This window comes from Thamnophis elegans, chromosome 8 (assembly GCF_009769535.1).
Source record: "Thamnophis elegans isolate rThaEle1 chromosome 8, rThaEle1.pri, whole genome shotgun sequence".
Lineage (NCBI taxonomy): Eukaryota > Metazoa > Chordata > Lepidosauria > Squamata > Colubridae > Thamnophis > Thamnophis elegans.
Window position 1 is genome coordinate 18572294 of NC_045548.1, and position 130967 is coordinate 18703260.

The 130967-nt window shown below is 37.4% G+C and overlaps 1 protein-coding gene across 1 annotated transcript; it reads left to right on the top strand.

Moving 5' to 3' along the window:
• The first annotated feature begins 12975 nt into the window (after positions 1 to 12975).
• On the top strand, positions 12976 to 109344 carry NETO1 (neuropilin and tolloid like 1). The gene is made up of 11 exons (XM_032223482.1): positions 12976 to 14293; positions 21159 to 21212; positions 25823 to 25960; positions 38195 to 38443; positions 69487 to 69528; positions 69620 to 69747; positions 85776 to 86004; positions 97265 to 97378; positions 104515 to 105073; positions 106930 to 107003; positions 109182 to 109344. The coding sequence occupies exons 1-10, from the start codon at positions 14266 to 14268 to the stop codon at positions 106988 to 106990; spliced, it is 1602 nt and encodes a 533-aa protein (XP_032079373.1). The 5' UTR covers positions 12976 to 14265; the 3' UTR covers positions 106991 to 107003; positions 109182 to 109344.
• The last annotated feature ends 21623 nt before the right edge of the window (positions 109345 to 130967 follow it).

Consider the following 130967-nt stretch of genomic DNA (forward strand, 5'->3'; position numbering starts at 1 on the left):
ACACTGATTATGAAGTGGGTAAAAAGAGCTAAATAAGGTGCCCCCAACTGAGTGAATGGAATTAAGGACCGAAGCAGTGGAATTGTTTGAAATAAAACTAAAGAAAAACTATAAGGAGTATTATAATGTTTCTCTTGGGGGGGAATGAATGTCACATGTTGAAGAACACAATTTAAATAATAATATTGAAGAAACACTGGTAAACTGGAAATCATCTAGGAAGGTGTAAATGCTGTAACTGGAGAAATCCTAAAATAAGCATATGGTTTGTCTACAGCTGTATATAGACATATGGCTGTATGATAGTTTACATCAGTGGTTCCCAAACTTGGCAACTTTAAGACTTGTGGACTTCAACTCCCAGAATTCTCTAGCCAGCTCTGCTGGAGAATTCTGGGAGTTGAAGTCCACAAGTCTTAAAGTTGCCAAGTTTGGGAACCACTGGTTTACATGATTGTTCCTCTATGCAAAAAGAAAATCCATTTTTGTGAGGAATGTAGAGCAAATATAGAATAAATAAAAACAGAGTTCTCACTCAAGGCACAAATAATTAGGTTCAATTCATAGTTTGGACATACCATATTTTTCAGAGCCGAGGTGGCGCAGTGGTTAAATGCAGCACTGCAGGCTACTTCAGCTGACTGCAGTTCAGCAGTTCGGCTGTTCAAATCCCACTAGGCTCAAGGTTGACTCAGCCTTCCATCCTTCCGAGGTGGGTAAAATGAGGACCCGGATTGTTGTTGGGGGCAATATGCTGACTCTGTAAACTGCTTAGAGAGGGCTGAAAGCCCTATGAAGCGGTATATAAGTCTAACTGCTATTGCTGCTATTGCTATTCAGAATATAAGACGCACCTTTTTTCCTCAAAAAAACAGGCTGAAAATCTGGGTGCGTCTCATACATCGAATACAGCATTTTTGCCTCCTGAAGCCCCACCTCTTCACCAAAATGGCCATGCACTTCCTTATGGAGGCTTTCAGAGAGCTCCTGGGAGCTGGAAAGGGCAGAAATGAGCAAAAAAATGGCCATTTTTGCTCAATTTCCTCCCCCCCCCAAGCTCCCAGCAGGACTCTATAAACCTTCATAAAGCTATGCATGCCAATTTTTTTGACAAAAACGGGCCCATTTTTGCGGAAAAAAGGGGCTGTTCTTGGAGGCGTCACTGGATTGGAAGACGCCTGCGTCCATGTGGACAATGTCGGGCCCATTCCAACTGTACTGTTTGGAACGGGATCCAGAACCCACCACTGGTATTGTCCCTCTTGATATTGAAAAAGGAAAGGTTTTCCTTTCCAGTTGTGTCTGATTCTAGGGAGGGCGCTCTCTCTGTTTCTTAGCTGAGGGAAGCCAGTGTTGTCCAAAGATCCTTCCATGGTTCTGTGGCCAGCATGACTATACGCCGAAGAGCCCGGAATCCTATTACCTTCCCATCAAAGTGGTACCTATTTATTTACTTGCATTTGCATGCTTTCAAATTGCCAAGTTGCAGGACCTGGGGCAAGTATTGGGAGGCCCATCCCATTGTACAGCACTTGCGTCTCAATCCCAAGCTGTCAGGTTTCCAGCTGAAAAGCTCAGCATCTTAACTGCTGAGCCATCGCAGTCCCTCTAGTTATGAAAGTGGGCATTAATCCTAAAAGACCATAGAGATCCAAAGATAAGAAACACCTCTTTTTTTAAACAAAAAATGGCATGTTTTGGCACTTGAGGAAAGGAACAACAACATTAACATGGCATAAACATAAGCACAAAATCTATTAGAGTGTAAAGATGAGTTTGTTTCCTGCAACAGATTAATGGATGTTTAGAAATTCTATATACTCCTTTTTCTGTCCTTGTGACAGTTCCCTTTACTTCTCCTAAGACTTTAAACAGCAACTTAGACCGATTGCCTTCATTATGTATACACAATCAGCTTCCATTATGTATATGCAATCCCCACTTGAAGCACTTTGAGAGATATGTAGGACAGTAACATAGAGCAGGGATTTGTATCAGCACTCCAATTTTCTTTTCTAACCTTACTTGAGAATCTTGTCACTCTTGCCTTTTGTGTCTTTGTAACTAGTGAGAAACAACAACTCAATAAAATACCTGTTTGCTCTAATCATCCCTACGATAGTTTAATTGCTTCCTTCTTTTTTTATCAGGTCTGCAGCTCAGCAGAAGAGAGGGCATTCTGATTTATTACAGATTGGAACCAAGGTGAGAGCAAGCAACAGTTCCTTCTGACTAAGCTAGGATTTATTTTATGGGCCCTTCTCCTCCCACCCCGCCCCCAAGCTATATTATCTGATTTGTTACCACTTAGGGTAACCTGTCCTTTTAATGCTTAACTTCTTTCTATAATCTTCTCATTAGCTTTTAGATTTCTTTTGAACAATATTTGAATGACTGCTTTCCCAAATACTAATCCTAGTTGGAGTCTTCTGAAAATGTTAAGGCTATCAGAATCTAGACTGCGGACATCTTGCAGAAGAGTTCCAAAGATGTATGGAAACCACTTTGCTGCTGCCTAGTGGTTATCCAGAAAGTTGCAGCCAAACAAGCTAGGCCTGCAACTATTTTCTTTCCAGGTAAGTTCACATGCTGTAGTGTTTGCATGTTATGTACATGTTAAGACTAAAGCCACAGACCTCGATACGCAACTTGGCTGTTTGAAGGATACCTACATCTCTAATTTTTTATGGCCATCTGATGAAATTCGTCACCATTGAATACATTCTGGGCAGGGGTGGGTTCTGGCAGGCACTACTGCTGGTTCGCTCGGTGTGCGCGTCATGCACACACCCTTGATGCATGCTCTGTGTGCATGCACAGTGCAATTAAATTGTTCTGAGCATGTGCAGAACTGAAAACAAGATGGCGGTGCCTATGGCGCCACCTGGAGGACCAGTTTGGGGCCATGGCAGGCATTGGTCGCTGCCAGTTCCAGCGACCAGGCTGCCAAACCACTACTGGTGTGGCTGAAACTGGTCCAAATCAGTAGGAACCCACCACTGTTGTGGGTTCCTCTAACTGTGCCATATATTATTACCTAGGAATTGTATTTTCTTTATCTCCTCTGAAATAGCATCATCCCCCCTACTCCAAAACAATCCATACAGCTCCTACCCTGATGATGTTCAGGAAAGTCATTGAAAACTTGGCTCTCCTCCCAGGTCTTGGGCACAGTGATGGTTGAGCCTCTCAAGGGCATTTGTTCTACATAGAGCCTTCTGAATACTTCTGCTCTTATTTCTTCTTTAATTGTACTTATTTATTGTTGTATTTTATTGTATGCTTGCCAGATCCTTCTAGAGTTGGTCAGTCTCTAAACAATATCAAATCAATAATAAAGCCAACACTGCATTAAATGGATTATATAACTGAAATGAGTTTGAGTCTCCTCTGTGGGATTGTAGTTAGACACAGTCTTTACTTCTTCTGCCATCTTTAATAATGATAATGTGGAATAACTATGTGAATTAATAGCGTTAATATTGGTGTTAACATTTTTTATGAACATTATAAACATTGTTTATCAATATATGAAATTAAGTCTCTCTCAGAAATAATGCATGCTGACAATGTTTTGACCAAATGTATAAAGACAATTGGTCAGCCAAAGGTTTGTTGAATGAAATAAGTAAAAGCAAAAGAATGCAGGAAGAAAAAGGTAGGCTGATCTATACAATATTTCACGGTGATCTTTTTAGTTGTTTCTCAGCCATGACTACCCTATTTTTCGGAGTATAAGATGCACCGGAGTATAAGACACATCAAGATTTGAAGAGGTAAATTTTTTTAAAAAAGTTTTCGCACTCTGCAGGCCTCTCAAACCCTCTGCATGCCTTGTTTTTTGTGAAAAACAGGGCATGCAGAGAGGTTGAGAGGCCTGCAAGTGCTCCTGGGGTCTGGAGTGGGGGAAAAAACGAGCAAAAAAGCCCCGTTTTTCATGAAAAGAGGCCCATTTTTTTGCAAAAACACAGGGCATGCATGGGTTTTGGGAGGTCTTGTAGAGTGCTCCTAGGGGCTACAGGCAACAAAAAAGGTCCATTTTTGCTAGTTTTTGCCCTCCCCAACCCCAGGAGCACTTTGCAGGCCTCCCAAAATGTCTGCATGTCCATTTTTGCGAAGAGGGTGGGGTTTTCGGGAGGCCAAAAATGGTTCCAACTTCATATCATGTAGGGATTAAAGATCATGACCAACACTTTGAATTGAATTCTGCATTTGAAATACTGCATTCAGTTTTGGTCTCCACGATGTAAAAAAGATGTGGAGACTCTAGAAAGAGTGGCCAACATTCCTCTTTTGAAAAGAGTCTTTCTCATCCTGAGCAGCTGTTGTATCACTCTTGCTGATCGGGTCCCCCCTTCGCTTCACCTTCCAGCAGCTTGCTGCTTCCCTTGGGTAAGCAACTAAGCATGAGGGGGGGGGCATGGGCTGGCATATGCTGTGTGGCTGAAAGGGGCATGGCCAGCGGGAAGCTAGTGTATGCCAGCCCACGGCTTCAGGCCTTCCCTTGCGAAAACCGCAGGTGGCATATGCCACGTGGCCGAAAGGGGATGGGCAGCAGCGGCGGCAGGAGGCTAGTGTATGCCAGCTCATGGCCGAAAGGGGGTGGGAGGAGGTGGTGGTGGTGGGAGGCTAGTGTAGCCCCTGAAGGCCTTCGCTCGTGAAAGCCGCGGGCTGGTGTACACCGCATGGCCGAAAGGGGGTGGGTGGCAATGATGGTGCGAGGCTAGCATACACCAGCTCGTGGCTGAAAGGGGGTGGGCGGTGGTGGCAGGAGGCTAGCATACTTCCTGAAGGCCTTCCTTCACGAAAGCCGCGAGCTGGGCATATGCCGAAGGGGGTGGGCAGCGGTGACAGCGGGAGGCTAGGGTATGCCAGCTCACTTTGCGAAGGAAGGCCTGTGGCCGAAAGGGGTTTCCTGCCACCACCACCCGCCACCCCGAGTCCCCAGCCTCGCCTGGCTGGCCAGGCGGCAGGCCTAGCTGACCTGGTTGTCCCTGAGTCCAGCTTACCTGCTGCCTCGTCGCCTGCCGCTCCCTGCTGCATCCATCGTATCGGAGAGCTGCTGATTCTGCTTGCTGGTAAGTGATCCTTTTTGTCTTTTATGCTTTTAATGTGTTTTTTTTAAGAATATTTATTTATTGTGTATAGAATTTTTTAAAATCGTTTTATTAAAAGTATGAGTATAGATTTTTTTAAATGGTTTAATTTATTGTTGATAGAATCTTTTTTAAAAATTGTCCTAGACTATTTAAAAAAGATTCTATCAACAATAAATTAAATAAACCATTTTAAAAAATTCTATACTCAATACTTTTAAATAAAGTGATTTAAAAATATTCTATCCACAATACATTTAAAAGTATTGTGGATAGAATATTTAAATTGTTTTATTTAAAAGTATTGAGTATAGAATTTTTAAAAATGGTTTATTTTAATTCATTGTGTGTAGAATACTTTTAACTGGTTTTATTTAAATTATTGTGTATAGAATATTTTAAAATGGTTTTTAAGGATTTTTTTTAATTATTTATAGAATATCTTTAAAAATATTTTAGGGAATTTTTATTATTTATTGTTTACAGAATATGTTTATTACAAGAAATGTTATTCCCTTTTTGCAAATGCTTTATTTGTGATGCAATATGTTGCTTTTAAGTGTGCAGGTTGGTGCATGGTTTATGTGTCTCAAAGTGGCTGCTTTTCTATGGGCAGGCCAGGTTGGTGCAAGGCAGCTTTGCCAGATTTTGTGTGTTTCTGTGTGATACCTGGTTGTTTAGGTAATTGTAGGTGGTTGCTGGTTCTGTGAGCTTCCTGGCACTGTCCTTTATAATTTCCCATAATGCCTTGATGGTTTTTATTCCAGTGGCTTTGTCTTTCCTGTCCTTAGGGTTAGGGAAAAAAACTGGTTTCGTCTGCATTAATTACTGATCAAGTACTAATAATATTTCCTTATACATTTTCGTGACCTTTCCTTACATAATTGGTGTTTTCTTTCATACTTTTAGATTTCTAATTTCTGTTTCTGTTAGTTAGCAATTGATAAACAAATCTCAAAGAAAAAGTATTCAAAGTCTTCTTGATTTTAATTGTCAATTTATTCATTCCTGCCACATTCTAATATTTATTCATTTTCATATCTTTGTTTTTTCCGCTGTGTGCAAACACAATTCCAGCAGCTGTTATCATGTGTAAGATTAAATATGTATTGTATTCCCTTTGAAATACCCAAAAAAATATTACTGGTTTTAAATCCATATCTTGCTTTACCATTGCTTCTAACCATGACACCACTACTCTTGATCTGGTCTGGTCTGTCCTAAGTACTGAACCTAATTCATATATTCCTGTTTTTTGAACTGAGGAATAAATTTCAGAAAAAGAAATCTGTATTGCTCTGTGAATCTACCTATGACGTTCATTCTTGATCTAACTTCTTAGATGAAAAACTATATCTTTCCTGTTTGTGGGGGACATCTTTCCTGAAAAGACTGTATATTGTTGGGTGAAAACAGAGGTCCCTTCTTTTTTTTTTTTTTTTTTAATAAAGTTTTTTAATTTTAATTGAAAACAAGTACAGCATCTTTCTTTACATCTGTAGAAAATGTATCAATCGATTACAGATCCTCCACGGTCAACAAACATAACTCATATTAACTTAAGCATTATTATATATCCATTTTCATTTGACTGTAATTATTATTTAAAAGTATAATACAAGTAATAATCTTGAACAATACCTGCCCACACCAGTGGGAAAAGAAAAAATCAAAAGAAAAGGCAAAAAAAAAAAAAAAAGGACAAAAAAAAAACACGACAGGCAGGAAAAAGAACAAAACACAGGTATCTATTAAAAAAAAAGAAGTATATCAGCTGTTTACAACATGCTTTGTGCTTCTCTTCCATTGATTCATATTAATTCAAATATCTTAACTCAAATGTTTACCATATTAACATCATTATACCTCCAGTTTTAATTACCTATAGTTATTTAAAACATCCTTCATCCTTAGCTATACCAAAGAATTAATCCATAACACATGCTGACATTTCATTTACTACTTATAAAGTCCTCTATTTACATCAAATCCTCATATCCTATTTTAGCTGAACATCCATAATATTTAGTTATATCATATATCATAACATTTTCCCAGTGTTGATTAACATTTGATTGTATGTATTTTATTTAGTTTTTATAATAGTGGTAGTTATTGTAATTAATACTTTTATGTATAATCCAAAAATGTTTTCTCATATCCAATTGTTATTTATCATATCGACTCCACATTATATACATTACTATCCATATCAATTATTATTCAGCTATATCTGTTACAAAGAGAGCAATTAGATTAGCTAGATTTCAATTGTGTTCTTCAATCTATCAGCCAATTCCACATTATATACATTACCATCAATATCAATTATTATTCAGCTATATCTATTACAAATTAAAATAATCAGATTTAGCTAATTTAAATTATATTCTTGCATCTGTCAGCCTGTGTCCCTCCAACAGCAAAATTTTTCTTAATCCAGTTGCCATTCGTTGAATAAATTTACCAAATGTTTTTATAAGCAAGTCCAAACAAAAATATCTTCGCACCTTTTGGCTCTGAATGTCAGTGATGAGATAATAATGTTGTCCCGGGCTTGTTAAAATTTTTCAAATTGACTTTAATTCTCCAGGGTGGAGTTTCCATTTCTCCTGCACTCTGTCTCTTTAAATGAATCTTCTTTATGGCTCCCCCCCTCCTTTCTTCCTCTGAGATAGACCAGACGCCATTTCTCACATTTTCCATTTGTATTTCAGGAACATTCAAACATTCAACGATCTCAGTTTTTTCCTTCATATTTTAAAATCAGATGATCCAATTTTCTTTCCAATCTCTGAAAGAGTCAAAAAGCTCTTGACATGCGGAAAAAAGAATCTGAAATGAGACTTCAGACGCCATGATGTGTCGCAGTTAGAAATTCCAAATATAAACACGCTGAAAACTGTGCAATCTTATCTGATCGTAAACACAGCCAGGTAGTAAAATGTCAGATCGTGACAGGCTAATTAATAGAAAGTTGACTTTACGATCCACTTAAAAAGAGTCAGTGAGGGGGGTTGCCGAAGCATTCCATGAAGCGTTTAAGAAATAAAGTAGCCACCAGCCATAAATCCATTAAAAAAGACCAATTCGCCGCTAGATTCTTCTATTTATGGTTTCAATTAGTTTAAGCTTTTAGCGCGGACAGTCTCTCTTGAATAATAAATCAGCTTACCAGATGACATCACTTCTGCCATTCTTAGGGGCAACTGCAGTTTCAGTTAGCACGCAGCTAATCCAGAAAGGAATTGGCACGAGGAGTTAATACCCCCCCCCCCAGAGACTTGCGGGTGTCTCTGAGGTCCTGGGTCTCTCCTCACCTTCACTGTTGTCTCCGGGACAGCTAGAGTTCAAAGAACCCATCCAAAAATCCTTCGGAATAGAGGAATTTCAGGAATAGCCTGAAACTCCATCTTCTCACTGCTAAGCCCCGCCTTCTTCCACAGAGGTCCCTTCTATTACCTGTAGTGTAGTCCTCAGCTTACAACCACAATCGAGTCCAATATTGTTTATTTCTTCTGCAGTTTGTACCGTTTTCCTAAATACGACATGTCCTGATAATAAGGCCATGCCACATTTTTCTGGTGGGCAAAAATATAAACCCTCCCCCGCAAATAAGCTCCCTGGACAACACCCCACCCCCAGCCAGGCAGAGCGCCGCTCACCAACCTAGCAGTATCCCGAAGGTGCCAAGCCGCGGGAGGAGGCAAAGGTGATCGTGTTGCTTGGTGCCTTCAGGATACTGCTAGGTTGGTCAGCAGCGCTGTGCCCAGCTGAAGAGGGGGCTTGCCGAGTGGCTGCTCTCTTGCGAGTGGGCTCCCAAAGAGCTGGGCACAGCCTCATGGGCGAATGGCTGTGTTGCGCTGTCACAGCAGCGCAAAACAGCAGCCATGAAGCAACCAGGCTCATGAGCAGCACCCAGCAAACCCCCTTTCTAGCAAGGCACAGCGCCATTCACTGACTTAGGGGTATCGCCAAGCCACGTGAGCGCTTGTTTGCCACTGTCCGGCTCCCACGGCTTGGCGCCTTCAAAATGCCAGTGAATGGGCCTCTGCATGGCTGGAGAGGGGAGTTGGGCGAGTGGCTGTCCTCCTCTCACTCATGTGCCTCCCAGTCTCACAATGCCCTGGCCCAGCTATCTCTCTGCAGAGGAATAGCACTTCTGCTGCTGCCGCCACCGCATGGCTTTTTCTGCAGCTTCCAAACCGAGCGATGTGACCGCTCTGGACGTACGCTCTATGGTTGGGGGCCAGCTGCCCAGCAACCCCAAAACAATAAATCCTCCCCTCATAATAAGGCCCAAGCCATATTTTGTGGGTAAAAAGAAAATAAGACCTGGTCTTATTTGGGGGAAAACACGGTATTATTTAACAGGATGAAGAGGCAACAGAGTATGACCACTAGGACAGTCATCTTTCCTATGTAAGTAGCTGTTTTATTGTTTTGTGTGCTGGTTTCATCCTTAATATAGTACTGCAAGCAATTAAAGTCTTCCTTTCTGTATCTCTTTGTGCGAGCTATTCATTGGAGCAAGGTGGTCAGTGGGTGACTTCAACACACAAAGGACAATAATCTTCCTTTTCTATTATTTTGTGTGCTGGTTTCATCCCAAAGCAGTGCATGCAATGAAAGAGTTCATTTCTGTGGCTCTTCTTTCTGCAGGCTATTCATTGGAGTCAGTGATATTGAAGACTGGCAAGGACAGTCATCTTCCTTCTATAAGTAGCTCTTTTATGTTTTGTGTACTTATTTTAATCTTATTTAAGTAGTAAATTCACAAAATAATAAATTTCCTTTTTTGTATCTTTTTGTAGATCATCTATTGGGGCAAAGAATTCAGTGACATCATCTTGGCCACTCCCACCCAGTCACATGGCCGGCAAGCCACTCCCACAAAACAGGCCACACCTACAGAAGAGGTTCCAAAATGTTTAGAAACCCACCACTGGTTTGCTCCCACCCTGCAAATCAATAATTCCCCCTCACTAGGAAGAGCAGCAGATGTGGCCTTTAACCTCAAGGTGTTTAAAGAAATAAAGGCTGGATGCTTTTTAGAAATATTTGGGTTCCTGATACATTCACTACAAATATAATGCAGAGAAGCCCTGAAGCTTAGTTTTTGTCTAAATCCAGCTTTGACTTCACTGATACAGATAAATTATACTCTTGGCATAGCCTATAATAGATTTCCAACTGCTTTCTTTCAGAATGATTTTCATCTTCCTGGCCTAATCTACAGCTCTGGTACCTCCTGGTAATTGCTCATCCAAGTACCAACCAGGTAATCCTATTAAGTCTATGCTCAGTGAGTGTGATCTCCTGGATATTTCAGCAAGCCAGAGGTATAGTGAATATTTGTAAATGTAAATATAGCAAAGTTGTGAACTCAATAGCTTGGGAATCAAGGCAAGGAGAGGAAAAGTGACTCACTGAAGGTTATCTTATCAAGAAATAGGGATATGAACTTATATTTTTCCAGATCTTTTTCTGCTTCTGAACTGTTCCCCAATTTAGCTGCTTTTATTTTCAGCCCTTCACACCCAGATGGAAGAGAGAATCAACACAACCCGTTTAGTTCTTTTTCTTCTATTACACTTAGCAATAGCAATAGCAGTTAGACTTATATACCGCTTCATAGGGCTTTCAGCCCTCTCTAAGCGGTTTACAGAGTCAGCATATTGCCTCCAACAACAATCCGGGCCGGGTCCTCATTTTACCCACCTCGGAAGGATGGAAGGCTGAGTCAACCCTGAGCTGGTGGGATTTGAACAGCCGAACTGCAGAACTGCAGTCAGCTGAAGTAGCCTGCAGTGCTGCATTTAACCACTGCGCCACCTCGGCCATTCAACTTAAAATAAAGTTGTACAGTAGTTCTTTGCAAAGAAACCATCACACCAAAAACGGTCCTATCTACAAGGGCAGTGATTACCTGCACTCTCCTGCAGGACATTATCAGACAAATCAGTCTGAAAATCTTTTGCTCCAGTTTTAACCCTATTAATGAAGGCAGTAAGGGGGAGGAGAGAAATATCGAGTTACATTTGTAGAAGTCGGTGGAGCTGCATGTGGTGACAACTGGGGCCGAATTTGGGAGAAAATTCCCTCCAAGGGACAACCCGCAGACACAAAATGAAAGTGGCTTGAAAAGGTGGGTCTTGAGCAGAGGTCTTCAAACTTGGCAACTTTAAGACTTGTGGACTTCAAGTTCCAGAATCTGGGACTTGAAGTCCACACGTCTTAAAGTTGCCAAGTTTAGGGACCCCTGATCTTGAGAAAAGAGCCGTTTGGTTGCAGAGAATTCCGGCCAAAACGTAAGTTAAAGAAAAAGGAATCCTCTCCAAGCCGACAAGATAAGCTCTGGTCTCTTCTTGTACCTGCTTGGGCATCGTCGCGGAGTGCGTGGATCCTTACAATCGCTATGACTAAGCGCCTGGCTCCAGTTAACGCATTGGGTAATTCCACCGGAGGCGTGAATTATTAGTCCCATCTCCCAATAAGAACCTTGTCGGTTGAGGCTTCTCGCCTTTGTGTTTAGAAATAGCCACAAGCCGTGTGTCTCATCAGAAGCGAAAAGCAGATTAGGCGGCTCACTTTCCTTAGAAGAAAAGGATTTGGGAGCCCAGCGGGAGGTAAAAACGCCAATCCATTCGAGGCGGCTAGGTTGTCGGCAGGGGCTACAAGCCTAACTTTGGCAGTGGCCGGAAAATTGCAAACAAGCGGATCTGGGACCGGGAATTCCAAGTCAATGCGCTGCCTGTCCTAAGATCCACGAGTTTCACGTCGTCATATTACCTACGTCTGGGGTTGGACGTTTTTGCAGCGGCTCGCAAAGCCCGGGCAAGAAGTGAGACCTATACACAATGCATCGTTTTGCGTTCCCCTTATCGCACTTTCAAGAAGTCTGTTTTTCCTCCTCTCGGATCGCAGCTATCGGGCTCCTGGTTCGGAGAAGTGGCTTTTGCCGTTTGTGATTTCCTGTTTCTCAAAGATCCCCCCCCTCCCCAACCTTTAGAAAACGCTCCCGCAAAGGCACAGACTGCATGGGATCCGTCGTGACATTATTTTTGGACCGCGCCGTTTGGATGAGGCTTCGCGTATTACTGCCAAGGCGGCTGACTTTTGGCTTACTTGGGAATCTCCGCCGTAACCGGTGGGGCTAAATCAAACGACAGTCGCCCCCTCCTCCTCTTCTTCTTGTCCAGCTCGACTCCGGGTGATATATTTTCTTCGCAACAAATACAGAAGTCGTTTAGGATTTCACCTTCCAGGACACTTTTGCTTTTCCATTTTTCTAGCTGCTTCGGGGTTTTCTGACTCTCTGCCATCTAACTACTTAACGTCGCAGAGCTTCCCAGTGAAAAGCCAACAGATCTGCCCACTGGCTTCGTGGGGGATGCTGCAAAAGGTTTGGTAAATTTCCCACTGGATTTTTTTTTTAACATATAGATTCGGTTTTTACCGGTGGGGCGATGCGCAAGTGGACTTTCTTTTCCTGTTTCAGCTTGTACATATCACTCTTTTCCTTCCGGCATCACCTTCGCAAGCAGCAGGTGGGGAGGATCATCAACATCACTCTCAGGAGCTACGGTTAGATTTTTCTCTCCCACCCCCTCCCCTCCTTCCCGGCCCTGCCTTATTCAGCGGCTATTTCTCCTCACCCCGCCCCTCCTCTGCCTCTCCCCCCTCCCACGCGGCTCTTCTTTTTGCGTGGATGCCACTGACGGCGCGCGAGAGAAGAAGCGGCGGCTGCAGGCTGGGAAATCCCTGTGCGTGGTAAAGCAGCCGCTATTGCGGACTTCGTCCTTTTGGCGCGGCTGCAAAGGGGGGAGGGACAGCGCAAAACCACCGAGTGGGGGGAAAAAAAGAGGAGAGTTGAATCCGTTTCAGGGAATCTGCCCCTTTCCCGTTGCTGTACTCAGGTTTGCCATCCCGGCTCCGCCTCCCCTTCTCGGCGATCTCTCTTCGCAGCCCAGTCTCGGAAGGTGCCTTGAGGGTGGAAGGAAAAAAGGCATCTACTCGAGGAGAAGAGGAAGAACCTGGAGGAGGTCTATTCCCCTGCTACCTCCGGACGGAGGGAAAGAGATTAATTCAGGGCCGCCGGCCTGACACTAAACTTTTATTGCAGTGTCTCCAGCCCGCCCCACTCTCGTTCTTGGACCCAGAAAGACTGCAGCGCGCAGAGCGAAGGTCCTTCGCAGGTTGGCCACGCAGGAGGACCGGGGGTGGAAAAGACGCCATCTCTTGCCTGGGGCAGACACTTGGCAGGCGGCGGCGACACCTCCAAGACTGCGCGGCCCTCCGGGGTCTCGCTCCCCATCGCTGCTCGAGAGATTCTCCCGGGTTAATTCGCTTCTGGGCTGAATTGTAATTTGTTTCTTTTTTTCCCCCCTCTCGCGCTCTCTCCTTTCCTACTACCTCGGCCGGAGGAGACTCACTTTTACTTCGGCTTGATGTGCTGCCACGAGGCGGCCGACATGAGCTGACTTTAAAGGGCTTCGCCTTTAATAAGGATTGCGCGGCGGGACCCCAAAGATGATTAAATCCCCCATTGGGTGAGCCCATTTTTGCCCTCTGCTCCCTTCCCTTGTTCTCTTCCCCCCTTCCCGGAGAAGCCCCTTTCTTCCCACTTCGGGGGCCTCCCCCCACCTCCCCCCACCCGGGAACTGATGACAGGCCCACCCGTCTTCTTCGTTTCTGGACGCCTTAATAACTCTAAAAGGCCGGACGACCTCGGCCTCCAAATTCTCTCTCAAAGACTGGTTGCTGTGTGGGAAACTGGCGATTGAAGCGGGAGGAGAGAAGCCCGCCTCCCTCCCGCGCCGGAGCCTGGGAGCGCCCTGTTGGCGGCCGTTTCTCGTCGCCCGGAGTCCAGCTTTTGCGTCTCCTTCCTCTCTCGCCTTTCTTGGCCGGTTATGCAGACTCCCGGTGGCTGCTGCGGCGGCGACCGCTACTAGCCCCCGAAGCTGGCTGCTCTGGAACCGAGCGGTGGAAATGGTCGCTCCTTGCCAAACGGCGGGGCGAGAGCGAGTGCAGAGGGGGACGTCGAGCTTCTGGGTTGAGTGTGTGCCGCGCGCGTGGGCTCCCGGGCTGCTCGGCTCTCCACCGTGGAAGCCCTCCCGTCTCTAGATGGAATTAGTGGAGAGCGCAGCCCCTTGTGTAAGGAACAGACATGATCCATGGACGCAGCTTGTTTCACAGTGAGTACCGCTTCCCCGCCGCCCGCCTTGGACTCCGACTTGGAACGCGCTCTGCCGGCACCCGCGCCGGCCAACCCCTCTCCCCTCCTTTCCCTCCTCCTCCCCCCTCCCTCCGGCAAAAGGTTGTTGCAAACTAGGAGAAAGGAGATCAGTTGCGGGAAAGGTGAATGGCGTAGGTGTAAATCTCCCCCCTGCCGCCGCCTCAGACGCTTCCCCCGCCTCCCGTTGCCCCCCCCCATCGGAATCGCCAATCCAGGGGTCGGGCACCCTGAAACCTTGAACTACAGCCGCGGGGAAAACTCCTGGCTCTTAGATCCGGGTTGCGATCTAGAAGAATCCAGTTGGAGGCAAACCTGCCCCACAAACCCATATGCGGAAGGAGGAGGGCGGATGGGGCCGAGAGACCTTGCCCGCTATAAAACTTCCCTTTTGAAAAGAAAAAAAAAAAAACCCTTTATAACAGTTAAGCTAACCGAGATTTTTAAACCGCGCAAGAAGTCGGTGCATTCTGGAATTTGGCCAATTCTGGCCAGGTTTTGTGGGGGGGAGGCTATAGTCTATTACTTGCTCTCGTTGGGAATCTGGTTCTCTGAAATTCTCTGGAACTTCTGTGTAACCAGGTTCAAAATCAGAATGGCCCTGTCCCTTCCCCTCATCTTCAGTCCCAGGTTAGATTGAGTCCCAGGTAGGCGTGAGGATGAGATTTTCACCGAATGACCGTCCCTGGAGCCAGCTGTCTAAATTAATCCAAACTCATTAATTACTGACATCATTCAGGATTAAAACAAAGGCTGCCAGGTTTGAGTAGTTCTCTTCCTCCTCCTCCTCCAGGAAACCCTGTTATTACATTAAAATCACTGGCTAGTGGTTACTCTAAAATTACAATTTTCCTTAGGTTTCTTTCAGTATTTAAAATTCTCAAGTCGTGTAGTATAATCCTTTACTAATCTACATGGTTTCACAAATACTAGTGGAACTGGGATAATTTTTTTCATTTAATGGTACTTATATGCCCAATTCCATAACAATTTACTAAACAAATCCAGAAATATCTTTATTTATAACCCAGGTTAAATAATGAATGTAAATATGTTCAAACTTAATAGATATCTCAGCAAACATAGTACAAAACTGCCTCTAATACATCCTTATTGAAGGGTCAGTGATGGGTCCCTAGATTTTTTTTTTAAGTTTATTTTTTCTGTTCTCACTAGATATAGTACAGACAAGCATTAGTATCTTGAAGGAGGATGTGAATCAAAAAGCTTAATGGGATACTATTCTTAATTTTGGCTTTAAAAGAAAACTGCTTTCTTTCAAAGCATAGTGAATGGAATTTTTTGAGTCAGGATGGTAGTAGGTAAGATGTTCATTTTCTCCTTTTCTGTATTTGATGGAGGCCATAGAAAATAATTAGATGAAAGGAAAGGGGATTTAGCATTAATTCATTTCTAGTCAAGTGAATAATTTAATTGAAAAAGTTATTTGTAGTTAAAACCATCTGGTTAATATTCAAGTGCTCAGTAGCTAATAAGATTCATAATTTCTCCAATAATGTGCAAATAGATTCATACATTAAACAATATTAATCTCATTTGATTACTATTAAATAATTCTGCCATTAAATTGTATGGGGTGTGTCCATATCTTTTAATTTACATCATATCAATAGTCATCTAAAGTGTATTGGTTATTACTATGTCCATTTTTTTCAGAAATCGATGAAGCTGGGGGATTTCTTCCTGGCTTTGAATTATTGTAGCTATTTCAGTAATTCTAATTCAGGAATTTGGGGTTAAATTCCGTTAACACTTTGGAATAAACATGGTAGAACATTCTGCAAAGTAAATCTGAAAAGAATATTATAGTATGATTACGAATATATAGTACGTTATTCAATAGCAAACTACTCACCAGCTTCTCTTATGAACATCTAAATAAATCTTATGTCATCTATATACACTGAATTATCTTTCACCATACAAATATATACTTTCATCTAAATATCCATTAAAGGAGGCAACTATATTTTCTGGATGTTTTGGACTACAAATCCATGATGCTTATTGCTGATCAAGTTTCAAAACATTAAGAATGTAACAGGTTGACTTAATGCCTTACAGCGTCAATTTGATTCATATCAATGAATGGAGTTAGGCATAAACAAATGATCACAGGTTTTCTACTTTAATATAGAATTTTGTTTGTGACTTTACTTTCTTGCCTTAACTTCCTTCCTATTCTTGCCACAAATCATTCACTAAAGACAGAAGCAGAAGGGAAAGCTAAATGGCTTTTGATTGGTAATACAAAAAGTTCTCTGTTTGAAGTCTCCGAGTTCATAGAATAAGTGTCAAAATCTGTCTTTGAAAGAACAATATATAAATCATGGTTTTCTCTTTCTTGTTTTGGAATTGTGGAAATATTATATGATCAGTCTGCCTATTTAAAAATAAAATTTAAATACTTAGTATATACCATGATGGCAGCTATTGTTTAGGAACAAGAAAATAAAATGACATCAGTAGATTTCAAGTATATTCTCACCCCTATGGCCTCTGTCTAAATACACAATTTTTCTCCTTCCTCTGTTTCTTAAATGTACTGATATAATTTCAAAACCCTGAAATGTCTTTAAAGTGTTTTGGAAATCCAAGATGAATAATGCATTTAGCTAATAGCAGCGTTTCTCTTAACAGTATTTCTTACTAAATACATTTTTGACAGGACAGAAATCTTTTTGTTCAATCAATTTATTATACAGTGGTGTTTGTCTCAGAATATATTGCTGACTTCCAAAACAAAACTTTTCTTTCAAAGAAAAGTGGGTTATGTTGTTATTATGAAATATAAAATGAACAATATTTAACTCAGAATATCATGTTCTTCTCTGTACAGTTTATTATCTTTTTATAACCCTTACAATACCAAGGTAGGTTTATGAAACAGAATTAAAAGCACAAGAACTGGGCATGACAAAACGTGATTCCAACATTTTAAGAAGAGGATAATAAATAAAATAACGAGATAGCAGGTAATATCTAAAATTACTGAGGATTATATGTGGACAGAACTGATCAAGCATAAACTAAGTCTGTTTTAAAATAGAAAACCACTTCACTTGTTATTGTACTATTAGAAGGCAAGGAAATTTGAAGTTTTAGAGTATAAGATAGCAAGACAAAAGCTGTTAGAATCCTAGAAGTATCCACAGTGGTTTGAGGAAAAATGTGAAGGGTAGATGGTTGAGGAACAATAACTTGTCAGGCTTCAGGACTTCTTCAGAACCAAAATAATATAACTTTGAAACAGAATTCGGAAGGGACATTGGAGGTGTTCAAGTCCAACCTCTTGTCCAAGGAAGAGATTATACCAAATGACTGTCCATCTCTTCTTAAACACATTCAGTGATGGAACACCTACAACTTCTGAAGGCAAGCCATTCCACTGATTAATTGTTCTCCCTGACAGGAAATTTCTCCCTAGGTTGGTTGTCTCCTTGACAAGTTTTATTTAGTACTTCTTGTCATGTCCTAAGGTGCTTTGGAGAATAGGTTGACCCCTCTCCTCAGTAATTTATCTTTTAATATTACAAATGGAGGAATTTGTTAGTTTTATAGTACTATCAAGCTTCAATTCAGCCGTATTCATAACAACTACTAGTGGAAAGCCCGATGACAAATATTTGTAAATGGTAATGAAATTAGTGAAATGCCTATTATGGCCATACAAAATCAGGTATATAAGATCTGGTTGACTCAACCTTCTATCCTTCCGAGTTCGGTAAAATGACCTAGATTGTTGGGGGCAATATGCTGACTCTGGAAACCACTTAGAGATGGCTGTAAAGCACTATGAAGTGGTATATAAGTCTAAGTGCTACTGCTATTTGAATATTGTTTATCCTTTTTCTTAGCAGTTGCTGTCACTTTTAAATAATGCTTGATGATCTGTTGCAAGGTACCCTGAGAGGAAGATCTAGGAAAAAGTGGTAATGGAATTCTAAGATTGTAACTAAAGAAAATTCATAAATGATACATTTAAGTTCCCAGTAGTTATGAGGCAGCTAATTCTATGAAGCCACTAGTGGATACGTAGGGGAAGACATTCTGAAGGTTATTTTTCTCTAGGATTTCTTTAAATTAATGCTTTTAAGTAGCTTACATGCATCAAAAATAAAATAAAAATACTATGATCATAAGATGTACAGAATATCAGAAATAAGTTTTGAACTTTAGCAGCATATACCGTATTTTGTATTAGATGTACATATTTCTTGATTGGCATACCTGTATAAATGGGGAAAGGGGAAAATTATGCTCAATGAAGGCACAACAGAGTTGGTGTAACAATGTCAGTGGACTCTAGATGTTAGAACTGAATAAGTGCATTATTATTATTCATCTAATTTTCTAAACACCCAGCTTGATTCTGCTGTAAATATATGAAATAAAGTTTCTTGGTTATTAAATTCATTTATTGGATGACCTTGAAGAAATACTAAAGATCAAAATGTAAGCCATAGAAAGAGTTAATCCATTCATGGGATTATTACAAATTTTGATTGTAGGAAACTATATAATGAAGGATTTGTATGAATGACCAGTTTTTAAAGCTCTCAAATGAAGCTGGCATTGATTCACAATAATTGCAGCTCTGTTTTAAAATGCAAATGCGTGCAATAGTGCTTTCAATAAGGATAAAATTTAACATTTCACATAAAATACATATTGGTAAATGGGCAACTTTACAGCTCTTGCATTTCCAATTGTAATAGCTTTGTAGGTTAGTAACTCCCATTCATTGCAACAATACATCTTTGAAGATCATAGACAATCCTTCTATATACAAAAATGCAAAGTGTCATTTGTACATTGTATATCCTAATGCAAATGATATTCAGTAAGCAGCTATTTGGTGAAAATGACTCTTTGACTATAATATCAAAAGACATACCAGTCTACAGAAATGGTGCTTATGCAACCATTACTTTGTTCCTCTTGTCAAGTATTGTCTTTGATAAGGTTTGCTAGCTTCCTACCTCAAATAGGTTTCTTCTAAGTGTATGTTCATTACTGTATAGGACTACCAGATCTGAGCTTCAAAGCTCTGGATACTACTAGGTGAGAGTAAAGAAATAGAGAAAACAAGAAATATTAACTTCCATTTATAGTTAACCAGTTTTTTGCAGTCTGGATTATTCAGTCTAGTTCAGAAGGCTGGGTGCAAAACAATTTACCATTATACATTAGTCTAACTGCAGAGCAAAAGAAAATGAAGGTACAATAGCCAGTGTAAAATAATGAGGAGGGCCAGATATGTGAAATTATTGTTACTAGCACTGTTTGTTTATTTCAGTGGAAAATTAAACAATTTCTGAATTGGTAGTTAATGTACAAAATAGTTAACTTGCCAAAATAGTTTCAACAGAATTTAAAGAGGTATCCTTTGGGAACAGAAAATGCTGTACAAACAATCAAAGGGAAACTTCACTTGTAAACAATAATAGATATGAGACAACGTACATGCCCAACAGACCAAGTCACATTAGATCTTCAAGATACTGTTTAGATTGTGCCAAGGAGTGGATTTTGAAGGACTTAAAGTGTCCTCCCAGATATTCAGAATCTTTTGTCCTTATTAAGAGAATAAACAGTGATCAAATTAGCTAAAAATATTTGTTGTTTTTTTAAAAAAAAACAATATAAAAGATAGGTAACACTGGAAAATAAGATTAACTGAAATTAAGATTTTAAATCAATTGATAACATGTTAGTTTGGAAACCTCAGTATTAGATTTCAACTCCCAGTCATAGTTATTTGCAGTAGAGGAAATAGTGAATTGTATCAACTGGAAAGTAGCATTCTGTACTATCTGTATCTTCTAGATCTGGGATGATGAACCTATGGCACAGGGAGCTATTTGTTAGGGCAAACGAGGCATGCATGTGCTGGCCAGTTGACTTTAGCCTTTTTTTAGGCCATTTTTCGTCCTCCCCAGGCTCCAGAGGCTTTATAAGAGCAAAAACAGCCTCTGGAACCTGGGGAGGGCTCAACTCTACAGATGGTGGATATGGTCTCACAGAGAGCCCTGTCTACTGCTTTTAGATACATAGCCTCATAATGGCAATAATGCAAGATATTGGAATGAAAACTTGTAAGAATGGAGTTTGTCTCATTATACAATTATGCTTGTGTGTTGTCATTTTGACACTGTCTTGGTTTGCTGCAGGTGACTATGTTCTCAATAGTCTTGTCAACTTTGTCAGCAGTATGAGAATTGTATATCAGGAACATCTGAGGGAGGACAGATTGCCTGGCTAAATCCATCAATATATTATTCAATATTCCTATGGCTAGTTAAATGTCATCTATCGCTAAGTATAACCATAGCTATAACCAGTATAACTATCTGATTTGCAGATAACTGACATAGTTAATACCAAAAACTCAAAAAATATCCAGTTTTTTTTCTTTCAAATCTGTAGTGTAGATTTATGCAGAAGTAAATTCCACTGATTTTCCTGCGACTTATCCCATGAAAATAGAATAGGATTGCAGCTCTGGCTATATACAGTATTTAAATGGTGTCATCTCAATGTATCTCTTACTAAATTCTGAGCACTCATGAATCAAAATGATTCATGCTTAAAAGATAAATCCATTTATTCCTGTTGCTGTGTAGTTTTTACTATGAATATGTAGTCACTCTGTTTACGATTACTATGTTCTTATAAAAAATAAGTGCAACCAAACAACATATACTGTTTGTTCTTTCTTTAGCATTTCCTACTTTGGATTAAGGTTAAGGATAGGGCTGTCCTAACTGATTTCTCATTACAACTAACATGTTTTTATTTTCCAGTTGTAGCAAGTTTTACCATCCTACACTGGGCTGGGGCAACAAAAAAAGGAGCAGGTATGTTTTTAGAAGAAAATATTCCTATGAGCTGGTTTTGTTTAAAAATGTTTAAAACTTAAAATGATTTACGTTTTTCCACATACAATTTAGTAAGGTGGGGGGGATTGTAGTGCTTGGTGTTATGAACAGGTTTAAAATAGTCAAGGCAGGCTATGACACTCAATATTGAAAACACATGTCTTATTTCCAAATGTAGATCAGCACTGAAACATGTTAACCAAAAATTAATGAATATTTTTTTTTAATTCCGTGCAACTGTAGGTCTAGCATGTTTTTGTTTAAATCAGAAGGCCAAAAACAGATAAAATAATATCCTAAAAACTGAATCCTAAAATAAGAGTAACATTTCAATCACATCCTGGCCAACAATTTTATTGCAGTTGGTAAACTTAGAAACGGATGGTTACATTTATGGAAGCAATGAATTTCAAGCTCAGAAGACATAGAAAGTGATCTAGTACAAATAGAAGAGAATATTTGTAGCTTATGGTTGAACTATGGAGTCTTTGGTACTGTCTGAGCTTGGATATTTGCTTGGAGACATTTCTGTAAAAAGATGGATTGGTGACATTACAAACATTTATGCTTCTTGGCTTGGAAAATATGAATGAACAGGTGCTGCTGCTACTTTCAAATGCAAAACAAGCATTTCATCTCCAACGGTTCCTTTCTGGCTAAGAATACAAATGGAATTCCTAACTCACAGATAACTTTAAAAAATGCTGTTAGTAGTTGACTGGAATATTAAGTAACAAGAATTTTCTGATCTGATCCACAAATTTCACTGAGCCAATTCTACCAAAGTTTATGGAGGAAACGACTGACTGGTTTAGAACATGTGTTGAGCTATAAAGCCTACTTTGCAAAGTCTGGGCTTACAAATCACCACAAAAACTAAACCTACCATATTCTGGATTAATGTGATATGTGAACTCAGCCAACTTTAAATATTAATTACTATACAACCAGTATTGCCTATCAGCTCATCTAAAAGATGGATTCCTAAAGGTATAGAATTGCTGAAAAATGATTCTGACAGAATTAAAAAACGGCAAACATAACACAGATATGAAGCTTTCTTAACAAGTAATAGAGGAAAAAAATAATTTACATGTTTGATGCTGTTTTAGTACAGTTGGAATCCTAAATATCCAATGTAATTCTAATCTGATATAATTATAAGTCTATGAAATACAGCTAGTCAAATTTCTACGAAAACCCAAGAAAAAAAGAAACTTCTTAATAAGTAAATAGCTATAGATTGTCCTCAGAATGCAACAGCAATTAGAACTAGGACTGCTGTTGCTAATTGATCCATTAGTAAAGTGTGAATCACATGACTTCATGACAAAAGTCCCAGCATTCGGTTGCCATCATTAAGCAAGGACTTCATGTGAATGAAATTTCTGATTTCCTGCCAGTGTCTGTATTGACTTTGCTGTGGGAAGCTGGCAGGTAATGTCAGAAACTGAGAGAGAACCATGAGCTAGGTGTTGAAGGCTCAGATCAGAATTACATGACCTGGGGATATTGTGACAGCCAGAACTTCAAGGATAAGTCCTCCTTGTGTTCGGTGCTGTCATAAGTTTGAATGGTCACTGAATGAGTGGTCATAACTCAAGAACCACGTTTATAAAGCTTAAAAGTAAATAAACTCATTCTCCTTCCTGGCTATAGATACGGATTACAGCAAGAAACTAGGAGGTATAAATTGTTTTCAATACTTGTTGCCTGGGCATATTTTGAGTAATTTTTTCCGCCTACTGTATATACTCGAGTATAAGCCTAGTTTTTCAGCCCACTTTTTGGGCTGAAAAAAGCCGCCTCGGCTTATACTCGAGTCAGTGAAAAATTTGCCCGAAATGGAGGAGAAAAAGGGGCGGGGCCATGCCGCTGGGTGACACTCGTGAATGGCCCAGTGCCCCTGTGAGTTTCCCCTCCCTCTGTGTCAGTTTGCCTCGCAGCGCGCACCGCACCATCCCCCCTCCTCACGTTCTAATGTAATGCAGGGCTGTCTTACGATTCCCCTTCCTCCCCCTCCTGCCGCTCTGCAACGATGTCCCACCTCCTCCTTGTTATGGCAAGCAGCCACATAGCGATGTCCCACCTCCTCTGGTACAGTGATCCAATGATAGGAATCACTGTGCCGTGTGTCATAGGAGGCGGGACATCGCTCCCGCGGCTGCACGGGACATCATCATCACAGCAGGACATCAGCATCATGAGGTGAGTGAAGTATTTCATTGAATACACCGCTAGTTTACTGTTTTTCTTTGAAATAAATATTCAAAAACATTATTGGTATCTATTTTTATTTTTGAAATTTACCGGTAGCTGCTGCATTTCCCACCCTAGGCTTATACTCGAGTCAATAACTTTTCCAGTTTTTTGTGGTAAAATTAGGTGCCTCGGCTTATATTCGGGTCGGCCTATACTCGAGTATATACGGTATATATAATTTATCTCATACTATTGCCACACATAACAGAGTTAGCTTATTATTCAGAATATTGTTAGGTACTTTATAAAATATTTTACTGAATTAAAGATATATTATGTCCCCAGCTTTCCCATCATTTCCTGTAATTAACATGGTAGGCTTTATTTTTGACAGTCCCATGTTTCCTGTAGGATTTCTAGGAATTGAATTTTTTTATGTGCCATAGAGTTTTCCAACCTACTGACATGAGATTTACTGATCTACCAATATCCCGGATCTTCTCAGTTTCACTCTTTTTGAAGACAGAGATAGTTTCCTCCCGCCCCCCTTTTTTTGGCTTCTGACATTTCATGTTTTGCAGCTTTTCCTAAATTCAAAATACAGTCTGAGAATCTATGAGCAAATTCCTTCAGCGCCTAGGATGTAATTCATTTGGAACAAAAGAAATGAACTTTACTCAAAAGTTCTTAGATACTCCCTAAGATTTTTTCTGTCATTTTGAAATTTTTGGCCTGCCTCTGCAATCACCTCATCATGCTTACTTAATAGAAACATATCCTTTTCTGAGGAAAAAATAAAAGACATTACCTCTGAACAATTTGTCAATTTCTTACACAATCAGTTTTCTGCTCCTTTTTTAATTGCATGTATGTAAAAACAACTTTTTCTGGCCATCATGTTTAATCTTTGCAATTCTGGGTTTCTTGTATCTGCTTCTTTCATAATTAGTCTTTCCTATCCCTTCTATATGTGTTCTTTCTCATTTTTTGATTACTTATGAGCTTTTTATGCTGCTGCATGGACTTCCTTTATTTCCCCCTTTCCTATCTAATTGGAATTTTTTATGATTGCATATTTAATATTTCCTTTTTTAGAAACTTCTATTAATATCAAAATTTTATTCTATTAATTTTTCATGCAAGAACAGGCTATTATCATTGTTCTGAGTTTATTCAACTCACCTTTCCTTGCAGCCCAAGGAATATTTTTTCTCACTTGTCTTTATATTTCTTAAGTCAAATACTCTACCATCAAAATCTTGCCTCTCCCAATAAATCCTTTCATATTACTGATTTCTTATTACTATTTTCCCCCCTAGTGGTTAAATTACATTGCATCAAATCAAAGAAAACCAATTGCTTTCCACTTTTTATAAAATCTAGTAACCAAAACTCAATAGGAATTTCCTGGAAATCCAGCAATTGCATCTTACAAGATAACATTGTGATTAAATCTTCTCATTACCATTACAACATTCTCTAATTTGATTTTGGAAAATGTCATCCATAGCTTTTCCTGATTGGATGGTTGAAAATCAGATCAGATCCTTTCAGTTGTGTTTCCATGCTATATTTTTTTGGGGGGGGGGATTTTATATAGGTAGAGATTTTTTTAAAATATATAATGTAATTCCTTCTTCAACATACAGTGAATTTGAGTTTCAGGAGTATGATGAAATTTTGATACTTTGTATATGTGACAGTATCAGTAATCAGTAATTATTTTTTTCTAGAAATGCCATAAATTTGCATCTGTTATACATGCACACTACTATGCTATTTTCAGGCAGAAGAATAAGGCTATAACTATATAACATCCTATCCTACTGTGTTCTGTTCTTGCAGATTCTGACATTGTTATTATTATTTTAAAATTCTGTTTGATATCTTATATTGCCTTATAGCTGATAGAAGAAAATATTTGTTAAACTGAGGGGTCTTTGAACATTTGGTAATGAACATTTCATTGCCAAACTAGATAACATCATCAGTGGTATAGGCATTGTGCTAGTACTGATGATGTTACCTAGTTTCATAATGAAACATCTGCAAGAAAACAACCAAGCTCAGAGAGCACAAACTACTCCATATTCCTTTGAAGTGCCCTTTCTGGTAGTCAGTATACTTTTGACTGCCCTATCAGGCTCTACTAATAAACTGTTTAATGTCCCAAAGCATTTCTAAAAGTTTACACTTGGAATTTCTTCCCTCTTGTGTAACTGTGGGGAAAGAAGATATCATCTTTGAGGTTGAATTAATAAACACAGACCCTGATCCTATGGTATACGTAGCAAGTTGTAGCAGACTACAGGTGAAAACAAGTGATTGCACATTGTGCATTTAAGCCAAAACATGATCTCATCTTCTTCCCCCCCCTTTTTTTCCAGAAAAGCAAAGCAGTTCAGAAGGACAAAAGACAGTTCAGTGTGGAGTGTGGACAAAATACGCAGAAGGAGGTATTTTCACTTCCCCGAATTATCCCAACAAATATCCTCCTGACAGAGAATGTGTCTATATTATAGAAGGTAATCGAAGACATTCCTCTCTCTCTCTCTCTTTCATTGTTCTACTTTCGGCAATGATTATTAAACTTAACCGTTTCAAAAACAAGAGCTTAATTTATCTAGTAAGATTATATAAATGTTCATATTTGGAGAGGGACATCGTATGAAAACTTTGTATTAATAGAAAATGCATACGTTTCTGAAAGACCACAGAAGCTTGCAAGCTGATAATTAAATAGAAAGCATTCTCTTCCATTTTTAGACTCAGTAATTTGACAATAAGATTAATGCTGTTACACATCACTCTAATTTTTTGTGGTTGTTTTTGAGTTATAAGAAATGGAATGTTTCATAATATGGTTAGACTTTTGGCAATATTTCAGAATTGTTCATACCAAATCCAGGTCAGTCATAAAGTGTACCAACAGGAAGTTGTAGCCAAATCATTCTTTGTAAGAAATATGTTTGTATTATGTCCACATTAAATAGTTCCAGGGTTGCTAAAACATTTAAAGTATTTTTAAAAATGGACTGCTTTAAATTCCTTATATTGATTTTTTTTTTTTACAAAAAAGAGGCCTCTAATAGATTGGAAGCTATATATAATTAGCAGACAATCATGTTTTTATGGTACTTATTTTTTTACGTTTGTGGACATTATGATGGAGGCTTGTTAATTTAAATGCATATATATAAAATTATCTACTTAAATGATCATTCATTCATTCCTCTTGCATATAAAGGGAGAAATAATATTATTTGAAACAAATATTATTTTGACTCCTCTTGTTCAATTACATTTTACGAAAAAATAGAAATTTGAAAATTATTACAGGTAGTTCCTGAGCCCAAAATTTCAGCCCAAAATTTCTATTGCTAACAACACAATTGTTAAGTGAGTTTTGCCCCATTTTATGTCCTTTGAGTCACTGCAGTTGTTAAGTGACTCATGCAGTTGTTAAGCAAATCTGGCTTTCACCATTGACTTTGCTTGTCAGAAGCCAACTGGGAAGGTTATTAAATGGTGATGACCCCGGAGCAGTACAACTGTCATAAATACATGTCAGTTACCAAGCACCCAAATTTTGAACGTGATTGTAGGGATACTGCAATAGTCGATTTACAGAGTCAGCATATTGACTCCTTAATTTACTGACCTCAGAAGGATGGAAGACTGAGTCAACCTTGAGCCGCTCAGGATCAAACTCCTGGCAGTGGGCAGTGTGTTAGCCTGCAATACTGCATTCTAACCACTGCGCCACCACGGCTCTTAACTTGTAACTGAATGGTCACTAAATAATGGTTGCAAGTCGAGGACTACACCTGTAGGGTATAGTCAGTTACATTATCCATATAGTAACTTTGAAGATGTACTAATTTTTATTTTTTATTAGCAAAGGTTCTAAATTTCTTTAGGTAGTAGATATCTTGACTATTTGAAAAAGACACGAACTTGTTCCAAAGTACATTGGACAAATCTTATTCGCTATGATTGTAATTTATAAATTACATTTTTGATAAAGGGTTAGGATCCACCTTTTTATAATACTGATTCTGTCCTTTATTTCTGTAGTTAGGCTTGAACAACTTCAGCCAAAGAACTTCAGCCCTTTATAAAAAATATATTAGTTCTCTGCTTTGAGGCTGTGAGTTCTAGTTCCACCTTAGCCAGAAAATTGGCAGAGTGACTTTGGGCTAGTTACTCACTCTCAGTCCAACCTGCCTGAGTTGTTGTGGGGAAAATAGGATGAGGGAGGAATAATAAGTATGTTTGCCAGCTTGAGTTACGTATGAAGTAATAAATGTAGAATTTAAAAAGTAATAAATAAATAATAATTTTAAAAGTCCTAGCTGAAATATTGGTCGTGATTTAGTGTTTTGATCTCAGTCATATCTAGATAAAGACAACAGTATATTACAATAACATCATACATTCTAAAAAAAGTTTTCATTTTTTTATATGATGTGAAAATGTGTAATATGAAGAAATAACTTGGTCTGGGATGCTTTTTTTATATTTTGGGAATAAAGAAAATAGGGCTCCTGAAAGAGTGAAAAATTTATCTTTACTTCAATTTAACTCCTAATTCAATTTCCCATATTTTAACCTTTCATTGTTATCTACTTCAAAGTTTAGTAACCGTCTGTATAATTTTGCTGTAATACCCACATGTAAATACTAAATAAGAATTTAATATTTGCTTAAAATGCATTAAAAATAAAAGAGCTTGGGTTCTAACTTCAGACTGTTGCAAAAAAAGAGGAGAATTTAATTCTGTCCATTGTACCTAATCTAAATTGTGTCAAAATGGATTTTTATTGCTGTTTAGATTTTGAGATTCATTTAGCAATGAAGTATTTTAAATCCCAAATTCCTTCTATTAGGTTGCTCACTGCTGACTAATGGGAGATATCAAGAATTATTCCAATCCATTTGTGTGATACTGGCTCCCAGTTATTCAGGAAAGTTGTTTAGATCAATCAATCAATCTTAAAATGAAATAGATTTTTTTTTTGCTTAGCTTCATCTGTCAGCTTCATGAAATTACAGGCTGGTAAAAATTAAAGCCTTAATTGTATGGGCCTCTTTCATTGCATTTATTCCTCTGCTTCTTGTTAGAACCCCAAGTCTTTTTAAGCAGATGTAAAACCTCAAGGCAGCACTTCTATAAGATAATTAGATGAAAAAGATGACAAGACATGCAGGCATTAAGCAATCTTTTCCATGTTATTAGGACTCTTTGAAGAAAGGTGTAATTAGAACCTAAATTAAAAAGATCGCTAAGAGTTCAAGTAGTAAAAGCTCATTGCAGAACAGCTGTACCACACAACCACTGTAGTTTGCAACATTTTCTTGTCTATTTGCTTTTACTATTACTAGAGAGATAAAGAAAGAAGAAACGATCACATATATTTTTTCTGAGATGACACTTGCAATATGGGCCGGTGGAATGAATGAATAAATATGAATAGATAAATGTGTGTGTGTGTGTGTATGTACTGGCCCATGTTACAGATGTGTGCAAATATTTGCAGTGATTTTCCTCCAGGGTGGTAAAATTGCTCTTTGAGAACTAGAGATGATGTTTAGGAAAAGTAAGGAAGTAAAACCTTAGCAAGATTTCTTAGGATAGTCTACTGTACCTGAATTGCAAAATCAGCATAATCACTAAACTGCATTGAACTCCCAACTTTGCTGCAATCAACTAACTACTGAAGATTTGCATTCATCATCACATAATTATTTTGAGCCTAGTATTATTTTGCATAAAAATAAGAAACGTCCTCATTAAAATAGATATCCTTTTGTGATTTTTTTTAAAACTCTCCAAATTTGAGTGATAAAGAGAAAGCTTTCTAGAACAAATCTAATATTATCTGTTTCTTGCTTTTCATTTTGTGTGTGAACCTATTCCTTGACTGGGAGCGTAAAAGGTTCTTAGTGTTTCAGAGTAATTCAATCTGTTTTGTTTATACAGAAGTTCAGTTCTTAACTGAACAGATTCTACATGTGAAAGTTGAAATACTTGGATAGTTAACATCTCTAGAATGCAGCTCTGTGCATGCCTATTCAATGAACACTAGCGTGTGCAGTATATCTGCTTTGGTTTATCTGTCAGCAATACCATCCTGGTAATTAAAATGCATTTTTAACTTGAAGTATTAAATTCAAAGTGGCTAAGACGCTGAGCTTGTCAATCAGAAGGAGGGCAGTTCAGCGGTTGGAATCCCTAGTGCCGTGTAACTGAGTGAGCTCCTGTTACTTGTCCCAGATTCTGCCAATCTAGCAGTTCGAAAGCATGTAAAAATGGAAGTAGAGACACTTCCGGTCTGGCGTCACGCTGGAACGAGCTGCTGACAGACTCTCTGTTCGGTTCGCCCGGTCTTTCCACGAGCGTGGCCGTAATAGGCAAGGTCCCTTCGAGGTGCGAGGACCTTTGGAGAGGGGAAGCTTCTGTGCAGTGGAGGGTGAAAGGCGATCTCCCCCCACGAAGCAAGAGGCTCCCTCAGAGTTCGTGCAAAAGAGGTCGGCTGATTAATGGCCGACCAGAAGGCGTGACTGCCAGCCACTAATAAGGAAGGGAGACAGCCGCAGGGAATATAGTGGATCGAATGACGGTAATCACAAGATCTGACTTAAAAGCCTAAATCTAAAAGATAAAGAACTTTACTGCAATAAATACAGATACGTGTGTGGGCGCATTTACCTGCAGCGGCTATTAAATACAAACAGTAAACTTTTGTGAAAGCTGATTGACGTAGTGGACAGAAGAGAAGGCAGTCAGCTGGATTTGCCTGCCTGGGAAAAAGGAAAGAAGTTTAATCACAAGGGTTTGAAGTACGCGGTGTCATATTACAGCCAGAGACAGCAGAAGGAAAACACTACACTGACAACAGGAAGAGATTGATGGGTGAGTTCTAAATACTTTCTGGCCTCTCCTGCACCCTGTCGTATCACGCTGAAACGTTTCTCTACCTGACTCTCCCAGATACTATAGAATTAACTGAGCCTATATTTCACAGTCCTGCTCCAGCTTAATTACCCTGTATGTACCCCGGGCTCTGTATAACTACTCAAACAGCATTCAGAAGGTACTAGACTTACACCTTAAAGGGGAAGAGCTGAATTAAAGCAAATGGCAACCAAAACAGTAACTTTAATTAAAGGGAGTAAAAAGCAAACTCCCCTATCTACCCCGGTGAGGGAAAAGTCCCCTGAGGGCAGGCAAACGGGAGATAAGGCAGCCCCAACCCTGCAAGACCAGGAAGTAACAATGGACTCCCTACAAGAGACAATATTGAAGATGGGTGAAAGTCTCACCAAAGGCCTGGAGGGAGTAAAGAATGAAATACATGAAGTAAGAAACAATATGGGAAGAATTGAGGAACGCATAGGAGTAATACAAACAGCGCTGCTGAAAAATGAGCAGGAAATCCAAAATGTTAAGGGGAGAACGGAAATAGCGGAAAAAAGGATAGACAAAGTAGAGGACAATCTGGAATCTATAAACTCAAGCCTGGAGGAGGCCATCCTCCAGCTAGAATTAGAGCGATCAGCATATTATTTAAGACTACAAAACGTGGAGGAAGCAAAAGATGAAAACCTCCGGGAGCTGATTGGAGAAATCCTGGGATTAGTCCTCGGCAGGCCGAAAAAAGAGGTTATTAATGATTTGGACGAAGCCTATAGAGTCAATACAGGCTTCGCGAGACGCCACCGGCTCCCGAGGGAGATCCATGTGAGGGTGTTGAGAAGACAGCTGAGAGAGGACATTCTAAGTACAATAAGAGGGGACTCTCTAACATACAAAGGTAAAGAAATTCTCATCTTAAAACAGACTCCACGGAGAGTCAGAGAGAAGAGAAGGAAATACAACTTCCTCTCCACACGTTTAAACAGAGACAGAATCCAGTTCAGATGGCTCCTTCCAGAAGGAATGCTGATAACATGGAGGGAAAAGAAATACCGAATAGACACCTTGGCGAAAGCTCAAGAATTCCAGGACCTTTTACTAGCAGACGATGAGAGATTTAATAAAGAAGGACTTTTAAGACAGGAGGACACTATAATTGAAACTCAACCAGAGGGGCGGGGGCCAGGAGAGGCCAGAGAACGAGAGAGATATGGCAGAGAAGATTCGAGAGCAAGGTCACCCATCGAGACTCGATCCAAAGGCGCCCTCAAAGCGAATAACGTGTAAGGGAATTGAAGAATGGGAAACGAATGTACTATCAGCAAATGTAAATGGTCTTAACATAACTTCCAAAAGAAAACGTGTACTGTTGGATCTAGTGAAACAAAAGTTAGATGTAATCTGTCTTCAGGAAACCCACATTAAAGAAAAATACAATAACCTGTTGGTCTGTCCAAAACTAGGTAAAACATTCTGCTCGTCAGCACAAACCAGAAAAAGAGGAATTGTAATGTATATAAAAGAATGGTTGAACCCCAAATTAATATATGCAGACAAAGACGGTAGGGTATTAATGGTGGAGATAATTAATGGTGGGAAAAATTTTTTACTAGTTGGAATCTATGCCCCAAATCAAAAACGAGAGATTTTATATTAATCTATATAAGAGGATAAATGAAATAGAGTGGCAAAATATATGTATTCTAGGGGATTTCAACGCTATAGCAGACGGTAAGATGGACTATAAGAGTACTCACAAGAAAAGCACAAGAAGGAAACTACCGTCTGCCTATGTAAATATGGTGAAGGATCTAGATCTTTATGATGTCTGGCGAGCAATGAATGACAAGATGCAACAGTACACGTTTTACTCCCATCCACATAATTCATGGTCCCGTATCGACATGGTTTGGTCAAACTCGGAGCTACTCATGGATACTGTAAATATTGAAATAATAACCAACAAGTGGGCCGATCATCACCCAGTCTTATGGCAATGGAAAGGGAAGGCAAGGATAAAAGCTAGGTGGACATTAAACCAGAACATACTACAAGAGAAACAATTTGTACAACAAATAGAAAAGGAATTGGGCTACTTCTTTAAAGAAAACGGTAAAGAGCAGACCTCAATACAAAATGTTTGGGACACGATGAAGGCAGTTGTGAGGGGAATATCCATAGCCTATATAATAAGAAGAAACAAAATACACAGGGAAAAACTTAATACACTGAACAAAGAATTAAGAGAGACGGAACTGCTGACCCAGAAAGAGCCAGAAAATAGTAGACACAGGGAAAAAGGAGAGTTAATTAAACACCAAATAAATTTGATCTCTCAAGAGGAAATTGCACAAAACATTAAGAGAATGAAACAGAATTATTTTGAACATGCAAATAAAACTGGGAGATGGTTGGCCCACAAAATAAGAAAGGAGAAGGTCAAAAGAATTATTAAACAACTGTATGACGAGGAGGGGAATTTGAAACAAGAAATAGGAGAAAAGAAAAAGATAGTACAGAACTATTATAGGAAACTATATAAACAAGACGAAATTAATGAACAAGACATTAGAAAATACCTTATAAAACAGAAGCTTCCAGTCTTGTCGGAGGAGATGAGAGAGATGCTCGATAAAGAAATCACACAAGAAGAACTGAAAAAGGCCATTCAAAAACAAAAAAACAATAAAACACCTGGGCCGGATGGGCTTCCGTCGGAAATATATAAAAAACTTCAAAATACCATAGAAGACAAATTATTAGAACTATGTAATGAGGCATTACAAAATGGTAGGGTCCCAAAATCATGGGGGGAAGCTTACATCACCCTAATACCAAAGGAAGAGGCGGACAGTAGCAAGGTCCAAAATTATAGACCCATATCCCTGTTAAATGCAGATTACAAAATCTTTGTATCAATATTGGCGGAAAGACTAAAAATAATATTAAATCAGAGTATACATTCGGATCAAAACGGCTTTCTCTCAAAAAGACATATTAGAAACAATACAAGAATAATAATTGATACCTTGGAATTCTATCAAACAAGATCCGAGAAACAACTCGCATTAATCTTTGTCGACGCTCAGAAAGCCTTTGATAACCTAAATTGGAACTTTCTAACCACTCAACTAAAAATGATGAAATTTGGCGATAAATTTATTAGGATTATAGAATCTATATATTCACGGCAATCTGCAAATATTATAGTCAATGGGGAACTAACGGAGAGGATACAAATTGGAAAGGGTGTTAGACAAGGGTGCCCGCTTTCCCCACTACTATTTATTACGTCACTAGAGGTCCTTTTAAATCGGATAAGATCAAATCAGGAAATTAGGGGCTTGACCATAAAAAGAGAACAATATAAAGTACAGGCCTTCGCGGATGACATGGTCTTTATCGTAGAAGACCCCTTACTTTCAGGACCGAATTTGATGAAGGACATTGAGAACTTTGGGTGTGTGGCCGGTTTAAAAATAAACAAGGAAAAAAACAAAAATGATTATAAAAAACTTCCCCAAAAACCAGATTGGAGAACTAGAGGAAACAATGGAATTAAAGGTAACTAAAAAAATTAAGTATTTAGGGATCTGGCTGTCTGCGAAATGCTCTTCCATAAAAGAAGACAACTATGATAAGTTTTACAGAATACCCAAAAGGACTTAAAAACCTGGTCAAAACTACAACTATCACTGATGGGAAGAGTCGCAGTAATTAAAATGAATGTTCTGCCAAAAATCCTCTACCTATTTCAAACGGCACTGGTCAAGCTAGGGGAAAAATTTTATAATGATTTGGACAAAATGATTCGAAACTTTATATGGAATGGTAAAAAGCCCAGAATAAAATATATGCACCTGCAGGATAAAAGAACTCAAGGGGGAATGGGATTACCGGAATGGAAAACATATCACCAAGCAGCAACAACTATGTGGATAAAAGAATGGGTAATGTTAGCTAATAAAAGAATCTTAACAATAGAGGGCCACGACCTGCAATACGGGTGGCATAACTACCTATGGTGCGAGGGAAATAAAATTCACAATTATTTTAGTAGTCACCATTTAAGGGGGGTATTGATTAAGGACTGGCTCGAAATTAGAAGGAGATACTACACGCAACTATCTAAATGGATATCTCCGACGGAAGCCCTGATATACCCGAATTTGATAAACTTGGATAAAATTGTTACCTACCAACAGTTGCTAGACGACCAAAACAAACTAAACCCCAGGGAAAATTTGGCTGATAAGGGAATAAACATTGATTGGTGGCCATATCTCCAAATTCAAAACAAACACAAATTCGATCTAGCACAACCTGGCTTCCAGAACAAGAACCAGGAATTAGATAAAATTTTAATTGGACCAGATGAGAAATTAATTTCAAAAATATACAACTGCTTACTGATTCGAAAAACGGAAGCAGAAAGGGTAAAAGAAGTCATGGTAACCTGGGCCCAAAACATTGGCCACACAATAGACCTAGACGACTGGGAAAGAGTCTGGGAATGGAACCTAAAATTGACAAAGTCGACGGCCTATAAAGAAAATATATATAAAATGTTCTACCGCTGGCATCTTCCACCGACAAGACTGGCGAAAATGTCTTCAAAAGTTTCGGCCATATGCTGGAAATGTAAAACGGTGCTGGGCACGTACTACCATATGTGGTGGACGTGTCCGGTAGCCAAAGCATATTGGAAGCAAATACTAGGATGGCTGAATGGAATCCTCTCAATTAAACTATGCCTTAAGCCGGAAACTTTCTTATTAGGAATAATAGATCAAAAAATTTGCAAATCTGACCAATACCTCCTAGTCCATATTCTGACAGCGTCAAGGATTGTTTACGCACAGTGCTGGAAGAGTGAAAATGCCCCCACCAACACTATGGTGATGAATAAAATTTTAGAACTAGCAGAAATGAACAGACTGACGATGCGAATTAATGACAAAGAAGACACAGACTTTTATACAGTCTGGGAGAAGCTATACAAATGGCTTGATGAGTCAGTGAAGACCTAGACATAAAAAGAGATAGCTGACTAACCTAATACGATTAAACCAATAACTCAAATGAACAATATACAACAACTGAGAGATAAACGAAAGGAGAAATGTATCAGGGGCGAGAACCCACCGTCGAGCAATTTTGTTACGCTACAATGTTGGGAAAACTTTAAAAAGCTGATAGGAAATCCGCTATAATTACCTGCATGAAATTAGCGATCAAACTTCATTTTAGATGAGGCGAGAGGACTTATAATCCTTGCCTCTTCAAGCAAGGAAAGGGAAAGAAAACCAGGTTGTCCTCAGCAGAGGGAAATATGCAAATGTAATAAAGGTTAGAAGGGAGGGAGGGAGGGCAGTAGGGAAGTCAGGATGGAGAGGAGAAAGGAGAGGAATAGGAAAGGCAGAAGAAGGGGGGAAGGATAAAGAGGAGGAAGAGAAAGAAGAGAAGGGAAAGAAGGTGGGAAGAAAGAAGGAGAGGAGAAAGAGGAAAAACTGGGGAAGGAGGGAGGGAAGAGAAGAGGGTAGTAAAGAGGGAAAGAGGGAGGGAAAGAAAGAGAGAAGGAGAGTTGAAAGGAAGGAGGGAAGGAGGGAGGAAAGGAGGGAGATTAAAAGGAAGGAGGAGGGAAAGAGGCAGGGAAGGAGGAAAGGTATGTGAGAAGGAGGGGGGGACCGAGGGAGAGAAAGGACGGGGAAGGAAAGGAGGAAAGGAGAAAAGAAAGGAGGGAAGGCAGGGGAGAAGGAAGTAAGGGGGGGAGGGAAGAAAAGAGGGAGGGAAAGATACCTAACCTTTGATGTTTATAATGATTTGATAGTATGGGAATATCTCGAAATGTAGTTGTATTGTTTGTTACAAGTTATGGATGTTGTATCTTCTTTTTACCAATAAAATCTTTAAAAAATAAAATAAAAAAAAAATAAAAAAAAAATGGAAGTAGAGAAATAGGGAACACCTTTGGTGTTCAGTCAACCTTCGGTGTTTAGTCATGCTGGCCACATGACTACAGAGACGTCTTCAGACAGTGCTGGCTCTTCGGCTTTGAAATGGAGATGAGCATCTCTAGAGTCAGGAATGGCCAGCACATATATGTGCGAGGGGAACCTTTACCTTTACCTATTAAATGCAAACCTTGTTTCCATTGGCTGAAGTTCTTCTTGAACAATACTTAAGATCTTCCAGAATACTTAAGCTGACGTGAAACTAATATGAAGCTTCCCCACCCTGCTGTGATTCCCAATGACATCTACTGTATCTTGCAGTTGTAGAGGGTTTCCTAATTCTCAAGAACAAATGGGTCACAAAAGGAAGCAGGAGAATGAGGAGAACAAATGGCATTTCCATATATGGACATCTTCCATTGTTTGAAAATTCTTCCATTGTTAGTGAAGCACATTTGCGTGATTCATTAGTGACTCAAAATGTCAGTGTATTTGCTCTGTTTTTCATTACCAAATAGATTGCAAAAGCCAAAGAATGTAATCTGGTTTTGGCTTCTGCATTTGACAAATGACAGATGTAACCTGTATGTGGGAATAGGATGCAGCCAGTTCAAAAAATAGATGTTGCTTTTCACATTAAGCTTTAGATAAAGGGAAGAATTCTCTACAAGTCCCCAGCAGAAATAAAGTTTAAGTCTAATCTACAATGCTACCAAGTTAACATCTCTTTAATCACTTTTAATGTTTCCATTTGGTTAAACATGAAAGCATGCAAATTTGTGAAAGCAAGCTCATTAGGCAGCTATATTTGGGCTACATTTTTTTTAAAAAAAGCTAAAGAGCCAGTATTTGAGTTTTCTTTCAACATTACTACTGCTTTACCATTGCATAATAGGATTTCAATTCCTATGCTGTTTAATGGATCAGAAAATATGCTGAAAATTCTGTTGGTTGGGAAATTTCAGAAGTGTTTGACAAAATAGTGCTGCACTATGGCGCTAATATATATTTATATGAGAGGAGCAGACTTTATGAACCTTTTAGAACTATTTGAAATTTAGTGAGAACATGGCACCATAATGGATAGTTTTGGGTCTTGTTTCTTTAACTGAAATATCTTATGCATGAATGAGATTTAGATGACACTCAAGATCACAGAAGGTCACAGTACAACAAGACTAAAGGTAGATCTAAAAGGTTCACAAACTGTTTTATCACTGTAGGACTCTATTGCTACAACAAAAACATAAACATAGATGTTTCTGAATGTAGTTGCAACTTAGGCCAGCCATTACAAATAACACTAGCAATATCACTTGTATCGTTTCACAGAGCTTTACAGCCCTTTCTAAGCAGTTTACAGAATCAGCATATGGCCCCCCAACAATCTAGGCCCTCATTTTACTGACCTTGAGCCAGTCAAAATCAAACTCTTGGCAGTGGACAGAATTAGCCTGCAATACTGAATTTTAACTCCTGCGCCATCAGTTTTTCAAATAAACAAATATACATTTTCTTTGCTTTGTAAATCTCTTTAAAGAAAAAATAATAATTACAGCAAAAGAAGCAGCAAAGGAAGAGTTAGACGCTTATGCATATTTTTTTTAGCAACTAGGCCATACTGTTCCCAATTTTACTTATCCTACAATGCAGAATCAAAGAATTTTTTTAAAAAAGAAAGCTTAGTAGGAAAACCACTGATATTATTATTGAAATGCGTTCTGTTCATGCTTAGTAATAATAGCTCTGAGTAGAGTAAGTTACTTTGCCTGAACAAAACATCGAGACCCATAAAATACTGCGGTACATAGTTTAAAAACATTTGGTTTGGAAGCAAATACATTTCAGTGTATAAAATTATGGAAATACTTTGTTTTATTTTTCAGCTGCCCCAAGACAATGTATTGAGTTGCACTTTGATGAGAAATATTCCATAGAGCCTTCTTGGGAGTGTAAATTTGATCATATTGAAGTGCGAGATGGACCTTTTGGATTTTCTCCAATAATTGGTCGTTTCTGTGGACAGCAAAATCCACCTAAAATAAAATCCAGTGGCAGATTCTTGTGGATTAAATTTTTTGCTGATGGCGAACTTGAATCTGTAGGATTTTCTGCACAGTACAATTTTACACGTGGTAAGTAAAAATTTTAATAATTTTTGAGGAAAATATTTTAGTATTTATAATGATAGACTTTAGAAATATTATAAACTTATGTAACAATATAGTAAAATTAAAATGCTAAAATTTTAATGTATTGATAATGGAAATACAAAGAAAATGCTCTTTTCCCCCTCAGAAAATAGATGCTTCTTTTAATCTGCACTTTGCATTTATACTGAGTGATTTTATTTAGTTAACTGGCTGTTTATAAATAATTATTTACTTTATTTAGTTAACTGATATATTTATAAATCATCCCACTCATGGTGATATATATATTGTGAGACAAAAAATAAATAAAGCAATAAAGCAAAATAAAAGTACAAAAATAGGAGCCAAAGCTTTTATTACAAGAAAAGTCTTTTTTAAAACCTGCAATTATGATGCCTAATGAAGCATAATAAAGGAAATGTTGTTGTGACCCCAATCCAGGAAGTGATTTTATAACGGCAGCGTTTCTAACAATGTTGAAATCCTGGATGCACAGATGTTAGAAATAAAGCTGGGTCCAAAATTTCTCAGGCTGGTAATGATCATTATGTCAACAAATCTGGTTTTTTTTATCACCTTGAAGACAACAGCCAAAGAACCTTTAACTTGGAAAGACAGGAGGAAAAAGCCTCACACTTAATCCCTGTAGCACAGGCATATATAGGCAGTGATTCTCTCCTGCAACATGGAGGTAATTTATTTTATTTTTTTGTAGTTGGCTTCATTCTTCTCTGCACTAAACTATCTACACTGGCTAAGTGGTGCCAATTCTAGAATAAGGGAAGATTTTGGATTTGGAATTGTGTTAGGCTGAATCATGACAGTAGAAATTTCCAATGGTAGTTGCAAATTCTGGGCAAGTAGTATAAATTGAGATAATTATCTAGACTGTTGCAGTAACCTGAGAGGACCTGGCTAGTGGAATGTTTTTAATAAAAAAAAGCAGAACAGAAGCCTACAGTAGCATTCTGATTTAATGAAACATTGAGATGGAGGGATATCCATTAATTCCAGTTGTCCATTAAATACAAATGTAAGTAATTTACATAATTGGTATAAAAACCATCATTTGCAGTAAAATGTCCATTTAACAAGCAGACTGTCAATTTAAACATCTTTTAGTGGGATTGGGAGCCCATGAAAAACATGAATCCTACACCTGTTAAGCCATGGACCATTGAAGCAAGTTTAACTGTACTATGATTTTATCTGGGTAGTAATCATTGATAGAGTGCAATATATTTATATATTTATGCTGGGAGAATTATGATCATGCGGAAGGAAAATAATTGAAATGTTCACTATGTACAGTATTAATCCTCGTCATAACACATTAATTTTGTATATGTCGATCTTGTCAGCATCACAGTCAGCTACGAAGTTATAAGTACAATTAATTATATGAATGTATTTTCAGTAAGTAATATTCCCCACATTAGAAGTGGAAATATGTTTTAACATCATCTCAAGAAATGTTGTACATTCTAATAAGAAAAAAAAAAGGATTTCAGCTCCTGCTGTACTTCTCTCCTTTGAAAATTGTCTTTTATTACAAACAAAAAACTACTGTCGTGATTTTTTTTCTGTCTTTTAAAAACTGCAAATGGTTTTGCCAGAGGAATCCAAGATCCAAAGCATAGGATGCTTTCAATTAAGCAGTTCTGTGAAATCATCTTAATTGTTGCCTTTCAATTCTGTCATCAAATTGTCTGATTTTACTTCTGAAAGCAAAAGAGTATCTGCAGTCAGGTTTGTGATGAAATTTCGCAGTAACTTGCAGGAGCTATCAGAGATTTCTAAAAGATTTATTACATGGAGTGAGTAGTGCTACATTCTGGATGTATGTCAGTATCCTCCATATATATCTCCTAGTTGGAGAACTGCGAGCATCAATATGCTGGCTTTCAAGATTGTATCTAGAATAAAGATTGTAGCTTGTGTAGAATAGATTTATTTATAAGGGGTAAAGCTGGATTTTCATTCCAGTTGTAGCCAAAATGACTGATATTCCCTAATGTATACAACCTGGGTATCATTAAGATTGATAATCTAGTGTATACCTTTTCTGTCTTATTAGAAGGCATATGTTTGAAAGTTTCAATTTTATCAATGCCACAGAAGAGGGTAGATAGCAGTAAATTACTGATTTTTTTTTAAAAAAAGTATGTTTCCTGTGAAACTAAGAAAAAGAAGAGGTGCAACAGAGCTGAATAAAGATGGAGTTACAAGCAGAGAAGTGAAGGTAGAGGTTTAACCATGAATAAAAGTGGTAAAAGATATGTCAGAAAATATGAATGGCTATAATTATTGTGGATGAGAGTGAAGGTAGAATCCGTAGGTTGGTGATACTTTCATGTTAAATTACAGTGAATTGTTATAATGAAAAATTGGGGGAGGGGGGCCGGAACCAAGGATGAATTATGGGGAGAGGAAGAGAAATGTACAACATTCTGAATGAAATTGAACCAAGGGAAAAAGTGCTTTTTTGTTAGCTGAACTGAATGAGAAAAGAATGCATCATTTTTTAAAAAATGACTAGGCTAAATTTTGACACCCAATAATGAATGTCTGATGATTTGGTGTATATTGGCTTTAAGAAAAAGTGTCTTTGGAGTACATGGTTAAACCTTAAGCCTGATGATAACTTACACATGAAAAAGGATTGCTTTGAGAAGCATGGTATATTTTAGTTTATGATAAAAGACTAAAAGACTTAATAACGGATACCAGGACAAGAGGTTCTAACAGAATAATTTTTGCACAAATTTGACATCTAAGAGAAGAAAAGATGTTAAAGAATCTAGAATAAAATAAGACTGCAAGAAAAGAAAGTGTAAATCTGCAAGGAACAAAGGAAAATAGATTAAAATCACAATAAATGGAAGTAGACGTAAGGAAAAAGCATGTAGAAGTTACTTGGAAAAGAATAAAAAAAGTTACAGACTGTCACAGCCGTCAGCTGGAAGATGAAGTGGACAAGACTATGAATGAGGAAAAAAAGAACACAGAAAAACGGGTGCAAAAATGACAAGGAAATATATTTCACAATGTGTATAGAAAGAAAAATGTACTTCCAAAGAATGCAGTCAAAGTAAACCAGAACCAAAATTTAAAGCAGCAATGAAAATGCAGAGCAATATTGATAGAAGGAAAATTGTTTTGGATTTTGATGAAAGAACTACTGTATTTCCCTGAAAATACAACATGCCCTGAAACTAAAGCCTTGCCACATTTTTCGGATGGGCAAAAATATAAGCCCCCGCCCCCAAAATAAGCCCCCTGGACAACCCCCCCCCCCCAGCGAGGCAGAGCACTGCTCACCGATTTAGCGGTATCCCGAAGGCGCCAAGCTGCGGGAGCCAGGGGGCTGAAGAAAGGCACTCGTTGCTTGGCACCTTCGGGAAACCGTTAGGTTGAGGGGTGGCGTTCTGCCTGGCTGGAGGAGGGAGTTGCCGGGCAGCTGCTCCCTTGCGAGCGGGCTCCTGAAGAGCCGGGCACAGCTCAGGGGCGAAACAGCCATGAGGTGACCATGCCCACGAGCCCGGCTCTTCGGGAGCCTGTTCGCAAGGGAGCAGCTGCCCAGCAACCCCAAAACAATAAGCCCTCCCCCTCTAATAAGCCAAAGGCCATATTTTGTGGGTCAAAAAAATATAAGACCCTGTTGTATTTTGGGGGAAACACGATAAATAAGGAGCCTCCAGTAGAATGAATGAAATCAAGAATAAAACTAGTGAAGTAATTTAGGATGAAACTGAAATTAACTCTGAAAGAACTATTTTATTAGGGAACCATAATGGTACGTAGCTTCCTGGAACTATAACTAAAAGAATGTTTAATAAAAATAAATAAATGAAGAAAGTTCTAAATGCTGTGAGAACATTGAAAATGGTAAGGCTCCCAGATGCATGTTAAGAAGCGTTAAAATTTGTTTGCTTCTGGAGTAGTTGTGTTACTTAATAGTTTAATATATGGAATGCTTAGTTACTGGTTCAACACTGAACAAGGAATAAATGTATTTATAGCTAAGTGTAAGGAATATTAGTGAATATTATAGCTAAGTGTATAAGGAATATCAATATCAGACACTATCAGAATATCAGAAATGCATATGTTCAGATAGTTTAGTCATATGCAGAGAAAGAATGATGGCAGAACTTCCAAACAACCATATGATGGAGAAATGAAAGGATTGTGAGAAATAAAAGACGGAAAAACCATAGCTAGTTGGACTTGATGGCATCCTCAAAAATGTGAGAGTTGAGAGGTTTAAAGAAGAAAAAGTATGTATGTACTGGTAAATAGAACGGTAGAAGCAAGAATGGTTGCTAGGATAGAAATGTATGGAGAAATAAAATGAATAGTAATGGTGCAACTAAATTTGTTTATATTTCATTTAATATATTTGGCTTATTGTTTATTACTTCTTTCTACAGTGTTACTTACCATGAAATGGTGTGGTTAGATGAATATGTATGAATAGTATGTACTTATATATGAATACTTTTGACAATGTATGCTATTGTTATAAATTTTGATTCATTGCTTTTCCATGGAAGAACTATGTGTTATCAGGCTTATTTTAGCTATAATTCCCATAATAACTAGGTGTTTTTTCATCTACCACTATGAAGTATAGATTATGTATCATTCTATATTTCATTATTTCATTATCATGTTATATTTCATTATCATGTTATTACCTCTCTTTCCATCCCTCCCTTTCTGGACTAAGTCCTTCAGTTACCTGGGCAAGATTTTCAGAATCGTTTGCTATTACCTTTTTTCTAAGACTGAGAGGGACTAACTAACCCAAGATCCACCCAACTGGCTTTGTATCTAAAGTGGGACTAGGTTTCCTTTTAGTGCCTTCCCCTCCTTCCCTTTGTGTATCCCTCATTCTCTCTCTCTCTTGGTCTCTCTCTGATGTGAAATAAGGATATGTAATGTCAACCAGATTTCTGAATGCCAGATATTCCTGTACATTGGCAGTATTGTGTGGCCAGATTAGCTTTAGTTTAAATAATTTATGTGTCTGGCATTAATGCTCAAAATATAAAATGATCTGGAAATGGCTCCCAATAAGATCAACTTGTAAATAAATTCAGAATTACGAAACTTAGTTTCAGTGCATTATGAAGTAGTCCTGACTAATCTCATTGGATATAATATAGGGAGTCATAATCGCTGTGATATTTCACAGGTGGGTTGGACTTTAATTCCCATCATTTTAAGAGAATTAGCAAATAAATGAGTTCACTTAGGTGAGTGCATGTAGGTGGGAAACTTTAATTTATTCCATATTCTGTATATGGTACACCTACAGTAGCAAATAATTACAGTGTTAGTTACTGCAGATGTAGATTGAAATAAGATACGTTATTTTTCCCAATTATCTCCAATAATTTGATTTTTTTTCTTTTTTCTTTCCCATGCATGGGAAACATTGGAATCCCTAAAAGCTTGTTGTTTTCTCCATATTTTTTTTAAAAAAGTTGCTCCCGTGAGCACTCATACCCTGGAGTTACTATTCCAAGGGGTGATATCTGACAGTAGGGCTGAGAGAAACTTTGAAAGCGTGCTTCCTTTCAGTGAACTGAATCTTGAATCCTTTTGAATCTTTCATGCAACAACACAATCCTTTCACTTCTAAGAGGAATGATAAAGTTTCCTCTCCTCACTCTGCGTTGGACCTCTTCTCAGCTTCTCTTCAGAATTCACAATATGGAAGAAAGCCAAAGGAAGCATGTGGTACCCTGGACACATGCCAAACACTGGGCATCCATGATATGTATCATTGGCTGTTTTGAGTGGCTTAATTCAGGTGGTTTCTTTGCTTTGATAAAACAAGCAATTGTGACTCCATGGCTTGTGTTGCTTTGTTGAACTAAATAAATCTCAATTTACATAGGTCTATTTCAGGGGTGTCAAACTCAAGGCCTGGGACCTGTATCCGTCCCACGGGTGCTTAGATCTGGCCTGTGGGGCTGCCCTGGAAACAGCAAAAACCCGGCCCACTGTGCCTCTGCCAGCAAAAACGGAGCGCCCGCCCTCTGTTTTTGCTGGCAGAAGGTTTCAGGACGCAATGACAGCCGAAAATGGAGCTCACAGGGGCCACGGTCAGCCCTCCCAAGCTCCATTTTCACTGGCAGAGGGTTTCAGGAAACCGGGGCAGCCGAAAACAGCTTGGGAGCCTCTTTTCGCTGACAGAGCACTTGGGCCACCACAGGTGCCCTCAACATGAGTGATGTCGAGCTGGCCATGCCCACCCTGGTAACACTCACCCTGGCCCCCCAAGGTCAAACACAATCCTGATGTGGCCCTCAGTAAAATTGAGTTTGACACCCCTGATCTACTTGATGCAGTAGTTCGTATGATGGTTTTTCAGTTTCTGCAAAGCAAAATAATAATAGGAGTTTGGTCTAATTGGTGTAGTTACAATGGGTAACCATTCCTTTTGACAGCCCAAAGCAGCTTAATGTGAACCAGACTGTCCATAGTTAAATTGCACAGTTTGATTTGTGGTGTGTTTTCACTGATTATCATACGAGCATGTTGTAAGCATATGGATTTCCTAAAGAAACCATGTCTTTCATTGTGCGTGAAAGAATGGAAGCAAGTGTTATGCCTCTCTTCCACAATAGGAATTTGACTACTGAACCCGTACATTTTTGAATTGTTTCCTGTTCCTTTGTAAAAATATTTACAGAAGCAGATTATTATAATAATAGCAGGCATGGCATGATACATACCTTTCACTTTTATAATTTTCTTTAAAAAAAGGTATTATGTCATCCATTTGAAATATTGGAGGAATAATATAGCTTATTCAGTTTTCCACATTTGGGGGGGGGGAATTGGCCCATTGGTGAGATGTTTAAAAAATTATTAGCAAGTTTCTACTTTTAATGGCATGGAATGCTATTTTCTCCTAACTATACAAAGAAATGGTTTGAGGGCATATGTTGCTCAGAGCTGAATCAATTTTGTAGTACTGCAGACAGAGGGCCAGACAGAATAAACTCTGCTTTAAGCTGATCACTTTGATTCATCTGTAATAATCAGATTTCTTTTTATCTTGGTTTTCTCCTCTTGGAATCTGTAAGTCTGTGGCCTCAGATGGCACACTATTAAATTCAGTTCTATTCACTGGTGGAAACCATCTGTGTTTGCATTTGGCTTCATTGATATGAATGACAACAATGTACGGTTTGCCTTTGAAAACAAAAACAGTGTGTGGCACACAAGGAGCAGGAAGGTGGGAGGAATAATTTCTAGGAAATTGCATGAACATAAACTCATATTCTGCCTTTGTGTGTGTGCATACATTCTGTATGTAAACAGATGAGTCAAGATATAAGTCATTTGCAGAGTGTTTTTAAAAGAAAATATATAACTATATTCCCATCTTCTCCATTTTATACCTTTTTTAAAAATTCAACTTAGAACTGTTTTAGCTAATTTTTGAAAGGCAGATGAGGCAGGATTATTTATTCTACTTTCTTGGCCACGAGTTCAGATAGTCAAAGACCACTATTTTGCTGTTATATCTGATATTGTGCCTTGTAAGAAATCAGACGAATAGCAGTGTTGTTCTCTTCTTTGTGTCTGCAGTAAGTATGCTATGGTATTTGTTTTGCATTTTGGAATCCCCTGTAGAAGTTAGGAGGAACAGCAATTCATTCAACATTTTTATTCAATTTTTTTTTATATAGTTAATCACTTTGGGTCCTGGTCATGTTCCTCTGAATAAAAATAATTCTCTAGCATTGAACCTTCTGTTTGTATTAATTAATGAATTGATTGGTTTTTATTTAAATATGTTCTATAGCCATCCATTTGCTGTAGAGTGGGCAGTAAATAAATAATTAAAACCAGAAAATAGTAGACTAACTTTGTTAATTAAAACAGTTTAACTGTTTTAATTAACAAGTTTATCAGTATAACATGTCCAAAAAACTATTGCATTGTACAGTCAGTAAACAACCACAAACCAATCTAATAGCCTGATCCAAATGTTTGAAGGAACAACCAGGTTCCTTTAGCAGATTTCTAGGACTGACATTACAACAGAGAAGACACTACTCTTGGGTTCCCCGAAGTTGGCATTGATTAATAGACTTGGAATATGCCCATCCTGTCGGTTTTGGTTGGGTAAGCGGAAACAATTGGAGACCGGCAGTCCTGTAAATTACCTGGCCCTGTGCCAGCACCATGAATTGCGTCTGGTGCACTGGAAGCCGATGCAGCTTGCAGAACAGTGGTATTATATGGATGTGTTATGAAACACTTAAAAACTACCCATACTGGACAACTTGAAGCTTCTGAACATTTCTTAGAGCATCCCATATAGATCAGTTTATAGCAAGCAGCCCCAGAGCTTGTGCAGGTCTGAGGCTTCTTGCCTCTCTGCAAGACAGGGAAGCAGGAGGCCAAAAGGAGATTGATTGATGGAGATGCAGGTGTGTTTGTGGGAAATTGAAGTGCAGTCTTAAGTCTGAGTGGGCTGCCAAACATCCAAATTTTGATCACATGACCACAGGGGCACCGCAACTGCCATAACTTTAGGCACAGGTCATAAGTGTTTTTTTTCCCCAACAGCATGGTAATTTTGAATGGTCACTGAATGACTAGTCATAAGTCAAGGACTAGCTGTATAGACTTTTTCCAAGAGACAGAACAAAATGCACATGTGTTTTTGGTTTGGATGGTTAGAAAAAAATTGGATAGTAGAAAAAAATGACCTTTTTTAGTATACGTTTCTGAATAATACTGCAGTCGCAGTTGTTGGAATTCTCAGAAGAATGTTGATAGTGAATCTGGGAAACAGCTGAAATTCAGGAAATTTAAAAAAATGTAATTTGGGTTGTATTGCAGAAAACAACTCACATATGTGGTTTAGGAATAATCCTGTGCTAATTTTTATGTGGGAATGGAATGTGAAACTGTTAATATTTTAAATGCAATTATTATTACAATTATTCCATCTGCATCTGGAGCTAGATTACAGATATCATTGTTTATGTCTAGCTGCTTTGTGCATTTACTTTTTAGGCTTGTTATTGCATATTGGGTATTTAAATAACTGCTTTACTTTGTTTTGATTTGTATTTCCAAAGCTGATATTTGTTTAGGATTATTGGATTAACTGCTTGCGGGATACAAACTCATTCATTTTTATTCACATCTGTCTTGGGATTTTCTTATTGATATATTTCTGTCATGTGCAGAATCCCTTAGGTATTTGATAAGTGGATGTGGTTTTGCTTTTATAGGTCTTAGAATACATCAGACACATCAGAGAGCAGATTTTTTTAAAAAATATCATTCTTTCACCTATAATTCCATTGAGAAAAATCAAAAAGATGCATTATGTCATTATTTTTGTTCTTTTAAACTGTTTTGTAATTGCTGATACAATTTTGGTTGTTGGCAGATTAGAAATGTAACAAAAAAAGAGAGGATAAGAACAGGTTATTTATTCTTGATTACATAATCTTAATTAATCAATAATAACATATTGGTATAATTAGAGGAAATGTTTCTGTAGATCTATGATAGCTTCTGTAACACTCATTTTGCATCTTTGCAAATGTCCCAAGGGTATATTTCTGTTCTATTTCATATTTGAAAGGGTGCTGATGATGCAGAAGTGATATCCATGATCTTTTGTTCTAGGCTGCTTCCCAAGCAAGTTTGCAGGGGGAAAATCCTTACTGCTTATGACAACAGTACTGCATGAGGAAATCTGCAGCAGTAAATTTGTCATTAAATGTAAAGATGCAAGAGACTTGAGAACATTTTCTACTTTCCTGTTGAAAAAAGACACACTGCCATTTTAGGCATAACATATACTTTTCAAGGCAAAAGATGAATAATAACAAACGATAGCAAACACTAATAGTCTGCTGGTCACCACTTTGCCAACATTCATATAATTCTAAGATTATTTTCAATCCTTCCCCACTCCCTGAATGTCCACATAGGATACACAACATTAGAACATGCACATTTATTTTTACTGTAATAGGTAGCATATTAATTATAAAAATGGGGTTAGTAATAGTAGCACATATAAAATTATCAATAGCAATAGCTCTTAGACTTATATACCGCTTTACAGTGCTTTATAGCCGTCTCTAAGCAGTTTACAGAGTTAGCCTCTCCTCCCTCCCCCCCCCCCAACAACTTGGGTCATTTTACCGACCTTGAGCTGGTCAGAACCGAACTCCTGGCAGTGGACAGAGTTTGCTTATAAAAACATTTATATCTCAATAACTTCTAGAGAAATAAGTTAATACACTCAGAAAGATAGATGCAATAATATGTGGAACGTTTGCTATGGAGAATACCATTGACAGCGAAGAAAAGAAACCAATGGATCATTCAGCAGATTGATACACAAATCACTACACGCACACATGATCAGCCTCAAATTAGGCCACTTTGGACACATTATGTGAAGATAAGGTTACAATGCTGGGAAAGATGGAAAGAAAGATGAGAAAAGGACAACTTCAATAAAGGAGAATATTTGTAGCTCAGAGTTGAAATGAGGGCTCCTTGATGCTCTCTGAACTTGGTTATTTTCTTGCAGATGTTTCATTACCCAAATGATGTTACATAGTTTGGTTAACGAAACATCTGCAAGAAAACAACCAAGCTCAGAGAGCACCAAGAACCCCTCATGATGGAGTCAATTACATCGATGATAGGTGTGCCATTAGAAGATATGACGGACTGGGTCAGGTCTGGATTGACATACGTTTGGTATAGTGGTATAGGATAGTAGAGCTATTAGTGTAGTGGTTAAGGCATCAGGCTAGAAATTGGGAGACTAGTTTTAATTCCATCTTGGGCAAAAAATCAGTTGGGCGTCCTTGGGTCAATCACTCTCTCTTAGTCCTAAAAGAAGCAGTAGCAAATCACTTCTGAAATATTGTCAAGAAAACTTCAGGGACTTGCCGAGGCAGTTGTCAGGAGTCAACACTATCTGGTAGGCATAGAGAGTAATAATGGTAGTGACACATTTTCCATCTGTCAATTCCAAAAGGCCCCACTGTTTGGATCTGCTGATTCTATATTACTGACGATGCTATATTACTGCCAATATATTACAACAATCTAGGTTCTTGTGAAGAAGCCAGTGCATATGAAAGCCAACACAGCTAAAGAAGTGATAGCTGCATTTTTATATGTTTGTGTAGATAATAATATCAATGATTAGGCCTCTGGCATATTAGTAATATCAGAATATGGTTTGTTTTGTTTCTGCAGTTTGGAGAATGAAATTCTGTAAGAAAAAAAAAGTTGAAATTTCAGGATGATTTTTTTTTTAAAGCTTGTAATTTTCGCAGGCCATGCAATAATAGTTCAGTAGAATCAATAACTCTGCATAAGCCTTCCTCTCTTATCATTTCGCTCCAGCCACATCCTTTTTTAAAGGCCTTTGTGTTCTCAGTGCAAACATCTGCAACTGAGAAACCTCTAATATAACCCTTGTATTGGTAATGTAAAAGGTACAACAAATGCAACATGGAATTTGATTCCAGAAAACATTTAAATATGAGCTTGATTTTCTATAGATAAATTCATTTTAAATCACTGTAGCTGGAGTTTCCAACCTAAGCATAATTATTGGGAATTAAGCCTCATTCATCCTAATGAGATTGGCTCTTGAATTGGGTCAAGCTCCAAGAAATATGCTTGTTGAAAGTACAAATGTGATATCTTCTGAAATGTTCATCTGTTAATTTCTATGATAGCTTTATTGAACTATTTTAATCAATGCATATAACTGAAGTTTCTCAAACACAAATACAGTGACATTTAAAGGATGTCATTAGCACCTGAATTCTGTATTAATTCATGTACTGTTGTTTCAGAACACTTCTCGTCTCCCTGTGACACCCTCCCTCTTTGTGTGTATGTGCATGCTACTCTTCAGTGCAAATTATGCCTCAAAAAATACTACAAAAGATATTTGTCTTTCTTTTTCCATCTAATCATCCAAACTGAGGGCTGAAATTCAGCATGTTCTGCATGTTCTGGAGAACCAGTAGCGGAAATTTTGAGCCGTTTGGAGAACCGGCAAATACCACCTCTGGCTAGCCCCAGAGTGGAGTGGGAATGGGGATTTTGCAGTATCTTTCCCCTGCCATACTCACCAAGCCACGCCCACAGAACTGGTAGCAAAAAAAATATATGAATTTCACCACTGTCCAAACTGGCAACATTTGTTTGTTTATAAACTAAAATGCAGAAGCTTTATTGAGTAATAAGAGATTTCTCCTGTGAGAAATACATCCTCAGCCATTTTATTACTGGATTATGCCATATCTATGTAATTTGGAGGTGATCATTATTAAGGGCTGACATTATAAGAAAAAGACATCATTTATCTCTATGGCACCTCCATTGTTAATGATTCACATCTTGATTTCAAGCCTAGATTAGAATGATAGAATTACTGAATGCATGAGTTGGAAGGAAAGTTGCAGGGATTATACCAACTCCCTGCTCAGTGCAGGAATCCAATGAAGCATCCCTGACAGATGGCTCTGTTTGAAAAGAACCAAATGATAGATTCAAGGAAGAGAGTTTCTTTGCTTAATACTAGGGAATTTGTGCTAATATTGAACCCAAATATCATTTCTTATATTTCATCTCTTTGGACATCATCCTGCCCTCAGTCACAAAGAGAATATCTGTATTTTAGATATCTGTAAACTGTTGTGATATCTTCCTTCCGTCTTTCCTTTTGCAAGCTGCAGATACCCTACCCTTTTAACCATTTGTCATAGAGTTTGGTTACTGGGTTCCTTTTTTTCTGTGTTGAATCCAGCTTCTCCTTTTTAAAATGTAGCATTTAGAAAAATAAATTTACTCAATGTGGGTAACACAGAACACAATATAAATAATATCTTTACTGATCTAGGTGCAACTCTTTGGTAAAGTAATTCAAGATTTTATTGACATTTTTAGTTGTTGCTCTTTTACCTGCTGTTTGCCCACAAAGATCTATAGATTCTGCTCATGTGATCAATTGCCAAACTATGGACTTCAAATTATGCATTTTGTTTTCCTTACTAATTGAAGACTCTTGCGCACTGAATATGAACACCTTGGAGTTGCCCCAACGATTAATTCTGTCCAGATCATGTTGAAATTATTTTGAAAAGCTTGTCATATGGCTGTCTCTTCATACAAAGTTATTGAATACCACAAGATTTGATTCTTTTCTCTGGGTCAGCCCAGAACTAAATTTTAACCATCATACGGATCCAATTGTTCAACCAGTTGTGAATCGACTGAATCAAATTAACTTCTAATGCACATTTATTCATGGTCTCTCCAAAAATACCATAAGAAACTTTCTCACATCCTTTATTGTATTCCTTAACCTACCCAAGTATTCATTCAGTCATAAAAATAAATGAGGTTAGTCTGAAAAGACTTGCTCTTGATAAAACATTGCTGGTACCTGGAAATTGTGCTGATATTGTTTAAGTGGTCACAGACATGATGTTTGACATGTCCAGGATAACTTCATCCTTGTTTTTTATAGCACATTTTGAAAAATGAAATTGGCAGAGAGATCAAAAACCTGTTAGACTTCCTACTTCTATTGGGGAAAAGAAAAACTTGGCAAGTATCGAAGTCTCCTATTAGTATAGCTTGCTCTTTGGAGAATTTGGTGAGTTAATATAGGAAAATACGCCTAGGAGGATTTCCAGCAGTTGGTTTAGTAACATATAATGAGCTGAACAATGGTATTGATTTTTTTTTTTATCCACATGCTTTTAAAAAGGTTACTATATATATAGATTTCTTCATAGATGTAGGGTCTTTTGATATTTAGTGCTACATTAGCTCCACTTTTTAAAAAATTCTATCCATTTGGTTTTGGTGTTCTAGTCCCGACTCATTCAATCAGGCTTCTATGATACAAATAGTCCTCAACTTACAACCATTACAAAAAAAATGTTTTTGAATAAACACAAACAGACAAAACACAACAAACACTACAAAAATATCTTCCATTACAAATTGTAAAAAGTGTGTCAATTGGTTACAAAGAGCTTTTGTGCATCCCTTCCACAGTCATCACCTACAATTCATATCAAGTTATATATTTTAAATCAAATATTTATATATATATATTACTATCATCATACCTCAATCTTCATATGACTATAATTGTTTTACGTCCCTTTATGTAACATATTCCAAAATGTAAAGCAAAACCACATAATGGCATTCCGTTATCTATTTTCAGTATCACCTAGCAACATTACATCTTTATAACATTTTCTAAATAAAAATTAATTATGTTTAATAACAAAGTTTCCAATTTCCCTTTTATCATGTCAATACAAATATTACATTATTATCATTATCAATCATTTATTTAACAATATCCGTCATTTCATTTTTTGTCTTAGTTTAACTAAATTTAACTTTTTTTTAATATTATAAGCTTTCATACATAACAGTTTCTAAACTTCTTTTCATGATCACCATTTAGAATTTATACCAAATTTCCTCATCAAATCAATACATATTTGTACATTGTTATCATTATCAATTATTTATTTAACTATATCCATTATCACTTCAATTTTAACATAATGATATAATTTTAACTAAATTTCACTAATATTTTGTTATTAGTTTTCATATCTCAATCTCTGTCTTTCCAGTAATAGTGCAGTCTTATGTCCTTTGCCATTTGTGGAATTAATCTGGTTATTTCCTTGATCAAATTTGTGTGGACTTCTCTTCACAACTTGTTGCTTTTTACATATCTTGTAAAATCTCGAGACCTCCGTCAGCTTCTTTAATTACCTTATCTTTAGTTATCAGTAGTGCTTTTGTCAAAATTTCTCTCCTTGAATCCAACAATTCTTCTCTTTTCTTCATCTTCTATTCCTTGAAATCCAGGGTAGAGCTCCTTTCCATCTATCTTCCCTTTCCATGTTCCACTCTTTCCATCTCCAACCACACTCAGTTCACCGTCAGTATCCACAGTTATGTTGCCTCTTTGTTCATTTCTCCCCTGGGTTTTTAGGACTCTAACCTCCACTTTTTTCATTTGCTGGATATCTTCAACTCTTCCATCGAATTTCACTGCATAACAATCTATATTTTCCAATCTCTTTTCAATTATCTGTGTTGTTTCTAATAATTTTTGAATTTCAAACATAATCTGTTGTAATGTTATGGTTTCTTTTTGGAGCTGTGCCATTCTTCCAACTAGTAAACACTGCTACTCTAGTTTTAAAGCAAGGTTTTGTTTTCACTTCTCTCCAGCTGCCAAAGAAGCATCCAAAGAGCACCTGCATAAACAACCCATGCTCTTCTCCTTATCTCTTCTGTAAACAAGCTGAAGCCTTTGAAGTGCAAAGTTAAAGATCAAAGAGAAAAAAGAGAAAGCAATATTTCCAACCTCCAAGTGGCAGTGCAACTTCTTTTCCCTCTGATATTACTACCCTCTTTATATTCCTTTTATATCTTCTTTTATTCCAGGCTTAAAAGAAACAAAATTCTTAAATAGAGCAAAATAAAGAGAAAAAACCCATCCAAACCAATATTATAAAAATAAAGAAAAAGATTTAATCCATAGGTTAAAAAAAAAGAAATAGAAGAAGAAAACCAATACTTTCACTTTAAAAAGTAGGAAATATTTGCAAAACTTCCATCCATAAAAAAAGGACAACACACTATCCAATATAGCTTAATTTTGCCGCTTATTTTCTTTTCTTTGCAAGTTTAATTTAGCTTTGATTTTTTTTTGGGGGGGGCAGTCTCTTTCTTCCTCAGATGGACACACTTTCTCTTTTCGCTTTCCTCCCGTTGCGGAGCTGTCCCAACTTCAGCAGCTTTGGGCTCATACCTTTGCGACGTCAGCTCCTGTCTCCCAATTTAATGACTTTTCAATGTTATGACAATACTGGAAAAGAGACTTATAACTAGTTCTCACCTTTACAACCATGGCAGCATCCTCACAATCACATGATCAAAATTGGGATGATTAGCATGTATTTATGACAGTTCAGCATCCCAGTGTCATGTGATCACCATCACACTGGGATCATTCTCGGGGAATTTCAGACAAGCAAAATCAATGGGACAAACCAGATTCATTTAATGACCATTTAATGGTGATTTGCTTTAACAATTGCGGCAAAAGATTGTAAAATAGGATGCAACTCCCTTACTGAGTCCATCACTTAGAGTTCTTGTTTCAGTTGTCATAAGTGGAGGACTACCTGTATTCATCAGATCATATGTGATGCCTAGTGTTAGGATTTCTAGTTTCCCCTGTTTGTTGTTCCAACAGTGTGCATTAGTACTCAGACATTGGCATCCAGACATATTACTATTTGCTGATCTCCCTATCAATGTGTTGGGAATTTCCCATGGTCCTTTCTTGCCTTCTACAGACTTAGTTCCTAATATCCACTTTTTTCTACCCGAGACTGTGCTTTCATCACCTCCTTTCTTGTGATTTAATTTAGTGGAGAATTCTTTAAAATCTTATACATGAACTTTTCTGTGCTATCCACTAATCTAATAAAGCAAACACTAGTTTTAGCAATGAATCCAAACCTGAACTGGAAGCAGGTTTTGGTGCCAGAACTTTATACAATTGGAGTGATTTAAAAGGATCCTTCACCGTACATAACTTTCTAGCTATGTTGACCCTCAGGGTAAGTACAAGCTGCAAGTAGATAAGTTAACCTTTTGCCCTAATTGCTTCCTAAAGGCTTGTATCTACTTAGTTTGTATAAAAGATATCACATCTCCCTTAAGTTGAACATGACATGGTATGAAAACATTATGTGTTTCTTCATTTTCTGGCAACAATATTGAAGGAATTGCTGTTGCTTTCATCTGTGTTTTATTTTATTTTTCTAACTTTCCAATCTGGCCTGTATCACTGGAATCTCTTGATGTCCACCTTATCAGAAGAATAAGTTAGATTAAATTGTATATATTTCTAATGCTTGGTAATTACATGGTGTGCAACTAGCATTGGACATTCATAGGTTGTATCTGATGGGATGGGAACAATCCCATCTGCCACTGTGTACTGAAAAAGAACTGCTAGTTTTTTCACACAACTGCTACTAGAAAATGCAGTCTTGTTTTTCCTGATTCTTATACTACATGGATGTCGGTAAGAAATTTTGATATTATTGTTTCTGTTCTGCTTCCAAGACCAGCAGTCTCCTGAATACAGTAGCAAGTTTGCTGTGTCAGGGAAATAAATCAAAGCATCATTATATATCTATGATAAGATAAAAAGATTATTAAATGTGATAATTATACAGAACAAGTATTTTATTACTGTGATATATTGGTATGCCACAGCCAAAGCAAAATCTCTAGAACCCTTGATTCAGCATGTAATATTTAAACAGATCTCTCCTTGGTGACAAAAGAAGATAATTGTACATTAAAAGGTCTGAACTGTGTGAAGTTTGTTCTAAAGAAGAAAGATTGACCTCCTCAACTTTCTTCTTCTATATGGATCTTCTGTTCACATTATTAATTCAGTGGTTTTAGCAAAGGAAACTGTTACTGAAGAATTTATCCTTCTTTGGAGGAATTGTCTAACCGAAAGTTAGACAACATAAATCAGGAATTAGGCTTTATAAGTAACTTATCTTCTCTTATAAATAACTTCTCTTCAGCATATATAATTATCATTTCCATTTCTGTAACTCCTAGTATTATTGTGAATACATGTATGCTTAGTTTCTTAGCCTAGCTTTAGAGGTGTTTGAATCATCGGGCTATTATAAAGAAATAAGGTAGGCCTCTTTCTTTCATTTTTTGAATTTTTCCATGAATCATTATGACACAAAACATGAGTCAAACAAGTTGTGTGCTATCACGAGTGGGTTCAGTTCCATTGGGCATTGTATCACTGCAGTAGCGTTTCCAGTAATGAATTTGGCTTCAGTAAAATTTTATTTTTAGAATGGGGTGGGATGAGGGGGAGCATATAAAAAAGAATGAATGAAAAAGACCTTCCATGTGGTGTATGTGCTTTCATTTTATCTGTGAGCCCATTCATGTGTTAAATGCTCATCTATTCTTGCCTGTCAGAAATATTTTTATGCTGGTTGGCAGTCTATAATGCACAGGGCTATCCATATGGCTTCATTCAAAAGTATTAGAGGTACGTACAATCATATCTTTTAATATTGCTGTCAGTGGAACTATTCTTGAGCTTAGAAAGCAGAGGAAACAGATTTTTGCTATGATTGACATGCTTATTAATAGCAATCCAGCAAATATTTGCTCTTGTTTGCAGTTCTACTCATTTTGTACTTATCCAGAGTCTGAAGACTGAGCTTATTTATATCATAATTGAAATTGTTTGCATGCTAACAAGATGGTTATATTGCTCATTATTTCTTTCATCCCTTTTGACTCAAGGGTGAAGTTGACAAGCTGAAAACAAATAATATACAGTGCATTATGTATCATTATGTTTTCTGACTTTTGAATGATAATACATAATAGAGCTTGCTATTATGGCCAAATGTGAGGAATACGGAAATGGCTCCTGATCTTAATAAAATTTGGATCTGATCTGGTTTATTTGATTAGTAAAAGATCTGAATTCAAAATTTAGAGCCCAGAAATGAAATTTGTCCAACTAGAATGACATTACATCATAAGTGTTGGCCGATAATATTTTTCCAGGGCGCTGCTCAGGAAGGTCCAAGTAAGGGTTAAATACAGCCAAACTGCCCAGAACTGAATTGAAACTTTAAGCCATGCCTCTGGTGCTGATTATCTTCAGTTTTTTTCAATTCAGCTAGCCCAGTGGACGCGCTTAGAGTTTCTCTTGAATTCTAACAATATTGCTTGGACTCTCCATTGAGCTTAATTTGTAGAAGGATTGGATTTAAGGTGTGAGCAGGCTTGGTGAGATTTATCAGCTTATTTTAGTAATTTAATCCTTTTCTCTCCTTCTTTGTCCCCCCCACCCCTCGGCGTCCTGCTTGATACCCAGGTGCCGCTAGGTCGGAGTGCCAATGCCAGCACTGCCACAACCCCTCGCTTTGGGGGGGAATTTCCCCGCTGAGGTTTCCGTTGTCTGTGCCTTCTGGAGGCCGGCGTACGGTGCAGCTCCTCAGGGCTCGTAATTGACTTGGCGGCAAGTTTAAAAGGCATTAAAAATGGCCGTCATTTTGGAGCCACTTGCGGTTTCGATTTTGCTTTAAACTGCATGCCGCCGCTGCCTGCAGCCTGACTCACGGCAGGAGCCGCCTGGAGCCATTTATTGTCAGGCCTGGCTGGCGATTTTGGTCCTGAATTATCTGATAGAGCGGCTAGGATTGGGGCCTACCGGTCACAGACCTGCTAATCCTGCAAGCGCTGGAAGCTGTTAATGCTCGTGCCTAGAACCAGGTGGCTGGAAATTGGTGCTGCGACTTTCTGTGTCTCTTCCTCGAGCGTGTTTGGTCTGCGATAGGCTATTGCAAGGTGGTGAGTGGAGGTAGCCCCTTTTTGCATCAGCTAGGCCCAAAGTTATCATATGGCTGATCAGGTACCAGAAGACCCCAACCAACTGGGGGGGTTCCTCCAAGGCCTTCTCCAGGCAGGCCGATATGACTGCTAGGGAAGCCATAAGGGGCTGTAAACCATACTCCAGGCCCGGGCCTAAGCAGGGATCAGGCCCAGACAAGGACACATTGCGTCGGCAGAGGGCCTTTAAAAAACAGTTCTCCAAGGCCCAGCACCAGGCCCAAGCCTCTCATTCAGTGACTCCTGAGGAGCCCTCCATGGAGGTTCCACCAGCTCAAGAACATCCCATCTCGGATAGTGAGGAAGAGGGCAAGGAATTTTCCCCCATGACCTCTATGGCCATGGCAGTTTCCCCTGGACCTTCAATGGCGGATCAGGCCAACCTCTTTGCTTGCCCTTCGGATTTAGAGGAAGGCCCTGCTCTGGGGTCCTTGGCCCCCCAACATCCATCTCCTAGGCCCGCCCCAGGGTTTGTCCCTTTGAGGATCAAGGGTCCAACCTTTCGGTTGAGATGAAGGAAATTATTAATAAGGCCATATCCCAGGGCATTGAGGCGGGAATGCTACAGAAGGGCAAACGGATCCACAAGACTAAGCATCTTGAGCCCCAGGCAGTTCCCAGGGCCGCATCTCCCCCACCTATTTCGCATTCCCCCCATTCCTCTTTGGGGTCTGAGGATTCGGACTGGGAGGAGGGGAAGGACCTAGGCAGGAGGCTGAATTTGCTGGGGAGGAAGGCGGTGCCACCATCATAAATGATTTTTTTTTTGCTTTAGGAGGCTCCATTCTCAGATCCATTGACTCTAAAAATTATAAATGTTGTCTTAATTATGATAGAATGTAATCAGGCTATAACTATCAATTGTTTTCACATAAAGAATCTTCACTTATGATGACAATTGGACCTTGAATCTTGATCGTTAAGCAAAGCAGTGATTAAGCAAGATGATTCTCTCAATGACTGGTATCTTGCTTCTCACAGTTGTGATCATTAAGGAGCTATGCATGCCTCCTGTGGTGGAGTAGGGGAGAGGACATGGGCCTTCAACCATACCCCGGAGGCACAAGCCCTTTTCTCACCCAGTTGAGAGATTGATCACGAATATGATGGTATTTGCCAGCATTTTCATCAGATTTACAGTTCATTCCTCCATTATATACTATTAGTTTATCCAGAAACAATCCAAGCAATAGTTTAACCTAACCATGGCTATATATATATATATATATATATATATATATATATATATATATATATATATATATATATATATATATATATATATATATATATATATATATATATATATATATATATATATATATATATAAAATTATGAAAAGGAAAAAGACAGGAACAAAATACGCAAAGGAATAAAGTTTGTTTGGCTGGATGCCAGGGTCATTACTACACTGCCCTGTGTGGCATCTTTATCACAAATATTTATTATGTATGATTGCTTAGATTTCAGAGGTTTCAGCAAAAATATTATCCTAGATAGGATGCTATATGTAACTTTAATAAATAAAAAGGAAGACATGAAAATATCTGCCTTGGAGTAAATAATGTATAGTATACAGTAGTACCTCACTACTCATGGTTAATTGGTTTTGGGAGGCATGATGAGTACCAAACAATTTTTTCTCATATGGAATAACGTAGTGAGTTATAAAGTAGATAAAACCAACAAGTTCTAGCTTGTGCATTGAGTACCAAAGAACGATGAGGCAAAATGTTTCCATCAAAATTCTCTGAGTACCTCAGATTCAAATTCAATGAGTTTGTACGGATAATCTGGCCTTCAAAATTTTCATATCTCTTTAATTTTCACAATTGGCTTGTCCACAAGTGGCCCTTTTTCATAATATTGTGATTAAAAACTGCTTACCCATGGATGTGCTTATCAACAAGCAGATATATAGGTTATGCTGGTACTTTTATAAAGCTGAAGGAAAAAATTTACTGTATATACAGTAGGACAAGCCCTTCTGTAGATAAGATGAACCCAATTTTTGGGTTGCAGTTTGGCCTACATTTTTCAGCGTACCTGTCAGTATATATGGTAGGTGTGATGATGATCTTGTCTGGCATAGAGGAAATCACTCTAATCAGCAGTTTTTATGTGGTAAAATTTGAAGATGTCTGAGTAGCTATATCATATTTGGCAAAATATAAAGTTCCCTGATGCGATTTATTGTTACCTACCTTTGCCTACTATTAGCTGCCCTGAAAGTTGATTTAGGTATGTGTAAATAAATGTATTGTAAATACATTTATTTACACATACAATATAGATGATTAAATAAAACAGCATTCAATAATGTTAATTAACAAAATCAGTTCAATTCAAAATTGTTGGTACTATACAAAATACAAAACACTGGTACAACAATATTCAGTTTCTGATTCAGGGTAGAATTTTCTGGTAGGACACTGCCTTTGTAGCTGAAAGAAGGAATGATTTATGAATGGATGAAAGCTGCCATTACGCTGAGCAGTTTAGTTTGGAGTGATTGTCTGAATTATTTGTAAGTGTTTGATCTGCTTGCAAAGCATGTAAAGAAAGATGTGTGTTTTGTGACTTCAAGGACAGAGTAGTTTCTTGCAGGTTGATCTTGCCATGTCTTCCTTTGCTTTAACTTTCTCAGTGTTATCTGTGACAGGCACACAGACTATTGATGAGATAAGCACCTGTCTGCAGAATTTCTCAGACTTCAGGAAAAATAAGAGTATTATTCCTTACTCAAGAAGATTTGTAATCGCTAGACTAGAATATTCTGTCATTCAGAATGTTCTGCTGTGATAATAATTTATCATTTTAAGGCTCACCTATATTCATGTTGATTTTTCAACCCTTGAATATTTTATCATTTCTTGAAGGGAAGTGAATCAAAACCGAATATCCAAGGTGAGATATATTTTGTGTTGCATGCTACTAGTCAAATCTGTATTTTGTATTTTTATTCATGAGTCTTGTTTTTGGAATCCATTGAGTGATCAAAAATAAACAGAGAATATTTATCTGGAGTAGCAAAACATTGACAGTGATTGACTCCTCTTATTCTATTAGATATTTTTGTGATCAGAAAGCTGTGAAACAATAAGCAAGGCAAGGAGCTTAGGTCATGTGAGGACTGCAAAATCTAGAGGACTGACAATCAAGAGATGGTTGTCACTGGTAAACTTAGTAATATCTTATATCAGAATTGAACAGGAGGAAGAGAGCAATAACCAAGTACAATGCTAAATATATAGCTTCACTGCAAAGGGAGATTTTTTTAAGGGAACAGATGGAGACAGAAATGGGCTTAACAGTAGCAATTATTTCTAATTATTTGTAGTTATGACTGAATGCAAATTAATTCTTAGGAGATTGGTTTTGTTTATAACAAAGGTTTTTTTATTAAATCACTGAAAAACTCAATAAGTAGATAAATTAATCTACTTGTATTATTATAAAATATAAGTTAGTAGCTCTTACAAGGTTGGTTTGGTTATTTCATTAATAGTTTAAGATGTTTCATACTTCTTCAAGCACTTTCATCTTTCAGTGAATCTACAATAAATCTTTGCTTTTGAAAGAAGTCAGGGATGTTTTTGTGAACTCAAAGCCTTCTTCCTTTGTTGTACTTGGTTTCTTCCCTTTGATTTTTTTTTGCCCTGCGATTTTAGACATTTGAAAATAATTTTGCTTTCCTTGTCACTTAATCTTCCCTGACCTATGCTACCAGCATTAGCTCTATACTTTCATTTACAGAATGGAGTAGGAAGGGGTCAACGAATGTACATTTCAGTTGATACAATTTAAATGTAGCACAATTGATTAATTCCATGTTAATATTATCTATACTATCAACCCTCATCATGTTTAGGATGCTAAAAACTGGCATCGTAAGGACACTCTTGGTGGAAAGTGACTATAAATCTATTTTATGCTGCTATTGATTATTGGTATCCAAACACCTCATGATGTCTAGTTACATTATGGTGGAGGATGATGAACCAGGGTTTCACTGCTTGTTACTGCTATCATTATATGGATTCCAACCTAATCAATACAAATGTACTGTTCTACTTTATTTAAAATAAGAAGTAGGAATGATTAAGCCCCACGATCAATATGTGGGTTGAGATCTGGGTTAAGATTCCAGCTTTCCACCAGAAAAAAGACTAAAAGCAGGAAGGGCAGCAATATGCAATGTAACATAGACTTTCATTGCTGTTAAAGTTAGATCTACAAGTATGACTGGCATGTAAAAGAAGACTTAGATTTTTTTTTTTGGTACATATTTCCTTTATGTAGTTTCATCTAGCCAACCTTATCTGAACTAGGAAGTCAAACAGTCAGTGTTGCTTAATTATATAGAAAGGAGACCTCCAGAGAATGCCAAGGCTTAGCGTAAAGAGGCAAGTCTAAAAATAGTCATTAAGGGACACAGTGAAAAACCATTTCTACTACCCAGAATTGTATGACTGGGATAGTTTGCAGATATCATATGCAAATACATATGCTGATGATGTTGCTGATAACAATATTGATGTCCATGTTGAATTGATCTCCCTTGGATAGCATATTTCCTTCTTCCTTCCTTGCAGCTGGCCTGATCTTCCAACTTAACTGCCTATCACTGCTGGCATGCTATCAGTTTCCAGCCTCAGCTACCTGCTAAACGATTTTCAAGACTCTTCTTTTGGTCTATTCTTATATCTGCTCAAATATTTACCTGGAATCCTGCAGCACTGCAGTTGGGCTTTAGGTCTCCTGGGTCTTGTGTCATTTAATTATTTTGCCTCAGGTTTGTTCTATACTTTCCCTTCAATTCTTTTCCTAAGCTCACTCCAGTCCTTTCTGTAAGGCCCACAAGGGGAGAAAGAAGCTGAATCAAGCAGAAGCAGTTGGAATATGTCAGGTTCAGTCAGACAAATAAAGGTAAAGCTAGGCAGGTGGAGACAACTAAAAATATTACAAATTATGTCATTGTAGAATAATTGATACCAATTGTAACAAGGAAGATACTACTGAGCAGGGAAGAGGAGCATAAATGATTCACAGCACTTCCTGCTGTATAAGCTATAGAAAGATATATTTACAAAGGACTGAACTAATCCAGAGCTTTGACAATCTTTGGTTCCAAAAGGCCACAGGGCCACAAGCATCCACTGCTCTGGATGCTTTTGTCAAAAGAGCCCTTTTAGATATGATGGTGATATTATGTCAAATGTAGAAAGGGGAAATCCTGCATTGCTTTTATTAGACCACATTCCAAACAAAGGGGTACTTATTGTATAGGGCTTTTTATGTCACCCTCTGCGTTACAGTTTGGGATGGTCCAAGAAGAGCAGAATGTTCTCCTCCTAACCCTTTTCCTAGAGTAATGTTTTTTTTATATTAAGACATTTTTATAGAATAAAAACAAATTGAAGAAAAATGGGAACCCGCCAGAAACAAAAAAGAGAAAAAAATATCCCCTAAAGTTAATAAATATACGAATCACTTTTGACCTTCTTTTCAATAGATAATTACAGTTTTCCTCCCTTTTAAATGTTATATCAGTCCTTCCACCCTCTTGTTTAATCCACTTGTTTGCCCCATCTTTCAGAAATGGTGGTTATTAAACTGGAAGTAATCATCTCAAAGACTGTATTTGGGGCATATCCTGAGAGCAATGGGACAATTCATTGTTTGTGAATTGAAGATCCAATTTGGGACTGCCTCTTTTGAAATGCTTGTGTAAAACAACAAGGTCTGATTTCTTGAAGTCAGAGGGATAATGACATTATTTTAGATTGGGAAAAGAAGTATTTGGATCAAATAGTTTTAAGAACTATTCATTTGGAGAGGAGAGGAGTGGACTTTATGATTAAAACTTTCTCCAAAACTGGCACAGAGAAACAGCCCATTACTGTAGATGGGGAATGCAGGGTATTAAAACTCTTTGGTCACCATCACTTCCTGATACCAGTGGCCATGCCAAGTTCCAGGAGACTAATTGTCTTCTCTGAAACCAAGTCTGTATATCTGCTCCCACTTATCGCACTGTCATGGCCCCCTTCGGAGTTTGGGTCTGAGGAGGAGGAGATGGGTCTGAGGCCGGTACAGAGGATGGTGCAGTCCCTACAGTTTAGGAGGAACGACCTGAGAATTAGGACAAGGCAGTCCCAGGTCCATCAGGCCTCAGAAAAGTAGGCAGGGAGGAAGAGAAGGCTCAGGCTGATCAAGGAAGGGGTAGGAGACGAAAAGGGCAGGCACTGGAGCAGAGGAGTGACAGAGCTCTGGAGATGAGCAAATACCTCCCTGGCCTGATCCCCAAGTGCGAAGAATGGAGAGAAGACAGAGTCAGCACAGGGCAACCAGATTACTCAGTAGGACACCCCGCCCCTCCTCACGAGGTTCACTGGAGAGTAACACTTAAGGAGATGCGGTGAGGAGGGGCTTTTGCCAAGAACAAGTGTTTGGTTTCAGATTACACTCCCTCGGCGGTGACTCAAACTGCTTGGTTTCAAAGATTGCTTTTGCCCTTTTTTGAGGACTATTCTCGGCTTGCCCTAGCCCTGAAGATTCTCCTTTTAGACCTGCCTGGCCCATCCTGTTGTGAGAAGTCCTCTTGGCCTTTTGGTTTGAATTGTGTCCTTATTTGTGAACTGCGTTGGTCTGTTGTTTCACTGTGCCCTTTGGGAAAACTGTTCCTTGTTTTGGACCTTTTCCTTGCTCTGAGCCTTACCCTTGCTTTCTGTCTGGATTTTTGCTTTGTAGACTGATCGGGTAATTTATGGGCTGTTGTTTGGAGGACTGAGGGTAGAGTCTGAATGGTCAGTATGGAGGATCAATTGTTTAACCCTTTTGAGGAGAAATAAAAGACTTTCTGGAGGCCTGCCTAGTCTTGCCCACCTGGGTCATAACATAGACTGAAAAATATTTATCAGCCTACAGCACTCACAGAAAAGTGAAAATAATAATGAAGCACACTCTGAGACCCAGGAAAGAGATAATTGAAACAGAAAATGCCGTGCTTCTTATTAACTTGGAATTGTAGTAATAGCATTATTAAAACATAGAATTGATTACCCATGACTTACTTGGGTTGATAAAATTCATAGATTTTGATATAGGTGTTTATATCTTGTTTATCAAGTTCTAACTGAAAATTGCTATTTGCCAGTAAGAAACATAACTAGACTCATAACTAGAATGTGACAGACACAAATGCCCAATTTGTAAACATATCTGGAATATATTTCATGGCCTTTCATTTTCATTCACAACTCCTTAACTCATATGTTCATCTTACAATGCCATCATCTACATTTGAAATAAGAAGGGAGGAGGCAATAGGCAGATGGACACAATTATAGTATCATAAATGTGTTGTTTCCATTCCTTTCTGTTTGGGTTACAAAGTAATATTGAGAGACTTCTGCTTGAGGGGAAGTAGACTGTCCCACAAGATTCTGATTTGTTTCCCTCAATATTGATATCGACATGAAGGTATTGGAAAGGATGATTTCCGGTCTAGGACTAGTTCCATTAATATGCTAATGATACTTAGCTATAATTATTCTTTCTGAGAACTCAGCTAGATGGTGCTTGACCTACTCTGAATATAAAGGACTGTAAAATAAAATAAGGTGAAGCTGTGTTTAGAGCAAAGACTACACTTTTATTGATTCTAGAAGCTGAATGTCAGGATATGTGAGATGCACCTTTTCTGGATGGGACTGCATCCCTGAGGAACATCTCTGCAGTCTGTGGATTCTCCAGCTCAACACCCATATAATTTCAGTGAAAGAGATAGTCATTTATTAGACTCAGTTGATACAGCAGTGTGTCCCATCTGGGAGGAAACGGACCAGTGATTCAAGACTTGCAGTGTGTTCTTTGTCAGCCAACCCTTGAAGGTGATCTGTATGTAACTCAAAAAGCAATACTGTTAGTGGTAAGGGGATCTCATTTGAATTCCACATTACTTACCCATGGGTTGAAATAGCTTCACTTTTTAAGCTTTTGAATATCAATGGAACAACTTCTATGGGTCATGACACAAATATAATTAACAAATTACAGAACATATTGGATCAACTCTTTCCTTTTCCTAGCAAAATGTGCAAAGCCACAACTGGTTATGGAAAAGTCTCACATAAAGTTTTTTTTTCTCCGTCTTTCTGAAACTTGATCTTTTTTTCTGAGTTGGATCTCATGCTGTATGATCCAGTCCACATCACTTCTTGACTGTGCTAGATTCAGTCCTCCCCAGCTAAACCTCTGGGCAATTTTAATAGAAGGTAATATATGTAGTTCAGATTTGAACCATGGAGCCATTGATGCTCTTTGAGTTTGGTTGTTATTGTTCAGGGTGTCTTCCAGGTCTATACACACCAGGCAAATAGCCATTGCTAGCAAATTCCTTTTGATGTGTATTTCCCATTATATGCCTGCTCATCCTCTTGTAATCCCTTTCTCTCCAATATCTCTGCTGGGAAAGATGTAAGAAACCAGGTCAGGGACAGAATAGTACTTACTAACTGACTGTGATGACTGTAATGATGAACATGTAACTTAGAGAAAGAGAGACGCTGGTTGCAAAGTTATGTTTTCAGAACAATTTTAACTTTGAATTATTTATGCATGAGGCATTTGGTAAGCAAGGTGTACTGGTACTCATTATTGTATCTTTTGAAGTGGAAAATAATTATCTTGAGATTGAAATGTTTTCCTTGAAATTGGTCAATTATCCCCGGTTTTTCTTTTAGTGTAACATATAACTATATTTATTATAGCATATAACTATTACAATATGATTGTATCTGACCTATAAGAAGTTTTGATCTACATCAAAGATAAGCAAAGTACAAAAATATGTAAAGAATTAATTTAACTTTGTTGTACCCAAATTAAACATGACAGTGACATACCTTGGTTACAGTTGATCATGTCTAAATCTCATTGATATTACAAATTCAACATTTGGTTGTTCTGGAAGAATAGTTAGTAATGATAATTTCAACAAGGTGTTGTTGCAAATATTGAGTAGAATGATACAGTCAGAACATAACCACTCATGTTATTTGCTCTGTAGTGGTTGCCATTATTTTCCTTTATGTACACTTTGTTACTTTGTCTGGATAGTACCATATAGGTCAGGTCCAAGCCACATAATAATGTTTTGGGAGTATAAAGTGACATTACTTCATGTGTGAATAGCTGAGTTCATTGTTGGAAGAGAAAAATGCAAATGAAATTAGTGGGCCATTTTTAAAATGTAATAATTAAAAAAATATTCAGCAAAAAAGTTTTCAGCAATACAATTAAGAAAAACCTTTATTTAAATGTTATGTAAAATCACTGAATAAAAATGTATACATTTAAAAAGCTAAAAAATACAAACTAAAAAGAAGAAAAGAAATACTAAAATAATTTTATAAGAAAAATAATACATTACAATTTTCAATTTCACTACTCTTCTATGACACTAAAACAGAAGATCATATACAACATTAAACATGGTATTAAACCCAGTTTTAGCATATGTACAAAATAGGATAAAATTGTGTGTTATTTGTAAATATCTCCGTGTATATTTTCCATTTCCTTCTATTTTTTAATTGTACCATATCCTGATGGTACATTTTCTTGACAATTTCAAAGATTCAAGGATAAAATGACCATTGAGTATTAGATACCCAAAGTAGTCATAATAACACAGTTGGTTAAAATCTTAATTTACTTCCTCTGAACTTAATACATTTTATGTCATTTGTTGTTTTGAGAGACTGTGCTTCCAGCAATTGATTCCTGGCAATTGATTGACTGGTCCCTGTAGTGTTCTTGATAAAGTTTTTCAGACATGATTTGCCATTACTCCCTTCCTTAAATCATCCAGCTGGCTTTGCGTGTAAGGTTTCTAATCTGATGCCTTAACTACCAACCCAAACTAATTCTTGCCTTAATAATTAAATATATGGAATATATTTGACACAGGGAAAGTAGCATTTGCAGCATGCTCAAGGTTTGTAAATCTAGAGGGGTGTTGATGTGTTATTCATTTATGTCTGATTATTTAGTTTTCTTGAAGATAGAAAGGCAGAAGGATCTTCCATTTGATGTAGTAAACCCTTAGTTGTTTAGCGAACTGTGAACAAATACTATATAATTCTACTTATTTTGACAACTCTATTTGTTACATGTTCAAGCTGATAGATTTGAATAGTTTCTTGATGGTTCTTGGAACTGAAAGGCATCAAGGCAGACAATTCTTCAAAATCTTTTGGAATAGGAAAGAGAGAAGAGTCTTAGGTATTACATCTATTTTTTCAAAGGAATATTCAAGGGAATAAAATGAATGAAGGAGCTAGAGCTGTGATGGTGAACCTATGGCACATGTGACACGCAGAGCCCTCTCTGTAGGCATGTGAGCCATTGCCCAGGTCAGCTCTACCATGGTGTACCCACACACACACACTGTTTTTGTTTTCAGGAGGCTTCAGGGTGGCCTGCTAGGCCCAAAACTGGCCCCAGGGGACTGCGGCGCACTCTCCGTATGGTCCGCTTTTCATCCTGGGAAGCTTCAGGGAGGCCTGCTAGGCCCAAAACAGGGCATGGGGGATTGCACGCGTGCACATGGGGTCCCGTGCTTGCGTGGGTCATGGGGGAGTCATGCGCACATGCACGGGGGGCAGGGCACATTGCATTGTGGGTGAGGCCATGCACATGAGCTTGATGTCACGCACATGTGCAATTTCAGCACAAGACAAAAAGGTTAGCCATCACTGAGCTACAGTGATATTGGGAGAACATTTAAAGAGAATCTGACTTAATATACTTTACACCAGTCCTGGTTAAATTGTGATTCCCTTGGGAGTTGAATGAAGCCTCCAGAGCACTGGCATGTAAATTGCAATGTTTTAACATGACAGAAGGAGAAAATAATTATATATTCAAGGAGGGCAATCATTTAAATTACAATTTAAAGTATTTTTCATTTAATAAAATATATACTGCAGTTAAATCTCACTTAACTTTTATATTAGCCCTGTCTTTTTTTAATAGGGCAGATAATATGCATTTATAGTGAAAAAGGAAATGAAGCTCGTTTCTTTGTTACTTTCTTGTGCCAGCAGGTAGCTATTATATAGTTGGGTAGACCTTAGCTGCAGCCGCTGGGTTGGCTGTTCAGATGAGTTATAATTAGTTGAATTTAGTCTGTATTATGGGCATCGTTTTAATTGAATTTTTCTTGTGTGCTTAAATGTATTTGCTTTTGTTAGTCATTACCCTTTGTTGGAAAAGCAGAGTAGAAATTCAGTAAATTAGCAAATTGACCACCTGAGGGTAACTTTGCTTTTTAAAAGAACAAATCTCATTTTAAAAATTCAACTTAATAGTTCTCTTCAGATCCCCATAATTAAGATTAAGCTACATTATAATATTTCAAAGAGTGTTGGGTAAACAGGCTAATTTGTTTCTTCCTTGGTTTCACTTTCAGATCCCGAATTCAAGGATCTCGGGGTTTTGAAACCATTGCCAGGTCGGTATGTTCAGTTTTCCATAGCACTTCAAAACCTTTGTATTTGATCTGATTTTCTTTTTGATTGATCTTATGTTTTGTTGTTATTCAGTTTGTGAGTTTCAAATGGGAGGATCTGAAGGAATTGTGGAATCGGTGCAGATTGGAAAAGAAGGAAAAGCTTCTGATTCTGAGGCTGTTGATTGTAAATGGTACATCCGAGCACCACCACGATCCAAGGTCAGTTCTGTTCCATTCTTTGATTTGGGGGTCATCATTTAAGCAAGTGACTACATTAATACAGGAATGTGTTGCTTTCTGCAAATAACTTTTGTTTAATAAGCAGTATCTATATAACCTGTAAACTTACATTTGCTATGCGGAAAAAGTAGTTATCAGTCTAAATATTTTGAGTAGTATGGTAGATTTAGAGCAATTTGGTCAGTGGTGGGTTTAAATTTTTTTAGAACCTCTTCTGTGGGTGTGGCCTGCTTTGTGGGAGTGGCTTGCCGGCCATGTGACTGGGTGGGAGTGGCTTGCCAGCCATGTGACTGAGTGGGAGTGGCTTGGCAGTCGTGACTGGGTGGGCATGGCCAACTTGTAAAATGTGGTGAAACTCACTTAACAACGCTCTTGCTTAGCAACCAAAATCTTGGCTCAGAAACTGGCATTTGAAGCACGCAAGTCTTAAAGCTATCAAGTTACAAGCCCCTTGCACCCCTAATCCTTTAGAAAAAAACCCAGGGGTGTTCAAACTTGACAGTTTTAAAACTTTAAGGTTTAGATAGGACTCTTGGAGGCAGGCGGGGTGATTGGTGAGCCAGCCAAACAGTGAGCGGCGGGCGGGGCGCAGACAGGTGGGGGGAGGGAGCTGGAACCAGTTCTAAATGGCACGGTAGATTTGTGGACCCTCTTCTATAGAAGAGTTTAGAACTGGCAGGAACCCACCTCTGAATTTGGTGCCCAGGCAATTTTTAGGTGTGAGCCCTTTCCTATGTATTAGCTTATATTATAGCAAACATATCATTGTTGAATATTTTCAAGGACTCCAAAACTTTCAATTAGTAATTCAGTAATATAGCATCACTTTTCCAGAATTAAAAGAGCAATGTTTTGGAAGAAAGGGCAGATCTACACTTTCTAATTGCCCTTCCAACTTCTAATTATCCTGTATGCTAAAATGCAACTTTCACTGTCCTCTGCAGACACTCCAATTTGTCAACTTTCATTTTAGTGGTGTCCAGAATTGGATATGGTATTCAGATGGGTACCTGATCAGGATGGAGTAGATGGGACAATTACTTCCCATGGTCTTCAATCTGTGTTCCTATTAACACATTGCATGCATCATGCTGTTGGTTCACATTCAACCTGTGATCTACTTACACACCCAGAATCTTTTCACATGTACAGCCAGGTTTTGCCATATTTATTTCATATTTTTACCCAGATGTAGAGCTTCATATTTCTCCCTATTAAATATATTTTGCCCATTGCATCCCATTGTTCAAGTCTATCTGTGGAGCTTTTTGAATCTATTTTTTTAAAAGTGTAGGTCCATCCTCCTAATTTTGTGTCATCTTCAGATGTGATGATGTGGTGATAAAAATGTTGAACAGCACAGAACTCTGTTTAGGACCTTTAACACTCCACTCAGTACTATTAGCTAATTTGATACGGAGCCATTTAAGAGTATTCCCTTTAACCATATTTCAGACAATTATAAATGTCTACAGTTGTATCATTTTCTACTTACATTATCATTTTATTAATGAGGACATCATAAGAAACTTTATTGCTGAGGTCAAAATATTAAGTTAGTCATTCTGTCAAAAAAGGAGATGACAGTAGCATTTCATGACTTGTTTATGGCAGATCCACAATGACTCCTTTTAACTGTTGCATGTTTATGCAAAGACGCCCAGATATTCTGTTAACTTATCTGCTAAGGGATCTTGCTTGGTGTAGATATAAAGCTGAGAGGCCTGTAATTTTGCAGGTTCTTCTCTTTTCTGAAATAGAGATTGTTTGTTCTTCTTCAACCTTCTAAAACTTAACAGTTCCCTGGGAGTTTTCTAGGATTACAATTAATGGTTCTGCTATCATCTCTAAAACTTCCTTCCATATCTAGGATGTAATTCATTTGGCTCCCAAAAAAGTCAAGTAATTTAAATTAGCTGAGTGATCTTGTTTGGCCTGAGATACATTTCCCACCTTCTACCAGTAGTACCATGGCTAGCTAGAGCTTCATTTTTCTTCAGAGAGGAGACAGACCTAAAAAACACAATAAAACATTCTGCCTTCTCACGGTCATCCATAACCTGTTCCTTGCTATGTTTCTTCAACAGACCTACATTGTGTTTTTTTGTTTCTTTTCTTTTTTCCAGAGGTATCTGAAATAATGTTTTTTATTCCTTGGGCATTTCTTGCAAACCTCAGTTCATTCTCTGCTTCAGCCATTCTCACCTAGTCCTTACTGATCCTTCTTTCTCTCATTATTTTGTTGTAATTCTGTCTGTCAAGTGCAGGAAATAAGGAATCCAGACAGTTCAAATGAATAAAAGTGTATTGCATGCTAAAGTGCTTTACAAGGATCCAAAGCAAATTAAGGGTATATAAGAGTCAACAGAATTTAAGATGGTTGGACTTAGATCTCTTATGAGCACAAAAGGACTCAAGACTGATGACACATTTGGTCTTTCCCTCGGCCTCAGCTTAGTCATCTTCTACACTATCCTTCCTATTCATAATAACCTTTCAGCAGTTTAGGAAGTGACTACACTGATGTCATCAGATGTCACCTTCTGTAGCTATCCAAAAATTCTATTTATGTTAATTTTCCATTTCTTTCTGAACCCAGTTTTTGCCTGACAATGATAGTGGATTTTGGAGACTAATATATAAAGATGAAGTTGGCCATGCCCATACTTGTACTTCTCTGTCTCTTTCTCTTTCTGTAGAATAAACCCCAATTAAGAACCCAATCCATGCATATATACTCATACACACAATATACTTCCAGTACCTTTACAGAGCTGAAGTAGGCTTCTGAAATCCAGACAGATGTATTATGGACTAGAAGCAGCCATGCCAGCAGATGGATACCTATGTTCATGCATACCCATATGCATAATTATAATGCACTATACAATTGAATTGAATTTGAATTGAATTTAATGAATTTATAGGCCGCCCAATCCTGAAGAACTCCGGGTGGCTTACAACAAATAAATTTTAAAAAGTAGAAAGTTAAAAAACGAGGAAACACAGATTAAAAAACCACTTCACGCACCCAGTCTAATCGGGGCTGTCCCTCAGTCAGGCCTGCCAGAATAGCCCGGTTTTAATAGCATTTCGGAAGGCCATGAGAGTGGGTAGGGTCCAGATCTCTGGGGGTAGTTCGTTCCACAGGGTCGGAGCGGCTACAGAGAAGGCCCTCCCCCGGGTAGTTGCCAGCCGACATTGTCTGGCTGACGGCACCCAGAGAAGGCCCACCCTGTGCGATCTTATCGGTCGTTGGGAGGTATGTGGCAGAATGTCATGCTATAAACTACATTATAAATTACTTCATGGCAATTCAGACAAGAAACACTACCCAGGAGCATCTTTATTGTGAAGTGACATTAAATAGAATCTGAAAGTATTCTTCCCCTTCTTTCTTTTTAGTCTTTGAAAAACTAGGAATGGTCTCTTTTAAAATGCTTCCCATGCTTGTGTACTGAACTGCCTGATCCGATGGTTGACTTGGCTGCGGGTCTTCCTTCTGTCTTCCAAGGTCATTCCCACATAACATCAAGCATGCACACATAAAGCCTATCCCTTTTCAATTACAGGTTTTTTCCCTTATAGCTGGGTAGGATGATAGAAGAATCAATGCTGATGCAATGGGACTGCTAGAAAAGGAAACGTCCCCTCCCCCATTGTTTCTCCACTTGCCTAATGCTTTCTGTGCTAATTTTCTGAAAGACCTCATCCCTACACCCCCCAATGATCATAGGTCCTTTCAATGTGAGAGGAAAATGAAGCTGCACTCTGAGGCTTCCAATACGGGATCAGAGGCTTTAATCAGCAATAAAACAGGTAAGGGCAATTGGAGAATAAACTGCAAAATGGGTGTATGTCAGGATGTCAAATTCAATTTCATTGAGGGCCTCATCAGGTTTGTTTGACGTCGAGGGGCCAGGGTGCATGTTACCAGGGTGGACATGGCCAGCTCAACATCACTCATGTTGGGGACACCTGTGGTGGCCCGAGCACTCTGCCAGCGAAAACGGGTTCTGAACTCCATTTTCTGCTGTGATGGCCTCCTGCAACCCTCTGCCAGCGAAAATGGAGCTCTGGGAGGCTACTCAGAGCACCCACAAGCTCCATTTTTGGCTGTGATGGTCTTCTGCAACCATCTGCCAGCAAAAATGGAGCTCACAAGAGCCACAGGCAGCCCTCTCGAGCTCCGTTTTTGCTGGCAGAGGCACTGCGGGCCGGTCCTTCGCTATTTCCAGGGTAGCCCTGCAGGCCAGATCTAAGCACCTCATGGGCCAGATTCGGCCCCCAGGCCTTGAGTTTGATACCTGGTATATTGGAGGAAAATGTTTTTTAAATTCTGTTGACATTTATTTATTTATGTATATGGCTGCCTGTCGGACATACACATTTGTCTAGCAACTAATAATAAATAATTTAATAATTAAAACAGAAATAAACACTGTAACCAAATTTTTAACAGAAAGCAAAAAAGAAACACTTTGTTTAAACTTTACAACTTCAATTACAGTATATTGCACAAGATCAATCAATTATTAACAAGTTCTCCTTTTTAACTTAAAAAATAAAAATAATACATTAGAGTCCCAAAGAAAAATGTGTTTGTCTTTAAGTTAGTAAAAATACCAACAAGTGCTTGAATCCAGACGAAAGTAAATTGCATTTAAAATAGTTCGAAATGTATATATGAACTACAGTATGTTATATACATTTTCTTGCATAAGTTGTACAAAAAGAGTAAGCACATTTTACATTAAGTACTTTAGATAAGATGGTTTAGATTCCCTATAGTTAGTGCCGTTGATTCAGGAAGCAAGTAATGTACTCATGGTTTTCTGATTTTCTTTACTGGATGTATGATGGAGAGATTTTGAGAAGCGGTTCTTATGTTTCCAAGGGTAGACATTGGGAGTGATGAGGAAGACAAATGATGACTTATGTGTGATGTAATGACATAAATATTGCACTTATGCACTCTCATTAGACATTTTGAGTGAGACATTCAAATAGTTACCTTATTAAATTGACATTGTTGATGACGTTGTCTTTTGTTGTAGAGAGTAGGGATTAGGGGGCACAGTGGGTCCAGTCATACTATTGTTGGCAGGATCAGGATAATTTGTTTTTCCCAAATTTGAATAGGTTGTTTTGGAGCAGGTTTTTTTGTTGTTTTAAAAATATTTACATAGTTGCTGTTGATTATTGGCCATAACAAAAAGATGCAGTTACCATGTTTCTGGAACCATGAAACTATACTTTGATAATGTGACATACAAATTCATATTCTCTACATACCAACAATAGGATATCACATTAGTCATATATAATGTATGTACATGTGAAGATGGGATTCTGTGAATAATTATTCTAATATATTTCTTCTATAGTATGTTGCCTTTATTTTTATTGATATTTTTACATAAACGTAAACTCTAGTTTTAATTATTATGAACATACTGATTTTTTAAAACAATATGTATAATTTAATAAAAGAGATTTAAGGGTAGTCAGCTGATTTGGAGGAAATTTTCTTTTATTTGTCAATCTAAAAATGATGATACAGAACTAAAATATATAATAGGAACTTATTTTAAAAGTATGGATAAAGAGAGTTCCAGACATTCCCTATTTCTTTGAAACTTTTTTTTAAATCAAACATAGAGCTCCATTTGTTTTCATGCATCCAGTACTATTAAAAAATAGGGTATGATTTGCCCAGTAGACACTGCTTTGAGTGTGCAAAGATTGTGGTTGGAATAGGCAAGCCTGACACGCCATATACCTTATTGCAATAGTGTTTGTTCAAACATAATTTTTCATCAGATTGGATTATCTAATCTAAAAGAGTTGGAGTTATATACACATTTTTCTTCTTTCTAGTAGTAGGTGAACAAGCAAAATAATTATGAAGAAGTGAAATTCTAATTATGTAAAAGACGGAGGTGAATATGCAACTATATTAGTACAATAAGAAATATTGGGGTGGACTACATATAATCTTTTAAGACCCTGAGTTAGCAAATTCAACCTCGGACAGTAAAGAGGATGAATACCAGGAACGTCCCCTTCCCCTTTCTCCGAGATTAAGGTTTTGACTATGAGAAGAAAACCACCCAGAGATTTTCTTTCACGTTTCTACTTTTAATGCTGCTGCTCCAAAGTTGAAATGGAAAAGGAAGGTGAAAGGAAAATAATGTTCTTCTCCCATTCATTGGAAACATATAAATTTAATAAATAAGTAAACTGACTTAACATAACTGATGCATTTTCTAACAGTATGTCATGTCAAGAGCACCCAAGGGGTTGTACAAAATCTATTGCTCATGCCATAATATGTAAGAAAGGTGGGCAGGTCATCCAGACCAGGAACAAATTCTTTATGAGTATATAAGCCTCTCCTCTTCACTTAGAAACAAATAAACCATTTCTCCTTCTTAACTGTGGGGTTTTGTTTTTGTCAGATTTCAAAGTCTTTTAATATATTTTAGGGGAGATTTATTACTTTTCCAATAGATACGCTTTTGCTAGCTTCAATGCGATTTTTTTCTCTTTTTTTTGCCTACAAATGAAAAGTGCAAAACTGTGGTGAACTTTGCTTGAATACAGACAGGCTCTTATGATGGCTTTCTGACTTGCCCAATCAATCTTGTCAAAGCAAATGTGCAGTGACTGATGAAACAGGATTTATCAAAAATGATTCACTATGAAGAGCTTATGAGAGAGCTTTTACTGAAGTTATATGCTTTTCAGAATTTGGACTAATTAATTTTCTCTTAATATATGTCATCAGGGGTTATTGTGTTCAAATTAAAATTTAAAAAAAAAAAACCCTTCCAGTTCAATCTGCATTGCTTTTTTAATTATTTTAAAAACACCAACTTTAAAAGTGGCAAGACAGTAATTTAAAACTGTAATACAATCAGGGCTATTAATTACATATGTTAGGGCTGCGGTGAGGTTATTTTATTCTTGTTGATAACAGCCCTGCCATTTTGTAGTGACATTCCAAAGCTGAAACACCTCTGAAATGCTGTTCTTTATTTCGGTCAAAATTATAATAAGATCAAATGGTTCAAAAAGTGGATTTTTCTAACATTTTAAAACAAAAATGTAGAACAGGGTGATTTTGTTTTCCTCAATCACATAACAATGTTTCATAAGAAAGTACTTACAATGCAGGACATACGAGGTTTTCTAATATAAGAAGATACCATCTTGCTCCATTTGAAGTAATATTAAATAAACAAAAATGCTTGGTGGATTCATTTTTTTTATTTGACTAAAGGCCAGATATTTTTTTGTGGGTTACCATTATAAAATATTTTTAAAAATGGATAAAAGAAACCATGTATGTCCAGACTTAACACACTCCATATACTACACAGAACATCCAATAGGAGGCGTAGGTATCAGTGGCCACTTTACAACCTGTGAACTTGAACTCCTAGAATTCCTTAGTCAACTCTAGGAGTTGAAGTCCACAGGTCATAAAGTGGCCATAGTTGCTCACCCCTACCCAACAGGGACTTAGCAGATACTCAACTCCAGGGCCTGGGAACAGAACCAGTTTTTTTCTGGAGTGAGGGGCTGGATTGGCCTCGAGACTGGGATGAAGCTGAAGCCACACCTCTGCTCCACCCTTCTGACTCCAGTTTCATCTCAGCCCAGCCAGTAATGAGACAAAAAAAAATTGGACTCCTGATTATTACCATTATTGCACCCTCCTCACCTTTCTGGCCCCTTCTAGCGAAGGACCCTACCTCCTCCCCAGTAAGGCTCCTGGTTGTGGCTGCTTTATCTAGCCACCAGGAGAGTGCTGTTGGGCTTCTGGGGACTCAGATGGCTCTGTTGCCATTCCAGTGACCAAATTTGAGCTGTAATTGCCACGTGGAACTGGCTGCAGGCTCTTTATGTGCCAGGGAGGCTAATGGGCTCGGGATTTCCAGCCCTACAGCCTCTCACCGGCTCCAACAGAGCAGTGGTTACATCGGTGGCTGGGAATTGAGCCGCAGCATCGAGGAGCGCTGGGAAGCACACAAAGAGTTTTTTGGCACCCTAAACAAGTTACGGTGGTGGCAAGAAGGCACAGAAGAGATTTGGAGCAGGGAAAGCTTTTGCAGCAGCCCCCTGGAGCGTACGGAGCTCGGCGTTCGCATTGGGACTGACTGCGAGGTTCAGGAAGGCTTCTCCCTTTGTTATTGCTGCAGCTGAAGGAGGTGAGGAGGGTTGTAAGTAGAAGCGAGCACATGGGCAAGCTGGTGGGGGGTGCTGGAGATTCCCTTCCCCTCCATTTTGCCCTGGGAGGGCCCCTCCCCCAGACAGCGCCCTGCAGCCTCTTCTAGGAGGCTTAACGGCCTCTGCCTTCCAGAGGAGCGAGCTGAGTAGGCATAACGCCTCACAAGTCATTCGAGGGCGGAGAAGCTGTGGGCCTGGCAAGGCAGCATCAGTTCCTCTCCTTCCCATTCCAGGTCCTTTGGGGGGTGATCTTTAGTCAGTTTTTCCTCCCAAGTTTTCCAGTTTACCTTGGGGAGTTTGTTGGTTTTTTCCCCCCTTTCTTCCCCTTTTTCCCTGGAAGAACAGGGACTGAGCTTATAGGATCCCAGCTTGCAAGGGTTCCTTACGGAGATCAGGCCTCACCTAATGCTCCAGGCAGCGTGGTTCAGGCTTCAGGGATCCCAGTGGGGATCATTGGATGTGCACAATTCCCCTATAGGGCTGTTGACTCCTTTTGTTAGTGTTTTTTCCTGATGGTGTTGCTGCAGGCTTGCAGTAGCAGAGGAGCCAGGGCCTTGCAAGCCCCCCTCCCACCCCTGTGAGTCGCCCCCCTTTTTTCTCCCTCCCTGGCTGGTGAGGGCTTGGTTCAGGAGAAGTGCTCAGAGAGATCCTGATCTTTCCATGCACAGCTAGAGGTGGGGGGGTAGCGGGATAAGGAAAGGGCTCTGGCAGGGGCTCCTACATATATGATGATGATGATAGTTTAAAAAAGAGAGAGAAAAAGATAGAAAGAAACTAGCCTGTGGCCGCTCTTTTTGGAGCCCAACACTGCCAAGGAGGAGATTCCTGCTCCTCACCTGTGTTTGGGGGTTGTGTAGAAGCAGTGGATGAAGCCAGAGGCTTTTCCACATCTGGACAGTAAGGATAAGCGATTCTGTAACTTCGAGCCAGATTTCTCTCAAGTCCTGTAGATGCCCACTGTGAATCCTCCTGTGATCGTTTCGGTGTCTCCTACCTCTCTGGTGGCCGAGGTTGTTGGCTGATGCAGGAGGATGGAAATGACGCTGAGGAAGACGATCCGATCAGCAGCTTGGGACTCAGGGCAGTGGAGTCTGCCCCTTTCTTCAATTGTGCGGCTCCCTCTGGAGGGAAAGGACCCAGGAACGTATTCCTCCTGAGGATGTTTGCCTTCTCCAGGGCCTGAACAGGTTAGTTCCGGTTTCGCAGTTTTTGGCTGACGTCACTTAACAGCTGTGAAGTTTGCTTCCAGGGCCCTTGTATCGTCCGTTGCCTCTTGTTGCCCTCTCTGTCTCTGGGGCTGACAGGCAGACAATGAATCGCAGGACAGCCAGCATCACAGACTATGCAGGGGGTTCTCTCTTTGGAGCGTCCCTGGACCCGATCCTCATGGGGGACAAGGGCATAGGAAATGCCCTGCCCACCTCGGCTATGACAGCTGAACAGAGGTCTACCCCTTGCTACTGCAGGGAGCTGGGGGCATGACAGAGCAGGTATTCTTTCACCTGGTTGAGGCGATCCGGGAGGAATTGCAACTGGGATAGGCCCCATTTCCAATCGCAGTGTATGTGTCCTTTTCGAAGGAAAGGTGTTTTCCAGGGCGCTGCTCAGGAGAGTCCAAGCAAGGGTTAAATACAGCCAAACTGCCCAGAACTGAATTGAAACTTTAAGCCACGCCTCTGGTGCTGATCATCTTCAGTTTTTTTCAATTCAGCTAGCCCAGTGGACGCACTTAGAGTTTCTCTTCTATTCTAACCATATTGCTTGGACTGGAGGATTGGATTTAAGGTGTGAGCAGGCTTGATGAGCTTTATCAACTTCTCCCAGTAATTTGGTCTCTTTCTCACCCCTTGTTCCCCTGGTGTCCTGCTCGCTATCCATCGCTGTACACGGTGGATGCAAGCCTGGAAGATCTGCTTAAGCTGACCCCTACCAATCCACCTGTGGCAGCCCTTACCTCAACCTCCGTGCTCCCACCTGATCTCCTGGAGGGCCTCAAGGGTGAGGATAAGAAATCTGAAAATGCCTGCCATAAGACACATCAGGCAGCTGCATGGGCGATTAAAATATCCGCCTCAGCTTCCTTTCTTTCCAGGGCCGCCCTTCTCTGGTTGAGGCAATTGTTGGCAAAAATTCCGGTTAGGGATACCAAGTTACAGCAGGATATAAATAAGATCATGGCGGCCATGGAATATACCGCCAACGCCACCCTGAGTGCAGCTAAGTTCGCTTCTCGTGCCCTGGCATCTAATGTTACCACCAGGCGTCTCTTGTGGCTGAGGCACTGGAACGTGGAAATGTGTTCCAAGTGGAAGTTAGTCTCAGCTCCCTTCAAGGGGGACAAGCTTTTCAGGGAGGTCCTGGACCCACTCCACCATCCTGGCTCCTGATGGTCTGTCTTCCCTTGGCCGTCATCCCACCATCCACAGTTTTCTCAGGGGGGCTGCTAACCTGAGTCCCCCGGCGGTTCACAGATACCTGACTTGGGACCTTACTGTGGTCTTGCATGCCCTTGTCGAGTCTCCGTTTGAGCCCCTCTGGGTGGAGCTTGGGCCCTGCGGCACTTCCAGAGTTCTGTCAAGAGTCGTCACATCCTGATCTTGACCATCAACATTGTGGCAGCAGCCCACATAAGTCAGCAGGGTGGCACGCATTCCTAGGTGATGCTCACCCAGATGAGGTTGCTGGCATCCTGGGTGGAGAGGCATCTGCATTCCATTTGGGCAGAGCACATCACCGGCATCGACAATCATCAGGCCGCCTGGTTGAGTTGAGAGACAGTGACCAACGAGGAGTGGAATTTCCTCCCAGGAGCTGTTCCAGAGTATATGCCGAGGTTCCGGAGACTAGTGGTGGACCTGTCACCACTCCGTCCAACACACAGCTTCCCCGATACTGCTCAGTTCCCAGCTTGGGGAATGGAGGGGGTCAATGCCTTTCACATGAGATGGCCAGATGGGCTTCTGTATGCTTTTCCTCCCCTTCCCCTCACTCCCAGGGTCATTCAGAGGGTAATCAGGGAACAGGTGGTGGTCATCCTGGGGCTCTGCTCTGGCCGCAGAGGGCTTGGTTTTCGGACCTCATGGGCCTGTCGGTTCCGCCCCCATGGAGGAGATAGAGTTGCATCAGGGGTACCTGGTACCCACAGAGCTACTCTGGCTGCAGCTAGCTATGTGGAGATCAAGCGGGAGTGCCTGAGGGAGCTCATCTGTCTCACTGGGTGGTCAGATCTATTGGGGTTTCTCATAGGCAGTCCACAATGGGGATTAGTGTCTCCACCTAGTCCTCATCCGGTACCTGGTGTCGATCTGCCGAGGTAGTGCCCACTAGGGCTTCATTCCCACGGGTCCTAGACTTTGTCCAGGAAGGGTTAACTATGGGTTTTTCCCCATGATATGATGATGAGGCAGCTTACTGCGCTTGACACAGTTCTTCCAGGTGCAGAAGCTCTGCTTCTTTATCCCGGTTGCCAGTGGTTAAGGGGTTCCTTGGGGGGGCTTGACTTATGTCCCCCTGTGGTCCATGGTTCCCACATGGAACCTCTGCACAGTGTTGCAGGTCCCTATGTCAGAGCCCATTGAACCATTGAGAATGGCCAGTCTGAAGCTTCTCAACTTCACGGTGGTGTTTTAGTAGCAGTCACTTCAGTGAGGCACATGTTCAACTTGGAGGCCCTGCCTCCCAGGGTAGTTTGGGGTATTTCACAGCAACAGGGTTGTGCTTTGTTGGAACTGGGGGTTTGACTGAAGAAAATTCCATTTTTCACCGTTCCCAGGGGACGATCCTTCTGGATTCGATCCGGTCCTGGTCGGGGAATGGGAGCATGGGTGTCACCGTCCAGGCGTGAGACGGGCCCTACATATATTCTTGAAGCAGACAACGAGCCTCCGGAGGTCGGAGATTTTTGGTTTTGTCTTTTCAGCTTTTGTTGCTAGGTGAACAGGTCACTCCTTCCATCTTTCATCGTTGGTTCCATTTGACTATCGCCCTTGCCTTTAGGTCGCAGAGCAAGTATGACTCCCATTTCACAGAGATGTTGTTGTGGGGAAGAAAGGAGGACAAAGGGTGTGTTGGATATATTTGCATCCTTGAGTTATTTGTAAAATAATAAAGGCAGGATACAAATAAACAAAATAAAATGGAAACAAATGGGTCTCCATTGTTTGGTTTCATTTCAAATGATGGCAAAACATGCATCCTTAGTCTCTTTCTTTTCCCTGACTAACAAGTGTGAGGAAAAGCATACTCTCTACATTTCTTGTCCAATGGGAAATGTTCTTTACCAGTTCTGTAAGTTTCTGGAACTTGATCATAATGACCAAAGAACTTTGATCAAAGAACATATACAAAGAACTTCAACTTAAATCTTGCTATTTTCCTATTTAAAAAAATAACTAAGATGAAACACAAAATATTTCTTTTTAAAAACTGTCTTATTGTCAGATAAACAATAACAGTAAAATATCTTTTTTCCTTTTCTGCTGTATAGGACACAACAATGATTCCTTTGAAGTAGTAGCTAATAATTATTTGACTGGAAAGTTAAAGAGCCCCACTACAAGCTGTTAGTATTTGAGTAAAACCAGGTTAAAACTCCCCAAAGCCCCATTTTCTATTTGTAAGCGATAAATGGTCTCTATCTAAGGAATTGGAAAATAAAATCAAGACTGAAAAAAAATATCTTAAGAACCCACTGAAGAACTCCAATGAAAAAGTATTGATATTTAAAACATCCCATTTCAGGCCTCTACAGACTTCTATAGGCTTCAGCAAAATAAGAGGAGCCAAAAGGAAGGATTGTGTTTTTTAAAGATAATCATCCAAACTGAACTCTTTTAGCAAGCTGTTTTATATCACATGCATTACTAGATCAACCGTTATTTAACCCCGATTCAATTTGTAGATGAAAATCACTGTTTTTAGGTCTCTTTCCAGAAACTAATATTTTTTTATTTGGATAATTAATTTCCATCTTATTATAAATGCTAAAATAGCCAAATTTAGAGTTTATCAACCCAGAAGTGAGGTAGTTTCTTAAGTTGACAGTATGATATTTCATGATGAGGTAGTTTTTTTAAAAAAAATCATATGATCTTATTCTAATTTATTTTAAAAATTTATGTCACTTTCTCAGAGCAGTTTTTCACCATGTATGACTTTAAAACATAAAGGAGATATACTTGATCAAAAGTGAAGTTAATTAGTGATGATAATCAATTAGCTTAGATATTTTCTGTTTCCTTTTTTAGTTCTGTAAGTTTTTGAACCTTGCTAAAATGTTGTTACGGCTGTTGTAATTATGACAGGTAACTGTGAGTATAATGAGTTCGTTGCAGATGTATAATAGATCACTTCTGACATTCTGAAATGTCAGAAGTGATTTAGATTACTTTGTAAAGTACTATATGTATTAGGAGAATGAAATTACTAGAAATGCCACAATGCTTGATTTAGTTGTAGTTGATTAAATCATATGTGAGATTCACAATAAAAGTCTGCATTTACTGAAATGTAATCTACAGTAAGCATAATGGGATGATCAAAGCTACACCTCTTTTTATAAGTCTGTGTGTCTGTTTTCTGTCTGCTGTCTGTTTGTCAAGTTTGAATATTGAGTATCATGTTCTCTATCTCTTTTCTGCTTTTTTGTGAGAAGGACTCACCTATTAGCAATCACTGAATTCAGCCAGCAGATGATTGTTTTGACCAGCTGAAGAAAATTTCAGTCTTGCTTTATTAACATCAAGGCTATACATACAGCATTCACAATGGATAGCAATAATTCTTAGTTTAAGAAGACTGGAATAAAATACATTTTGTTTCCATCACTTTTGAATTTCTTAATTGATTAGAAAATAAACTTTACAGCATTTCCATTCACCTAAAACATCTGATTATCCAGCAAATTATATTGTTTTATTTTGATGATGTTGCTATTTGTTTTTGCTTGAGAAGAACATTCACCTCAAATATCTGTGGGTCATTTTTCATCTTTTTTGAAGCCAAAAATAAAACTTGAGTATGTGGCCCCATAACCTCAACTTAGTATTGCAGAAAAGTTCCTTTTCAATTAGAAATGCACAGTATTTTCTTGAAGATTTAAGGTTATTCGAAGCTAAGGACCCTGGTTGTTAGACCCAGTTTATAAAGTACTATAAAATTGTTCTTTTGGAAATGGTCCAACACAAATTTTAAGATCTATTTTCCAAATACATTGCAAATCAAATGCAATTAGATACTTTGAACCTGGATGCATAAAGGTTGCGGCAAAAATTGATATGCTTAATTTGTTATTTTTTTTAAAAAAAGAAACATTTATTTCTGCAGCAGTAGAACTTTCTAGAAAGAACTAGATACTTGTGTATGAAATTTTGATATTTACAATGTTATATAAGATTTAAAAAAATATTTGTTCTGTTGGGCTGTACCTCCCTTGCTTCTGCCCTATCAGTTTGTATATTTCGTTGTCTTCCTATCATCCTAAACATTTTTGAGTATAATCAAGAAGATGAGCAAAATGAGATAACTTTGTCCTTTTTTGTATTTTATCCAGCATGTTAGACACTATTTGTCATTATTGTAATTATAAAATTAAATGGGAAGGCAGTAAAAGACTTTTTTCCCCCAATGGTAGAATGTCTCATTTCCCAAACTTCAATGTCCTATGTCCTATTACAATGATGGTGAACCTTTTCGGCACCAAATGCCAAATACTCTTGCTTGTTGGGGAAGAGGAGCTGCCCAGAGTGCATGCACATGCCGAAAAATGAACTTCCATTTTCCAGTGCATGCATGCACGCCAGCAAACTAGTCTTCCAGTTACTGGGGCGTATGTACGTGTGATGATCAGCTGGCTGGCTGATCTAGCTCTTCCAGTTTTCGACACTGCCGCATGCACGGAAGCTAGCTGATCACATGCATGCCAGGAACCCAGAAGAGGAATGGGCGATGCCACACATGCCAGGAGACATGGCTCAGAGTGCCACTTTGGGCATGCGTGCCATAGCTTCATCATCACGGGCCTGTGCCTATTAGTTGTCATTTGGACATGAATTTTACTAAATTATTTTGGATTCATTATTTTAATTGCTGATCCTGTCTTAGGTTTGATTAGGCATTGATCGATTCTGCTATCCATTGCTCTGGACCATTAAAGTTTGAAGTGCAGAGAGAGATAACACCTGTTGAGGAATTTTGATATTTCATAATTAAATTATAGAAAAGCTAACAAATTCTAGATGGTTTTATTTTATTATTTAAAAATAAGGAGGTTTTGTTTTCACTAAGAATGCCAAAACCTTTTTTGCTCTTAAATATTCCTGGATTTTAAAACAACTGATCTACTAGTTTTGAGACAGTCAGAAAAGAGAGGACAAACAGAAGAAAAAAGGACAAAATATTTCTTATGTTTTTCCCTTTTCTGTAAATAATGTAATGTGGTAAAACTATGTGAAGAAGCATACTCATTTACTATTCTGTTCTGAGTAATATAAAGACCTTTGATTATTGTTATATGCATACATAGACTTGATCATAATGAGTTTGTGATAAGCATATCTGAGAAAATTCTTCCAAGGACAAATGAATTGTTAGAAAAAGGATTCTCAGTTCCGTTCATGATCCTGTTTTCTTGTTTATGCTACCATTCAGGAACATAAATGTGATCATTGTTCACTGTTTTGCTGTAGAGCATTGGATTCTTTGAAAACAAAAACTGATGTGGAAATGCAAGTGTTGGTCTATGCTGTCATGTTCACTGTTCTCTTTTTTTATAGATATATTTACGATTCTTGGACTATGAAATGCAGAATTCTAATGAATGCAAAAGGAACTTTGTGGCTGTCTATGATGGAAGTAGCTCAGTGGAAGATTTAAAAGCAAAGTTTTGCAGTACTGTTGCTAATGATGTGATGCTGCGTACAGGTCTTGGAGTAATCCGTATGTGGGCAGATGAAGGCAGTCGAAATAGCCGATTCCAGATGCTCTTCACATCTTTCCAAGAACGTAAGATACTTAATAAGAATTCCATTGCCATCTAACATTTAATGGTGTTTTCCTTCATACCAAATATGTTGATACTTTATGTGATAACCAAGTAAGATATTTTCTATCAAGTCTCTACAAATGCACTATCTCTATACAAAGGGAACCCTAGGTGGTACATAGTGACTTGGATTTCCTTGCTTGTCAGGAATATGTATGAGAATTAAAATATCAATGCTTACAAACCATGAGAGATCTTTTTAAAATATACAGACATTAGAAGGAGTGGGTTATTTAATATATTTAAAAAGAGAAACAAAATTAAAAACGGTTGTGATGATTTAGAGAACTATGCCAAAAATAGCAAAATGAAGTAGAACAAAGACATGTGCAAAGCTTTCAGTTATGTAACAGCCTTGATAATAGTTTTTGCACAAAAGATTTTAAGATAGTTGCTGATTATTAAAAGATGATGTAGCAGTGTGACGTGGCTGCATAAAACTACTGATGTAGTTTCAGACTGTTGCTAAGTTATGGGAATAATAGTTTAATTTTATTCTACTGGTGTCAAAATACCTTACTTTGAATATCTTGTTCTGGACATAATTTAATAAGGATTCAGAAAAACTGGAACAGATTTAAAGAGCGATGTCAGGCTAGAAATTCTAAATCATACAAGAAAGTTGTAAAACATCCCTGTGATAACCTAAGTTCTGAAGGACCTCCAGAAAAGCCAGAATATGGAGTTAGGAATATTCCCATGAAAAGAAAATGAAGGAATTTGGAAATGACTAGTCTTCAAAACAAGAAGACAAGAAGAGTACTAGGTGATAGTACTCTCCAAATAACAAAGAAGGAACTTCATTGAAAATCAAATTTATTTTCTAGTCTTCAGGGCACAGATTAATGGATGTAAGCTCTAGAAAGACAGATTCCATTTTATTTTTTTTTAAAAGCCCTTAAAGCCCTTATTATGACATTGGAACTAGTGTTGTTATTCAAAGAGGATGTGGGCTCTCCTTCAGTTGATAAGTTAAGCAGAAGCAGAATGAGTTTGTCATGGGTAATTTAAATTGTATTTCTTTACTAAGCAGTAGGTAAGACTCAGTGATCTTTACTGGGTAAAAGGGTAAAACTCTGAAATCCTCCTCATGCAATCTTGAGAAAACTGTTTTTTTTTGCATATTGAATTGCATATATCAACCCACACACTTGATGTTTGCAAGCTAATTAAATGCACTTAAGTCTATGCAATCAAACTTATTGAAATGTCAGTACCAAATAACTAAAAATAACCAATATTCACATGGTAAGATTTATTAATGTAATTGTGTATACATCGAATAAACCTGATTTATAGAAGACAAATAGTCAGGAAGAATTCCCTTCCGAGGTATTGATTGTCAAAGACTGGAAGAAAACAATTGATTAACAGAAAATGATTTATCAAGTGAAATTAAATGTATATGGTTTAAAGTTCCCCATCCCTTTTCTTCAAATGCAAATCTGTACTCATCTTTTTAAAATCTACTTATATAACTGAGTGTATATTACAGAATGGAAAGGGGTAAATGTTTTTCTGGAAGAGATTGATAAAAAGAAAATGAAGAATCAGCAGTTAGGAATGTGCCAGGAAAGCTGCTTATTTCTGAAAACAACAACAACAATTATTTGACATACTGTCTTCTGATACAGAATATGCCATTTAGAGTAGCACTCTGAAAATGTATGGAGAAAAGTTTTCTGCGTAATTTGGGTTAGGTTAACAAAATTCTGATGCATTCTGAGAAGAGATTGTTAGTTTACATGATAAATCTTAAATGATAAATTACAGTTCCCAAGTTCATAAATCAAGCTGACCTTAATCTCTGCATAACTCTGATGCTGTTCCTAAATATTTTTTCTATGATCAAAACATTGTTTAATATTCAGTTTTATTTATTCAAATCAAAGACATTGTGTCTTGTTACCTTAGAAACAACTGAAAGCATTGAGGATTCAGTATTTTCTAGAAGTATATTTTTTAAAAAATGACACCATTATTTCTGTCTTTTAGAACCATATTGTCTGAGTGATTGGGTTTATTTTTCAGCTACATTATAGGCTGTATAACAACTAATGCAAGGAAGCTTTCTGTTTACCTAAAGATCTGCCAGATGTATTTTTGTGATTTCTGTTCAGGGAATCTTAAGATGTTTCTGAGGTACTTTGCTGGATGTTTACCAAGCCAAATTTTGGAGTTTAAGATATTTAAGATATTCATTTATTCTGCAACCTTGAAGCATAGTTTAAATTCTAAGGCAAGTTTTGAACTGTGCTATGAATTGCTTATCCATTCCACACTAGTTGGATTAAATATAGTAGATAAAAATAGTAATGGCATATAATGCAGTGACACATTAAATTACTTATGAAAAATATGGTAAGAATTACAATGGGTTAAAGATATGGTGGGAGTTTTTATTTCCCAAACTATAGACTGTTCTGAAAAATATTGTATCACCGAAGAATATTATATCAACATTTTGAGAAATGTATATGTAGTTGATCTAAACAAACAGAACATTAAATGAAAATTCAACAGCATAGACAGATGGCATTTCACTGTGTTGTACATCATATTCATAAATCACTACATTTAGCAAGTTCATTTTGCTAGAAAAGAAGGAACTATATATTATGACAGGATGGCAGGGAAAGCTGTTTCTATTGTTATTTTAAAATAGATGGCAACCTGCCTTTATCCTACTAATTTTAACACTCTGGTAATGTTAATGAAAGTAATTTGAGGAGCTGATTACTGAGAGTTAAGAGTTGGGAATGCCAAAACCTGGATATGAAAGCATTGGGAGATGTCATAGGAAGAAAAAAGATCAAAACATGACTGTGGCGAGCACTTAAAATTTCAGATTTCAGGGAACAGACACATTTTGGAAATAATATTTTTTCTGGGGCATTGTTGTTGTTTGGTCACTAAGTCATGTCCAACTTTTCATGACCCTATGGACACCAGGCCCTGCTCTCCTCTACTACAGAAGGCTTTATGTCCATCTTTAAGTTTTTTGAGCCCAACAGAAACAAAATGGAGGTAATGTGAAGTGTCCATGTGTAAAAAACCTACAATGTATAGGAGTGAAGCAGTGACATTTATTCAGCTACGGGCTGCACTTTTAACATATTACTTTTAATTGGAGCTTAATAATGAAAACAAAGAGACAAGAATTATAATTTTGTGCCCAGATTTTTTTGTATCAGAAGATAATGTTGAATTGTGAACCTTAATGTGAAGAAACAGTATTTTGGCATGTAACAAGAATCTAATGTTAAAAGATAAAAATAATTTACAAGTGAAGTAGGATGGAGGTTCTGTTAGTTAAAGGCTTCTACTTCTATTGTTGGCCAGCTAAACCATGCACTAAAGACAAATTCCTTCTGTGTACAATCATACTTGGCTAATAAAGAATTCTATTCTATTCTATTCTATTCAACAGACAGCAAGAGTGCACAACATTAAGATATCAATGTACATAACACACACAAAGAAGTTGTTTTACTGTATGTAATAAGAGATTCAATCAAATTTTCATAGGTTAGTTATGAAACTGAAAATTGTCATTAATATATTAATGCAGACTTTCCAAAAATCCGATGACATGGTCTAAATAGTCCTATTAAAAGAAGCAAGAACTCTTGGTTCCTGCTCAGTTGCTGGTGAGCTACCAAAAAGACTTTCAACACTGACAATACTGGCAAAATGTCAGGTTACCAAATTAGATCATGGCCATTAGCCTTGATGCTCCTCATCCCTATATGTCCTTATTATCATGATTAAAACAAAATTCATTTTGTTCTGTTTTTAAAGAAATTATTTTATTATTTATGTATTGCCTTGACCACTTTGATAAGTTAGGGCAGCTAAAGTATTTAATATTCCTTTTGTTCCCCCACACCAACCTTGTAAGTTAAGTTGGACTGAGAGAGAGAATGACAGGCCCAACGGCCCAAAGTAGGACTAGAACTTCCAGTTCCTTGGTTTCTAGCCTGGTGCCTTAACCACTACACCAAACTGCTGTAATGAATTAACAAAATTCCGCATCACAAGAATTTTCACAACTTATCTAATGTAGGTTTTTTTTTTTACTACAACTGGGAAATGATATACATACATGTATACAGCAGCACCTCCACAGTGGGAAAGAGGAAAGGGCAGAATGATGAAAGTAGGGTTGTATCATGCTGTTGCATGTATTTATTTATTTACAAGTAATCCTTGATTTACAACCATTTGTTTAATGGTGATCTGAAATTACAATGGGACTGAAACACGTGGCCTATGATCATTTTTCACACAACCATTGCAACATCCCCATGGTCACATGATCAAAATTCAAATGATTGGCAACTGGCGTGTATTTATGTGATTACCTTTTGTGACTTTCTGACAAGTATAGTCAATGGGGAAGCCAGATTCACCTAAGGCCCGTGTTACAAATTTAAAAACTGCAGGGATTTACTTAACAATGTGACAGGAAAGGTTGTAAAATGGGGCAAAACTCACTTAACAATTGTCTTACTTAGCAGCAGAAATTTTGGACTCAGTGTGGTCATAAGTCAAGGACTACCTGTATTTATTTATTTATATATCTATCAAACTTAACATGCCATTCATTTGCCCATATATGTCTTCTCATTTTTCTCATGTGCAGCAAGGGGCATCTATAATAATATGATTATTATTGGATAATGGCAATCTGTTGGCTCTGACCACTAGTAACTGGGTTTGGACTCTCTTGGATATATTTGTGTTTCTTTGGAATCATCGCCACCAGTATACCATATGCAAATAATCCTTGGTTAACAATGGTAATTTGGACTGGGAACTTTGTCATCAAACAATTTAGTTGTAAAGTGTGATATCACATGACCATGCCATCTTGCAAAAGCAGTTCCACTTATTGTTACACATGAAATCATATGATTGCTATTTGCAGCCCCTTGCTGCTTCCACATTGACTTTGCTTGTTGGAAAAAAGCAACGAAGGTCGCAAATGATGATCACATGACTAAGGATGCTATGCCTGTCATAATTATGAATTGGTTGCCAAGCATCCAAATTGTGATCACATAACTTCAGGGGTGCTGAGACAGCTGCAACTGAGAACTGGCTATAAGTCATCTCATTGTAACTTTGACTAGTTGCTGAATGAATGGTTAATCGCGGTCTACCTATAGTAATGTATTGTAATTATCGAGTCTTTGTAGACATGTATATATCAGTGAAAAACTTTATCATATCTAAGTCCATATTTCATTTTATAAAATTGTAAGGATCTACGCTCTTTTATTTGATTCATATATTAAATGCTATTATTGAAATGTTTGGTATATGCAGTGATTTTATTTGTTTCTTAAATCAGTCTGTATTGAAATCATTAGGTGGCATTGCAGAGAAAATATACAAATTGATCTTACATTTTAGGGAATTGCAATATCATACAGTTAGAGAATTTCTGAGTTATTGAATCATTGTAATTTCATTTCATAGCTGCATTTGTCAAAATAATACATTAGAATGAGATTACTAATGATGAGCATTGCAGCAACTATGTTTGTATATGACAGTTTTATATTATTCTTGCGGGTAATTTGGTTCCTAAAAGATGTTTATGTTCTTCAACTCATTGTTCATTTCATTTCATTCTAGTATATGGATGCTGTATGTTTAGATAGATATAATAATTTTATACTACTATGCTTGTGTCGGAAGCACCTACCTAGGCACTTCTGGGTTAGAATGACATCACCGTTGCCCAAGGGACTCCCAAGGGGTTATAAAACTATGATTTTTGGAGAATTATTGTGTAGGAAAAAAATTAATCTTTCAAAGCTTTAAAAATGTGAATTACATGGGCAAATATTAGGAGTAAAATATGACTACATAATATTACTAAATCAAAATGTACTTCATTGATTATTTTTTTAAAAAATCCTTTGGTTGTGTCAATCATGTCAAACTATGGAATACGCTTAGAAAGGGGGAAATCTAGGAACATCTCATTATCCTCATGCAAAACCGATGTACAGGTCAGGAATCCACAGTATGGACAGAGCGTAACGAAACATAGTGGCCCTGAGTTAGCAAATAGCAATAGCAGTTAGACTTATATACCGCTTCATAGGGCTTTCAGCCCTCTCTAAGCAGTTTACAGAGTCAGCATATTGCCCCCAACAACAATCCGGGTCCTCAAAGCAAAGGAGCATGACTACACCTACAAAGATACAGATCAAAATAGTATAACTGATGGCTTTCTCTGTGGTATTCCATGGAAGTGAAATTTGGATTTTGAAGAAACAGGAAATAAATTTTGATGTTGGAGGAGAATTAATTGAATAGCTAGGAAAACAAACAAGGGAGCTCAGTAGGACACACATGACCAGGTTCACATTATCATATTTTTGATACATTATGTGAAGACTTAACTATTTGGAGAAGTATTTAAGGTTGGGAAAGCTGGAAGGAAATATGAGGAGATAACTAGCAATAAGATGGATAGACTCCGTTCCAATGGGAAGGAGTGTAGTGTTGTAAGACCTGGAAAATCAAACTTGGAGCAGATTCTTCTAGAGAAAATCTATCTACTTCTTAACTAAGAATCAGCATTGACTTCAGGGCACATAATTACTCAATTACATAATTTTAAAAAAGAAATGTCTATATTTACTTTAAAATATTTCTTCTTTATACAGCTTTTCATTGTTAAAGAAGCTAAATCTTCCTTTTGATACTTTGGATAGTAACAAATTGGAAAAGACTTGGACATGTTCTTCATGTCCCTTTCCCAACCCTCATCTTTTAATCTTTTTATCATAAATTTTAGTATAACTATGATTCTTGTTATTGCTGCTTTTTTCTTTCAACGTTTCCGGTTTTAAGGTTAGTAAGCTGCTCAGAGTTGCCTCCAGATGAGATGGGAGGCACATAAATCCAACAAATAAACAAACAAACAGTGGCTTCTAGCTCTATCTAATCATTGTTCTTCAATTGTAAGCTAGAAATAGATGTTATTGCATTTTATTTGTTCATATTTCCTCTCGTATTCTATCCAAACTAATGAGGTTGACATCACATCAGGGGTTTTTTTTTTGATCAGTTATACATACTTTCTAATAATTCTCTTCAATTGCTTTTTTAATTGTCACAATTTCCATTCAGAATATTTTGAAAATAAAGATAGGTATGTATTAAAATTAATGATACAATGCTCTTGACTATATTATATATAATAGTATATCAAAGAGTCCAGGTCGGTATATCACAAAGATTACAGGACTGCTACTTCATTGATATATAGACTTACAACATCTTGAATATCTGTCAGAATTTTCTTCTTCCCATCTTACATCCTACAGAACCAAGGCTTTTACTTTTATATCTTTCTCATCATGTCTTCCCCATTGTCGGATGTGTTTTGTTTTGCCTTAAATGCTCCTGCATATCTTGATCAAAATTATATCTGCAATCTTCTGCAATGGCACAAACATTTATCATCAAGTTAGTTTTAATTATAAGTTGATTTTTTAAAACTTAACATTATTGCATTATATCTTGTGGCAACAACACAACATGTGTGTGTGTGTTGTATTTGTGCTGATAAATAAATAAAGGGAGACTAGTATAGATCTATTTCAAGCTATTTAGCTCCCATCAGCTAGCCATACCATCTATATATATATATATATATATATATATATATATATATATATATATATATATATATATATATATATATATATATAAAAATATTTATATTTATATTTATATTTATTTATTTAAAGTCACAACCCCTGGTATGGCCCAATTATGGGAGGAAGCTAACTGCTTCCATTATCTATCTATCGGCTCGTCACAAGAGTCCATCATGACAGAGACCCAATATTTTTACTGTTGCCTTTGTACAAATACAACATATATATATATGCAAATAATCCTTGGTTAAAAACGTATTGCATATACATATACATAAACATATACATATACATATACATATACCTACCTAACTACCTACCTAACTACCTACACACACACACACACACACACACACACACAATTTTAATGAACTGTTAAAATGGCAGTATCAGCATTGGGTGATTTTGGATAAGTGGTGTCTGCAAAAGGCAAAAGAGGTCAGACTAATGAAAGTAGAGTTGTATTGCAACACTTGTCCCACCCTTTTTCTATAAGTATCACACTATCAAGATACATGCCTGAAAAAGATAAGTTTGCAGCACAATGTGCCATTCACAACACCAGTAAAAGCTGGGTTGGTTTCTTATTTCAAGTACTTCATTGCCACATCACAAGGTGAGTTGCATAAAAGATGAGAAATAAGCCTTCATATGGCATTCCTTCTTTAACTACTTTAGGCAACTTAAGAATTTAGATCCTTAAATAAGGCCTTGTGGTCCCAGAGAACTTTTAAGGGAGCAAAGCAAATGACATGAAGATAATTCTTTCAAGAACTTTTGGAATTAGTGATTTTGGAACCTAAAGTTAAATGTTGGTGTGCAACAATACTCTGGCTTTCTAATTTTTTTTTTACACACATCTTTATATATTTGAGTGGTTGTTCTATATTCTTGTCCTCAATCACTTACCATGATTTAAACAGGAAACATCTGCTGTTTTTCTTGAAACCTGATAGTAATATTAATTCATATCCTTGGGTTTAAATCATATGCCTAGCTCCTTTAGACTTAGGTTGCCACCTTGTGACCAGTGTTTGCAACAGAAAATCATAATTTTCATTGTTCGATTAGATCAGATTACCCGGATCTCTTAGATTTTTCTCATGAGCTCTGAACATTTCAAATTACCACCTACAATTCCCTGTGGAATAAGCATCTTCTTATTAGAATAGTGCTTTTCTTTGAACTGTGACTCTATTTCTAGTGTCCAATACATCAACCTGGATGTCCCTGGGACACAGTGGGACACGTTCAGATCTTTGTTTCAAATGAGAAGAATCTGTACAAAATTTCCTGAATTTATCACTTTTTTGCTACAGCATTTTTCCTTCTCTTACTTTGATTCTTGGTTTTTTCTAAACTTGCAGTCCTGCTAGGAATTATTATCATAATCTCACTTTCCTTGCGTGGGCATTCCTGCCATTGTTCAGAAAATGATCCCTGTTTTTCTCATTAGATGTTTGATCCCTGTTTTTCTCATTAGATGTTCTTATGTCTCTATTATTTATTTATTATTTATTTTGTCCAATTTGCAAAAGAAGAAGATTGAAGTGAAGCTGGCAAGGCAGTAGCTTTTGATAGATGGTCCTATATTGACAGCAGGAAACACAGGTATAGAAAATGAGTGAGCAGCAAGCTGAAGAAACATGGCAGATGGCAGATATTCCCTTTAAACTAAACAAACTAAACATGAAAATCGTTGGCATGTGCAGAGCACCCTTCTAAGCGTGTCTATTTGTTAAATGCCCTTTAGTAGGATTTACTTTCAGGAAAAGGTGTAGAGGAATCTCAACTCCCTTTTCCTGGTTTTTGAGTCTTTTGGTGGTGTGCTGGTGGTGTGTGGATGTGGGTGGGAGTTATTTTGTTCAAATGTACGAAGCAAGACTGCTTTTAGAACTCCCTTTGCTATTCTTCCCATATTGTTTTTACAAGTACTAATAATATATCTCCGTAGTCCTCAACTACTAGGATGCCCAGTAGGAACTGAAAAGGAGCATTGCAGCAGATGTATTAGTGTTTTTTTCCCCAATTTCATTACATGAAGAGCCTGACCTCACTAGAAGCTAAAAATTATTATTATTGCTTTGATATTATTCTTAGCAACAAACTTTCATATCATGATCTATGATAATAGGTTATCTATAAAAGATTATAGGGAAATACCATTTATTTCAGACAGCAAAATCATCCTTCCATCCATCCATCCATCCATCCATCCATCCATCTCTACTCTCCTATCTCAATCTTAAAAGCAAACACTGCTTTAGAATGTAGTTGAATTAAATAGCTATAATAATCTATTGATTTTTTTTCATTTATCATTCCAAATTATTATATTTGTCTTTTTAAAAATGCTATCTATATCTGGGATAGCATTCTCCCAGATATTCATATATCTCCTCTCCCTTTTCCATTGATGTTGACAAAGTTACTCTCTCATGCCTTGACATTCAATGGTTGTTGACTCCTGTAAGGTTTTTGTTGTTATGCATGGTTTTTCTTCTGCATGCATATGACCTGTGAGTTTTGAAATTAATTGTTCTTGCTTTTAAAGTGCAAACCTCCCAGAATCATCTGAAGTTAGCCTCTACACTGTATGACTAAATAAAAACAGAAATGATCAAAGGGAGTTCCTCTGTCCTTCAATCCAGTACAAGGTTATTTGCAGATATATGTTAAAGTCTTCAGAGAGGTTAATATAGCTTTAAAATATGTCATTTTTGCCTTAGTGTCACTTATAAATTCTAAGAGCAGTGTTGGGGTAATTATACAGATAGCCATCTAGTTGTGGGAACATAAAAATATATCATTATTGAGTTGAATTTAGAAATGTTCAGTGACTGAATAATCTCCACTGGGTTGTAAACTTCTTGAGAATTTTGGATTTCCCTGTGAAGCCTGATATAGAGTATATAGCCCCAAGTTACACTTTCATTCTGGGGCTTTAGTAATATTAGCAACTTGATTTTACTAGTTTGTGAGCCTTAGGCAATTACGCTTTACCTCCTGCTCAGGGACTGTGAAAATTCAATATCAGAAAGGCAAGTGTTTCTGCAATTCCTTACCTACTTATTTTTTAAAAAGTATATGTGCTTGAACATATCAGTGAAATTTTCTTCATTACCAGCTCTCATTTATATCTATAAGCATCGTTGTACTAAAGCTGATGGCTTTTAAAAAAATGCATATTAACTATGTTAGATAATGCCATCTTCCTGTATCTCTCTCTAACATTTAAATACACACATTGCAGTGATTTGTAATGAAGACATGGATGTGTTTGACTGCAGGTGTGAAAACTGCACTTTAAATCCTAAATTTTGTTTATACAATAAACAGTGAAGCAATTATGCTGATTACATAGAATTGCAGCCATCTGGCCTACATTAAAAATATAAAGTTTTTTAGATCCAATATTGCAGATCCCTTTGCTTGGTTTTGTATTAGATTTACTAATAGCTCTATTGCTACTGAGTAGAAGAAGAGTAAATTTACTGTGCAATCTTGCTAATGCATTCTTTCCTTCTCTTTCTAGCCCCCTGTGAAGCCAACACATTTTTTTGCCATAGTAATATGTGTATTAATAATACATTAGTCTGCAATGGACTCCAGAACTGTGTATATCCATGGGATGAAAATCACTGCAAAGGTAATGCTAAGCATATGGATTAAACTTCAAATTAATGCCACAGTAGTTTTAGTTTAATTATTTGAAACTCATAGAATAATTATTTTCATGCTTTTCAATGAATGCATAAGGCTGCTTATCACCTCGCTATAAAATTTGTTAGAACTTGTTTCAAAGGTTACAATTATTACAAAATAGAGTGTTTAATGGCTAGAGTGAAAAAATCCTATATTTTCGCTGGAAACGATGTTGCTGGACTTTGATCTGTATTTGGATAGAGAAATACTATCCGTGGCATGACATAACCACGAACGCCAAAAGCGTGCCGACAACACTGCGGCGCTAAAACCACGATGTCAAAAGCACGCCGACAACAGCGCGCTGACAACAGCGCGCCGACAGAAGCGCGATTTAACTTAAGGTAAGGTTTAGGGTTAGGTTTAGGGTTAGGTTTAGGGTAGGTTTAGCGTTAGGTTTAGGGTTAGGTTTAGGGTTATTTTTAGGGTTATGTTACAGCACGCTTCTGTCGGCGCGCTGTTGGCGCGCGGTTTTGACAGTGCAGTTTTGTCACCGCGCTTTAGTCACACGCGCTTTAGTCTACCGCGGTTTTGTGGTGGAACCATACTATCACTTGGGTTTCTCATTTTGTTCATGGTGCTTAATATTCAGTGCTTATGAAAATATACACCATTATTAAAAGAGCACTCACAATATAAACTTACAGTTATAATGAGATACCAGGGCTGATTTGTGAAATTGCAATGTTTTGAGCTATTCATGGCTATATGGGACAAAACCAGAGCATTGATATGTTAAAAATAAAATATATAACACAATAGCATTAGAAAACATTCAATGAAGAATGTATATGTATGAAAAGTAAAAACATACATACTTCTGTGTGTCTGGAATGTGAATAATATATGCACTTGCCCTTGTGTAAACCTGACTTTGTTTCATGAGAAAATAACTCAAAAACAGCAGAACAACTCATTTCTTTGCATTGTTATGGGAAATAAAGCCAAATATTTCTTAAGATAAAAATCCAACTTCCAATGACAACTAACTGTATAATTAACGAGGCTATGCTTAAATGAAATTTTCTATAATTCATTGGTTTCTATTGTGAAAAATAGAAACCCAAACTAGAATTTCAAACGCAAGCTTTATAGTACAGTTTGATAACAATTGTTTTGCCATAGCCCTCTAGACTTGGAGATTTCTGTATCTGCATTTGTCTTCATTATAAAGAACAAGAGGGATAATTTATTTCAGCAACAGCTTCCATGGTTATTATGCCGTTGAAAGCTTTTTGGAGAAGGGTAAAGAACATAGGGCATCATTCATTTAGGAAGAAATGGAAAAAGCTTAGCCTTAACTCATAGCCAGCATAATGAGCCAAGCAGAAGAAATCGAAGTGTAATTCAAACAGAGGATTTTAAAATAGCAAATAATCTCTCAGAAAAAAAGAGTTATAATTTTATGTTTTCTTTGTTGTAAATGCAAATAATCTGTCCACTAATTGATAGTTTTAAGTGCCTGAATGATTGTGATGTGGCAATTCTATTAGATAGCTTTTTTCCATGCCTAACTGTTCAATATTAATGTTATGAGAAAGACATCAATGTCTGGTGTGGTTTGTTGGGTCTGTTCTACCAGTATCTTCCCAGAAAGTATGGGTGGCCTACACATTTTGAATTCTACATAAAGTACCTATCTATGCATGATTGTGAATTTGACTCAAATGTTTGATTCAATGAATAGATAAGGCGAAGGACTGGGCAATCATGTGATTCAAAAGTTGGAATAAATATGCAGTTTTACTGTCCTTTTCAACATGTGAGTTTCCTTAGGCAATTAATGAGTGAAGAATTGCCAATCAAGCCTTAACTTTTTAGCTTCATCATTTCAAAAGTGGTGCCGACAATATTTCTATACTCTTATGAAACAGATGAAATAAGAACAGATTAATTTTTACCACCAAATGCTGTAGGCTACCAGATTATGAAGAGCATTTCTAAATATGCCACTGATCAGAAGCAGAAGTCCCTGCTAGCAAGTGAGAAGCGATCAGTATTTATTCTGAATATTAATTTTATTTCAAAGCTTTCTCTCTGTCTCCTTGGGATATCAAGCTGAATAAAACCTCAACACATATTCATAGCGTGCCAAGACAAGTGGCAAATCATCAGCGTATTACTAATTTTAATCAAGAAGTGTAATACAAAGGGAAGAGGATAAATTTTTCATTAAAGAGATTTGAATCTTGATCCTGGATTGTTTTTGAACTATATTAGTTCTATAACTAGTTGCATTTAGAGAAGATTTGAGAGGGGTGGCTTTTGTGGTAAGTTTTCGGAAGAGTTCTTTTGGAAATAAAAATGTTTGATAAAATGTCAAAGAATAGCTGAATTATTCTCCACAAGATTGAGCAGTACTGACATCAATGTAGGATAACACAAGCAAAATCCTTTTAAGAAGCTGTTACCTCTTAAATGGACCTATTGCGCCTAATGGAGGAAAGTTGGCTACTTCTAATAGAAATAAGAAATAAATAGATTTTGCTTTTCCCAATTAACCCTGAGACCCTCCAGTGCTTGGTGATATTGCCTGCTTATCTTCACGTTATGGGAAATTGTCTCTATTAATCTCTGTAGTGAACTTAAGAATAAAACTATGGTTCTGAATTTAGAATTAATAGAAAAGACAAGCACACTTGTATCTGACTAATACTCATGTTACCCAGAATTTATTTTCCATTGGCCAGTCAGATGCATCTGAGAAAGTTACAAACAAGGCATAGAACCAAGCAATTTCTTCTCAGATGTCACTTGTTTCCACCTCAGCAATTATTGTAGTGCAGGAAGTTCTCAACATAGAGCCACTTGTTTAACGATTGTTTGAAGTTACAATGGCGCCAAAGTGACTAACAACTGGCCCTCACACCTATGACCACAGTCCCCACAGTCATGTGATCAAAATTTTGGCACTTGACGACTGGCATATATTTATGACATGACCACCTTTTCAAACTTCCCAGATGGCTTTCAGTAAACAATCCCCCATTTCAACTCTCCCAACTGGCTTCTCCACAAGAGGAAGAAGCCAACTTTCTTAATGACAATGGTGATTCGCTTAATAACGATGACAAGAAAAGTCATAACATAAGGCATGTTAATTTAATGACTCATTTAACAAATGCACTGCTTAGCAACAGAAGTTTCCGTCCCAATGGTGGTCATAAGTCAAGGACTATCTGTATATCTCTTCTTTGGCTATTAATATTAAAAGGTGGATTTGCTTTATGTTATGACAAATATCCACTCAGTACCGCTTGATAAACTAGCCTCTTCCTTTTTCTAAATATTAGAGCAAGTAAGATCTTGAATCCTAACTCAGAAATAATGTAGAGGGAAGTTGATTCAATATGAAATGGAGTAATACAGTTGATTAATTGCTTAAGGTGCCAAATTCTGCACCGGTTGTAGTTTCTGAATATTTTTGAAGACCATCCTAACATTTATTAACCAAAAAGAGAAACAACTAATGAAAGTGCTCCTTCTTCTACAGCAAGAAAAAATAATCTAAAACTAGGCAAAGATCCAAAACTAGGCAATGTCACTGAATATTTATTCAGGTGTCACAAGTAGGTGTGGCCTTTCATTTATGAAAACAAATGTTTTACAACCTGCACAGGATTGCTTAATCTTTTACATTGGTAAAAATGTAAGGAAGACATTATCTCACTACTAAAATAACTTGGAGAATCTCTATACTTTATTTCATCTAACTCCATAAACTCATAGCTGTTTCTTTTCATTGCCCTAGTTCAGGAAAAAAAATTGGCAATTTCTACAGGCGTACAATAATAATAATAACTGAAGTAAGGTGGGCGAGATGAAATGTTACTTTGCCCTAAAAGTAGATTGTGGGTGTTTGAATGATTATAATCTCAAATTTCATTTTAACTCTTTAAAATCAGTACAAGAATTTATTAACTTAACACCAGTGAAATAATCCCTCTCTTTTTGCTGTTGTATTTTGTATTTTATTGAAACATTTATTATAAGCTCATCTCCCATGGGAATTAGAAAAAATGTGTGAGGAAAGGATAGGTTAACCCAGTGATGGTGAACCATTTTTGGCTTGCGTGCCAAAAGCGCAGTAGTGCAAGGGGGTCATGTGCAGGTGCGCCACACCCATAATGCATTGCACACAACCCCAGTACGCATGCACACATGGCCAGCACTCCCCCCCCATTTTTGGCATACTTTTCTCGCCCTCCCCAGACTCCAGAAGCTTTATAGGAGCCGGGGGAGGGAGAAAACAGCCTCCCCGCCCCCCTGGAGGCCCTCTGGTGGCTTCAGGAGCTTCCCTGAGGAGCTCCGGAGCCCAAAAAACAACCGGAAGTTGGGGGACGGACTTCCAGTTTGCTCGTAGGGCCGGTCTTACTCCTCTGGAGCCTTCAGGGACCTTCAGGATTCCCTGAAGGCTTCGGAGGACTAAACCAGCCCTATGAACAAACTGGAAGTCCATTCTCCAACTTCCGGTTTGCCCGTAGGGCCAGTTGTTTGCACTCCGGAGGCTTCAGGGGGGTGGGGGGGTGGGGAAAGCTGTTTTCGCTCCATGTGCCATCTGTGGCACACATGTCATAGGTTCGCTATCCCAGGGCTAACTCATCCTTCTTAATTTCTTTGTAGTATGTATTCTCAACTTTCTGAGGATGTGCTTTAATTTTCACACATGCTCCATATTTGAAAATCTCTGGTGGATTTTCATATATGCTAAGTACATTGATAGACATGATTTATCTTAGTCCACTTTGAACTACATTATCTCTCTTTCTCCTAACTTTTGAATAATAAATTGCCCTGTGGCAAACAATTGATTTTATCCCTCCTGGAAGGAAAAGAAAATACCCTGGCATTTTGAGGCTTGCTATTTTTCTTAAATTGAAAACATTTTTGTGGTATATATTATAATGTCACAGGGTAAATTCAATGAATAGAAAATCTTTAAAATTTCAATTTATTGCACAAATGCTTATAAGCGGTCTGGAAAGCCTTCAATATTCAAATGAAAGATGCATTTCTTTGCTAGTAAAATATTGAAACTATAATGATGGAAATATATAAGATAATTTATCATGTACTGTATTATATTTAAACAAAAGCATTTATTCAGACCATTTATCCCATCATATTATTCATACAGTAATTGCAGTCATCAATTGAAAATGTAACCATTGTATAGGCAAAAGTGGTTTCCTATTATTAGATGTTTTATTAAACATTAAAAAATAATCTGTCTATATTATATACATTCTTGGTATAAGAACAATTTATACGCACAATTACAGATCCATAATAGAAACATCTAACAACAACAAATGTTCATAATTTTCCTTTAGAATGAAGTATAATATAAAAATACAACAATAATAACAATAAAATATACAAAACCAATAATATATTCCAAACTTTTCTCTCTTTAAATTCCCCGATAGTATAACATATAGTTTTACTGTAGCCTAGTTTCAAGTTGCTTAATGAATCTTGATCCTTCCCCCCCACCAGTAAATGGCTGGCCTCTTAAAAGTATTACTTGAAATAGTTAAAAAGTTGCTTAAGGATCAGCAAAGTGGTTGTCTTTCACTTCTGTCAAAACATATTCTGAACAAGTTTCTTTTTAATGGATACAATCATAACAAATATGTATTTATTTATATTTCACACTTCTTCTAGGGCAAGGGTGTCAAACTCGATTTCATTGAGGGACACATCAGCATTGTGTTTGACCTTGGGAGGCAGTGGCCAGCTAAACGTCACTCATGTTGGGTGCCTGTGGTGACCCAAAAGCTCTGCCAATGAAAATGGACTGTTTCCAGGGTGGCCCTGCAGGTCAAATCTAAGCGCCCCATGGGCCACATCTGGCCCCTGGGCCTTGAGTTTGAAACCCCTGTTCTAGAGGAAGGTGAACATTAAGCTGGAGTTTTAATCCTACCTTTTGTAAGGCCCAGCTTCCAATGAGATACAAGATTATTTCCTATACTTTCTAGAGATTTAGTCTAAAATCATATAGGGATATGAATACTTATGTTGATAATTAGTAGAATGGAATTAGAAAGAAGCACCCATCTCATACTATAGGCGGAAGGCATATGAGAGCGACTTGATTATTAAATGTGTTGAAGCGTCTGAACGACCATGGCTGTAAATTGTGGTTTATCTAGATTGACTCTTGATCTAATCCAATGAGCAATAAAACAATCAAATCTATAGCAATTTCTTTAGCTTTATCAGGAGATTTTTGTTCATTTGGATTTGGACTCAATTGTCCATTGAGCTGAATGCACATGCACTTTGTTTTATTTTCACTCTGTGCTTAGTTTCATTTTCACTCTTAAGGTATCAATTTAAGTAATTTAGGTTATTTGATCTACTTTCAGATTCCAGGACCAGCTTAAAAAAAAGATTTGTCCATGGATATAAACATTCCAATCCCCAACAAGGAAAAGTTAACAAATTAACTTTTCACTCTGAGAGCCAGATTATTGTTTTAGGGAAGTCATGATAAAAGTCTAGCTATCCTCTGTTTGGGATGTTGGAGAACATAATGGAGAAGTTTGGAAATCACTCATTGCACTTTCAAGGATTTGGTTAAATAGATTTAAAAAATCTTAGTTTTCATCAGATTGCACAAAATGATATTATGCCACCAATTTTGTTATTTTGTATGTATTTTAAAATACTTGATTTGTACTTTACAGAAATGCATATTATAATTGACTTCTGACTGTAGAATGACTTTAAATCCAACTATTTGACTAGTTGAGGTTTATAAGGCTGGAGCAATTCCAGGGAATTGTAATCAGTCCCTGATCAGCAAAATGTTGACCTGCTATAGAATTATGTTTCTTGTATTCTTTCTTATATCAGTTCTATAGTCTGCAGATGTATTGGGACATAATTATCAAAGGTGTATAGCGATGAAATCTATTGAAACATGCAGTTGCAACACATCTGGACAGTACCCTGTTCGGAAAGATTGAGAAATAATAATCATGGTGACAATCATAAAACTAATTGTCATTTTTTTTAAAAAAAATGGTGGATTTTAATTTTCTGTTTTATTTATTTCCCTTCCTCATCTCACAGAAAAGACAAAAGCCAGCCTGTGGGACCAGCTTACAAATACCAGTGGGACAATCATTGGGGTGACTTCTTGCATTGTGATCCTCCTTATCATTATCTCTGTTATAGTCCAGATCAAACAGCCGCGTAAAAGATTTGTCCAGAAGAAAGCAGACTTTGATCAAACAGTGTTCCAAGAGGTCTTTGAGCCTCCTCATTATGAGTTATGTACTCTCAGAGGGACAGGAACCTCCGTGGACCTTGCAGATATTGCAGATGACTTTGAAAATTATCATAAACTCCGTAGATCATCTTCAAAATGCATTCATGACCACCACTGTGGATCACAATTATCTAGCACTAAGGGCAGCCATAGTAATCTTAGCACAAGAGATACGCCAATCTTGACAGAAATTCAACCCCAGCCTGCAAAGCCCCTTATCCAGCCTATGAACAGAAGAAACATCCTTGTCATGAAGCATAGCTACTCACAGGAAGCTGCAGATGTGTGTGAGATAGATGAAATTGAAGAGGTACCAACTACGAGCCACAGGCTGTCCAGGCATGATAAAGCTGTTCAGCGGTCAGTATCAATAGATTTTTGATGAGGACGTTTGCATGAAAACTGGGTTCAGCTCTATTTTCTATTTATTTTTTCTAACATGCATATCCATTTACAGTCCTGCCATTCTTTGTGAGCTAACATTCTTCTTTTTCCAGGATGCATTTATGCATGGTGGATAAGTATTCTAAAGAGGGGTTTTTTGTTTATGTTTTTGTTTTGATGAGAAGGGAGTGGAGGAAGAGAAGGTGCTTTTGGTATCATCCCATGAAAATAGCCAAGAATCACTTAGCAAGTCAGTGATTCTGCTTGCTAAGATTCCAAAATTGCCCTTATTTATATTTTTAGGCATTTACTACAACTTCTAACACAATACAATCCATGGCAGTATTCCCTGGCAATTTTTTACAGATGAAAATAGGTTCTTTCTATTTATATTTACCTGCTATTTGGCATAAAGTAGCCAAGGAGACCATTGCAGTACCAGGCTTTACTGTCTGGCTTTGATAATGAAGAAATAATGAAGTTTAAATGAAACCAATCACTAATCTAGGCTCTAAAATAGTTTTAGTTCTGAAGTGCAGCCTTTCCATACATTGATGTACTCAAGAGCAAATTGTATGGAGGAATTTATAGCAGAAAGGTCAAACAAGGAAAATTAAGCAGCTATTTCTAGGGAGGCTTATTTAATTTTTAAAGCGGCTAAAGAATACTGTTGATTATAATTAAGTTAGGTTTTGCATGTACAGTAGACATACTTATTTTGTGAAAAATTCTAATTGCAAATATTCCATTACCTGTCTGACTTCATTTTTTCTTTGTTTGTTTGCTTGTCTCTAATGTTTTCAGGAGTGGGGTATGGTGTCTTACTATTTAAATTTCATTAAATATAAAAATGTATGAAAGGGTAGATAGACGCTTATCTACCAAATATACTTTTGATTTAATTAAGGGCAGTTTTCTTTGAAAAATCAGCATGCAGAGCTGATTTCCTAGAGAGCATGAATGTAATATTTTCTCCTTCCAAATTATAGGGAGGGATAAACCAATGAAAAAATCCATTCGCCTTCCCCTCATTGATCATGTTTCTTTTATACAGCAAAACACAATATTTTGAAATATGATATGGTGATTTCTGTAGTTGATATATCATTACTTGTCTTGTTTATTTGCAATTTAGACTAGGGGATAATTTTTATGCTTTAGCTTGATATTCTTTTAGATTTGCTTATGAAAAAAAAGTAACAGAGCAAAAGCTTTCTAAATCAAATCTGGCAGAATTACTGTTTCAACGGAAGTTATGAGGACTCTTTTGCTGTGAAATGCACCCTGCATGCTTGTTAATAAAAATGCTTAAAAGATTATGGGTAAATACGAAGTGAAAAATATTTACAATGTACTTGGAAACTGCCAGAAACTTTGTAATAGGTTTAGGCTTTACACATGTATTTTATTATTCTCCATATTATTATGTTCATATATTCAGTCTTTTCCATCTACATAAAAGCTAGCCAAATCCGGGGTGTCTACAAGACACAGGAGGAATAAAACAAGTTAAATTGGTGGATACAGCCATGTGATCGGAGACCCCATTATTATCTTTTTTCTGCAAATACTCCTCCTCAATGCAAACACCCCATCCAAAACTCAGAGCACTTTGTCAATTAGTTACACCAAGCCATTTTAGTGGACTAATTTTAAAGGTTTGACAAAGTTAGCAAGAGCACTATTTTTGCCTACCAGCCTACTGGTTTTAGGTATCTTAAATTGCCTGAATCTTTAGATATGTTTCAGTAAAGAATGTATATGCATGTATTTCTTTTTTTTTTTTCTATGCAAACATTATTATGTTGAATGAAATAGCCATAATATTCCAGGTTCTGCCTCATTGGATCTCTAAACAAACATGAATCTGAGTACAACACAACGAGGGTGTAACAGACAACTGAAGGTAAGTGAACAACTGAATATATTGTTCCCAATTCACCATCCTTGCATTTCATTTGTTTTCTTTGGGAAAAAAATCTGAGATCTTTTTATGATTTGGTTTTTGTGATTGTACGTTTTGGCTTGTTTGAAAAATATTGCTATTCCCTGCAAAACAAAGATTTTAAAAGGGTATGCTGTAATTTTAATATCACATATAACTTATGCAGTCACTTTGCTCCGTTCCATTATAACATCTTGCAAAATATGGTTCTGAATTTTAAGCTTGATTTTTAAGCAGCGGTTTGGCAGGGCCATTCACTTTGATTGTTATTCTTTTAAAATCCAGTGTTTAAAATGTTTCAAAAGGTAATAACTTCCAGCCTGCAGCTTACCCCACTATAGGATAATAGAGAACCTATCTTTTTGATCTATGCATAGTCATCATTGATGGCATGCTTATTTTAGGGAAGTTGAATTAATATGCGGATGATTTCTTATTTATCTTCACAATTCACTGAAGCAAGGCCTGTTGGCCATCTTCATGAAGTAGGAGTTTGAACTTGTGTCTTAGTTAAATCCTAGAACTGGATGATAACTTTATTATTTTGAGTATTATGAGTGGCACTTATTGATGCACTACAGTGAATGTCCTCACCCAACAATATACAACCACATTTGGCTGTAGTCCAAGATTGTTAGACCAAAAACAAAGTTTAATTTATTTCATCTAATTACAATAAATTAATATAATAGATTTAATACATTCCTTGTCCCTATAAATGTAATATTTTTGTCCTATATCACTTTGCAAAGCACAAATTGGTGCCATTTTGTTTGGCCCATATCTAAGGTTTTGGTGGCTGCATGTGATCCCAGAGTTCAGGTTCTAAACATATAATTCATGACTGTTGAAAAGATGAAGAAAACAAGAATCTGTAACTAAAAGTCTGACTTGGATAATGAACTACGAAGGAAGTGCAGAAAATTAATTTCTGAGACTCAGCAGGAAAAACATCCCATGTCTTGAATTTATCCTACTTCTCACTATGCTGTACACCGGTGTCAATCAGTCTGTTTGGTTAATACCAATTAAATGTATTGTCAGATTATGATATGGATACATTTTACTGTGTTTTCAGCAAGTACTTAATAATATCAGGGAATGACGTAGGAAGCAGTTGCCATATGAAAATGTAACTCACTTATTCCATTTATACAAACTTGCAGTTTAAAATACTTTTTCTTGAAGAGTTTGAAAAGGGTTTATATTTTTGTCGTTTAATTTTTCCACAATTAGCCTATTGACTTTGTGTTCAAAACTATACCTGAAATGGCGACACAATCAATTATTTTAAGCTATCAGGAGAATTTTATACACTTAATTTCTCCTATTACTGATAATAAATCGAGAAGATCACCATACACTTCAGAGGTAGCATATAAGTCACAGAATTTTCAAACTATGTTTCAAACTATGTGATTTAAGTGAAGTTTAACATTGTGGTTATCACTGAATAGTAAGATACACCTAAAGGCATATTTGGGGAAAGGAAGGGGCAAAGGCCATTGTTTCATGCATGCCAAAATGAAAAATGTTTAATTTTAATGCTGATGATGATTTGTGAAAAGATCTTTCCTAAAGAAGATACTTTCATATTTCCATTATTTTTTTAAAATGTCGCTGAAATTATATGTTATTTATTCTTATTTGAAGTAGAGTTTACTTGGAAATTGATTAATAATGGTAGCTAAACCAATATTTTAAATATTTTGTTAGTTTGTCTGCATCTATATGATCCAGTTTTTACATGTGAATTTGTGTCTGCACACCTGGGAGGAGTGTATCATACTGCCAATCACAAGTAGTTTTGGTGCTTAAACCATTTAAAAAATTCCCAACTCTTCCAATGGACAAAAACCTTTGCTCCATCTTTTCACGGAATGTCATTAAATCCCTATCAGTGAGTGGATGGATGGTTGGAGTTATGGATTTTTGGGCCTAAGGTACAAAAACAGACCCATCTGAGCAATTTTCATCATTTTGCACAGAATTTCCGAATAAATCACATTTCTTTTCATGGTTGAATTCATGGTATCTTATCTATATAATATCCTTCTTATGTTACAATATTTTACATATTGTGTCATATAAGATTCTTTCCATTAAACTTGTTATATGTTCATTGTTTTCATTATGTAGATTGCTTCAGAATAGTGCATCCGGGGTGATTTTGAATATACAACAGTGACTTACGAAAATATCAGCTCTGGAACTACAAGCTAGAAATATTCTGGACTCCAATGAACTACTATGATTTTGGGGTGGGGGTGAGGGAATCATCAGTCAATAATAAGCAAAATTAATGAATGGCAATAAGACCCTTATTACTATCATTTATTGTAATCATATTTTTCTTTTATATTGTTATTTATTTTGTTATTTGATTACAAAAAAAGTTATCCACTTTCAGGAACAAATGATTAAATCAGGTATTTATGAATTCATAACCACTTCAAGAGAGGTATCAGTTGAAAACATATCTAATGATGTGGCAGAAGGTCACGCTGAGAAATTGATCTGCATGTATGTTGCTGAATATTTCAATCGGCAAAAAAAAATGTTTGAGATTCATTGTAAAAAGCATGCATTCATACTTACTACTATTCCAATCCATTTCTTTGTGTCATATGCTTGCTAATTGTAAGTTTTTATATAATGATACATAAAACAATGTATAATAATTTCTTAAACTGAGTTTTGCAGTAGTCTTTTATTTACACAAGCAGTTAAGTAAGGATTTATAGTACATTCGCTGGGTCACATCTCAATGATGAATCATTTTTAGTAGCTGAAATTCTGAAAGTCATCTAGAACAGAGGTCTCCAAACTTGGCAACTTTAAGACTTGTGGATTTCTACTCCCAGAATTCCCCAGTCAGCATACAAGTCTCAAAGTTGCCATGTTTGAACACCCGTCACCTAAGAAGGGAATGAAGCAAGTGTGAATAAATAATAAACTTTATCTTTAATTTCTCCCCAAAACCAAGTTAGATGAGATTTCTACAGTATCTTTGTTTGTTTGCTTGTTATTTTAAAGACTATTGCACACAGTACTTTCTGATAGATTACATTAGGAATAATGTATAATGTCAAATACCGTAAGCCTTGTTCCTTATGAATTACAGAAGTCACATGTCATTGCTAAACATTTCTATCTCATTGTCTCAGTGTTGAAAAACAATGTTGCTAGGACTTTTATTTAACCACCCCAAATGTCACATAAGAAGCTCTTTATTCACTTTATCAATGTGACATATTATCTGAAATATTGAAAGCTCAAAAGCTGAAGTTCACAGATGTTGAAATTTCAGAATCATTGTGGTGTTGAAGGATGCACACAGATGGGTGACAGCTATCAGATTCAAATTAAAACTGATGGTAAACTATCAAATATTGTAAATTGCTAAATGTAGTCCAGTGTTGAAAGTTATTATAGATTGATTGCAATTATTTAATATTTGTAATTTTTTAAAGTAAATTTCTATTACCTCGAATAGCATATTTTTAATGCGTACTTTGGAGTAACTACTTTTATAAACAAAGCAGTTGACTAAAAAGTGTTTCCCTCATTGGCCTCAAAGAACAAACAGAAGGCATTCAAAATAACTTTAAAAATATATATTCACAAACAAATCTCATGATATTCATTGGCACTTAATCTCAAAGTCTGTGACATGTGATTACACTTCCAGTATAGAGTGGGAATTACACTGGAGGAAGAAAGAATGGATATATTTGTGTGTATTTATGTAAATTTTATTAGCAGTAACATTGACTTAAGTTTTGAAGCTTCTACTGCAAAGAAACTCCTCTTTTAAATAGTCAATTTGCTTGCATTTAAACTGAATATTGCATAGATCGGTGAAGTGGGGAGTTATGGAATTGCTGGTAATCTTGGAATAATACTGAAGTGCACTTTATATTTCTGATGGACTGTGGTGATCACTATTCAGTGTTTAAAATGTATGGCCTCATGTATAACAAGTCTTTGATGCTATGTCATATCATGAAAGATGGCTACAATGTGAAGAGTTTCCTTAAGTTCGATTTGATTAAACCAAGCTCTCATTGTAACAAGAACAAACAACAAACTCATTTCATCAATGCTCCTCTAATTCGCTCTGGCTTCTCAAAAATCAGAGGAACTTTTTAATCATTCAGAACATTGCCAAGGCAAAGCAACAAGAAGTCTTTGAGAAAAAGGAGCCAGATGGGTTATCCTTTAATCAATTAAAGAAAGAGAAAGTCTATTGTCTCTTGGACTGCCGGGTAGTCTAGTCAAGAATTTAAATGAAGATGTTTAAGTATGGTAAGTAGTTTCATCCATGCTCATGCATGTTTGTGCACTTTTTTGTGGTGAGGGCTAACTTGACAATGAATGTTTAAACCCCATGGAATTGTTTACAAAAACTTTGATTTTATTTGAGAAAAAAATAATGTCTCATGTAACTGTCTGGAGAAAACATGTTTTCATTATGATGCATTTACATGCCAACAGTATCTCAGATTAAAAATACCTTTATATAAACAAAAGCCTTCTATAGTTAACTAGTTGCTGATTATTGGTTAAAACTGCGTAAACAGATGAACCATCTGTAAATATATCTTTGTTATCAGTTAGGATAATATTAAAGCAGCTAGCCATGTCCTGTGGGATGGTATCTCACACAGATCAGTTTTTCTGCATCCATCTTCTGAGTTTTCTACTTCTCATTTCCTTAGAACTTTCTATGACTTTTGGAAGCTACTGAAAACCCTGTAACCATACCTTTTGGTTTAACTAAACTTGCCCTGGTTTGGCACTTGGCTTCCAGCCTTGGCTGGAAGTAGAACCATACTGACCTGCAATGGAGAATTGTGGATATAGACTTAGGTTACATTTTACTCTCCCCTACAGTTTGCACAGGCATAGGGGGATTGAAATGCCTAAACTTGCAGTCTGGCCATTCCAATTCCACATGCAAAGATGTCTGTAGAAGCAGTGGTTTAGCTGTCTCTCAGAACTGACTCCCCATCTGTGTAGTTTTGAAAGTCCCAGTTAGCATGATAATCACAACCTTGTTTAGCTGAGCCATGGTGGCGCAGTGGTTAGAATGCACTATTGCAGGCTATTTTTGCCAACTGCCAGGAGTCTGGTTCTCATTGGCTCAAGGTTGATTCAGCCTTTCATCCTTCCGAGGTGGGTAAAATGAGGAGCCAGATTGTTGGGGACAATATGCTGACTCTGTAAACTGCTTAGAGAGGGATGCAAAGCACTGTGAAGTGGTATATTATTGCTATTGCTTGGAAAAATGAAAATTGTTATAATGTTTGATATTTCAAAGTACCTCAAGTTTTATCTAAGCATGCTGTTGTTTTGCAGCAGCAGTTTTAATTTTGTTTTCCTATAACATCCAACTGTCTGACTTTGCCATTATCAAATTCATAAAGACCTATGTATTTAAGAGTCAGGAAATTAATAAAACTAAAAATAATTATTTTTATTGCAGTTATATTATCCAAGCGTGTTGGCTTAGTTTAAACATTAATCATAGCCAAATCCAGTTTAAAGGTAAATTTTAACTGTGCAACCAATCAGGCTGATGTAAATCCTTTTGTGATGGATGCCAGTGTTACATGTTACAGGGGCTTCATTCTTCCCTATATCACAAATGTTTATTGGTGGTTTTCTCATGCATTTCATATTAAATTTTGTTTCAAGGGAAGGGCAAATTAGACTTTAATACTTATCATATTTGTGTGTTACGTTCTATCTCATTTTTCAGTCAGAATGAAATTTTAAAGTGCTCACAAAAATTGTATTTATTCTGCACATAAATTCTTTTAATATTTACTTTAAAAAAAATACTCTTAAGGTTTCTCCCAACATCACAGCACTAGACAGGTGAAAAGCAAAGGACAATTAAATTTCAGGTTTTGTATTAGCTTGTGCAATTATGCATGGTCATATGAAAATGAAAACCAAAGAAACTTTTACCCATTATTTTTAATTGTTTACTTTTATGTTTCAATATAATATACATATGTTGACTTGGCATAAGAACCAGTGGCATAAATATGGCATTGCAAGCCACGAAGACACAAGAGCATTTGTTGCATACTCTTCATTGCAAAACTTTAAACAACCTATAATGTACAGTGCTTTATCCTGAGTGCTAATGCAACATATGCCAATTCTCATGGATTATGAACTCATTTGTTGGTTGATCCACAAGTTGTCACAAGGATCCAGAAGAATTCAAGGAAGAACCGACATCATAACTCTGAACTATAAATACAATGAGCTTTCCAGAACCTTTTTTGCCATTTAAATATTCACTTGCAGAAATTCAGGGCTGTTCTTTTTTGGGTTCATGTATCTCTTACTTTTTTGTACCCCATACGTTATTACAAGTATTCTTGAAATGCAGTTACTATAGTATCTATGAAGATTCTCAATCACCTAGGTCATGCTTTTTCTAAAAGTCATTATTCTCATGAACTAAAGAGGTTTCTTGGATAGAAAGCAAAATGTTTTCAAAGAAACAACCAAAAAAGTCCAGTTGTCTTTTGCAAAAAGCATAAATTACAGCAGTAACTCCTTATTCTCACATCTTCAACAAGGAACATTTGTTTTTTAATCTTCTCAAATGATAGTCCGACATTAAGTATAAGATGAGATATAAACGTAACAAATAAATAAGGTTCTGATGGTTGAATAGAACACACCAAGTTCTTGGATAAACTGTATGATAGTGCTATAACACAATCACTTACTGGTTTTGTTCAATAATGTTTAAAGGAAGATAAAGAAGCTTCTTGGATGAGAAGCGAAACATCTTCAAAGAAAAATCCGAAAGTCCAGTTGCCTCTTGAAAAAAGCACCTTTGGGAGAACCGTGACCTGGATGACTGAGAATTGCCATAGATGTTCAAAAGAAGTATGTTGTCATAAGAAAGGCCCATTCCTTTCCTGATAACATTTCCTTTTGCAGAAATAAGAGGGTATGGATTTCTGCTTTATAATCCTTTGACGTTACTAGATAGTAGGAAACAAATCCTTCTGCAGGGTCCCACATATGAAGGTAGCACTTGAAGACATACTAAAATGGTAAAAGAACAAACCAGCCCTTGGACACTAATGCAGTGTCTGTAGCTCCCCTGAAAAAGTAGAAAATCTATCTGTCAGGCTAGAAGTACTTCTTTAGGCTATAAATCTGCCCACCACACAATCAGAACAGTGTTAGCTATTAACAGGTATTTTCAGGAAGAGTTATTCTAGAACGGGTGTCAAATGTATGTCGTCACAGCATTGTCACATGATGTATTGGGACTTTTTCCCCCTTCACTAAATGGTGGGGCGGGGGCAGCACGTGATGAAACTGGCACACCGGCTGTGAGTTTGACACCCCTGTTCTAGAGAGACAATCTTCTATTTCTGAGCTATGTGAAACCATCTGCAAATTTTTCTTCATATGGCAATAAAGCATCTTTCATTGGCTAGATATACAAGTCCCTCATGGATAGATTTTTTTCAACTTTATATAAGAGCACCCAGCTGTTTCCTACAGGTAATCTACAACTTACAACTGGTTGGTTAGTAACCATTTGAAGTAATGTCAGAGTTTTCAAAGCTATTAAGTACAATTGTCCTCACTCCCTGCGGTGATGTGGTTAAATTTTGGGCACCAGGTAACTGGATCACATTTATGACTGGTTGCAAAGTTCTGTGGTCCATGATACACAACTTTCTTTTTGTTATTTACTGGGCGAAAATAAGGGGGGAACTCATTGGATATGCTGGATTCACTTAACGATCAAGTTTAATAACCACAGCGACTTAATTTACAACTACCACAATAGTAAAAAAAAAAAAATCAAGTCTAGTCACGTGATGATTAGGGTTGCAAGCACAATGATTTGGGACCAAAATTGGTCATATTTTGGACCAATTGGTCATAAGTGAATCATTTCTAAATATTGTGAAATCATTTTCAAAATTTGGAAATAACAGAAATAATATATTTGACAATATTTGCTACCAAGTAAGTTTTCCTGATAATCCATAAACTAGACAAGTGGCATTACCTTGTATTCATCATCTATATAGAAACTCCATGTGTATGTTTTGTTCAAGAAAATTACCTTTTTGTGTATATCTTTCAGTACCGATTGTTCATTTTGTTCTTCATGTTGATAAATCTTTCAGTTCTGATTAGTTTTATAAATTCAAGCCCAACAATTTTTTAAACATCCTTTTTTCTCCTATCCATCTTTCTAAATTCAAATTCAGATTCTTTAAACAACCTGTTTCTGTTCCTAATTTTGCATTTTACAAAGTAGATATATTTATCGACAACTTTATTGTGATTGTCTTTTTCTTCTCAATTATAGATAATATAATCTAATTCTTTAAAAAGTAAAAAACAATGTGTCTTTTGTTGTTCAATTCATTCCTAAGTGTATTTAATGGTGAGTTGCACCTGATAAAATCACACTGTTTGGAATAGTATTTTTTGGAATGGGCAGTGATTGGAAGAGGGAAATATCAGCTTTTTTTATAAAAATACAGCACAGTGATTAGGCACAACATTGTTCAGAACTAGCACTTCAAAAAACACTTATTTTTTAAATGTTCATTAGCATACCCATTAGCACATAATAATGCATTTAAAACTTTGTTATTGGTCTAAAAATCATTTATCCATATTAGCATGCAGTATGGAAGTTTAAAGTGCTTTTTAATGTGCTTTCAGTCTTCTCTAAGAATCGTACCAAGACAGCAATGAAAACAAAAACAAAAAAAAAGACTAAGTGGGGGATAAAAGAGAATTGTTAAGTTGTGCTCTGAAAATAAGACTGCAAAATGATAATGGTTTAAAATTTCTTTCAGAAATATTAGTAACCCAAACAAAAAGCTTGATGTGAATATTTAAAAGGCAGTAACATTACTGTACTTCTTTTTAAAGACAGAGGCCCAAATTTGAACAATAGAATATGGCTTTGATTCCTTCTTCCCACTTACTGCCACTTTCCACTGAAGAATCCTGACCCTTAAAGAACAGTTGACTGAAGAATTCTGTGACCTGAAGTCCACAAGTCTTAAAGTTGCTAAGTTTGGAGACCTCTGCCTTAAAGGAATAGTGTGGCATTGTATCCAGGTTCATTCTTGGAATTCTTGAACTTGGTGGGAAAAAAAACTGACGTATTGCAAGAATCAAGAATCAGCAATACATCTTGTGCTATTCCCCTACCAAGTGACAGCTCATCTCTGGCTGATTATAAGCGGGTTTTTTTTTTTAGTATGCCTTCTGTCTGGCCCAAGAAAATGGCTAATTTGAATTTTTATTTCTCCTGACGTTACCTAAACTATAGCCTATACTGAGAATCAAAAGTATGGAGAAGAGATGTTGAGCAAGCAATTTCAGTTAACAAAGCAAAAATATCCATGTTACCAGTTAAAGGAAAATGGTATGGTTAAAGGAACCATGGTATGGTTCTCAGAATAAAATATATTTAATATGTATTATCTAACAGTCAATGTAATGGGTGATTGGGAGACTAAACTGGAAAATTCCATGTTTAAAGGCATGAAACATATGTCTTTATTCCACTACAAGAACCTTTTTATTCTAAATTATTTTCAGAATAATTCCATAATAAATTATTGAATAAAAGACTAATTTAAAGTATTTTATGTTATCTGACTTAAATATAATAAGGAATAAGGCAGCCAGTTCTTAACAAGCATATAATTAATGAACAATGTGGTCAGCCAGGGATTCCACTTTATTCAACCCTTTTTTTAAATGTATCTGCTAACTTAGAACTTGACCTAAATCTATTTTATTCTTGTGTTTGCTGGAGATGCATTGTATTCATTTCCTCAGTTTTAAAAATAGATATCGCTGATGATATACGGTGAAATCAAAATCCTGTTTCATTTAGTCATCCACTTTATAAATTAAAAGTATTAAAAATAAGACTACATTTTTCCTAAACTAGTACTAATCCCCCCCTCCACTTTCTCCTCCTCTGAATTCAAAATGTCATGGAGGTTATAGGTTTTCAATATACTCTTCACTGTTTATTTAGTTATGACATGCTATATTACTTATTAAAGAAGAGTCCAAGTTACAGATAAAGCTTCAAACAAATTATTAATTAACAGAGTAGTAATCCAATTTATAAAATTCAAGTGTAAATGGTAAACCTAGAAAAACTCAGATTTAAAATGTGGTACAATACACAGCATGAAGTGTGATCCAAGACTAGCTTCCAATTAGATTTGAATTCTACATCAAATTTATTTATTAAATAGGAGATTACTTTGGACATTAGAGCATAATCCCATAATTTAATTCACATTTTTCCCAAAAGGAACTGAACACTTTTTTTTCAATAAGCCGTAGTTAAGGTATACAAGAGATTAAAGAGGGAACAAATGAAATGATACTTGAGTAAGCCAAGAAATGTTAGTTCATCAATTGATATGAAATGAAAGAGGAATCTAAACAGAAAGCCCTTTGATGCTTAGCATATACAAATGATTTCCCACCACCATGTCCTGTTTGAAAATACTCGGTGAGGGGAAACTGAGATTTATTAAAATTATTTGGAAGTTTTGGAAAACAGTTTCTTATGCAAGCAATAACAATTTAAAAAAAGAAATGCATGAATATGCTTTTTAACAATATGGTTCAAAATATAGTCAACAATATTTTGAACGTTTATCCATTCTATTCTTTCTCTCCTACAATCCTTGCAGTGATACTGAAGATAAAAGGGTGAGTCTTCTATATGTTAGATACTATTATAATCATTCAAACTACTACGGCGTTATGTAGTTATGGCACTACTATATGCGTATCCCGTGGTTTTTTGTGTTGATTATTATTTAATTATATATTGGAAATGGTTTGGTTTCAGAAATATTTGTTATGCATCTACAATGCTAATATTTGAAGGACATAGCTGTGTTTGGTGAATAAAGGCAAACCTGTATGAAGCTGGTATGGAGTTGGAAGGGTTCTTAGAGGTCATTAGCTAAGCAGCCCAAAGTTATTGGTCAATAACAGAAAAGCTAAAGTTTCCAACCGTATTCCATTTTTTGAAAAAGATTCGTCCAAATTGATGCTTAAGTCAGTATTCTGTGATTATGATTGCCATTATCTGTCATCATGCTTGCCAATATTCTGTCTCCCTCACCCAGTCCTAGGTTAATCATTAAGCAAAATAAGCATGTGTTTAAGAATCCAAGGGAATAGAGGAGCACCACAGGAATTTTCTTTCCTAGCAATTATGCCTTTGGCTCTTCTATACTCTAGTTGAATTGTTTTCAATTGTCCTTATTTATCATGGTTGTCATGACTCAGGCTCAGGAATCAAATTCTGAATCTGAAGAAGCTGCTCCAACTGAAATCTGTGGGATGTCACCAGACACCAACCAAGAGTCACACAAGGCTGGATGATCAAAACATCACCACCTGGATAGCTGGAACAGTCAGATAAGGATGATATAATGCCTTCCAGATCCTATAACCAGTGAGTAGAAAGGCGAGCAGAGCACAGCAATTCTCTGAAATTTCAAGTGATCATTGAAGCTAGTTGCAGCCTGATTTGAGAGGCAGTTCTGACGTGATCCTTTGTCAGAAACAACTACCTGATACCTGGCTCTTCAACAACGTTCCTATGAATAATGTTGTATAAGAAACCTTCAATCTCTGAACAGAGTGCCAATTCTGAATCAACTCACGGAACTTTGGACTGATTTTGGATTTTTCTTTTGCACACTCCTATTTTAAAGCAAATAATTCTGGAAAGCATCTGAGACCATTTGGTTTGTGTGCTTTGACTGTTATTATCTCTTGACCTTGAGTAAACTCTCAGATACTATAGCAACTGTGTGTGAGTCAGTATTTGAAACCAGAAGCAGGACAATATTCAATTTTAATTTGTTTTTTTAAAAGAGGTTGATATGGTGAGTAACAAAAGATTAAAAATTTGGTTTGAAGGCTTTTCAGAATTGAAAACAATGCGCTCTAGATTATGTAATTTCAGGAAATATAATATTGAATCTTATTTTATCTTACAATCTTTGTAGGCATGATTACAATATTTTTAATAAAATATTAAATTTACTTTAAAAAATTAATAACATTTTGTTAACAAATTTTAAGATGTGCATTTTTATGTTGCCCTACTTATAATAAATAATTTGATTTATATATATGCACATATAATTGCTTATATATATTATATATTATATATATAATTGCTATTTAGTGTTAATTTTTTTAAAAAAATAAGTATAGTTTACAATCCTTTTTTAATATGTAATATAGGGATCTAATGTGGGGGATAGCATTAAGGAAATTGAATTTTTAATCTCTTATTTCACTTTCAGCACTTATTGAATCTTAATGTCCGTTTAAGAAATGGAAGGGTCAAGGGGCACTACTGTTGGGCTAAGTTTAGGGCATGAAGTAGGCTTTAAATCTGACCCTGAACTTGAAAGCAGGTGTAAATTCACATTTATCAGAGATATCTGAAGGGAGCAAACTTTGAAAACCTGAATTAACACACTGATATTTACAATGTTTTACTGCTTCATTTGAATAGTTTACTTTGTTTAATAATTTACACTACATCCTATGCTTAATTGTTTAATTATTTCAATTAAACCAAACTAAATTAATACCAGGAGAAGCTGTGGGAAGCTGAACTGTGAAATTGGATTCCATATTCCCCTGTACAAAGCTGCTTTCTTAGCAATAGGAGATTCTCTTACATATAATGCTGACATCTACTGTATATACTCGAGTATAAGCCTAGTTTTTCAGCCCACTTTTTGGGCTGAAAAAAGCCGCCTCGGCTTATACTCGAGTCAGTGAAAAATTTGCCCGAAATGGAGGAGAAAAAGGGGCGGGGCCATGCCGCTGGGTGACACTCGTGAATGGCCCGGCGCCCCTGTGAGTTTCCCCTCCCTCTGTGTCAGTTTGCCGCGCAGCGCGCACCGCACCATCCCCCCTCCTCACGTTCTAATGTAATGCAGGGCTGTCTTACGATTCCCCTTCCTCCCCCTCCTGCCGCTCTGCAACGATGTCCCACCTCCTCCTTGTTATGGCAAGCAGCCACATAGCGATGTCCTACCTCCTCTGGTACAGTGATCCAATGATAGGAATCACTGTGCCGTGTGTCATAGGAGGCGGGACATCGCTCCCGCGGCTGCAGGGGACATCATCATCACAGCGGGACATCAGCATCATGAGGTGAGTGAAGTATTTCATTGAATACACCGCTAGTTTACTGTTTTTCTTTGAAATAAATATTCAAAAACATTATTGGTATCTATCTATTTTTATTTTTGAAATTTACCGGTAGCTGCTGCATTTGCCACCCTAGGCTTATACTCGAGTCAATAACTTTTCCAGTTTTTTGTGGTAAAATTAGGTGCCTCGGCTTATATTCGGGTCGGCCTATACTCGAGTATATACGGTAAATGAAAACTCCACTGGTGGGATTTTTGTAGGAAAGAAAAGATAGATACCAACTTTCACTTCGAGGTCCAAAGAGATAACAAAAATTACACATTGTTTACCTTCACTCAAATCTAGTTTTCCTACAGTTGATGTCTATTTGACTTTCTTCTCTTTCTGAGGTCGGAAAGGTCGGCCTAGAATAGGTTCAAGGATTTGTGCCATATGAATGTTAAGAAGGAAGCTAATTATTTATATTGATCAGCATTATTAGTATCAGTATTAGGGAGATGTCTATTTCAGTACAGCTCTATTTCCATCTGAATTCCTTCTAGGGTCATTTTCTCTTTCTGACAGATAATTTATATATAGCTAATGAATTCTCAAAGGCAAAACCATTTGATCAGAGCTGAAAAATAGGACTCAAAGGACTTCTACACAAAAAAGAAGGTATTGAGCGTTACCAATTAACTATAAAATAGTTCTCACAAACCTTTGCTTCATGCAATTTATATAGATCTCCCCCCCCCCAAAAAAAAAACACTAGTAATTTTTTGTTTTAAACTAGGAATTCTTATCTATTCTCAAATGAAAAGTGGAAAGGGAAGTGACAGATGTAAACAAAATTGTATTTTAAAGAGAACAAAATGATAGACAAATGAACAATGCAACTCCAAGATGAGATCTCAGCATAAAGGGTAGAGTTAAAACCTACTTCTTTATATTTCCTAAAAGAGCAGTACATAGAAAACCTTTAATTAGCTAAGATAAATCCTGGAATATAATTGATAATTTTTACTACATTATTTTGATGTCATTGGGAATAATGATATATTTCCACACACAAAAAAGAACATTCAGTGAATTAAAAGACAAAAAGTTTCAAGGAGACTCAGAAGAACTTTGAAAGTCCTGATTGTTCTGTACTTCCTATTGACATTTTTCATCATCAAGCTACCACTTAGAAAAGTTATCTATCTTTGTTGATGATAAAGATAATTAGTTATATTTATACCCTGCTTTATTTTATATTACCTTCCTTCATAGCAGTATATATAGCATGATTCTCTTTCCCCCTAATAACCCTTTGTCATAGGTTGTGATAGTGACTGGACCAAAATCATATTTTGATTTTTCATGGCTTAAGGAAGATTTGAATTTCCCAGTTGTAGGTCAAAGATTCAACAACTACACAATACAAGCTTTATAAAGTAAATAGGTTGTTGTATGATTAAAAGTGGGGAAAGTCAAAAGAAAGGCATTCAATACACATTACTCAAAGATGCAGATGGGAATGATGAATTACGTTTTAGAAATTCCAAAATAAGTTAAATTGTTTTGAATAGAGACACTCCTTATCCTGCACTGATGATCAGGAATTTTTTTTTAAAGGGGAATGGTTAAGTGGAATGGTTAGAAAATTAGATTAGAATGTTTGCCCATTTGTGAACTCTTATTCTTTATTTCTTCCTAGCTAATCAACTAGGCAAATAAGAAACCAGAGGAAAATTTCAAAAGCCAAATATGATCTGTGCTGCTTATTTGTGCCACATAATGTAGAAACCTCCTGATGGTTCCACACTGTAAGAGATGTACTTCAGCCTTTGCATACATTAATAAATGAATTATATTCTTACAGGTTGTGATATGCAAAGGACAATACTTCATGCCTGACTACTAAAAAGTTTAGAATACATCAACAGAACCACTAAGTCTATTTTAAATTTGTAGTGTTTTAACTGTTCTATTGTACTACATCAATTGGGCATTCAAACAATCTGATTACCTTTGGAAGATTTAGCAATAAAGCACTTAGAACAGCAGAGGGAAGCTACAATACATTTTGCAGTTGGAGTGGCAATGCCCACGTGGAGCTTGAAATGCATGGAATGGCTGTTCTTATGACTCCGTCTACATGTCTAATGAACAGGTCAGGTTAGAGACTCACAATACAGCTTTTGTGTTAAAATTCCAAACCCCTTCTATAATGGAATAAACAAATACCAGAAAGGATCAAGGCATGGTGAATGAATAGGAGCAAGAGTGAAAACATCAGTGAAGATTCTTTGGGAGCCAAATATACATAATATCAAGCATATAAAAGGATGGCATCAGAAATCAGGTTCAAAGATAAGAATCCTTTATGAAAAAGAATGTTTCATAGCTTCTATGTAGCAATCAAAAGACACACAATTGGAAGAGAAAGCCTCCATGAGCTATTGTTGTTGTACATGACAATGAAATGGATACTTGCTGTGTTCTGCCTATTTTCTGTGAACAAAACAAATTTCATTTTAAATGCTTCCTCTTTGTGCCCCAAGTTCTTTGACACATCTTGCTATGTAAAATCAGAAAAACATTTCATTGTCATCAGTTACACCTGTTTTGACACTTCAAAGCTGGAATGGCAGCAAAAAAAAAACAAAAAAGCACGCATGCAGATTTATTTAGTTTCCATTTTCTAAACCAGTCTCTGACTAGAGCCTGTCAGATTACTGGGGTGGGGGATGATCCATGGAGAGAGGGAGAGGGAGGGAGGGAGAGAGAGAGAGTTTAAACTTTATATGTATGTATGACACAATTTTAAGGGGAGGGCGGGGGGGTTAGGGTTAGGTTTTAGCTTTTGTCCTTGAATGTTGTAAGAGTTTCTTCCTTTGCTAGTTTCATTTGAAATTTGTTCAGGATAGAGATGTGAATGAATAAATATGATGTCACAGATAAATCACAGAACAAAAATGATAAAATAAAATATATGGGACACCCATGAACATTTGGCATCTTTTGAAGTTATCCTACTTTTCTTTTTGTTTTGTCCATGGAGTACACACTTGGAGTTGGAAGAGTTGCTACTGTAAAAAATGTATATGCCTATCCAAAAATATATGAACCTTTAGATCTGGGACCTGGAGCTGAAAGTTATTCTACAAGTTGCTTAAATAAATCTCTAATAATCATCCTTGTAATTTTTCAGGATCTTTACACATTTCTGTTCATCTTTATGCATTTTGTTCATTTATTTTTCACAATTTGAAAAGGTTTGTTAAATCTATTTAAAGACTTGGTTAACCTTTCTTTTGAAAAGTGTCAAATTTCCCTTCAATTTCAATAATACAATTTCTACAATACCTGAAACTATAACAACAGAAAACAAAACCAGATTATTTTAGAGCATGTGCTCAAAAGCCCGATTGGGCTTATTATCTGGGAAGGTCTTATTTTTGGGAAAACAGGGTAGGTTGTTTTATTCTGTGATCAGCTTATATGAAGATTTGGTCAGTAGTGAACACCTTTTTATCTGTCTGTCTGTCTGTCTGTCTGTCTGTCTGTCTGTCTGTCATCTATCTATCTTCTATTAATCTTCTATCTGGGTGTATATCCATATCCATATACATTGACAAAGTGAGAGACAGATTACAACCTACAATGTTTGCCATACATTTGTTACTTAAAGGAGTGATGGAATGTTCAACAGTTGCTCTATCTTAACTTCCATTTCAGTCAAAAAAAATATCAATCACAGATGATAGATGAGCACTATAACTGCAAAAGGTAATGTTGTTGTGGTGGTTGTTATTTCTTTTATTCGTTAAACATGAAACTCAGTCAACTGAACATTTAAAGATGTCGTCACAAATATCATTCATTGACTGGTGCTAAGGGTGCCCTGAGCTCTCGGCTGGTAAAACGCCCGGAAGCCTGGTGGGCATAATTCACTAAGGGGAACACCTCCCTCTTGGCCCAACCAGGTCTCCGTAATGCACGCCAGGTCCGCTCTACTCTCTTGTATGAGGTTGTAAATGAGGGGAGCCTTATGTACCACGGACCTGGCGTTAAGCGACACCAGTCAGAGACCAGGGTCCTGTAATCCCGAGCACCCAGGGGTGTGAGAAGGGTGATGATGGGCGGAACGTGCGATCGCTCTTAAACAGTGAACCCGCATCCCCCAAATATAATTTGGCCCTCGGCCCCCACCATATCTGCCTCTCCCACAAACAGTAGAGATTGTGGACCCCCCCAATAGAGTGGCTTAATGTCGCCCCCCGGAATCCCAACCATTCCCAGCACTCCCGACCCGCACCTCCTAGTTACCTCTGGCCTGTGTCCTGGCAGACTCCCTGCCAAGCCTGTCTGAGCAATCTGTATCAATCCCGCGCCCTCCCCTTAAAATTGTGTCATACATACATATAAACTTTAAACTCTCTCTCTCTCTCTCTCTCTCTCTCTCTCTCTCTCTCTCTCTCTGTCTCTCTCTCTCTGTCTCTGTCTCTCTCTCTGTCTCTCTCTCTCTGTCTCTGTCTCTCTCTCTGTGGTGTGTGCATAAAGTATTAGCACAAGCTATTTCTCAATGCATTTCAAAATTAAATAAAAGCTGTATTTAAGAAGACTCAGTATAGATATGCAGGTGGGATAAAACTCCTCTTTCTGAAGTAGAACAGAGACATCTAAAGGCAAAGAAGAGAATACACTTAATTCATTCAGAATGAAAAATTCCAAGCAAATTATTTTGTTGAGAAAAGTGATAGCAGTTTGCCACATTTTTTCTCTTTCTTTATTTCTAGTTCTATCATAACTTAACTTGGCAGCGCCAGAACTTTAAGGATTTATTTATAGTGTTCGGTTATTTTTTAAATATATATTTACAATAAATTTAAGGAAAGATTGTATAGGCCACGGGTGTCAAACTTGTGATGTCATATTGCCATGACATGATGTATCACGTTTTTTCCCTTTGTGGAGCTTGGGTCGGTGTAGCCTGTGTGTGACACATCCAGCCTATAGGCCACCAGTTTGGCACACCTAGTGTGTGTGTGTATGTATGTATGTATGTATGTATGTATGTGTATGTATGTGTATGTATGTGTATGTGTGTATGTACATAAACATAAAGGTAAACATAGGCTGGTTCTTGCCATTTGAAATAAATGGGCATATTAAGTAGCAAAATCTGCACATACTTGTAATCCTCTACTGATACCACAACTGGCTCCCAAATCTTGGTCATTGAGTGAAGCAGTCATTGAGCAATACACCAGGTGACTGCTTTGCTGAAGGACCAGAAAACCAGCTCTCCCAATTGTCATTTTAGCAGAGTGCTAGGGAGAAGATCCAGGGTCTAGTAGGTTGAGGAGAGGGTATGTGCTTCCTATCACACCCAGGAGGTCTAGGCCTCTCCCCACTGCACCAGGTAGAACGTTTCTGAGAACTGTGGCATTGGACAGCATTTTTTGCCATATTTCAGGTTAGTTTCTCCACCTGAGGAATGGTGAGGAATTTATGGAAAATTGTTTTAGTGTACTGGAAGAATCAACCTCTGGTGAAAGTGCTAGTGAGCACCATCATTTTGGCATGTTAAGAACATTTACCTCCAGTAGCATTTTCTCCTTCCCTTTGGAGTAAAAAACCCTACCAAACCCAGCATTCTGAAAGTGCTGACCTTTGTACTTTTCCCTTTCCCTTCGGATGGGAAAAACAAGCAACACCATCATTCTGAAAGGCTCAAATCACAGCCTCCATTAGTGCTTTTGCAGATTTGAGCTCCATTCCTAAAGTGTGCGGGAGGATTTTCCCTCCCTTCTTGGAGGAGACTGGAAATCCCTCAGTGAACTGGGGGATGGACCTCAAATCCAACATCCAATCCCCATGCAACCTTCTGTGTCAGCTTCTCCATTGACTTTCTGGGGAAGCTGGCAGAGAAGATTGCAAAAGGAGATTACATGAATTGCAGGACACTAAGAACAAACCCCACTCCTCACGAGCACTGCTGATGTTACTAGTTTAATGGAATAACACAGTTGGAGGGGACCTTGGAGGTCTTCTGGTCCAATGGTCTGCTCAAGCAGGAAACCCTATACTATTTCAGTCAAATGGTTGTCCAATCTCTTCTTAAAATCCTCCAGTGTTGGAGTACGCACAACTTCTGGGGCAACTTGTTTAACTAATTAATTCTGTCAGGAAATTTCTCCTACATTTTAGGTTGGTTCTCTCTTTGATTAGTTATTATCCATTGCTTCTTGTCCTGCCTTCAGGTGCTTTGGAGAATAGCTTGCCCCGCTCTTCTTTGTGGCAGCCCCTTAGATGTTGGAACACTGCTATCATGTCACTCTTTAGCCCTTCTTTTCATTAAACTGATATACCCAATATCTGCAATCCTTCTTCATATTTTCCATAGTTTGGATAATGAAACATCTGCAAGAAAACAGCCCAGTTCACAGAGCACCAAAGACCTTTCATATTATTCATCACCCTGTCTTGATTCCCTGTCTCAATTAGGCAAACTGATATTGAAAGAAGGAGAGGGGTGGGGAGAGGGAGAGAGGGAGGGAGGAAGAAAGCTTTGTTAATAACCACATAATCTTCCACTAGATGGCAGTAACAGCTTTCTCAAACAGTATCTAGAACATTAGCCTACATTCATTTTTCTTCCATAAAAATGCTCCTTTGGCTACATCAGTAAAACAAATATTTCAAATAGCATGTCGGCATATGAGTGTGTGTGTGGGGGGGGGGGCGAGGGTGGTGTTGCTTCTCTATTGTTGAAAAGAAAATTGAATGAAGATGCCAGGAGCCAAGCTTGACTAGAAGGGGACTCTTTAGCTCTAATTGATAAGAAACTGTTTCTGAATGGACTTTCTTTAGGTTAAAAATAGGAGTTCTCCCTAAGTTTCAAACTCTCAGTACTCAGAAAAAATAAAACCCCGCAGAAGACTTACATGACAATCCAAATCAACAAAAGCAGCTGAAATGAATGTCACTCATGCTAATAAAGTTCACTTTTTTTCTCCATTAATTCTTTAAGAATCTTTACAGAAGTATAGATGGAAAGCTGTGATGGGCTGCTGCTTGGTCAGAGCAGTTCAGGCGAACGAGTAGTTTTGATTACTGGCTGGCCTCGCCCACCCGCCCCTGGACTATCCTTTCCATTTATAACTAACTTTCTGACTCGTTCCTCCTGCCCAGCTGAGTTGCACGCCGCATGTTCTGTACTCACCGGAGCTGCATGAGTTGATTAGCTGCAAGTTTGAAGGTCCATTTCAGCCCCGAAGAGGTGCGTATGAGTGAAGCGTGTGACAGCGAAGCATGCATGCTCACAACCAGTGAACCAGTTGTTAAGTGCAGCCCACCTCTGATGGAAAGAAAATACCAATCCTGTGATGAACTTCACTTGGCAGGGGTTGTTGTTATTTGTAATACCATCTGGTTGTATGTAATTGCACTCAAAAGTTGAGGAAACTTGTACGATAAGACTCAATTTTTTTATATTATTCATGGCAGTCATTAAGTGAATAATTTCAGTTGTTAAGCAAATCACAAGGTCATTAAAAGAACAATCTGGCCATTTAAGTGAATCAATGACATTCTTAACCAGAAACCAGCAAAAACGACAAATTCTGTGATTGTGGAATACAGCCACATGTCATAAAGGGAAACTTTATGAGCGAATAGAATTTGTATTTGTATTTTTTATTTCACTTTATTTGTATGCCGCCCTTTTCCCTGGGGGGGACTCAGGGCGGCTCACAGTTCAAAAGGGGGGGGGGAAGGACAAACAATTTACAACATAAAGACACAACAACCGAGAAGGCTCTCCTCCGGGTAGTTGCCAGTCTACACTGGCTGGTTGATGGAATTCGGAGGAGGCCTAATCTATGCGATCTTATCGGTCTAGTGGAGGTAATTGGCAGGGGAGCTTATGAAATTTGTGGATGATACTAAGCTGTCAGGAATAGCCAACACCCTAGATGATAGGCTCAAGATCCAGATGGATCTTGACAGAGTTGTCATCTTAACAAAATGAAATTCAATGTAGAGAAAAGTCTTACAGGCAAGAGAAACCAAAAATACACATATAGACAGTGAAACAGCAGTAACTGTGAGAGGGATCTTGAAGTCTTAGTGGACAATTAAATATGAATCAACAATGTGTGGCAGCAACAAAAAAAGTCAATGTACTAATACCACTCTAGAAAGCCTTAGTAACATCACACCTACAGTAGTGCATCCAGTTTTGGCCATCACACTATAAAAAAGACGTTGACACTCTAGAAAAAGTGAAGAGGAGAGCAACCAGGATGATTAGGGGACTGGAGATTAAAACATATGAGGAAGGGTTACAGGAACTGGGCATAGCTAATCTAGTGAAGAGAAGAACCAGGAGAGACATGATAGCAGTGCTCCAATATCTGAGGGGCTGCCACAGAGGGGAAGGATCAAACTATGTCAAGCTATTTTCTAAAGCACCCGAAGGTCAGACAAGGAATAATGGATGGAAACTGATCAAGGACAGATTCAACCTAGAAATAAGGAGAAATTTTCTGACAGAGCAGGAAATTTTCAAGAAGAGACTGGACTGCCATTTGTCAGAAATGGTGTAGGGTCTCCTGCCTGGGCAGAGAGTTGGACTAGATGATCTACAAGGTCTCTTCCAACTCTTCTTAATCTGTTAGAAACTGATTGCTAAGTGCCTGAAATGCAGTGATGTGACCACAGAAGCCAGAAGTGCTTTATGGGCCATGAAGCAACCATTTTGAGGTTGTTGTAACTCTGAAAAATAACTGGTCATAAGTTGAAGACTACTTGTAATTGTTCTAGAATTTTTGGCAAAGCAAAAGCAGACAAAAAAAAAGCTTCCTTAACTGCATAATATTTTCTTTGATGCCTAGAAAATACACAACAGTATCCTTTCAGGTTCTGAGGCTTTGCACAGCCCAGTTAATAGTATGAAGCATGGAGATGTGAAGACATGAGAAGTTTTGAGAAGAATTGCTAAAAGCCAAGGAAGAACCAGACCATAGTATTGTAGTATCAAGACTGAGATCATAAGTCTCTTTTTGCAGAATCCGTCTATGTTTATTGTATTATACTTTTCCTGCCTTAATGTACGGTAGCTGTTTGGTAGTTAATTACCCCCAGGGAAATGCCTTAACCCTTGCATCTAATGAATCCCTTACAAAGAATATAAACTTAAAAAAAAGTTGTCATAAAATGCTATAGTGCCATCTACTGGCTATGGAGAATTGAGCTGGGTGTCTAAAGAAATAATCTCTCCTTCCTTCTGAGAATCAGTCTCACAAGAGATAATTAAAATTAAATATTTTTGTAAAGAGTTTTATCTCTTTTTGTATCTTGTATCGTGTATTTTGTAAATCTTGCCTTTTTTTATAACTTTCAATTAGGAAAAAAAAAAAGAATCAGGTCACCCCCTGAAGAGGAAAATATGTAAACACAACAACGGATAGAGAGGATGGAGGGAGGAGTAGAAGGAAAGATAGGAAGGAGAGAAGAAAGGAGAGGAATAGGAGAGAGGGAAAAGCAGAGGAAGAATTGGAGGGAATGTAAGAGTAGGAGAGAGGGGAGGAAAGGGAAGAAGAGGGGAAGGGTAGAGGAGAGGAAGGGGAAGGAGAGAAGGGAAAGGAGAGGAGGAAGGAAGGAAGGAAGGAGAGAAGAAAGGGAAGAAAGGGGGAGGGAAGGAGGGAGGGAAGGAGGGAGGGAAGCAAGGAGGGAAGGAAGGAGAGAAGGAGAGAAGAAAGGAGGGAAGGAAGGAGGGAAGGAAGGAAGGAGAGAAGAAAGGAGGGAAGGAAGGAAGGAAGGAAGCAGGGAAGGAGGGAAGGAGAGAAGAAAGGAGGGAGGGAAGGGGGAAGGAGAGAAGAAAGGAGGGAAGGAAGGAGGGAGGGAAGGAAGAAGAAGTAGGATTGTTGTAAAATAAAATGGGTTTATGGGATGGTAAGAATCAATTATATTGTCAACTGTAGGGGAGAAAAACTGTTACAAATACATATTATTAATAACAGTTATGAGATCATATAATTGTGAATGTATATATGAGAAATAATTTTTTTTTGTGGAAAAAAATATTTTGAAAAGAAAAAAAAGATGAAATATAAAAGTTTATTTTTAACATTAAATGGTCCTGCAAAAAAAAAAAAAAACATTGGACTAAACATGGCACTGTTGAAATCAGTATTACAGAGGAATTATAGGCAGCATTAGAGAGAAAGCTGCTTTATAGAATTATAGCACAGAAGATAAGCTTGGGACAGATCATAGGATTAAATGATCTGATAATAATAAATAATATTATATATACATGCATAAGGTGAAGAACAAGATGCATCTTGGAATCTACTGCAATAAATATCCAACAAATGAGCTTGCCCAGAAAAAAATTAAATCACCAAAGACCATACATTAGACTTACACACAATTAAATAAGAAATATAAAAGCCAAGTACCACTCACTCATCACAAAATCTCCAGAACCGTAAAGCCTACAAACTTGAAATTTGGCACATATGTTCCTCTTGGCTTCTAACTGCTCGCTAAGAAAGGATTTTTCGAAATGACCATCAGACCATTAGTAATACTTATACAGTAATTAACATGCTCTGATGCTAAGGAGCTCTACTCCCCCTCCCCACTTGAAAAGAACTCTGTTCCAATTGCCAGTTGCCTTATAGTAACACACTCTGATGC

Coding starts and splice junctions, on each gene's coding strand:
- NETO1 (XM_032223482.1), top strand. CDS start 14,266: ATGATCCATGGACGCAGCTTGTTTCACA. Junction 25,961..38,194: donor ATGTGTCTATATTATAGAAG/GTAATCGAAGAC, acceptor TTTATTTTTCAG/CTGCCCCAAGACAATGTATT. Junction 69,748..85,775: donor GAGCACCACCACGATCCAAG/GTCAGTTCTGTT, acceptor CTTTTTTTATAG/ATATATTTACGATTCTTGGA.